This window comes from Colletotrichum jinshuiense, chromosome 1 (genome assembly GCF_051148585.1).
Source record: "Colletotrichum jinshuiense chromosome 1, complete sequence".
In the NCBI taxonomy this organism is placed as follows: Eukaryota; Fungi; Ascomycota; class Sordariomycetes; order Glomerellales; family Glomerellaceae; genus Colletotrichum; species Colletotrichum jinshuiense.
The window spans coordinates 37,342-175,552 of NC_139302.1; the positions used below are offsets into that span (position 1 = coordinate 37,342).

At 51.5% G+C, this 138,211-nt stretch overlaps 30 protein-coding genes across 30 annotated transcripts; 15 read left to right on the forward strand and 15 right to left on the reverse strand.

The window, feature by feature from the left end:
- Positions 1–3,391: 3,391 nt before the first annotated feature.
- On the forward strand, positions 3,392–4,452 carry EsH8_I_000007 (uncharacterized protein; the record flags this gene model as incomplete). Its single annotated transcript, XM_083267420.1, has 2 exons — positions 3,392–3,463; positions 3,844–4,452. The coding sequence occupies 2 exons, from the start codon at positions 3,392–3,394 to the stop codon at positions 4,450–4,452; spliced, it is 681 nt and encodes a 226-aa protein (XP_083117858.1).
- Positions 4,453–5,686: 1,234 nt separating this feature from the next.
- EsH8_I_000008 (uncharacterized protein) lies at positions 5,687–6,106 on the forward strand (the record flags this gene model as incomplete). Its single annotated transcript, XM_083267421.1, has 1 exon — positions 5,687–6,106. One exon carries the CDS (start codon positions 5,687–5,689, stop codon positions 6,104–6,106), a length of 420 nt encoding a protein of 139 aa, XP_083117859.1.
- Positions 6,107–7,903: 1,797 nt separating this feature from the next.
- Positions 7,904–8,224, forward strand: EsH8_I_000009 (uncharacterized protein; the record flags this gene model as incomplete). The annotated part of the gene is made up of 1 exon (XM_083267422.1): positions 7,904–8,224. The coding sequence occupies one exon, from the start codon at positions 7,904–7,906 to the stop codon at positions 8,222–8,224; it is 321 nt and encodes a 106-aa protein (XP_083117860.1).
- Positions 8,225–9,728: 1,504 nt separating this feature from the next.
- On the reverse strand, positions 9,729–10,457 carry EsH8_I_000010 (glycoside hydrolase family 11 protein; the record flags this gene model as incomplete). The annotated part of the gene is made up of 2 exons (XM_083267423.1): positions 9,729–10,140; positions 10,198–10,457. The coding sequence occupies 2 exons, from the start codon at positions 10,455–10,457 to the stop codon at positions 9,729–9,731; spliced, it is 672 nt and encodes a 223-aa protein (XP_083117861.1).
- Positions 10,458–16,030: 5,573 nt separating this feature from the next.
- EsH8_I_000011 (sterigmatocystin biosynthesis dehydrogenase stcV) lies at positions 16,031–17,188 on the forward strand (the record flags this gene model as incomplete). The annotated part of the gene is made up of 1 exon (XM_083267424.1): positions 16,031–17,188. The coding sequence occupies one exon, from the start codon at positions 16,031–16,033 to the stop codon at positions 17,186–17,188; it is 1,158 nt and encodes a 385-aa protein (XP_083117862.1).
- A 996-nt stretch (positions 17,189–18,184) lies between these two features.
- EsH8_I_000012 (uncharacterized protein) lies at positions 18,185–19,416 on the forward strand (the record flags this gene model as incomplete). Its single annotated transcript, XM_083267425.1, has 2 exons — positions 18,185–18,541; positions 18,649–19,416. 2 exons carry the CDS (start codon positions 18,185–18,187, stop codon positions 19,414–19,416), a joined length of 1,125 nt encoding a protein of 374 aa, XP_083117863.1.
- A 1,062-nt stretch (positions 19,417–20,478) lies between these two features.
- Positions 20,479–20,893, reverse strand: EsH8_I_000013 (uncharacterized protein; the record flags this gene model as incomplete). Its single annotated transcript, XM_083267426.1, has 2 exons — positions 20,479–20,591; positions 20,650–20,893. The coding sequence occupies 2 exons, from the start codon at positions 20,891–20,893 to the stop codon at positions 20,479–20,481; spliced, it is 357 nt and encodes a 118-aa protein (XP_083117864.1).
- Positions 20,894–24,080: 3,187 nt separating this feature from the next.
- On the reverse strand, positions 24,081–33,211 carry EsH8_I_000014 (uncharacterized protein; the record flags this gene model as incomplete). The annotated part of the gene is made up of 16 exons (XM_083267427.1): positions 24,081–25,327; positions 25,401–27,029; positions 27,115–27,232; positions 27,308–28,459; positions 28,528–28,761; positions 28,873–28,906; positions 29,385–30,095; positions 30,218–30,375; positions 30,443–30,452; positions 30,549–30,691; positions 31,440–31,733; positions 31,821–32,181; positions 32,317–32,377; positions 32,453–32,670; positions 32,733–32,922; positions 33,019–33,211. 16 exons carry the CDS (start codon positions 33,209–33,211, stop codon positions 24,081–24,083), a joined length of 6,753 nt encoding a protein of 2,250 aa, XP_083117865.1.
- A 1,409-nt stretch (positions 33,212–34,620) lies between these two features.
- On the forward strand, positions 34,621–50,682 carry EsH8_I_000015 (uncharacterized protein; the record flags this gene model as incomplete). Its single annotated transcript, XM_083267428.1, has 6 exons — positions 34,621–34,684; positions 34,751–38,757; positions 38,820–46,491; positions 46,587–47,931; positions 48,031–50,401; positions 50,503–50,682. 6 exons carry the CDS (start codon positions 34,621–34,623, stop codon positions 50,680–50,682), a joined length of 15,639 nt encoding a protein of 5,212 aa, XP_083117866.1.
- A 564-nt stretch (positions 50,683–51,246) lies between these two features.
- EsH8_I_000016 (uncharacterized protein) lies at positions 51,247–52,611 on the forward strand (the record flags this gene model as incomplete). The annotated part of the gene is made up of 1 exon (XM_083267429.1): positions 51,247–52,611. The coding sequence occupies one exon, from the start codon at positions 51,247–51,249 to the stop codon at positions 52,609–52,611; it is 1,365 nt and encodes a 454-aa protein (XP_083117867.1).
- Positions 52,612–54,947: 2,336 nt separating this feature from the next.
- EsH8_I_000017 (uncharacterized protein) lies at positions 54,948–56,258 on the reverse strand (the record flags this gene model as incomplete). The annotated part of the gene is made up of 1 exon (XM_083267430.1): positions 54,948–56,258. The coding sequence occupies one exon, from the start codon at positions 56,256–56,258 to the stop codon at positions 54,948–54,950; it is 1,311 nt and encodes a 436-aa protein (XP_083117868.1).
- Positions 56,259–58,472: 2,214 nt separating this feature from the next.
- On the forward strand, positions 58,473–59,860 carry EsH8_I_000018 (GDP-mannose transporter; the record flags this gene model as incomplete). Its single annotated transcript, XM_083267431.1, has 4 exons — positions 58,473–58,748; positions 58,811–58,901; positions 58,970–59,347; positions 59,421–59,860. The coding sequence occupies 4 exons, from the start codon at positions 58,473–58,475 to the stop codon at positions 59,858–59,860; spliced, it is 1,185 nt and encodes a 394-aa protein (XP_083117869.1).
- Positions 59,861–66,466: 6,606 nt separating this feature from the next.
- EsH8_I_000019 (NADH-quinone oxidoreductase subunit D) lies at positions 66,467–68,074 on the reverse strand (the record flags this gene model as incomplete). Its single annotated transcript, XM_083267432.1, has 2 exons — positions 66,467–67,285; positions 67,379–68,074. The coding sequence occupies 2 exons, from the start codon at positions 68,072–68,074 to the stop codon at positions 66,467–66,469; spliced, it is 1,515 nt and encodes a 504-aa protein (XP_083117870.1).
- Positions 68,075–70,103: 2,029 nt separating this feature from the next.
- Positions 70,104–71,765, reverse strand: EsH8_I_000020 (uncharacterized protein; the record flags this gene model as incomplete). Its single annotated transcript, XM_083267433.1, has 6 exons — positions 70,104–70,143; positions 70,209–70,251; positions 70,332–70,560; positions 70,655–70,818; positions 70,878–70,942; positions 71,017–71,765. The coding sequence occupies 6 exons, from the start codon at positions 71,763–71,765 to the stop codon at positions 70,104–70,106; spliced, it is 1,290 nt and encodes a 429-aa protein (XP_083117871.1).
- A 673-nt stretch (positions 71,766–72,438) lies between these two features.
- Positions 72,439–73,879, forward strand: EsH8_I_000021 (uncharacterized protein; the record flags this gene model as incomplete). The annotated part of the gene is made up of 2 exons (XM_083267434.1): positions 72,439–73,242; positions 73,352–73,879. 2 exons carry the CDS (start codon positions 72,439–72,441, stop codon positions 73,877–73,879), a joined length of 1,332 nt encoding a protein of 443 aa, XP_083117872.1.
- Positions 73,880–74,338: 459 nt separating this feature from the next.
- EsH8_I_000022 (non-ribosomal peptide synthetase) lies at positions 74,339–75,520 on the reverse strand (the record flags this gene model as incomplete). Its single annotated transcript, XM_083267435.1, has 1 exon — positions 74,339–75,520. The coding sequence occupies one exon, from the start codon at positions 75,518–75,520 to the stop codon at positions 74,339–74,341; it is 1,182 nt and encodes a 393-aa protein (XP_083117873.1).
- Positions 75,521–77,071: 1,551 nt separating this feature from the next.
- EsH8_I_000023 (uncharacterized protein) lies at positions 77,072–84,808 on the forward strand (the record flags this gene model as incomplete). The annotated part of the gene is made up of 5 exons (XM_083267436.1): positions 77,072–77,195; positions 77,306–78,141; positions 78,227–78,337; positions 78,428–82,883; positions 82,983–84,808. The coding sequence occupies 5 exons, from the start codon at positions 77,072–77,074 to the stop codon at positions 84,806–84,808; spliced, it is 7,353 nt and encodes a 2,450-aa protein (XP_083117874.1).
- Positions 84,809–85,860: 1,052 nt separating this feature from the next.
- Positions 85,861–92,367, reverse strand: EsH8_I_000024 (type I polyketide synthase; the record flags this gene model as incomplete). The annotated part of the gene is made up of 3 exons (XM_083267437.1): positions 85,861–85,917; positions 85,998–91,959; positions 92,039–92,367. 3 exons carry the CDS (start codon positions 92,365–92,367, stop codon positions 85,861–85,863), a joined length of 6,348 nt encoding a protein of 2,115 aa, XP_083117875.1.
- A 1,640-nt stretch (positions 92,368–94,007) lies between these two features.
- On the reverse strand, positions 94,008–94,835 carry EsH8_I_000025 (uncharacterized protein; the record flags this gene model as incomplete). Its single annotated transcript, XM_083267438.1, has 1 exon — positions 94,008–94,835. One exon carries the CDS (start codon positions 94,833–94,835, stop codon positions 94,008–94,010), a length of 828 nt encoding a protein of 275 aa, XP_083117876.1.
- Positions 94,836–99,961: 5,126 nt separating this feature from the next.
- Positions 99,962–102,764, reverse strand: EsH8_I_000026 (uncharacterized protein; the record flags this gene model as incomplete). The annotated part of the gene is made up of 2 exons (XM_083267439.1): positions 99,962–101,491; positions 101,550–102,764. The coding sequence occupies 2 exons, from the start codon at positions 102,762–102,764 to the stop codon at positions 99,962–99,964; spliced, it is 2,745 nt and encodes a 914-aa protein (XP_083117877.1).
- A 1,927-nt stretch (positions 102,765–104,691) lies between these two features.
- EsH8_I_000027 (Zn(II)2Cys6 transcription factor domain-containing protein) lies at positions 104,692–106,992 on the forward strand (the record flags this gene model as incomplete). The annotated part of the gene is made up of 2 exons (XM_083267440.1): positions 104,692–104,775; positions 104,848–106,992. The coding sequence occupies 2 exons, from the start codon at positions 104,692–104,694 to the stop codon at positions 106,990–106,992; spliced, it is 2,229 nt and encodes a 742-aa protein (XP_083117878.1).
- Positions 106,993–107,077: 85 nt separating this feature from the next.
- EsH8_I_000028 (uncharacterized protein) lies at positions 107,078–108,800 on the reverse strand (the record flags this gene model as incomplete). Its single annotated transcript, XM_083267441.1, has 2 exons — positions 107,078–107,239; positions 107,301–108,800. The coding sequence occupies 2 exons, from the start codon at positions 108,798–108,800 to the stop codon at positions 107,078–107,080; spliced, it is 1,662 nt and encodes a 553-aa protein (XP_083117879.1).
- A 580-nt stretch (positions 108,801–109,380) lies between these two features.
- On the forward strand, positions 109,381–110,799 carry EsH8_I_000029 (pyridoxal phosphate-dependent aminotransferase; the record flags this gene model as incomplete). The annotated part of the gene is made up of 4 exons (XM_083267442.1): positions 109,381–109,989; positions 110,053–110,132; positions 110,195–110,498; positions 110,560–110,799. The coding sequence occupies 4 exons, from the start codon at positions 109,381–109,383 to the stop codon at positions 110,797–110,799; spliced, it is 1,233 nt and encodes a 410-aa protein (XP_083117880.1).
- Positions 110,800–111,368: 569 nt separating this feature from the next.
- EsH8_I_000030 (uncharacterized protein) lies at positions 111,369–113,130 on the reverse strand (the record flags this gene model as incomplete). Its single annotated transcript, XM_083267443.1, has 6 exons — positions 111,369–111,648; positions 111,702–111,915; positions 111,979–112,511; positions 112,579–112,707; positions 112,765–112,822; positions 112,884–113,130. 6 exons carry the CDS (start codon positions 113,128–113,130, stop codon positions 111,369–111,371), a joined length of 1,461 nt encoding a protein of 486 aa, XP_083117881.1.
- Positions 113,131–113,463: 333 nt separating this feature from the next.
- Positions 113,464–114,995, forward strand: EsH8_I_000031 (uncharacterized protein; the record flags this gene model as incomplete). The annotated part of the gene is made up of 4 exons (XM_083267444.1): positions 113,464–113,605; positions 113,661–113,874; positions 113,939–114,662; positions 114,720–114,995. 4 exons carry the CDS (start codon positions 113,464–113,466, stop codon positions 114,993–114,995), a joined length of 1,356 nt encoding a protein of 451 aa, XP_083117882.1.
- A 6,343-nt stretch (positions 114,996–121,338) lies between these two features.
- EsH8_I_000032 (uncharacterized protein) lies at positions 121,339–123,689 on the forward strand (the record flags this gene model as incomplete). Its single annotated transcript, XM_083267445.1, has 3 exons — positions 121,339–121,603; positions 121,695–121,780; positions 121,848–123,689. The coding sequence occupies 3 exons, from the start codon at positions 121,339–121,341 to the stop codon at positions 123,687–123,689; spliced, it is 2,193 nt and encodes a 730-aa protein (XP_083117883.1).
- Positions 123,690–126,194: 2,505 nt separating this feature from the next.
- EsH8_I_000033 (uncharacterized protein) lies at positions 126,195–127,490 on the reverse strand (the record flags this gene model as incomplete). Its single annotated transcript, XM_083267446.1, has 1 exon — positions 126,195–127,490. The coding sequence occupies one exon, from the start codon at positions 127,488–127,490 to the stop codon at positions 126,195–126,197; it is 1,296 nt and encodes a 431-aa protein (XP_083117884.1).
- Positions 127,491–128,345: 855 nt separating this feature from the next.
- Positions 128,346–129,328, forward strand: EsH8_I_000034 (SDR family NAD(P)-dependent oxidoreductase; the record flags this gene model as incomplete). Its single annotated transcript, XM_083267447.1, has 2 exons — positions 128,346–128,855; positions 128,906–129,328. The coding sequence occupies 2 exons, from the start codon at positions 128,346–128,348 to the stop codon at positions 129,326–129,328; spliced, it is 933 nt and encodes a 310-aa protein (XP_083117885.1).
- A 3,726-nt stretch (positions 129,329–133,054) lies between these two features.
- On the reverse strand, positions 133,055–134,583 carry EsH8_I_000035 (uncharacterized protein; the record flags this gene model as incomplete). The annotated part of the gene is made up of 2 exons (XM_083267448.1): positions 133,055–133,902; positions 133,971–134,583. The coding sequence occupies 2 exons, from the start codon at positions 134,581–134,583 to the stop codon at positions 133,055–133,057; spliced, it is 1,461 nt and encodes a 486-aa protein (XP_083117886.1).
- A 1,339-nt stretch (positions 134,584–135,922) lies between these two features.
- EsH8_I_000036 (uncharacterized protein) lies at positions 135,923–136,666 on the reverse strand (the record flags this gene model as incomplete). The annotated part of the gene is made up of 1 exon (XM_083267449.1): positions 135,923–136,666. One exon carries the CDS (start codon positions 136,664–136,666, stop codon positions 135,923–135,925), a length of 744 nt encoding a protein of 247 aa, XP_083117887.1.
- Between the last annotated feature and the right edge of the window lie 1,545 nt (positions 136,667–138,211).

Here is a 138,211-nt window from a genome sequence, read left to right on the forward strand (position 1 = left end):
CCATTCTCGTATTTGATCTCTATCGAGACAACGCGGCCCATGGCAATACCGATGATAATATGCTCCACCTGCCATTCTGGGAAGAGGAAGTCCAGATTATTGAAGAACACTCCGCCGTCCGCCTTTGGAACGGCTGTAGAAACCCTAAGGTACTTTCCAATTCCCGGATACTTCTCCTCGATTTTATCAATTGAAGCTGTTTCCTCGATGGACAGATTTTGTTCCATGGTGTATACTGGCGGTGATCCCGCATCGGCCGCTTCTTGAGAGTTCTGTTGTGTCTCAAGTTCTGCTTCAGTCTGAGTTTTAGCCATGATTCGGCGGCCACCGAGGGGATCAGACTTGGGCTTTAGCCGATCCGGTATTCTAGTAGCCGGTAGTCGGTCTTCGAAAATTAGTGGAGACTGAAACGGCTCCTCGTGGTCTTGGTCGGTTGCAATTTTCGGGTCCTTCTCAATCAAGTCTACTTCGTTGACGATATAGACCATCTGGCGGCGGATAAACTTGCGAGCATCGCTGATGCCTTTCATAGACGCCTCAAAACGAGATATATCAGCCGCGGATTGGAGCGCTGCTAGGTATTGCTGTGCTTCTGCCGCTCGCGGATGTTTCGTGTCGATCTTCCGTTTCAATTCAGCCATTAGAGGCGTCGTCTTTGCTGCAGCCTCTATTGCAGCAATCTTGTCGGCCTCCGCTTGTCCCGCATCCACAGGCTCAAACTCCAGAGTTTTGTTCCGGATGCTGAAGCTCTGATCCCCTAGCTTTTTATAGATGGACTTGTACGTCATGAACACGTCCATGAGTACATTGGTGTACATCTGCGCGTTCTCATACTGTAATGGTGAGAAAGAAGCTGGGCGCATAGCAACGAAGCTGCGAAGTGTGTCGTACTTTGTAAGGATTGCATAGGTGCGCTGAGGACAATGGGTGACCAACTCGGGGAAGCGAGCGGCCGCTTCCATAATACTCTGAATGTTCCAAGGCTGGTCCATTGGCTTGATAACTCCACCTCCACACCAGCTAACCTGTATAGTAGTCTCAGTGTTCATCTCCAGGTTAGTGCGAGCGATCCCAACATTAGCCTCCGCCGTGATATCGACTGGCCCTGTTGTGAGCGCAACCTTGGCTTCAGCCTTGATGTCAAGAAGTTTAGCTTTGTTGTGCACTTTCATGCTGACAACAGCATTGAATTCGCCTCCCTCAACGAAGCCGGAGACGAAGCTATCACCATATACCTTGTTGAAGTCGTCAGATTTGATGTCAACCGAGCGCAGTTTGTTGAACTCGAGCGCATCCTTGAAGTTGACAGTCTGGTTGACGACTTTGACGCTGATGTAAAAGCTCAGGTCACTTTCTTTGAACTTGTCCGAGTCAACAAACGATCCTCGACCGGAACCACCGATCTTGGCCATTTTGACGGACAGTGCACCTGAGATGCACATGTCTTCCGTGATATCGCTGAGCTTGTCAATGAACTTGCTGGAATAGGTCACGGTCTGGCTTGTGCCACGGCCTGTGGAGGGGTCAAAGTAGAACTTCTTGTCCTCTTTCATCACGCCTTCAAAGCGGTCCGCAAATTGGTTTTGGGCCTTGATCTTGTTTAACTCTTCAAGTGTCAAGGGCTCCTTGTTTTTAGCCACAGCTTCATCGATGGCTTGCTGCGCTGCATCACGGCGAGCCTTCTCGAAAGCTCGCTTCTCTGCGCGTAACTCCTGCTGCTCCTTTGCTTCTTCCTGTCGAATGAGCGTCTGCTCTTTGCGTCTCTCCAGTTCAATCTCGCGTTGGTATGCACGCTGCTCAGCCATACGCTTCTTCTCTTCTTGCAATAGTTCGAGTCTCTCTGCCTTCTCTAGATTGGCCCTTTCCATAGCCAGTTCATCCATCTGTTGAGAGGCAGCGAGAGTTCCCTTGTAAGCTTGTCGAGATGGAATTCCCTTGACTTGGAATCTGCCCGATTTTTGAAAAGCTAGTACTGACGTCGAAGCTGATTTCTCTTTGCCAACAGAGGACAATCGGTTGCGAGATAGACGGCCGGTAGATGTGCCTGTTTTCGCGACTTTTCCTTCTGCTCGTTTGCCTTCTTCAGTAGAGGTCGATGAGGTAGAGGAAGTATCCACTGTGCTTGACGCAGCCTGGCCTTCATTTTGATCTGCTGCGGCGGCTGCAGCGTCTTCGTGATTAACCTCAATCACGGAGCCATTCTCACTTGCTGGCACTTTTACTGTCTCCTCTGACTCTTTCACAGACGCATCATTGCTTGCAGGAGCTACATCTTTGCCAGCTTCAGACTCCAGAACGGCCACAGCAACCTCTTCCGAGGCTGTTGCCTTTTCCTCTAGAGGAGCTTCACTAGACTGTGCTGAATTGGCGGTATCGATCACCAAAGGTTCTGTATCCGCAAGCTCGATTGTTTCTTCGGGCGCCGAGTCTTTGGAGACGTTCTCGTTGCTTTCGGCGAACTCAGGCTCGACGAGAGGCCCTTCCTTGATCACCTCTTTAATTCGGTTCCAGGCGCTTGGTTTGCCCGTGAGTTCTGCCACGATCCGCATAGTGGTACCATCATTGGTGACAATGTTCTCGGCTCTATTGGGGTCTATAGCAACGGCATCGTCAACGCAGATTTGTTGGGTATAAGAGTTGAAGCTGTCACGGTGTTAGTGAGGGTACTCTCGGGAGTGAAATATCCGTGGACATTACCCTTGTCCAATCCTCATGGCATTGGTATAAGGCGCAAGAAGCAGAGCCATCTTCGATGTATGAAGCCTCTCTTAGTATTGTTCAGGGTTATGGGGAAGATATCCTTAAGGCTAAATGACAGCAGGAAAAATCATTGAAGGGAAAAGGAAATGACCTTATATGAATAGAGGAGGAGAAGTTTTCTGCCATCTTTATATAGTACCGAACGACAAGCAATTTGAGATAAGAGCATCACGCCCTCAAGAGTGGACAAAGGCACCTACGGACGTAGCACTATCAGGATGCATTCGCGGGAGCGCGCCGACGGCACAAGCCGACCGAGTCGAGAAAAGCATCTTAGTGGTGAAAGTCGCCTGAACCTGTTTAGACATATTCATGTTGTTTCTGAAACTAGTGTCTGCTACATTTCATTTTTTTATTAGACAAGTTCAGCTCAGAGGAGTAATGAATTGGTTCCTAGAGTCATAGGACAAGCGAGGGTGGCGTCTTACCATTCCTGGAACGGCCCAGGTCGTGCAAACCCGCAAGCGGTACATGCTTTCATTAATTCTACAAAATTTTGCGTAGTTGCATAACACGAATGACCTGTTAACGCGACATTTATCTGGGATAAACATGTTCGACGAGGAGCTGAGAATGCATCACCTATAGCACCTCTACACTCTCTCCAGACCATGTGAAAACAACCGCGGACATGTCTCTACAGAAGATACAGGACACTGAGTTTGACGACTGGCTCCAATTCGACGAAGCAGACACGAATTGGGTGGCTCAACAAACTGCCCAAGGAGTGCCCTTGGTTCTTCCATGGAAAAAACAAGGAGTTGGCCTCGGAACCTGTTTCCGATCGCAGCGTCTTGACGACCCCTGGCTCAAACACAACCCATTCATTCTCTCGGACTTTTACATGATCCCAAAAGTCCTTTATAGAGAAATCGGGAGCACTTCCTCTTTTCACTCCGTTAGCACATCTAGGAAGACCGAAACATTCAAGCACCTTGCTCTTGGCTTCGGTGTGGGAGTAGGCCTTCCGTTTCTTTGTTCGGCTTCAGTCAAAGGCACATACGATGAAGAACTGAAAGAAAACAACGATGTAAGCGACTCTCTCTGTACCTATCCTCCCCTCGACTGACAAGAATCGTGAAGTCAGATAAGAGCTCTATCCGGGCGAGCCTACGATGCGGCGTGGTCGAGCTCGAACGCAACCCTCGATTGTGTCACGAAGCTTTGGCCATGTTAAAGTATGGAGGAGGTTACAAAGCCTTTCAAGAACAGTACGGCGATTATTTTGTCTGGGGCTACCGATTGGGTGGAGACACAGGTCTTATGATCAGCAGCTCGGCCTTCGAGTCGAAGAAGGTAGAGCAATATGGCATCGAATTAACCGTTGAAGTCCTGCTCATTGAAACGAGTCATAAGTGGACAAAGGACTTCCACACATTTTCAGCTGGCAAGAAGATGCGGCTGCTGGGCTACGACACTCTCAGTGACACGAATTGGAACGTCACGATGGAGGCTTCGGGGGACATCGAGAAGCTCTCCAAGCAGGCTGAGGACGTTATTCTACGATCGCAGAACTTGCTCGAGAGGAGCATAGAAGTCTTGGAGAACCAGGGCATGTTCCATGGTGACCATCTCACAAATGCGCAGTGCGAATTTTTGACAAGTAGCGGCATTGCAGTTGAGTTGGTATTATTGCCCATGAGTGCCATTCGAGACGTCGCTCGTTGGACCACTGAACGGAATGTAATCTAGACATTTAGGGTTATTAGAATACTTGATATCTCAATAACCCACTTCAGCGCGGTCGTATCATTTTCTTCGATGGCGCTATTGGAGCTGGTTGCAAATCCATGCCAAGCAAGTTGAGCAGGCGAGAGCACTATGCACCAGAGTAATAACGGTAACAAGCAGCGTTGTGGCGTCCGGCTCATGCCCTCGTTCCCGTGTTCGACGGCAGGCCCCACTCTTCGATTCAAGAAAATCACACCAGCAATAGATCATAGCGGACGAGTTCACAGATCCAGATGAGCGCGTACGTTGCAGGCCACATTTTTAACCGGCCCTAACATAGTATCCAGGCTCGCTTAATAGGGTCGACAGGGCTTTATTGAGATTCTAGATACACAACTAGTGAATGCAAGGTTGGCTACAACCTATCGGAAGGCGCAGCTACGCGCAATTTGTTACCAGCTGAATAACTAGAATAGATGAGCTTAGAATTGAGTTGGGAACCCTTTCTCAGCCAGCCACAAACTGTGAATAGAATTCATGGATTGAGAATCGTTTTAGGAACCCTTTCTCAGCTAGCCACAATCTGTAATTAAAATTGATGGATTTAAAATTGAATCGGGAAATCTTCCTCAGCCAGCCACAAGCTGTGAAGAGAATTCATGGATGCAGAATCGCTTTGGGAACAATTTCTCAGCCAGCCACAAGCTGTGAGTAGAATTCATGGATTCAGAATCGCTTTGGGGCCAATTTCTCAGCCAGCCACAAGATGTGAATATGATTGATGGATTTAAAATCGCATTAGGAACCCTTTCTCAGCTAGACAATTCATAGGGCACCGGCTCCTTGTATGTCTCAGTCACATGCTGAAGACATTTAGTGGGGCTAACTAGTAAAAGGCGCAATGCCACGTTCTCAAGCCACTAGCACTCAGCTCATGAGGAATGGGTAAATGGGCCTTCGATCGTCAAATGGAAGCGCTGTTTAGTATTCTTTCCATGCTAGAGTTGAAGGATAGATAATGAGCTATAGACTTTCATGTATAAATGTTAACAAGTCTACTCAAGTAAAAGCATCTTCATCTTTACAATACCAGGCAATTTGCTTTTAGAAGCTGCACCATCTCAACATATTCAGCAACGAAGAACGACATCTGCTTCTCCAAGCTCGTCCTTTGATCACAAATCTTTAAAACAAGAACATCTCCCAAGTTGAAAAACAAGGTCCATCTCTGTGCCTTATCCCAGCAACCAGCAAGATGACTACTTATGCCAATAATATCTTCCCAATGTGTCAGGGAGTCGCCACATGCGCCCAGCAGCAGAAATCAGCATTCGACACCTACTACCTAAAGACCGGGCAGGTCAATTATTTCGACAAGGCGAAGGAACCTCCCAACGCATTGCGCCTTGATGATCTCTACGGTGCTTTGACCAGCATGTCCCAGCAGCTGCCTACGTCCATAAATGACAAGATCAAAAAGGCTACCATTCAAAAGGGTCTGAACGAATACTACCATAAGAAGGATCCAGCAGCAGCATATCTTCTTCTTGGTATGAGCCGATCGGCGAAGCCAAAGTCACCTAAGAACGCTGTCGATTGGTTTGACGAGACCCAAAAAACACTCAATGACCGGGTCAACGTTCTTCAGCAAGCGCTTAATGGTTGGAACCCATAAGACTTTAACATTGGGAGAGTCGCAGCCTCTTTCAGTCTCATCAGTGGATCGCATTCTTTTCTCGGCTGATCCAGCGGCATAGCTAGACATGATGAGTTGCCATCAACATCGAGCACTCTCCTACCTACATATAGGCTCTATAAATGCGTGTCAGGCACACTTCCGTATGAAATAAAAATCACTTGCTCATTCAGTTGTAAACCTTTCTTCTTGGTCCCATGCCTCTAAGGTGTCTGCCACGCCTGGGCCTATGGCCTAGCATCTAACTGCCCAACGGGTTAAAATCACGTCTCTTTCCTGGTGAGGACTTTTTGCATTCATCTACTTTCTACGCAGTAATCTTACATAGAAAAGCAGTGTTCGGTGCGCTTTCTCGGCCCTGCAATGAATTCAGGAATCTTTCGGTCATGTCGTAAATGTGTTTCCCCTAGATGATCAATCTACCAGACAATTTATATCTCACCAAAACCCAAACCTGTCATTTTATGCTCTCGCTTTTGCAAGTTCGGGGTTTTGGGAATGATGAGTGATGAGTGGGAGTCTCTTCCAATAGCTCTAGAATTTGCCGAACTCAATCGGTGGGTCATCAGCCTACAAACCCTTTTTCTCAATGGCCGTGCTCAGTAACATGTCGCTTTGCGCTAGTTGTTTAGGGCACATGTTGTGTAGCTAGATGGGATCGGATTTTCGGATTTAATTCAAATGCCGCTATTTAGCCGAGCCTTAACCTTCAAGGGCTGGGCTGAGCTGAGTTGGCGTCAGGATGGCTGATGGCTTGTTAACCGCTTTGTAACGGCAATGTGTAACGAGATGGGACCGGATTTTCGGCCTACTTATAAATACCGCTATTCAGCCGAACACCTGACTCTTAGAAGCTGGGCTGAGCTGGGACGGCGCAGAGGCCATTTTCTTGGGAAATATTAGGTTTTACTTACGCAGCTCTAAAGGCCCGTTCAAGTATCTCTATGGTCCAAACCACCTTAAATTGATTGCATTCTTGGCGGTTGAGACATCCGTCAGTGCACCCTAGATAGATTGGACCATATGTCAAATAGATCGTCATTACGTTAGGGTAAAGCTAATTACTACGGACCCTACGGATGTATTAGTGTGATAAATTGAGTCAAAACACAGTAATGAAGTCCTCACTACGTGCCACTTAGTGGACAACAGTATATAGCATGCCATTTTATAGTGGGTAGGTGTGGCTCATATGCTTCATTGCCTGACAACAAGTAATCTCTATTCACCATTTAGGTAAGACTGAGAACTACCAGTGCCCAAGTTGCAGTGTTTACATAACGTCAATATCAATTATATGTGCATAGCCCTTTTCTGTGGAGAAAGATATTGCAGAGTTATCTGCAACGACTCGTGCGGCTTGGTCCACATTGAATAATAGAAGCGGTGTATTTGAGTGAATCTGTCTCAATCTGACTTGTAACATCTATGCTAGAAGTAGGGTTACCTTGACTTCATGGAAGACTGCGCGGGTGGTAATTAACATGCTCATACGATAGGTTCGAGTCAGATGCTGTACCTCCTAGGGCTCTAGGTGGCATCTAACACTAAGCTACCAGAGAACGAAGTACTCTTGTAATACCAAGACTCAATAAACGCATTGTCATTTTGGAGACTATAAAGACTGGTCATAACCTCGCTCTCTTCGTCCCCCATCCCTCACTCATTTGTCTCGCCTCCAATTTCACTACTATCCTTACAGTCCATTCGGCAACAATAACAACAGCATTAGCTTCATCACAATCATTCAACACAGGCCATCAACTCAACGCCACAATGCAATTTTTCACCGCTATCACCCTCACCCTTAGCGCTATGGCTTCTCTTGCCGCAGCCGTTAACATACCCCTACTCACCCATAGGGAGGCGCAAGAGGGAGCTGGCGGTCCAACTACCATTTTCAAGGATAGATTCTGCGCCTCGGGCTTTGCCTCGTGCGGCAGGGCTGGCACCAACGGCGACGCTGGAAACCGCTGCGCGATGTCGTGCCAGAATTTTATGGGCGGCGTCGCCTTGGGCTTTTGCAAGTGCCACACAGGATGGTATCCTGATGAGTGCATCACCCTGGGCAAGTGGTCTGGCCGCACCAAGTGCTAAGCGCTTCCACCAATCGGGTAGGTTTCCATATTCAAACAGAATACCTTATAAATTGCTTTCCAATAAAATACAAGACTGATTTTTGTGTGCTAGGATCTATTTGCGCAATTTAATTGTGCAGGGTGATGCTTTTGTAGGCTGGGTCAAGACTTTTGGGTGACACCGGAGACCTGTAGTTTCATAATATCAAATGTTCGTTCCTACCACAGATGAAACTGACACTTTTGTCTTCTTTTGTGTAGAGTAGGACAAAGATAGGAAATTCAAAAAGCTTTACATATTTCAGAGTGATTTCAGAGATAAAGATTTCAGAATATGTATTGCAATAATGATATTATCGATATCACAGGATCCCCGTACGGGTGGTAATTCAAGCGTAAGCAACGAAAGGTCAAAACTGGTACTGTATCCTGGTGTGGTATGTGTGAAAAGTAGGTAGGTTGGCAGCAGCAGCAGTAGTGAAGATATCACTGTTGGCAGCCTGGAGGTTGGATCTCCGGGTTCCGCTGCCGCGGCCGTTGCCGCAGCCGGCTGCTGCTGCTGGCTGGCTCCCTGTATTCTGGCTGAGTACTCCACCAGATATCCCATTTCGACTTGAATTGAGCTTTAGCATGTATGATATACTGGCTTAGGAATCTGGATTAAGTATGAAATATTCATTCATCAAGGCACAGCCCTTATTCAACTCTCACATGAAGTCATTTATAATTACTTATACAACTCTTTTAGATATATATAGTTGCCATAGGTCCGAGTTTAAAACGGAGGGCCGGGAGGCTTAAACCTTTTATAAATATATAGGGATTGTGGATTGAAGTCGCGTCATTATTGTCAAATTTACATTTCATTATTGCCGAAATGCTGCAGACAAATAATTAATTCTATCGGCGTTCCCGGAAAAGTTTAGAAGCTCTTGCTATTACATGCAGATCAAGGCAATAAGCTATAGCACAAAGCAAAAGCATTATTGTGACAAGAGAGCTCACAGCGGGTATAAGAGATTGTAGGAAAAGCGTCTTGTATTCTCTATAAGTGAAAGAATGACAAAGAGCATGTATAAGTAGGAATCCAGTGAGCTAGTCACATGTAGGCGTACGGGACATGTGCGCCGCCAAGTGCTGTAGCCAAAGAAAAGGCTTGGCAGAATAAAGCTACCGTGACAATTACTAACAAGAAATCGGTTCTTCTTATCCTCTCTTCTGCAAAACATAACCATGTTTTACAGGAATAAAATGTACCGATAGTGCCAATGTTATAGAAGTATCCATAATCAGATATCTGGCTTTGCTAGAAGCGCAGGATACTTAAGTTAACGCAGTGAAGTGGCTCCGCCTAGCGGCAAGACCTGATAGAGTTAAAGAGAAAAGAGAAAAGGTCCAGGCAAAGTTGAGCGAGGACTCTAAGTCCCATAAGAGGAAGCTTATGGAAAGTCGGCCTTTCGAAGTGTCGACGTCTGATTGTCCGTATTTAATGTCTTCAAGAAAACCGGCTATCCGAATGCTTCTTATTTGCCCGAGACGGTGTACTTAGACGAACCGCCGGCGTTGCCCCAGCCCTCAGTGGAGATGGTCTGGTACTTCATGTCTCCGAGGTTCATGCCGAGCTTCTGCCAGGCAGCGACATGATTGGCAAAGGTGATGGTGCCGCCGTTCGGGCGACCGTTCTTGCGTACGGAAATGTACTGCGTGAAGGTTGTAGTACTCACAATTGAGGGCTGGTTGACCTGCGTGTGCTTCCAAATATCGTATTCGGACCCGTCGCTCGTGAGCGATCCCACCTTCTGACCCTGTGCGGCGCCCTGTCCATTGCTGTACTCCTGTACGTAGTACTCCACGAGCGGGTTGGTGCACCACCCGTAAAGGGAGACCAGAACAGTGCCAGACGAGGCCGAAGTCGAACCAGAGAAGGTGATGGATCTGTGCAGAATCAATTAGTCAACATGAAACGTGGAGAATTGCGTGGCAAAGTCTTACCTGGTCTTGGAACCCGTGTTCCAGCCTTTGCCGACCACGAAGTCCTGAGCACTCGAGAACGAAACGGAGTATCCGTTTCCGCTCGGGCTGAAGTTTACGTTGCCGCTTGTCTTGTAGTTCTGGGTGTAGTCCTGGCGACGGGCAAGGTTGGAGGGGCCTAACTCGAAGTCGGGAGCGTCGGGACTGGTAACAGGTGATGCAAAGACGCTGGCGATGATCGAGGCGGCAAATGCCAAGTGAGTGAAAGTGAATGCAACCATGGTGTCGGTTTGAACTGGGAAGAGCTCGCACGAAGAAGGTATATAGTTTGATGAAACGACTGACTGGTGACAGAGATAGCGACTAAGTGAATGAATCTGGAAGAGAAACTTTTTGTTTTATAACTGTTATACAGCCGCCCACATGTCCTTACCTTGACATCGCCCACAATGCTTTTTATTGAATTTAGCCGGGTAGTTCCCCTGATTTTCACTGCAATCTATCGAAGATCGCGGTGAAACAGTACTCCACAAACGACTAGTTCATCAAAAGAAGCTTTTGCCGAGCTTGGGCATAAGTCACTACCGGTCCCTGCACTCGGCTAAATGTGTTTGGACATGCGATGAACACTAGAGCTATCCAAATGAACTGGGATGCTGTCAATCTGCCGCCATCGAATCTTGGGAGCATATAATACATGAACCTCAACTTGATTACCACTAGTGTAAGCTTAGCTTGGTGGGTCATAGTGTGGGTATGCGGTAAGCGTCACTGGCCTCGTCATGGTTGCCGCAAAGATGTCCAGCTCAGGTACAAACAAGCCGAACCAAGTATGATACAACAAGGTTGCCGACAAAATAATCCGCCTGGAAGGTAAGCAAGCTACTATTCACGACCAGAGGTACAGATGTATTATCTAGGTCGGGCCCATTAACCACGCCTATTAATCATACCATCCGCTCTTCAAGTTTTAGATATGCACCCAGGCCCACTGCACATAAATTATTCCGAGTACGCTAAAAAGATGTCGTCAACATATAGGTCGATCTTGAAGGGAAACGGCCCACGATTCAGGTATATAAAGAACCGCTCAAATAGTTTATCGACTAGGACCCCTGATCGGGCCATCAACGCTTGGAGTTTCGTGTCTCTGTCCAGCCCCGCTTAAATCATCATAGTAGATTTTGCTGACGTTGTTAATATGACACCCGAGCGCCTCGGGTGCAAGGGTAGAGATGTTAACCTCGGGAGAGAATTTAGCCATCGGATGAGACGGCAGAAAAATCAAACAAGGGGTACAATTCTAGACGCTCCAGGTGGCGGATTTGGACGTGTATATTTCTTCCATTTGGCTAGTAAAAACCCCTCCATCATCTCCCTTGAAGTGAATTTGTTACAGATTACTTAGCGTTACTGAAATTTACATCCTAGGCATGTTGGATTGAATATAGCACAGCTTGCATATTGCATCGCGCGCAAGTTGCTCTCTTTCTTGTTGGGAGTTCCTATTTGCCTGGCTGCGACACTTGGGGAGAGGCAATCTCAACCGGGCCGGGCTGACAGGCTGGGTCAAAGGGAGGTCCGGTGCGACATACACAAAGATGCTTGCATCTCATGCACGTTCCACAGCCGTGACACCGCAATCAAAGCTCTTGGGCTGAGGTTTCATCTGCCATCTGCCATGCCAGACGACATTCTTCGTTGTCCTATCTATTCTCAACAAGTCGAACAAGGGGCTCCAGTCGCAGGCTACCCTAATGCATTTGACCAGAAGCAATGCCGGCTAATTAAGAGGGAAAGAAAAAGATGATTTCACGATTAGTTCATCATACCCAACGAACTAGGGCATATGCCTTTTCGATACTTTTGAGAGCGGGTGACTATGACCACAACAACAATTTGGCACGAGAACAAACCCGTGCAGCGCCCTGCAAGGATTAGGCTCAGCACCGCTTCACATATTAGGCTTAGCCTCATCCAGTTCAGTCATTCGGTTTTAGCAAGATGCAAATAGTCTTGGGTTCTCTGGTCACATTTGGCAAAGAGACCCGGTTACAGACGTAGTAGAAGTGTTGGATTACGTGATCAGAATACGGGCGGGCGGTCAGCAGCTGCTGCCGACCGCCGGCCGCGGCAGCGGCCGCAGCAGCGGAACCCGGAGATTACGTCTCCGGGCTGCCAACAGCTATTTTACACTTCCGCTGCTGCCGCTGCCAACCTCCTACTTTCTCTTCTACATACCGATTTACAGCTTCTGAATATACCATATTGATATTCAGCGAGCTCCAGCCCATACGGGCAGTCCTGTTGTATACAACAGATACTGTTGGAATCACAGGTTACCCGTACAGGAGTAATCGAACGTAATCAAAGGATCAAAACTGGTACTGTATTCTTCTGTTGTCTTGTGTGTAGAAGAGTAGGTAGGTTGGCAGCAGCAGCAGTAGTGAAGATATCACTATTGCCAGCCCGGAGGTTGGATCTCCGGGTTCCGCTGCCGCGGCCGTTGCCGCGGCCGGCTGCTGCTGCTGGCCAGCTCCCTGTATTCTGGCTGAGTAATCCAACAGATACCCTGTGATTCCAACAAGAAGATTAATCATCGGCGGAGACAGCCTCGCCTATTCACGGCCGGGTCCGAAGTCCCTCCCCCCCCCATTCCCCACTACCAGATAATGGAGAGTTCCGAGGTACCTTAGTTGTTGTAGATCCCTACACGCATTGGTCGCCCTTCATCTGAAAGACCAGAACTCTAGGTATATACTAAACAAAGATCGCTAAGAAACCAGTTGCCTCTGCTCTGACAGTCAACATGGCGCAGTGCAAAGTGAACATGCCGCCAATGCGTTGGATCCGATCCTTCATCAAGCTATGAAGCTCCGTAGCATGTCAGCTGAATGCTCCATCACCAGGTGAACCAATGGTCGTAGTAGTTAGTAGCTAGCCTGGTTCCATCCGCTGGCTCTTTGGCACTGGTAACATCGTACATAAAAGCGCAAGTTCTACTATGCAACTATAATTTCATTTTTTCAACAGTTAAACAATTGGCAAAGGTGATTTGCAGCAGAGGGTCTGCCTGCCAGGGCAGTTAGAGTTGATGTCTCTTTAGAGTTCCGTCTTGATAGAGTTACTTGTGATCTGGTCACTAATATGGACGGATATGTTACAGAGTGCTCTCAGTTGAGCTCATGGGTCTCAGGCTAGGTCTGTGAGCTTCAAAAACACATACGAATGCTCTTAGCACAATCACAATCGCTGTCCTTTCCAGCGAATCAACGGCCACCACTAGGGATTTCATATATGTTTTCTATATGGGCAAGCCAAGTTTACATCGATAAACGAATAGTAGTAAGAGAAATAGTACCGCGGCCGACTTCACCAGGGCCGGCTTCACGCGGGACGGCTTCGCGACATCCATTAATCTTCAGCCGTAATCGCGACAAATAGTGATATCTTGTCTGTCATACTTGAGAGATATCTCGCTGGCCTTGGACATGTCACCGAGAAACTCTATCTGGACAGTATGAATCTCAGCATATATCGCTACTAAAGGACAATATATATATATCTCTCAACAACCACATAAAAGACTCTTAGATTAGGGCAGAAACCATGAAGACCTAGAAGGCTTTTGTGCACTTGCATCTCTGAGTATAGATTCTGGCAAGGGTGTGCCCCAAGATTTCACTGACTAATATAGAACATCATTTGTAACAGATTTCAAATTTAAAACGGCTGTTTAAGTCTAAAATGCAATAGTCTAATTGTGCCAATTCTCTTGATTCCGTATCAGGCAGTAGAATTAAAGCCTTCAAATTTTCATACGCTAACTAATGATAACGAAATTTTAATCAAGCATAAGATTTGATTTTGTTGAATCCTTCTGACGCCCTTGAGGATTCTGCTTTAAGATACTTACCTCTTATATCGCCCCAAACCAATTAGAACCTAAAGTCAGCTTAGTAGGGTGCTCTCTATGATGAATAATTCACTAAGGGAAAATACGAGACGGTATGAAAATGACAAAATGTAGAAGGGGGTTTTAATTGAACTTGGCTAGAGCTGATTTGCCTGTTCGCCTTCACTAGCTTAAATCTCATAACATCACGTGACAGTGTCCCTTACCTCAATTAGCACCGATGGTGTAGGTATAGTAGTGCCGATTGAGGCAGGTTATCTTTTAGGGGGCCTTTCCAAATTCGCTTGTAGTATGTAGATATTACAAACTGTCAGAAGAATGAGTGGCGGTGAAGCGCTGGTCAATTGACTATCAACTACTGTGGTGAAACTGTAAGAAATGATGGCTGCAGTTGAGATGGCGAGTGTTTCCCAGCTACTGCCGGGCGCCTAAGTATAGGGTGATCCAAGGGTTGGGCTAGACGTCAAATCTTTCATGTTTCGGGCTCTATTAAAATGGTGGAGGCAATGACGGAGACATCTGGACACAGGCGCAATAAATATTTGGTCAGGAAGTGAAGAACCAATGGCTCTTTACCCTGGCACAGGATGTAAGCCGTCAAGGAGGCCACCGGTCTACCCTTGAGGAGATATCCTCTGTAAAGCAGATAAAGAAGATAAGGCAAGGTTAAATTGCCATCATAACACTTTTTGCAAGAGATTGGTGGGACACTTTATCCATCTTCCACCATCAAGCTCGAGTGAGGCCAGCCGCTATTACCCGACTATACCCTCTAAATGATGGTATTTTATTAATAGGGCTATCCTCAGTCTCTCTATCCTTATAAAGTATCTATATTCTATACTGGGAAATCTTTGCCGGGCCTAAAAGCCTAGTCTTTAGATTGTCTTGCTAATATGCTTTTGCCGGTCAGGAATGTTTACAAGAACTTCTGATACGCTCACACTAGTTCATCTACATTGCCGCAGAAATCATCTAATTTGTCTTCATTATATGTGGGCGATATGGTATTGTCGCATGCCCGAGTTTACTTATATACGCGGACGAATAATGTGAAATAGACGGCTTGTCTTATTAACTATAGATCGGGGGCGAAGGTCGATTTGTACCTTCACCTGGGACCATCGTTGTGGGGCAAATTGGACGGCCCGAATAAGTGGGTCTATACGGCAGGCTGCGCGAGGCTGGCCGGACGGGTCACGGCATCACGACAGGTTCCTTAAAAGTTGAACCCCTCTAAGAGGTTCTGCAGTCTATCTGTCTGTATAAGAATGGGCCACGTGTTACCTTACGTCCTGAGTGCCTGAGGGAAGCTGCTGCCTTGCATGTAGCTTTTAACAGCCCTACTAGAAAGGGCGTCAGGTCTGCGTCGTTCCGTTCTGTCAGCCTTGACGGCATTATGTCTGATTCTCGCAATGTGAATCAGCGACGATTAACCCTGCTATAATTTCCAATCGTCAGCAGGTCACAGGAAAGATTTAATCAAAAAGTACAGTTTAAAAAGTACCATTTGGTTACAGGGATGTAACCCGTTACAGGCCCCACACGTCAGCAGGTTGCAGATGAAGATTTGGTGACAGTTTAGCTAGTGTCTGTCAAAAGCCCCGCATGTCAGCAAGTCGCATACGTGGGTAGTGATTACAGTTCAGTAAGAGACTTTCTGGCACAGAGCCGTAGCGGGCAAGTGACGCAATGATGCCGCGTTGTCAATTGACAATCCCGAAAGGAGGAAATATATATTTATAGAGATTCCGGGCTTGAATGATCAGTGACCTACAAATTTCAAACGAAGTCTTCACATTACTTTTGGTTAAGCAAAACCGTCAATTTGAGCACCCCCGGGGTTTCACAAGTCATCCTTAGCATTTCCTTTGACCAGTCAATTCAATCACTTTCATCCACTACTTTATTGCTGTATTCATCCCAATACCAGCAGACATGACGCCTCAGCTTCACCCTGCCCCGGATTCGCTCTTGGCTCGCCATCGCCAACTTGCTCCAACGGCAGCTATTCGCGTCTCCCCGCTTGTTCTCGGAGCCATGAACTTTGGCGACAGACAGAAAGAAGGACTGGGCGAATGCACCAAAGAGACAGCCTTTGCCATCATGGACCACTACTACTCCCAAGGTGGTAATTTTATCGACACTGCCAACAACTATCACTTCGGCCAGTCTGAGGAGTGGGTTGGCGAGTGGTTAGCTTCACGGGGTAACCGGGATGATATCGTGTTGGCGACCAAGTATACCAGTGCTTACAAGACCCATGATAAGCAACGAATCCAATCCAACTACGGTGGCAACAGCATCAAATCGATGAAGCATTCTGTTGGAGAATCATTGAAGAAGCTCCAGACCACCTACATCGACATTTTTTACCTTCACTGGTGGGACTACTCTACGTCCATTCCTGAGGTGATGCATTCCCTCAACGATCTGGTTGTCTCCGGTAAAGTTCACTACCTCGGTGTTTCCGACACGCCAGCCTGGGTGGTGTCTAAAGCAAATCAGTACGCTCGCTCGACGGGTTTGCGCCAATTTGTCGTTTACCAGGGCAACTGGAACGCTTCGATGCGCGACTTTGAACGGGACATCATTCCAATGTGCATGGATGAGGGCATGGGCCTCTGTCCCTGGGGTGTCCTTAACGCCGGCCGATTTCGGACGGAAGAAGGATTCGAACAACGAGAGAAATACAACCCGGGGAGACAAAACTCCGTCTCAGAACAAGACAAGAAAGTTTCCAAAGTCTTGGAGCGCGTGGCCAACGCAAAAGGTGTTTCACTCCTCGATGTTGCGTTGGCTTACGTGAGGCACAAAGCTCCATATGTGTTTCCCATCGTCGGCGGCAGGAAGTTGGAGCACATCAAAGCTAATATTGATGGACTAGGCACTACCTTGACGGAGGGGGACATTTGTGAAATCGAGTCATCTCACGATTTCGACCCTGGGTTTCCCCATACCTTTTTGAGTGGCACTTCACTCAGTGGAGAGCCTCCCTGCGGCGCGTACAAGCCTGGTGATGTTTGGTTGACTAAATTAATGGGCAACTTTGATTGGGTTGAAAGTCCCAAAAGCATCTCATCCAAACATGTGTGATCGTTTCACAGACTTCAAAGCAGCAGGAAATATCATTGTGTGCCATACTTATGTTCCTATATTCACTTATTGGGAAGTGCTTGTTGCTAGCTGATGGTTTTGTTTATTTATTTCGTTCCTCATTAACATGGTCAACTCAGTAATCGAAATCTAAACTTGTGCAACACAAATCTATAATGCCCGTCGTGGAGTCATCCACGTAATGATTGTCGCATATCCGCGTGTTGGCGACAAGTTGGCCTCATATGTGTAGCATATTGTAATCATGAGCGCAAATTCTACGAGGAACACTTAGAGGCTTCTGATATACTGTGGCTTTGGATAAACTTCTTTTGCGACTGCCTACCTAGTAATGTACGGCAGCTACGGGCTCATGTTTGGGCAGCGGTGAGGCCGTCTCTTGCGTCACTCTGCTACCTCCCTTAATTACAGCCAACTTGGAAACGACTCGAGCCTGATTCATTCTGGCGATGCGAGCCCTGGAAAAGCTTTAATGAGACGTCATCACCTGACCCCGTTCTTCGGACTGATAGGATGGCCTTGGTGTTGTGGGACCAGCCTAAGATGAGTATGCTGCCGGGAAAGGAAACTCAACAATGGCAGGCTTCACCGACGATAACGACAACCCGTCCTATCGACGGAAGTACCTGTTACCCCTGAACGTTGACTAGCGTTTTAGTTGAAGTCCGCGAGAAGATTACCTGGCCGGAGTTAAGACAATGGAGGGGGCTGACAGAGGCTGATGCGGCGGTGTGGATAAGCTCCTCCCCCCTGAATTGCGGGCTGGGAGTAGCAATGGATAGTATAGCAACCTTCGACCAAGGCTGTGCAGTGAGTGACGCCACGTGGTATGCCAAGTGGTTCCTAATTTCGACAGCCATGATCGAAACGTCATGCGTATATATCTTGGACAGCAATTAACGGATATATAAACACAGCACCCCAAAAGGGAGTAATAGCCCATCTTGTTAGCATCTACTCATCAACATCTCCGCCATGGCTCTCAACGACACATTCGGGGGCGCTTTCATGCGAGGCGTCATGTATAGAGGCGTGCCTGGAGAGATGTCTGTAGAGAATATTTCTGTGCCTATCATCCTTAACCAAACGGATGCCATCGTCCGCATCACCACTTCCGCTCTGTGCGGTTCCGACCTACACGTTTATCGCGGCTACCAAGGAGGCGTTCCTCCATGGAACATGGGGCACGAAGCTATCGGCTACATTTCAGAGCTTGGTAGTGCCGTTTCCGGGTTATCGGTTGGCGAATATGTCATCATTCCTGATACTGTGAACCATGGTCGGCTGGAGATGGAACCCGCCTCTCTTGATTTCTACGGTAATGGAGCTGTCGTCACTGATGGTCTTCAGTGTAAGTTCCCAGTATCCTTTCCAGCATTTCGAGAGTTGGTCTCTTATTTGTGGCTGCCCTTTAAGTCAATGATGAAGCTGACTGTTAGAAAGCCGAATACGCTAGAGTCCGTTTTGCGGACTCGAACTTGATCCCCATCCCACTTACACACGAGACCACCAACACTACCATCGAGCAAGACTACCTCACCATTTCTGATATCTTCGCCACCGGTTGGGCTAGCCTCGACTTCTCTGGTTTTGAGACGGGAGATACGGTTACCGTTTTTGGTGCCGGGCCAGTCGGGCTCATGGCTGCCTACTCGGCTACTCTTCGTGGCGCTTCTGCTGTCTATGTGGTCGATCACATACAAGCCCGACTGGAGCTTGCCGCCTCAATCGGAGCTATCCCCATCAACTTTGCTGTCAGCGATCCCGTCGCTCAAATCATGAACCATGAGCCTAATGGAGTCATGCGCTCCATAGACTGCGTCGGTATAGAAGCCTTGAATTCAACTTTGGGGCATGAGCCCAATATCATCCTAAATCAGATGGTCAATCTCACTCACGTCGGCGGCGGAATCGGACAGGTCGGCGTATATATGGCGCAGCCGGACTCTCCCGGTTCCCCTCTCGGATCCACGTTCTCGCCAACTGCTGCGTTCCCACTTTCCGATTTCTTCGGCAAGCGTTTGAGGTTTCAAGCGGGTCCTGTCGATCCAAAGGTGTATGCGCCGATGCTTGTTGAGCTTATCAGCAGCGGTAAGGCGAGCCCTCACTTCATCGCATCGGCCAGTATCTCAATCGAGGATGTCCCTGAGTACTACGCTCGTTTCAACGTTCAAGATGAGATCAAGGTTTTTATTCATTTCCCCTGAGTCCATGGCCAGCTAGGCTCTACGCTGCCCAAGCCTGAAGTGTACCTCAATAGTTATCGATATGGATGGAGAGTTGTAGGGGGTTTGTTCGTCAAGCAGCTACATTTAACACGACGATTCACCACAACGTGACGTTGGGCTAAGTTGGTGTCTGTTTTTACGTATAGATTTCAACATCTTCTTAGGAAATTGATAGTAAACATCTTAACCTGATTGGGCAGGTCTCGCTTATGTCTATGCCTAAACATTTTCTCCGTTTCGTTAGAACTTTAATAGTTACCTCTACTGTATGTCAATCATGAAGAACTTTGTAGATAATTTGTGCTAGTGACGCAGAAAGTAATGTGGCAAATGAGGGAATAAATTGGGCTGATAGGGTTACAACGTGGTATTAGGCTAGTGATTGACGCGATTAATGCGATTAACGAATTAACAGGCTATCAGTTGTCTTCCACAATAAGATGTTTACTACACCTGTTTCTATGCTAATTATGAAAAGTTTAGCTAGTGTTATTCAGCTGGAAGGAAATTTAACGGGCTTTGAGATACTGTTGTTCGCTTTGCTTGAAAATAAGGGTTTAGTGGCGGCTGGAGGGAACAAAAATATCTAACTCTCACGAATCAAAGTTGGACAATGAATATTCTTAGTTTGAAAAATATAGACCCCTTAGAGAAATATGCATTCTAATTGAATACAGAAATAATACTTAAGACGCTAGTAGGAAACAAACGTAATCATATTATTTAGTTGGTATTAAGGAAACTAAAGAAAAAGAACTACTAAAGCGTTTTTACTATAGAAGCTGAAGTTTTTAGAATGAATACTAAAAGATTAACTTCTTTAAGAAATAGAATGTAAGCGAGGTCAAACGACTAGGCGGCTGTTGTGGTAAAGTCTTTAGATTTCCTGCCTTAGAGTATAGATGCAAGTTGATAGTCTCTAAGCCAGGCTTTATTTCTTCTACAGACTAGCCTGTTCTCCTCCCTCTACTAACTTATAAGTTTGTTGAAACCACCTGCAGAATCTCTTGTTACAACATTATAAGTGTTGTCTTTCTTTACTTAGTAGTCACATGCCACGGTAAGAAGCTTGCACTGAGCTGTCGAGCGAGAGCAGTAGCTGCCCTCACTGCTAATGGAGACAATTCCATCAACCCAGCCAGAACCGTGGTTATCTATAGCAGATTTTAGCTAGTCTTCACTTAAAACATCAGAGCAAAATTGCACACTAACAGGCACAGGTTTTGAAAGATGAGCCAAGTCCGTCGTAGACCGTGTGGACGCTGTAGGTAGTACCTGCAGGGGTGAAGGTCTGATCAGATGGCGTTGAAAAGTCCTTGATCTCCTGGTGCACTACATCGACGCCGTTCTTGATGAGTTTGTAGCTGCCAGAGAAGCTACTCGTTGCGGTATCCCAGTAGCTACCGGGGCAAACGTCGCGGATCTCTTCGATAATCAGGTCGCAGAAGGCAGCCATCGTCTACATTCTCGTCAGTCGAAAATTGAAGGGATTAACGCAGAGATTCAAGCTTGACTGACAATAGGGACGGCACCCAGAGCAAGAAGAATGAGGTTGTTAGAGAGATGCCTGTACGCCCGTTAGTTGAGATACACCCAGCAAATGGCGAGACAAGCGGCTAGCTGCAAGGTTCACATACATTGTGATTGTGAATGTGACTTGAAATTAACGTTAAGTACTCTAGAAAGATTTCTGCGAGTTTGAAGTTTATGAAAGACCCTTGATAAATGTTGAGTGGTGATGATCATATTGCCATCTGTCCAAGGCGCGAAACATATTGCCTTTATATCCTTAATCCCCCATGTCCTCCATCAAATTACCTAAGCATCGCATTATCCTGTTGCCTGCAACAACTACAAAAGTGGAATGACAATAATTTCTGCTGCAGAACAGCTGAAGTCATCCCGAGGTTGAAAGTCGTCGATCATTTCAGTGTCGGGTTGTCGGCATTGTGGTTGCCTGACGTAGTGGATTATGTCTTTTCGCGACCTCCCTGATCTAGAGTCAATTGGGTACGATTATGGGGACTAGGACCCTCTCCCGCACACTCTATTAACCAAAGTCCCAAGTGCACGAGGACTTTGAATTAAGCCCCCGCAACATAGTTTCATTTATAATGGGGAACATCCACTCAGGCCCGTGGGGATTGATGCCGTCCTTTCCTTACTTCGACCTTTTGTTGGCACTTTGATGCTAAAGTCCCAATATGGGGACCATTGAGAACGTGGAAGCATCACTGCATGTCATTATCCAAGTAGCATATCGGAATTCCAATCAACTGCTCCTCATTTTAAACAAATTTCTTTTTTTTCATGCTGAAAGTAAATCTTGCAGTGTTCTTATAGCCTCCACAGAAAACAAGAATTACTTCTAGAAATGTCTCTAATTTTAGTTTGTTAGCACCTTAATGCATTTAGTCCAACAAGCGGAAGTCGCCCTACAAGCGTAAGCCGCGCTATAAATTTGACGTCGAAAAGACTTGTATTCAGTACTCTCTCGTTGTTGGATTACTCAGCCAGAATACAGGGAGCCGGCCAGCAGCAGTAGCCGGCCGCAGCAGCGGAACCCGGAGATCCAACCCCCGGGCTGCCGACAGTGATATCTTCACTACTGCTGCTGCTGCCAACCAACCTACTCTTCTACACACAGATATACAACGACCAGAATACAGTACCAGTTTGAACTTTTGTTTACGTTCGATTACTTCTCATACGGGTAACCTGTGATTCTAAAACTCATAATACATCAGGTTTTGTTTCCAAGTCGTCTAGTTTCTCTATATACTGAACTGCGAGATAGTAGTATGAACAGCCTCTATAACAATCTACTCAAAACAAATCGCTCTATAAAAAAGAGATATATACGTACTGTTTAACAACCGCCCTCAAGGTGAAATGATATGTTGCGCTTGTGGAGTTGGGGAGCCGGATATAATGGAGCACACTGACTAAAATCTCGAGGATTTGGGTCGTGACAGCCTAGGAATAACTATGATTCTAATTTTAAGGATTTGTATTCGCCAATGAAAATCTATAGGAGCCTGAAAGAACACACGTCACTTCCAATCAATACAACGAAAGTTTTCGGTGCAGTAGTAGCTTAATTGAAGTGCTATTGTCACCTGATGTTGTAGGCACATAATAACAGGCCAGAAAATTTTGCGTTGGTCAATTACAGTGCTGGAAATGCCAATATGTCAATTCCTGGGATACGTCGAGTGGTAATAATTGATGCGGTGGTATCATCTGACCATCAACGTATGTGATTCGTGGACTGACTATCTTATCTCAAATAATAAGCTGCCAAGTTAGTTTTGCGGTTAGGTGAAGGATTCTGATTCTCAATGCGGAGATAGCGCCGAGGATCAGCTGAGTAAGATTTAAGCCACCGATATCAACCATTTCCAACCTCGCCTTCATACGACTTGGATGCTAACACAATGATTATAAAAATGTCGCAATCCTGAACAATAGCCACGGAAAACTTTCTATCGGTCGTTACGCGAATTCCACTAGTTACGATGAATCACGCAGAAAATAGCTGTCAAGTGGAACCAGGTGTGGCTGGGAGGGATGTCGCGGTGACGGACGAGCCGCCGTCCCCTAAAACTCTGGCTGAAGCCGCTGAGCTCCCAATCTTTAGTCGAGACGGCACCTCGCATGTTTTCAAAAGTCTCTACAGTGGACCTGATTCTGCTGCAAGAGTAGTTGTTGTCTTCATACGACACTTTTTCTGCGGAGTAAGTCAACAGTTCAGTTGGTACCAAATCGAAACTAATCATCGCAGGCATGCCAAGCGTACACCCACGCCCTGTCCTCCACCGTCACACCCGAAATCCTATCATCCCACCAGATTCCAACATCTATCGTTTTCGTCGGATGCGGAGATGCTGCACTCATTGATGAGTACATCGAGGTAACGCAGTGCCGATATCCGATATACACAGACCCAACGGGGAAGCTTTTCGATACGCTGGGGATGGTGAGGACGTTTGCCGTGGGAGGCAGAACAACCTATTCTCCACAGAGGTGGTTGTCCCACTTCGTAAAGGGAATATATGACGTTGTGAGTAACTTGCCTTCTGGAAGGACGTTTATGGCTGGAGATGCGTTCCGAGTCGGAGGAGAGTTCGTGTTTGAGGGTGAGGGCGAGGGGGGCAAGGTTGTAACATGGTGTCATCGGATGAGGAATCATCGTGACCATACCGAAGTTGAAGAGCTTTGTGGGATATTGGGGTTGAAGATGTAAGAAGTTGAATAGCCCATGCCATGAGGATGTGTGATTTGAATGATTCATATTGATTTTCTTGGTATTCATACCACCAGCGAGAGGTATTTGCGGAGGCCGCTCTAGTTAACATAACTGACGGCGTCTATAAACTAAGCATACACTCTGGGATACAAAGGGGTCTAAGCTCTAAGCGCCCCTAGCCCTAGAGGGCGTGTCAAAGTGCCAAGGAAAGTAAGGAGCTAGCAGAGGTACAGAAGACAACAATAAATATTTTGCGCTTTAACACCTATATATACCTAGCGTAACGTTAGTAGTTATTAAAGTATACTTTAAATTTACTGCCTATACAATACAGATATTAGCCTTAAACTTAAGCAAGACCAGACACACAAGACCTATAGATCTAACCGCTTTTCTAACTCGTCCCAAGATCCCAAAGCCTCTTGAACTCGCTATCTCGCTTCAGGAGAGCGCGAGGACTATCCCATTCCAGGAGCTGACCACCGCCCATGACAGCAACACGATCGAAGTCGACGACGGCACCAAGGCGATGCGCAACGGCAATGACGGTGCAGCTTGCAAATTGCTCGCGCATGACGTCCCTGATGAGCCGCTCGGACCGCTCGTCGACGTTGCTGCTCGCCTCGTCGATCAGAACGATCCTCTTGCCCGCCAGCATGGCCCGAGCGATGCACAGAAGCTGGCGCTGGCCCTGCGAGAGCCGATCAGCGTCTAGCGGGCTGTCTAGGCCGCCCAGCCGATCTACGACATCGTCCATCTTGAGCCGGCGCAGGACTTGGAGGATCTTATCGTCGTCGGTTTGCTGCTGCTGCTCCGGCTGGTGCTTCTGTCGGCGAAGCACAACAAGGTTGTCGCGGAGGCTTGTATGCTTCAGGAAGAAAGGGTGCTGCGGCACAACGGCCACTGCAGCGCGCACAGCTTTCCGTGGAAGCGTCGTGATGTCGACGCCATCGATGGTGATGCGCGAGCCAGGGCCTACTTCCAGGAGGCGCAGGATGCAGCCTAGAAGCGAGCTCTTGCCGCTCCCGCTGCGGCCACAGATGCCGACCTTGGCACCGGCAGGGATGTCGAGGCTCACACCGCGCAGGACGGGCTCGCCACCGCCGCCGAGCGCATCGTATGAGGCCACCAGATCCTCGATGGTGACGCGGCCGTGCGCCGGCCAGTTCTCGGGCACGACATCCGTCTCGGTGGGTCGGTTCTCCGACTCGGTGTCAGTGCAGAACATCTTGACGCGTGCGACGGCGCCGAACGACGTCTCGAGCTGCGTCCAGTCCTGGATGACGTGGGCCAGCGACTGGCCAAACGACATGACCTTCACGAGGGCCAGGGCTACGTACTGCGGCGACAGCTGCGCCCGCAGCTTCACGACCAGGACCATCATGACGGTTACAAGAACGGCAGTCATAAGGTCGAGCACGAGGCCCAGCCAGCGCTGGATGCAGAAGAGTAGGTAAAAGGGTCTTTGTGAGTCGTCGAGAAGGTCTAGGTACCGCTCGATGAAGCGCGGCCCCCACGCAAACGCTCGCACCGTGGACAGGCCCTGGAGGAGGTCGAGAAACTGCGTGAAGAGGGGAGATTTGGCTTCGAGATCAAAGAGTCGGATCTGCCGAGACGTCCGCACGTAGAACTTTTGCAGTACTGTTGGCCCATAGTCAGTGCCATGATTTTTGTATCACATCAAGGGGCTTGGAGACGGGCTGCCAAAACTTACACCAGCAGAAAGCGACGAAAGGCACAAGTGCGGCTGCAAAATATCCAGAAAAGACGCACATCAGGATGACCGACATGATGATGAGGGCAAAGTTGACGCAGAAATCCACAAGAGCAAAGGGCAGCTCGGTGTCGACGACCGACATGTCCTGGCTGAAGCGATTCGTGGTGACTCCGACGTCGGTGCGCGAGAAGAAGGCCATAGGGGCTTCCATGACGGAATGTAGAAGCCGAGCGTGGAGAACCTCGGAGCTCAAAGGCACCATGACTGTCAGGAAGAAATAGGCGGCCCCTGTGATGCCCAAGACGGCGAGACCGGTGAGCATTCCGAAGAGTCCGAGGTAGTAGTCATCAGTGGCTTGACTGGATTCTTTCGCAGTGTCCGTCCAGAAGCTGAGTACGAGTGCCGTCATCTGATACCCTCCCGCATACATGATGATCAGGATAGCGAACAGTATAGTGTGCCATACAGGGACGGAGCCAAAGTAATATGCATATGTGGCAAACTCGCCAAGGACTCGACCGGGCGATTCGGACTCGTCACTGTTCTGGTCAGTACCTTTTCCAGATCGGCCCTTGGGAACAGTCTCGTGGCGATGCTGCACCGGTGCTTCAGCTGCGTCCCGCGCGTCAATCGCGCCGTTCTGCTCGACTGCAAGCCCATGCAGATAATCTGTATCGGATTGAAGTTGGGCGAATGAGCCTTGGTGCACGATGTGGCCGCTCGCATCCAGAGCGACCACATGATCGGCATAAGTGAGTCTATGGATGGCATTCGTAACACAAACCACAGTTATGCTCATCTGCCGGAAGAGACCCGTCTTGGCAAAAAGGTTCTGGAAGACGTGCTCCTCGGTCGCCGCATCCTGTCCTGCAAAGACATCGTCCAGCAAAACCGTCTTTTCCCTGGAGTAGACGGCTCGGGCCAAGGCGAGCCGCTGCTTTTGACCGCCGCTCAACGAAAAACCGGCGCTGCCCGCCCTGGTGGCATCTCCGTTGGGAAGCTCGCCGATATCCTGCTCCAGCCCGCACGCGTAGACGACCTTGCCGTACCATTCCGCGTCGTAGCAGGCACTGCCTAGGATATTCTGGCGTATCGTCAGGTTCTGGATCCAGGGCTCCTGACCAACAAACGCAATGTTGCCGGGATCGGCATGGATGGAACCCGCTCGGAGCGGGACTTCTCCTAGAATAGCTCGCATGAGGGTGCTCTTGCCCGAGCCCACGGGTCCGACGACGAAGGTGAAGCAAGACCTGCGGATGTTGACGGTGATGTCGCTAAGGCTGTCCGGCTTTCCGGGAGCCCAGCCAAAACTGGCTCCTGATATCGCTACAAGCGTGTCTCCTTTCTCATCGTCTTGGCTTGGATGATGATGCCGCTCGCTCAAGGGCAGTCTGTAATCGGTACAGCTCTCGAACAACAAGTAGTTTTGAATGCGAGAAAAGCACGCGAGGGCGGCACTGATGAATGGGATGGTACGAAACACAACAACCAAGGGGTTCGACAAGAGGTATATCAGCGAGAGCGAGGCGTAAGCAGACTCCGTGTTCAAGGGCTGGCCAGTGCTCTTGGAAACAATCACAAAGGTTGCAAAGGTCGCCAAAGGGGCGATGGCCGCCGTGTTCATTGCTGCCCGGCCAAAGAAGTCAGCAGCAGCGTCACAAAGACAAGTTGAGAGCGCGACGTAGCAAGGGTCCGTTGCGCAGGTACTTACCAATGAAAGTCTGTATGGTCAACAGTCTGCGATACTGTTTGGACAAGTCCAGCTCTGTTATTCGGAGGTTCTGGATCGCGTTCGTGACAATATCCAACAAGCCAAGCATTTTGGCTTCCTGCAGCAAAACCAATCAGTCCTGTAGCCTGTCATCAAGAATGGGTATTATCTGGCGTTCGCGTTGGATCCTAACCTTCATGGATGCGAGGACGTCAGCCGTTACATCGACCCGCGTTTGGATGCCCATCATCCATCTCTTCTTGGCCATGCCAATGAACTGGGCAAGCCACAGCATGCCAGTAGTGGCAAGGATTGCTACAACGACCGGGGCCAGAGCGGCAAGGCCAAGCTGCCTGTACAGGAGAAAGATGGCGACTGCAGACTCGATTGGCGAGGCCCAAAGCTCGTGCAAGGTTGCGGCGCTTTGACAGATACTCTCGGTGTCGGTGGACATGAGCGACACCGGCACGGACTCATCAAGAGCCGTGGCGCTGAGATCCAACGTCTTGGTGTAGATCAAACTGCAGAGACTGCCGCGAATCGAAGTGACAAATCGATATGTCATCTGGTAATAAAAGCCGTTGGAAACTGCTTGCCCAAGGAAGACCAGCAGCCATGCGCCCGTCAGTCCCCATCCAATTGCATCCGACTGCGACGGATCGGCCGTCCAGGAAGTCGTCCTGGTGATGAGAAAGGGCAGCGTGTACTTGAAAGCTGCCAATGCAAGCCGGGGTGCCACGCCGGCCAGAAAGATATACTTGGTGGCCCACAACGTGGAGAACGCCAAGGCATGGCGGCTGGACTGTTTCGACGAAGCAAACGAGTTTCGTGCTTTGGGGAGTAGTGTTCGTGCTGCTAAGCTGTCATGAATGGGGAGCAGATCATGGTCGGCGAGGGAGCGGGCGAACCCGGTTCGCATCAACGAATTCAGCCACCAGAAGACACTCCGGGCCAGTATGCCGCTGGTTGCCTCTGGTGAGAGATTCTGGTACTGGTCTAAGAGTATGGGTCGCTTTCCCCAAGCTTCCGAAGCCAAGACAAAGAGCTTGATGGCGACAGTGGAGGTGAAGAGGCCCGAGATGGTGGGGCCATGGTCGGCAAGCCACAGGGTTCTGGCGACGACGCAGTCAAAGAGCAAAGTAAAGAGTAAATAAACGTTGATGATGGTCGATGGGCGCACCGAGCGCGCGTGCTCGGCATGGGACAGGAACAAGAGCAAAAACCCATCGACGAAGGCGAGCACGGCGGCCGAGGTCCGCAACTGGAAGAACGGCCACTTCTCTGCATTCAGAGCCCAGTACAGCAAGACTGCAAGTTGTAGAGCCGTGTAGACGCCGATCAATCCCTTGGACCAGTCAGTAGTGGTCTCAGAAAAAGGCTATGGGTTCGGGCCCGGAGGTTATCACGTGCCACTTTGAAGATTGGCCGGTGGCTTTTGGCGACCTTGCGAGGCTGTCTCGCGAGCCAGAAGAGACGCTGTAGGGCCACAACCAGAAAGAGGGCCGAAGGGGCGATGGAGAGAACGGCGTCCTCGAAGGCGGGCGTGAAGTCGAAAGCGCCCGTGCCAGCAAGGACGGCAAACCGAGCTTCGGGCGATATTTCTGACATGGCAGGAGTTAGGAGAACAACTTGGCCATCCCTTTGGAGCTTTGGCAAAGCACGTCAGGGCTTTCAATACCCTCCCCTGAATGATTGTTAGCGTGTGACTTTGTCTCTGTTAGTTGGTGTGTAACGCCATCTCATCACTCAGGGACTAACAATCTGAGTGGTGTGTAGAATAGAACTGCTAACCCTAAGCAGCTGTGATGTCAGAAACCAGATACTTACAGCCTTAACAGATGGAATCTGGGGCTTCTGGAGAAGCAGAAGTGTCTGAGTCTTTCAGGGAGGGAATTGTGCATATGGGAGGTGGGAGGGAGAGATGGTTAGTTATAATTATAGAACGGGAAATGCATGGCTGGGTTGCGCGATACGAAGCATTCTGGTGCAATACTCTGCCCCTGGGGCGCCGCCCCGCATTTCCAGCGTGTTACGGTACGGCTATTACGGCAGCCCTACGCTCCACTCCATCCCGCGTCCCGCTCAAGTTGTAGCACGCCCGAGCGCAGCGACATGATCCGCAACCAACTTGACGACTTCTCGTGCGATTCCCACAGATCCTTCATAACTGACATTTGCAAAGAGGGTCAGGCACGTAGGCTACCATAATCCGGGAAACGAAAAAACGGAGAACGCAGAGGGGATGACGGGAAGGGGGGTGATAAGCTTACCCGGCGCTGTCGTGGCCATAGGCGTGGCAGATGAACTTGCCATCGCGGCAACGACCGAGCTCCATGCGCGGCCCACCGTGACGGGCCGGCCGCAGACCGACACGCACTCGGCGGACCTCGAACTCGCCGTCGGCGTTCAGCAGCTCCGGGGCCAGCGGCTTGCACCGCTCCAGGATCATCCGCGTGATGGCCTCATCGGGCTCCGTGTTCCACGCACCAGGGATCTTGCAGCCGCCCAGCATGGTTTCGTCGGTGCCCGGCCACGGGATCACGAGCGCCTCCCAGCCCTCGCGCCCGCGCCGGGTAGCCAGGCGTCGCGCCGCCCCGGCGACCACGACCGTCTGGCCCTTGCTCGGGTAAGCGTGCGGGTCACCCGTCAGCTTGGCCGCCGCTACGCCCGTGCAGTTAACGATCCCGATGACGTCTTCGAATCCTGCCATGGCGAAGATGTGCTCTTTGTCTTTGTCTTCGCTGGGGAGTAGTGACAGCGGGGGCGCGGTACCGGTGCGGCACGGAATGCCTTGCGCCTCGCATTGGCTCCGGAGATAGGCGAGGTAGCGCGTCGGGCAGAGGGCGAACGTCTCGTAGGCCATGCCCGCGGCAAATGGCCCTTCCTCGGCCACTTCGTCGCGCGAGAGGACGCGAAAGCCGGGGATGAACGACTTGGTCCACCAGTGCGAATCCTCCGGCAGGCAATCATCTGCGTGGTCCCTGTGCAAACAACGGTGAGCGTCATGGCGTGCTTCTTGTCGGTGTGGGGGTTCGACGGACCATAGGTACGTGGCTTGATGCAGCTGCAGGTGGTTTTCTCATGTCAACATGGCCTCGCGCACGCATCGTCCCTGTCCCAAACAACCTTGCATCTGATCTGCATACGTACCTGCAGGCCAAGCGTCTCCGCGGAGGCGGTCCGCACCAAATCAGACCAATGCAGAAAGGTCTGCCGGTCCCAGTCCTGCTGTTGGCCGACATCGATGTTGGACCGCCATTGCTGTGGTGCTCGGACATTTAGTTCGCCGTAAGGTCCGGAGTTACATGGGTATGGGCCAAGTACTCACCGCCCCAGACCTATTGCATGCACATTAGTTATACCGTGACATTCTTCACTCTCGGCGTGGGGGAGTGATCAATGACGGCCCGCAGGCGTGGGGTGGGTGAGCCTACCATGTCGATGTATACAGAGGGTCTTCCGACCCCGGAAAGTCTTTGGCGACAATAACGACGTTGAAACCTGCCTCTTTGAGAATCAAGGCAGTCTGCAGACCAATGACGCCCGCTCTGTCGTCGCCGTCAGCAAAAAGCACGTCCTGGACTTGTGCATGTTATCCTGGACCAATACTTGCCCGAGGACCCCAATCTTTCGCAGGGGAGTTGCACACATGATGGACACCGTTGAGCTGCTTGGACGAAGCTGTACTGTGTAAAGACCGTGTAGGCTAAGAGCAAGAATCTTGTCTCGCCCTACTCGGCCGCGCGGCCGATGCACCTTTTTATGTCGGCGTGCTTCGTGACGTCTCCAGTTTCTACACAGTCTCGACGAACATAGTGCGGGCTTGGTCCGACGATAGATTCATCAGTGTTGGATCAGGACCCATGTTTGAAGACACCATAGAATCCCGGCATGCCGTACGGAACATCTAATCTGTTTCTGTTGCCCGGTTGCCAACTGATCACACAGATCGTACTCATTGTGGGCAGCGTAAGCGCGGTAGATCCACCCGACAAGCATTTTCGACAGCACGTTATTTCAGGGGTATTGAACGTCTTATTTGGCCTCGACCATCACTCTTCGTCTTATTTGGCCTCGACCAACACTCTTCACCTTGTGGCTCGCAGAGCCACAGGATCCCATACCCTGACGTATCGTCAGATTCGGCCCGATCCATGCCTCCATGCCGCCTTCAAGGAAGGGAATCCGCCCTTGATGCTGTACACCTCAGCCCCACGTGCCCTCAGAATGCTTGTAAAGACGCGGGAACTCTCTCCGTCGTAGCAAACCACCAGAAATGGGCCCCCACCTTCGGTTAGCTCATGCCCCGCCGGCTCAGGACCAACCAGTTCCTTCATCTCCGTCCACTGATCCTCCAGCACCGCGACGTCGTCGAAGGGACTGGCGATACCGGCTTTTACCGAGTCAAAGGGGACATTCTGGGCACCGAACAGGGCTTCTTTGGCAAAGTCGGCCGGGGCGCGAATGTCGACGACCTTGACGTCAGGCACTGCCACCACTTTCTCACTCAATGTCTCACTTGATGCAAATTTGGCCGTCTTGTGCAGCCACTCGACTGCAGCGGTTGCTTCCAGCTCCCATGCCGCGTCATACGGGTGGGTGTCGATGTCGAGGAGATGCTGCATTACCCAGGATCAGTCCCAAAGAAAGCCCATATTCAAAAACAAATCGAATACTGCCCGACCGGAGACTTGGAAGTCACTTACAACATTCCCGATGGGCTCGAAAGCCGACGGGCCCAGCTTTCGGGCGTAGTTGTCCATGTACTGATACGGCAGGTCGCAGCACGTGAACACGGCGCGGACTTGGCCATCGGCGGCTGCGAACTCGCCCAGGCGACCTTCGACCTTGGCCTTCCGTAGCACGTTGAGGAGTGCCTGCAGGGCCATGCCCGAGGACGGCCCGCAGATGAGTCCCTCGCGCGAGAGGAGCATAGACATGCGGTAGGACTGCGGCGAGTCCACTTCCTGCACCTCGTCGACCACTGTCTCCCACGGGAAATCGATGGACTCGAACATTGGCGCCGGCCGCGGACCAGGGATCGGATCTCCGGTCCGGTTACAGACACTGCGTATGAGAGAGATGGAAGTTAGACGAGGAAATACGCAACGATGTAGGATTTAAGCGGCTAAAGCAGGGAACGGCCCGTTTCGGGTAGGGGGTCGGGGGTCGGGGGTCAGGGGTCGGAAGAGTCAGGCTTACCCAATGATTTTGACAGTGGGCTTATGCTCCTTCAAGTATAGGCCGGTACCCGTGACGCATCCTGAAGGTAACGACATGTCAGTAAAAAATGGCATGCTTTTTGTCCAACCTTGCAACAAAAAACAGGCGCGCTTACCAGCACTCCCCATGCCGGAGCAGAATATGCTGATATCGGGCAGTTGCTTCAGGAGCTGGGGCCCCGTCCAGCGAATATGCGACTTGTAATTGTTCTCGTTCTCATACTGCATCGGGGCCCAGATGCCGCTCCCTTCTGCCTCGGCCTGTCGGCGGATCTTGTTGATGATGCCTCGCTCATCCGAGATCGCGGGTTGAGCTGGTCCCCCGTACAGTTTCCTGGTGGACGCGCCCAGACACGCCTCAGTCAGTCAGTTTTTGCCACGGAAAGAGCGCCTTACACTTTGATTCCAAAGAAGGCCAGAGTCTGCAGCCGAGAGATTTCCGTCTTGTTCGTGACATAGGCCGTGACGTCGTCGTTCTGGTTCATGACACGACACCCCAGTGCCAGAGAAATGACGGTCGAGCCGGAACTGGCCTCGACAACGGGCTTCTTTGCAGCGACATGTGCGTTCTGTATCATGTTCAAAGCTAATAATAATGATGGGCAATGATCAGTGTTTCGCGTTTCCCTCGTTGTTTCCGTCTAATACCAAGAAGGGCAGAAGGACAAAGGGTGCTCCTTACCAGGCAAAGCTTTGACGTTCTGGGCCGGCAACGCTGTCAACATCTTGGCGAAGATGTGCACGCCGTCGTCCAGAAAGGGGTTCAGCTTGGCTGGCAACTCGACCAGCGGCAACATGGGCTGCGAATCAGGATCAAAGTAGTTTTGGAGAGCCTGCGGCCCGCTGTAGACGTTCAACGACGAAGCATTCGCCATTGTTGAAATTGTTTCTCGACGTGGAGCAAGAGATTTGTTTGCTGATTGTTTAGATTGAGATCCAGGCTGCGACGAGATACTTGGGCCTGTTGGGCAAAAGATGAGCTCTATCATGGGCCCAGGTCGGTAGGTAATAAATATTATTCAATTTTTTGCTGGAGACGCCCCCTCTCCAAGATCGTTACATACATACAGTGATGCCTTTACCGGCTTGAATACTTCATTGAACTTGGGTCGACCTAAGATCTCACAGGCTCCAGACACGTGTAAGACTTGATACTCGGACTTCGATTCTTGCGCAATATGCTGGATTCCTGCGTCATGTCGACGAGACCCATGTTGTATTGATATAGATAATGTCTTGGAGCCAGGGGTGGGAACAGTAGTCTAAGAAGCGTAAGGAGTAAGTTCTGAGATCCCAACGGTGGACCGCTGCAAAAGATCTTTTGCCTTTCCCCCAGACCACTTATATCATAATACAGGGGGGCGGAGCAGGGGTTATGAGGGGTATACAACGGAGGCAATTTATTGGCGCTTGCCACCACTGAAGATTACTGTAAGCTTAATGATTTCGGCGCAGTTTGGGGTATGTAAATGCTTTATGTAAGTGCCGTGGCGGCTAGCAGGGTGTGTGACTATTGATGGAATAAAGTATATTCGTATTAGTGAGGAGGTAAAAGGAGCAATGTGGCCACTATCTTAGCCAGCTAAATTCACATCTATCCATGCAAGGTCACATCGACTCAATGGAAATAGACTGGATATTAGGCATACCTCTATTTAGCTCAGATGATGTGCTGTTTACAGCAATGTATGTAGATCTATCCTGGCATTGGGCTGCTGCATTGCCCACTTCAACATGCACTGGACATGCAGCTGGGCTGCCTACGCCGTACACAGTTAACTTGACATTCTTAACATGGAAAAGTCCGGGCGACGGCGGCTCGACGGCGGCTCGACCACGGCTAGGCGGCAACGGCCTTGACAACAATGTCGATGGCGACTGAGCGGACGTTTGTACCCCCCTGGTTTGAACTTCAAATTCGCCTCCACAGGCAAACCTACTGATGGGCCCATCAGTACCTGATAGTAGGCCAACGGCCTTCTCTGTTTGGTAGGTATCGTGAACGGAGTCACTCACGCCTTTCCAGGGGCGAGTTTCGTCATGATGCTGCTTATTCTTGCACCAGAAGTCAGAAAGTAACCCTAACGTCACCCAGCATGAGACTCCTGAATGGCGACATATACACTTACTTGATGATCCTGCCGACTCCAAACCGGGGCTTGGAGTCTACCTAGTTTCCAAGGCCATATAAGTAGGTACCTATGTACCCTGCTTGCGTGCTACCCTCGTCGACTGCACTTGATGAGACAAACAAACCACCTCGTTCCAGTCTCCCCATAGCAAGATGACTGTTTGGCACTCAAGTTTGGAGACACCACGAGGCAAGGGACAACTCCCTAAGGATGCCTGTACGTCTCGTTTTCCCCATCTTTTCTATGTTGTCTCCTCCATAAGCTAACATGGGCAACTCACAGTGGCTGTTGCCGCTTGGGTCATCTTGAACTCCAAGCTCTCTGGCACCGAACAGGTTGCCTTGAACAGGCCTGACATCACCCAAGGCTCTGATGCCGAGGAGAAACAGCAGTTTGTGACCGTTCTTTCCAGTACCAATGTACAGGACATCGTCGAACAAGTCAGCCGCGCTGCATGTCTCCGCCACGGTGACTGCCGCATCTGGCAGCTCGGTTTGCAACTACCTCCTGACGGCGCAACCGGCCAGTCCCTGGCCACGACGCAACTCCTCATAGCCGAGACCGAGAGGTCCATATGGACCTGGCAAGAGCTGTTCCCCCGGACCAACACACCTCGTCTGCTCTGCGTCGTCAATCTCAGGCATGGCCGCATTGACGTGGGACTTTCCACGTCCACGGCCGCCATTCCTGTTACCCGCTCACAGCGGCTCTTCCAGCAGTTTTCCCACATTGCGAGCCAGATGATGGGCGCATCGCCTAGAGCCGTCGTGCGCGACTTAGATCTCACCAGTCCCCATGACGTGGCAGACATGCGCAGATGGAATGCGGCGGCTCCGGTGGAGCCCGAGCTGACCTGCCTCCATTGGCCCATCGAGCAGCACGCGGCCGACAAGCCAGACGCCGAAGCCGTGCGCGCCTGGGATGCCAGCCTGACGTATGGCCAGCTTTCTAGGACCGCAGATCACTTGGCGGCTCGCCTGCGCAAGTTGGGCGTCGGCCCAGAAGTCTTCGTGCCTGTCTTGTTCGAGAAGTCGGCCTGGGCCATCGCCGCAATGCTTGCCATTCTCAAGGCCGGAGGCGCCATTGTCCCCCTGAATCCGGACCACCCTCGGAGTCGCCACCAGGCCATTCTCAAAGATATCGATGCGTCAGTTCTGGTGTCTTCCACCTTGCATCAGGACTGGGCTCGTGGACTCAGCGACAGTGTCGTGGTTGTGGATCGGACGGCACTCGATAATGCTGCTGCTGCTGCTGTTGATCCTGCCAACAATTATTCTTCTTCTACTTCTTCTTCTTCCTCGGAACATAACACCAATCATTCCCATGATACTGGAGTCGCAGTTGGACCCAGCAATCCTGCATTTGCCGTCTTCACGTCAGGAAGCACCGGCCAGCCCAAGGGCATTGCCATCGAGCACGGTGCGATCTGTACCAGCATTCGCGACCACGGCCGGGTGATGCGGTTCGGACCACAGACGCGCACAATCCAGTTCGCCGCCTACACATTCGATGACAGCTTTTCCGACATCTTCACCACCCTCTCCTTCGGCGGCTGCGTCTGCGTGCCGTCTGACGAGGATCGCCTAGACGACCTGGCGGGCTGCATCGTCAAGCTGGAGGCGAACCATGCCTGCCTGACCGTAACTGTCGCTGCCCAGTTGCAGCCGCGGGATGTCCCAGGCCTCAAGACACTCGTTGTTGGCGGGGAGAGCGTCACGGCCCGGGTCGTCCAGCAATGGGCCGACCACGTCTACCTGATTAACTCGTACGGACCTGCCGAGGCGTCCATCTTTTGTTCTGCCAACGCGGGCATGTCTCGCGCCGACGATCCCATCAATATCGGTGTCGGGGTTGGGTGCACGCTCCACATCACCGAGGTTGAGGACCCCAACCGGCTACTCCCCGTCGGTGCCATTGGCGAGCTGCTGATCGAGGGGCCCATCTTGGCGCGCAGCTACATTCGCAACGAGGCTAAGACAAAGCAGTCCTTTATCGGCGATCTAGCATGGGCTATTCCGTCCAATGGGCGAGGCGGTGGTGGTCCTACGAGGAGGTTCTACCGAACCGGTGACCTGGCACGGTACAACGAGGACGGGACGATCCAAGTACTCGGCCGTAAGGACACGCAGGTCAAGTTGTACGGACAACGGATCGAGCTCGGCGAGATTGAACACCACCTCCGCAGCGTGATCCCGACCTGCCACGAAGTCGCCGTCGAGGTGCTGACGCCTAAGACGGCATCGGGAGCAGCCGCCGCGGCAACGCCTGTGCTGGCAGCTTTCCTGCTGCTCGGCGCCGACGCGGGCAGCGATAGCGGCATATCAGAGCCGGCGTCGGTCGAAATCCTGCCCGAATGGCCCGACGGCGCCGGTGATCGTCTGCGGGAGCTATTGCCGTCGTACATGATCCCTTCAGTGTGCATCAAGGTCCAAGAGATGCCCATGATGGTGTCGGGGAAACTGGACCGCAAGGCCCTGCGGTCCATGGCCTCGCACCTGACCACGCGGGATCTCGCTGGACATGACCCTGGAGGGGAAGGGGGAGGTCTCCCTGGTCCCGAAACAGACCGAGAAGAGTTACTGCAGAAACTGTGGGCTCAGACGCTGGATATCGATGCGCATTTGATCAAGCTGGAAAGCAGCTTCTTCCGCCTCGGGGGCGATTCGGTCGCGGCCATGAGGCTAGTCGCCAACGCGCGCGATGCAGCCGTCAAGTTGACGGTGCAGCGCGTCTTCCAACACCCTACACTGCGTGAGCAAGCCGCAGTGATGGAGTTCTCTCCCCAAGGCGTCGGACCCTCGGGCTGGAAGACTGTCGACAAGTTTAGTCTCTTGGGTGGCGTGGATCGCGGCCTGGCGCTCCGTCACAACTCAGAATCCCGGCTTCCGGCCATAGATGCGGCACTGAAGGCCATCCAAAACCACGATCCGTACACCGGCCGGGATTCTATATCAGACATCTATCCATGCAGCGCATTGCAAGGCGGCGTGATGGCCCTCTCGGCTCGAAACCCCGGCTCGTACGTAGCCCAAATGGCCTACAGACTGCCACCGGACGTCGAAACAGCACGGTTCAAATCGACCTGGGATGCTGTCGCTCAAGAGCATAGCATTCTTAGGACCAGAATATTCCAGGCCGAAAGCGACTCCAACCTGTGGCAGGCTGTCGTCGACGAGCCGATTCCTTGGTCAGAAGCAAATGATGGCACCCTCGCGTCGTACCTGGACCAGGACAAGCAGGTCCCGATGACGCTTGGGTCCAGGCTGGTCCGGTTTGCCATTGTCTCATTGGGCTCGGCACGCTGGTTCGTGTGGACACTTCACCACGCCATGTTTGACGACGTTTCGCAGCGCCTGCTGCTCCGCGCGGTTGAGCGAGCCTACCACGGCCTGTCTCCAAGCCCACACCTGGCGTTCAACGTCTTCATCCAGCACGCCGCCGACGGAGCAGCCGACACAGCCGCCGCCGCCGAGTTCTGGAGGCAGCAGCTGCAAAGCCCTCCACCGCCGTCGTTCCCTGTGCTGCCCGACCCAGACTACCTGCCGTCGGCCGACCAGACCATCAGCCGGAGTACCGAGGTCCAGTTCCTCCGCGGCGACACTGACGTGACGCCGTCCACGCTTCTCCGCGCCGCCTGGGCCATACTCCTCGCTCAGTATTCCGACAGCCACGACGTCGTCTTTGGCTGCACCGTCAACGGCCGCGGCGTGGCGCTGGACGGCGTCGAAACCGTTTCCGGGCCGACCTTTGCCACGGTTCCCCTGCGCGTCCCTGTGGACCGCGATGTCAGGATTTCCGACTTTCTCCGGCAGCTGCAGCAGAAATATGTTGACATGATGCCGTACGAACAGGCTGGTCTGCAACGCATCGCCCGGTGGGTGCCCGAGGCGCGCGCCGCGTGCCACGGGCAGAGTCTGCTGGTTGTCCAGGCAGCAGACGTCGACGAACAAGGGGGCGGCGACAGTCTCCTGGGGGCGAGGGAGCTGGTGGGACACTCGGCGGGCTTTCTCGCCAGCGCCTTGGTCGTCGAGTGTCGCCCCACGACGTCGGGCCGTCTCGACATGCAGTTCCATTTCGACTCGGGCGTTGTGCAGTCGGTCCAGGTCGAGCGGCTGGCGCGCCAGTTCGAGCACATCGTGAGTCAGCTGAGTCGGCACGGGGCTCCCAGAGGGGGAGACGACGAAGGAGAAGGAGAAGAAGCGACTATTGCATCCCTCGAGCTGATTACCGAGGACGACCTCCAAGTCTTGGCCCATTGGAACGCCGCGACTTTTGCCGACGAACGTGTGGTAGGTGTCTGTCTTTGTCCTTTGAGCTCTCTGGCTGTGCTAACAAGGCGGGCCACGCACAGGATCAACTGATGCATTCCGGCTTCTACGAGCACTTGCGTCTGCAGCCATCGAGCCCGGCCGTGCAAGACTACGACAACTGCCTGTCGTATGCCGAGCTCGAGGAACACGCGAGCCGCCTGGCGCAAGCCTTGGTCGCCCAGTTTGGGGTCCAAACCGGCCGGTTTGTGCCGCTGTGCATGAACAAATCCGTCTTTGTCGTCGTCGCTGTCCTCGCCATTCTCAAAACAGGCGGCGCCCTGGCCATGGTCGACCCGCTGCTGCCACCCGAGCGGCGCAAGCACATGGTTTCGACCTGCGAACCGGACTTTATCCTCTGTTGCCCATCGACACAAGACTTCTGTCGCGAGCAGCTTCTTCCCGTTCCCGCCATCGCGGTCGATCACGCCTCCATCGATGCGCTGCCGCCATGCCAGCACCAGCAAGTCTTCCAAGCCGCCGCGGACCCGGGAGATCGGGCCTGCATCGTCTTCACGTCCGGGTCGACCGGCATTCCCAAGGGCACCGTCATGACGCACCGCGCCTGGTCGACGGGGACGCAGAAGCTCGGCCACTTTGGCGGCATGACGCAGCTGAAGCCGCTGCGGACACTGCAGTTCGCGGGGCTGTCGTTCGACTTCTGCCTCTTCGAGATCACGCAGACGCTGTCGCTGGGCGGGTGCATCTGCGTGCTTCCCGAGGCCGAGCGCACGGCCGAGGGCGCCGTCCGCGCCATCAACCGCTTCAGCGCCAACTGGGCCGTCCTGGTGCCCACCTTTGCCTCCATGCTCGACACGCGCAACAACGCCATGCCGACCCTGCGCACCTTGGTGTTTGGCGGAGAAGCTTCCCCGCCAGCCCTCTTCTCGCACTATCCGCCGCATGTGCGGCTCATCCAGCTCTACGGCCCCAGCGAAACCACCCCGGGCACATTCCTCAACGAGCACTTGGACCCCAAAGTCCCCGCCAATGTCGGCCGCCCCATCGTCGGAACCGGCTGGATCGTGGACCCCGATGACCACCGCCGCCTAACCCCGATCGGCGGCATTGGAGAGCTGCTTCAGGGCGGACCCATGGTGGGCTGCGGGTACCTTAGCCAGAGCGAGACGACGGCCAAGGTCTTCGTCCAGCCGCCCCCCTGGGCTGGCCGCTTCCCCTCGATAGAGCCCGGTCAGCAGATGTACCTGACGGGCGACCTGTTCCGCTACGCTGCCGACGGCACCTTCATCTTCAGCGGCCGGAAAGACACACAGATGAAGCTCAGGGGCCAGCGCCTGGAACTGGGCGAGATTGAATACCACATGCGCCGGCTGGTACCGCAGGCCAAGGCTGTCGTGTCAGACGCCATTGCGCCGGCGGACCAGCCCGACAAAAAGACACTCGCTGCCTTTCTCTGTCTGCCCGACCACGAGCATGATGGCATTGAGGGCGATGACAACAACAACAACAACAACAACGACATTCTACTGCCGGCCACGGCGCTCGGCGCAATCAACCTCAACACGCTGGCCAGTCGAGTTGCCGCCGTCCTCCCGCGATACATGGTGCCCAATGTCTTTTTGCCCATAAGGCGCCTCCCTTTCGTGCTCGTCTCGAGGAAAATCGACCGCAGAGCGCTCCGAGCGGCTGGTTCGTCCCTGAACGCAGCCTCCTTGCGTTCGTATTCCATCCAAGCTGCCCGGCAGGCCTCGAAGCCCCCCGAAACGGCGACGGAACAGAAGCTCGTCGACTTGGTAGCCCTGGTCCTCAGGACAGAACAAGTCGCCATCGGCACCAACGACAGTTTCCTGTTGCTTGGCGGAGACTCGATCGACGCCATGCGCCTGTCCGCCTTGGCAAGGGCAGAGGGCCTGTCGCTCACCGTCGCCAACATCCTGCAAAAGCCCATCTTGTCAGAGCTGGCGCAGTTAGCAGACGATCAGAAGCAGGACAGCGCGAACAACAGCCGCAACTCTGAGGATCATGATGCCCCCATCGCCAAGTGGCAGCTTCTGAAGGGCGACGACGCGCTCTCGCCCAAGTCTATCCGGGACGAGGCCCTGGCGCAATGTGCTTGGTTGACTTCGGCGGAAGAGATCGAGGATGCATATCCATGTACCGGTCTCCAGGAAGGCATCTACGCCCTGTCGATTGCGCGCCCTGGGACTTACCTCTCACAACATGTTTTCACCGTGTCACCGTTGGTAGACCGCAAACGTCTGGCTGCTGGCTGGGAAAAGCTCTATGCCACTCTGGCTATTTTGCGCACCACCATCGTCCAACTTTCTTCGTCCCAGCTGGTGCAGGTCGTTACCTCGGGCCCTCCAGAGTGGGTGCCCGTAGGCAATGACGGTCTGGACGCCTATCTGACACGCGACCGGTCAAAATCGTTTGGCCTTGGGGACCGCTTGAGCCGCCTGGCTCTTGTCCCGTCTTCTTCGTCTTCGTCTTCGCAGCCCCCGACGGTGGTATGGACCGCGCATCACAGCTTGTACGACGGGTTCTCGGTACCCCTGCTCACAGCCGCTCTTGACTCTGCGCTGAGGACGACCTGGGACGACGTGGCCGCACAAAGGGCCGACTTCCGTCAATACATCCGATACATAGGCGATACCAGCTCGGCCGCGGCGCGTGAGTACTGGGAAGGTCAATTTGACCACAAGAGTTTCGCGGCGTTCCCACCAGTCCTGGATAATATGGGGAGCGAGAAGACGAAGACGACGACGGTGCAACCTGGTCATCGTGACGTTGTGGTGGAAACGATTCCGTACGCGCACAAACTCAGGGCGGTCACGGCCCCGTCCGTCATTCGAGCCGCGTGGGCTCTCACCCTGGCGCGCTTTACCGGTTCGGCCGACGTGGTGTTCGGGGCAACCGTGTCGGGCCGTGACGCCGCCGTGCCGAACATTGCCGACATCATCGGGCCAGTATTTTCTACGGTGCCGGTTGCGGCGAGCGTAGACTACGCCAAGAGCATACAGGAACTCGTCGAAAGCATGCACAGTCAAGCCGTCGGCATGATCGAGTTCCAGCACCTTGGGCTTCAGAACATTGCTCGGTGCGGCCCGGCAGCTGCGGCAGCCGTCGGAAAGGTCCGCAACCTGATCGTCATCCAGCCGGCGTCGTTTGGGGACGGACAAGACAACGCCTCCCTAGTCAAGCACCGCTTCGCCGACCCGAACAGAACCGAGACGCACACGTACCCCGTGGTCGTCGAGTGTGACATCACCCCCACGGGGGTTCATGTTCATGCATCGTGTGAGCGCCATGAGCTGGCAGGAGGAGCCGGGGAACTCAAGCGCGTCATCGGCGTCTTTGCGGGCTTGCTCGGACAGATGGCACAGGCAGCACCCGAGACGAGCATTTCGACGCTGTTACGACGGCACCAGCCCGACCTCGATACCTTGCACGCTTGGAATTCCCACGTGCCGCCCGCTGTCGAGAAGTGCGTCCATCAGGCCATCCCGTTCCAGGCCCGAGGGACGCAACTCGCCGTCCGGGCATGGGATGGAGACGTCACCTACCGAGACTTGGATGCTCTGTCGACGCGACTTGCCCACCGCCTCGTCTCCATGGGCGTCGGTCCCGACAGGCTCGTGCCTCTATGCTTCCACAAGTCGCTTTGGGCCGTCGTCACCGTTTTGGCCGTCATGAAGGCGGGCGGCGCCCCTGTCTTTCTCAATCCTGACCTGTCTCCAGATAGGCTTGCCGGTCTTGTCGACTTTGTTGATTCCGACCTTCTCCTGACGTCGGCCCAGGCGCTACCGCAGCGAAACACGGCCAACAACGCGAAGCCTGTGGCCAAGAACATCGTCGACATCGACGCTGGATTTGTACGGGGACTCGCGGATAATGACGACGACTTGGCGCCCTCCACACTGCCAGAGGTGCAGCCACATAACCTGGGGTTCGGCGTCTTCACATCGGGCACCACGGGCGTGCCCAAGTGCATCCTCCTGGAGCACCTCAATCTCATGACAGCCGCTTGTCTGTATCGTGAGAACGACGAGTTCCGGCCGGGAGCACGAGTGCTGCAGTTCGCGTCGTACGCGTTCGACGTCTCGGTCAAGGACATGCTCGGGACGCTCTTGTACGGGTGCGAGCTGTACGTGCCGTCCGAGGAGGACCGCATGAATAACCTGGTCCAGTACATGCAGACGCACTGCATCACACAGGCCATGTTGACTCCCACGATTGCTGGTCTGTTTGGGCCGAGTGACGTACCCAGCCTCCAAGTGTTGGCTTTGATCGGCGAGAAGCTGACGGCCGGGAACATGGCGACCTGGGCACAAGTCGTGCACCTAATCAACTCGTACGGTCCTGCAGAGACGACGGTCCAGTCTGTATGCAACAGCGGCCTCGCAGCCGACACGGACCCGCGCAACATTGGCCGCGCGCTGGGCTGCAATGTCTGGCTCGTTGATCCCAGCGACCACAACCTGTTGGTCCCCATCGGCGCCGTGGGTGAAATGGTCATTGAAGGGCCCATCGTCTCGCGGGGCTATCTCAAGAATGTCGACAAGACGGCCGCTGCCTTCATTTCGCCGCCGGAATGGCTGCCTGCTGCGCGGCGAAACAATGCCAAAACCCGCCTGTATAAGACGGGCGACCTGGCGCGCCTCGGTTCCGACGGCAGCCTAACCATCCTCGGCCGCGATGATGCACAGGTCAAGCTTCACGGACAGCGCATCGAGCTCGAAGAGGTCGAGTACCGCCTCAAACGCCAACTGCCCACAAGCGTTGGCGTCGTCGTCGAGATGGTGTCGCCCAAGGGCGGTAACGGCGACAGCAGCCTGCTTGCGGCCTTCTTGCACGACAAGACTATACCGGTTGATCATCACGACCACGAGTTGGGATTCGTCGATCCTCGCTCGTCCAGCATTTTACGAGACCTGGATATCGGCCACCTGAGCAGAGCCACGGCCGAGACCTTGCCGCCCTACATGCTGCCTGGCGTCTTCCTCGCCATTCCACGGATCCCTCTGTTACCATCGGCCAAGACCAACCGGAAGCTCTTGCGCGCTCTGTACGCCAACACCGAGCCGGCCACGCTCGCAACACTGTCGTTTGCCTCCCTGGCCCGAGATGCCGCGAAACTGCAGCTCTTCCAGCACCAGCCCTCCTCGGTAACCACCTCCACCACCATCAGTCGCAGGCTCGAACGGCTCCGGGCCGTCGTTGCCAAGGTCCTACGCTTGGACGAGGCCGTCGTCGCGCTCGACCAGAGCTTCCAGGAGTTGGGCGGCGACTCCATCACGGCCATGCGACTGGTGTCGGTCGCGCGGGTGCAGGGGATCGGCCTGACCGTGATGGACATTCTACGGCGTGCGACAATCGCGCAACTGGACGGTGTCGCGAACGACCTTGACGACCCTGCCTCTGCAAGCTTGTCTGGGCAGCGGTCCACTTTGGCACCGTTCCATCTGGTCAAGGACGTTGATGATCCGAACCGCCTTGTGGCCGAGGTTGCCGCTCAGTGTCGAGTTCTGCCCGATGTGGTCGAGGACGTGTACCCGTGCACACCGTTGCAGGAGGCATTGATGGCCCTGTCCATTCACCAGGCTGGCGACTACGTGGCGCGCCGACGCTTCCATCTGCCCGAAAACGTGGAGCTCCCGAGGCTGCTAGCCGCCTTGGACGCTGTGGCCCAACGCGTCCCGACTTTGCGGTCGCGAATTGTCCAGACGGGGTCCGGACTCTACCAGGTGGTTATCCGAGGCCATATTTTCATTACTCAAGACGTAGACGACGTGCAGGAAGAGCCATTAGACGTAGACAACGACAAGCCTATGGGACTGGGTGATGCCTTGAATCGCTTCGTCGTGGACCGCCCAACGAAAGTTCTCACCTGGGTTTCGCACCACGCAACGTACGATGAAGTCTCGGCTACTATGTTCTTGAAGCTGGTAAACGAAACATACCGTGGCAGGCCACTTGAGGGTCCGCTGTTCCCCGCAGACTACCGTCTCTTTATCCAGCACATTACACGACTGCCCCTGGAATCCTCGCAGCAATTCTGGTCGAACCAGCTGGCCGGCGCGAGTCCGGATGCCTTCCCGTTCCATGCTGCCGGTCAGAGCCGGAACGGCACTTCGATACATGAAGTCAAGGTCACTGGGCGGTTCCGCACCACCGCGGTTTCGGCCAAGCCTCCCACGCAGGCCGCGGTCCGGGCTGCGTGGGCCATCGTGCTGGCTGCGCACACGGCTTCGGACGACGTCGTGTTCGGCACCATCCTCTCGGGCCGCGACGCCCCCGTCGAGAGTATCGACCGCATGGTGGGGCCCACCATCGCCACGGTGCCGATCAGGGTGCGCGTCGACGGCGGGGAGACGACGGCGGCGCTGGTGGCGCGACTGTCGGCCCAGGCCACGGACATGATTCCGCACGAGCACTTCGGCCTACAGCGCATCCGCCGCATCAGCGATGAGGCCCGGCATGCCTGTGACTTCCGCAACCTGCTGGTAGTCCACCCTCCGGCTGACGAAGATGAGGAGGAGGACGACGAGGCGGCGCACGAAAGGGATCAGGCTGTTCTCAAGGCGGACGATGCCCATGAGGCGACGTTGCCGATGAACACGTACCCTCTCGTGTTGGAGCTGCATCTACCCGGGACCGGCGGCGCTGACGACAGCCATGAATACGCCCTAGACGTGTCCTTCGACCCCTCCATCATTGATACGGCCCAGACGGAGCGTGTCGTGCGGCAGTTCCAACACGTGCTTAAGCAGCTGCTGCTGCCACAAGAACCTCGGCATGCTACGGGAACGCCTCTCCACGAGCCGCCGAGAATGGTGAAAGACATCGAGGTCATCTCAACCACCGATCGCGAGGAGCTCTGGCGCTGGAATGCCCATGTACCCGCGACGGTCGAGGATAGCCTTCACAGTCTCATACACCAGAGGAGCCAAGCGGCTCCGGACGCTGAGGCCGTCGTCGCGTGGGACGGGCGCTTGACGTATGCCGAACTCGACCAAGCCTCGTCGGCTCTAGCCCATGAGATCGTGGCCCGGGATGATAGCGTCGGCTCCTTTGTCGCCCTCTGTTTCGAGAAGTCCGTCTGGGTCGCCGTGGCCATGCTGGCCGTGTTGAAGGCCGGCAAGGCGTTTGCGTTCCTTGACCCTGCCTACCCCGTCGACCGGCTGCGCCATATAACGTCCCTTCTCGATCCAGTGTTGGCCATCGCATCCTCGACATACCTAGAGACCTGTCGAAGTCTGGTGCCCAACACCATGGTGCTTGGTTCAGGGTCCCAGACGACGGCGGCTGTTGTCAATCCCCCGGCCGTCACGGTCCGACCCTCCGATCCCATCTGCGCCGTCTTCAGCTCCGGGACCACGGGAGTGCCCAAGGGCGCCATACTCTCGCACCGATCGTACGTGACGAGCAACCTGCACCATGCCCGTATCACTTCGCTGGACGCGACATCACGCGTGCTGCAGTTCGCCTCTTGCAGCTTCGACGCCAACGTGTTCGAGGTCCTGACCCCGCTCATGATGGGCGGCTGCGTGTGTATCCCGCACGAGGCGAACCGCAACGGCGACATCGAAGTCGAGATCCGCCGCATGCGCGTGAACTGGGCCTTCTTTACGCCGGCGTTCGCGGCGCTGCTCGAGCCCGAGCGCGTGCCGACTCTGAAGACGGTCATCCTTGGCGGCGAAGCTGTCAGCGTTCAGCTTGTCAAGACGTGGAGCCGACAGGTTTCTCTTCATATTGGTATGCTCCGACGCTCCCTTGCTTGCTGTGGCGTGTTGTTTGTTTTGGCCGTGTGACATGCTTGCTAACCTGTTTCTCTTGCTCTCGCCGATCAGCCTACGGACCCAGCGAATGCAGCATTTTCAGCACCTTGACGGATCCCATCGACGAGGACGCGTCGCCCCTGAACCTCGGAAAAGCATGCAGCGGCGCCTTGTGGGTCGTGGACCCGACCAATATTGATCGACTGGTTCCCATCGGAGCACCGGGCGAGCTGTTGCTGGAGGGCCCCAATATTGGCGAGGGCTACATCAAGAACGCGGCGCAGACCAAGGCAGCTTTTCTGGAGCAAGCACCGACCTGGTTTTCTCGTGATGACTTGACGACGACGACTCATGGCCACAAGTTCTACCGCACCGGGGACATTGTCAAGTATGACACGGACGGCTCGCTCGTCTGGGTGGGACGCAAAGATAGCCAAGCCAAGATCCGGGGCCAGCGCGTGGAACTGAGCGAGATCGAGAACCACTTGGCCCCCGTTCCAGACCTGGGCCATGTCGTCGTCATCATTCCCACCGCAGGGCCTCTTCGCAAACGTCTCGTGGCCGTCTTTAGCGGAGAGAAAAACACAGCCTTCCAACAACAACAGCAACAACGGCAACAGCGACAACAGGCGGCGGCGACAGCAGTAGGAGGAGGCTTGACGCTACTGGACGGGGACGCCTCGCGAGTGACGGCGCAGCGTCTCATCGACACTGCAAGGAAGAAGCTGTCAGCCGTGCTGCCGAGCCACATGATACCCAACTTTTGGATCCCCGTCGAGGCCCTCCCGGTCCTTTCTTCGGGGAAACTCAACAGAAAGTACGTTTTGGCGTGGTTGGAGGGCCTGGACGACCAAGCGTGGGCTTGGCTCGTGTCCTTTGCGGCTGATGCGGACAACGCCGCGCAGGGCGACGACGGCGACGAGATCCTGACGGACAAAGAGGTCACCCTGCGCCTGCTGTGGCACAAGGTCCTCAACGTCGGCATCGAGGCCATTCACAGCCGCAGCGCCTTCCTGCGGCTCGGCGGCGACTCCATCTCGGCCATGCAGCTCGTGTCCAGTGCCGGAGCCGCAGGGCTGCGTCTCACCATGCAAGACGTTACCAAGTCTCGGAATTTGAGAGAGATGGCAAACGCGGCGTCCCTTCGGAACCTCGCCGGCGGCCCGCAGATCACGGGCGCGACGGGCCTGAACGGCGATGCAGACTCGGCAGTCGAAGATGTCGTCTTTGAGCTGTCGCCGATCCAGAGGCTATATTTCCGCATTACGCCCGCTGGGAACAATGCCTTTGAGCAGAGCATGTTGCTCAAATTAACCACAAGAGTGTCTGCTTCAACCCTGTCGAACGCCCTACAGACGCTGGTGAAGCACCATGCGCAGCTCCGAGCTCGCTACACGCACAACTCAGGGTCTTGGAAGTGCGCTTTTCCTCTTTTCCCCCCCCCTTCTTTTGCCCCCCCCCCCCTTTTTTTTTCTTCCTCGAACCGATGAGTAAAGCAAGTAACTGATGGTTCCAGGCAATATATTTCCAAGTTCGACCCTATGCAACAAATTCTCCGTGTGCATTCCATCGATGACACTGCGAGCATCGAACGCATCGTTTCGGAGTCCCAACTTCGCCTGGACTTCCAGAAAGGTCCAACTTTTGCGGCAGAGCTGATTGGGACACGGAACGACCAGTACTTGTTTCTGATTGCTCACCACTTGTCGATCGACTTGGTGTCCTGGCGGGTGATTTTGCAAGACCTCGAGGATCTCGTGTTAGGCCGAGCCGATTCCTTGCCTAGATCATCCATGTCGTTCCAGGCCTGGGTCGCTCGACAGGCCGAGTACTCTCAGCAACTGGAGCCGTCAGTCTTTCTGCAGCAGCACCAGGGCCTCCAATCCGTGGATGCTACGGAATATTGGGGCCTTGAGCATGGGTTCAGCAATACCTCCTCAGACGTCAGCCAACAGAGCTTCGTGTTGGACAAGGCCACCTCGACATCGCTTCTGCGCGATTCCAACACGGCCTTCACCACCAAGCCTGTCGATATATTCCTCGCTGCCGTCGCCACCTCTTTCTCCCGTGTCTTCCTGGACCGGGACCCACCAGCTGTTTTCCTCGAGGGCCACGGCCGTGAGCCGTGGAGTGCGTCCATCGATATTCTCCGCACGGTGGGTTGGTTCACGACTTTGTTTCCCGTGTCGCTGGACCTAGGAGAGGCACGGGATATGACCACAGCGGTCCGCTTGGCCAAGGACCGACGCAACCGGTTCCTGGACAACGGTTTCGCCACCTTCACCTGCAGCCAGTTACTGCCATCGTCTCCGGAGACTTCCGCCTCTGCTACTACTGCTCCAGGCGCGCCCGTGGCTGAGATCATGCTCAACTTCGCCGGCCACTTTGCCGAGCTGGAAAACGAGAACGGACTCTTCAAGCCTGCCGGCATTGATCTGTCGGCCCAGGACAAGACGTCGTCGCTGGACCGCTTCTCCCTCTTCGGCATTGAAGTGGGCGTCCACCAGGGCGAAATTAGCTTCGACGTATCATACCACAGCCGGTCACAGAAGCGCGACCTCATCACCCGCTGGATCGACGGCTGCAAAACCTGCCTGCAAGAAGCCGCCGCCATTTTGCCCACCCTGCCGCGAGCGTACACGGCCGGCGATTTCCCGTTGCTGCAACTGTCGAGCGACGAGGAGCTGGATATCCTGTTGACCGACACCTTGCCGTCGCTCGCCATTGACATTGGCACCGTGGACGACATCTTCAAGTGCACCCCCACTCAGCTCGACATGCTGGACACAGAGGAGAGGGCCGTCGGTCACCACATGACGCGACTCGACTTTGAAGTCACGGGCACTACGTCCGGTGAGAGCATCGACCCAATCCGGCTCAGCGAGGCGTTTGCAGCCCTTGTTGCCCGCCACCCAATCCTGCGGACTGCGTTTGTGCCGACCAAGTCCTCCGGCTTCGTGCAAGTCGTACTCAACATTCACGCTCCGGCCGTTACGCATTTCAAGGTCAACGTGAACGAAGAGTTCAAAGGCGCAGCGCCACCCACGGACGCGGTATATCAGAAAGTCCAACGCGGCGAGCCGCCTTATCATCTCACTTTCCACCATCTTGTAGCCCAGGACAAGGTCTTTTTGTCCTGGGAGCTCAGCCACGCCTTGCTAGACGGGAACTCGGTCGCCATCCTCCTCCGGGACTGGAACCTCGCCTACGTGGGCCAACTTCCCGATGGGATTGCACCCGGCTTCCACAACCTGGTTCGGTACACGGCGCACCGCGCGTCGGAGCCAGCCTTGGCGTACTGGACGCAGCAGCTCACGGGCATCCAGCCTAGTCTCCTCCCTCTAGACACCTCTTCGGCTTCTGGCGACCACCACCCAACGGCCAAACGCCAGCAGCGCTTTATCCCGCTGCGACTGCCCACGCTGGACGTGCTGCAGCGCTTCTGCCAAGACTCCGTTGTCACCGTTCCCAACCTCGTGCACGCTGCGTGGGCCGTCGCACTGCGGCGGGCGCTGCCAAGCTCGCCGGACGTCGTGTTCGGATACCTCGTGTCGGGCCGCGACGTGCCGCTCGTCGACGACATTGGCGATGCGGCTGGCCCCTACTTTAACACGGTTCTGTCACGGTACAATCTCAACGCAACCACGACGCCGACGCTCGGCGACGTCCTGCGCACTGTGCAGGCCGCCATGACGGCGCGGCTGCCGTTCCAGAACTTCTCGTGGCCCGAGGTCCGGGAGCGACTTTCCGGGGTCCTGAACCCGCCCCTACCGGCCGGGCCAGTCTACAATACCATCATCAACATCCACCGCTTCGCGGCGCTGGACGACGCGGCCGCGGAGAGCCGGCTGAGGTTCGAAGCGAAACAGGGTTATGATCCGCTGGCGGTAAGTTTAAGTTTTCCGAGAGCTCTTGTTTCTTCCTTGGTTGTTCTTGTTGTTCAAGAAGAAGAGGAGATCGAATGGATGGCTAACACAATGATATGCAGCATGATATGGAGCTGACAGGGAAGATCGATCCCAAGGAGATCAGGCTGGCTCTCGTGTATTGGAGCACGAGCTTCACGGATGACTTTGCCTCGGCTTTGGCGGCATCGGTGGAGGATATTGTGCGGGAGATGCTGTCTAATCTGGATTCGCCCGTGGAGGGCTCTAAATCAGTGTCTTGAGATGTATACTTTTGTGATAATAGAACCCCGTTTGGGAGATATTGGATAAGGAGTTAGATCAGAGAACAGTCCAACCTACTTCCAATACTATGTATAGTATGCACGTAACTCGACGCAGGTTCAATAAAGTGCGGCTGGATCCCTGAGTTGATTAGGACAGCCTGGCTCGCCTCCTTTGCAACTCTTGACCAGGTCTGAGTTCTGTTCGACCTTCAAAGATATCGAGGGAGGGCTGTAACGCAACCGCCCGCCCATGAAGGCCCCGGTCATGTTGAATGCAGTACTCCTCGGAGTTCATGAAAAGCTATCTCCTGCCGGTTTTGCCGTCAGCATTGCACACGTGGCCGCTGCAACAGAAGGATCATCAATGGCATGCTGAGGAGAACTCATCACGTGGTCCAGACCAGGAAAGGTCTATAAAGAGCCGTGGTCCTGCACTCGAGTGGCCGATTCTGCTTCACCAATTCCTCTTCCTTCATCGCTGCTCGGCCCGCCGCCTTACGTAAGACAACACTCCAAACGCTTTTGGCTTATCAACCCAGGACCCAGGTCTACTTCCCAACAATGAACCTGAAGATGGCAAACACGGTAGCAGTCTCAGCTGTACAAGACTTCTTTGACGGCAATCCGGACGTGCTCTTCGTCCGCTTCGTCGTCGTGGACCACGCGGCGGTGCTCCGCGTGTCCGTCATGCCCAGAAAGGCCACGCTCCAAGTGGCTGCCGACGGGTCCTTCAACGCGAACATGTCCGTGTTCGTCGTGGGCATCACGGCGTTCGACACGGCAAACCTGGAGGCGCTCCAGCTCGGGGTCGACAAGATCGTGCCGGACTGGGCCACGTTGAAAGTGTGCTCCTTCTATCCGAGCCACGCCATCGTCATGTGCGCCGTCCGAGAAGCAGGTAAAACGGGACCAAGCGTCGACGACGACGACGACGACGACGGATTCGGCCTATGTCCGAGGAGCATCCTGGCGAAGCAGGTGCAGCGGGCCCAGAGCGCCGCGGGTCAGGACATCCTGGTCGGCCTGGAGCTCGAGTTCCTTCTGTACAAGTCGGGCGCCACCGACTTCACCCGGCCGGCGACAGCCCGCCCGAACTTCAACTCGACGTTCCTGTACGACCAGGCCCTGACCAGCGTGCTCGATGACATCGCCCAGACGCTGGCGCGCGCCGACATCAACATTCTCAAGTACCACCCCGAGGGCATGGGCCCTGGCCTCTTCGAGATCGTCCTGCCCCCGTACGGGCCGCTTGAGGCCGCGGACGCCGCCGTCTACTGCCGCGAGACCATCAAGACGGTGGCGCGGCGCCACGGGTACGAGGCGACCATGTGCCCGTTCCCGTTCGAGCAGGGTGATTTATATCAGTGCCTGCACGCGAGCGTTTCGGTCTCGGACACGGCCGCCGCCGACTATTTTCTATCCGGTGTGCTGGGCAATCTAGCCGCCGTCGGGGCCTTTGCCATGCCAGGCGTGCTCCAGAGCGACCGGCGCCTGGCTTGCGACACGACCAAACAGCTGGTGCGCTGGGGGCGCGACAACAAGTCGTGCGCGGTGAGGGAGCGGCGACCGGGCCTGTGGGAGATGCGCTTCTCGGACGCGGCCATGAACCCGTACCTGGCCTTCGCGGCCCTGATCGCTGCCGGCGTCGCCGGCATCGAGAGCCGCAGGGAGCTGACGGTGAAGCCGCTGCCACACATGTCGTTGAACCCGCTCGAGACGGTCTCGAAGGAGGAGCTGGAAACCACGGACTCTATTCCTGCTTTGCTGGAGGGTCGGCTGGCACGGCTTGCGAACAATGACGTCTTAAGAGCCGCGTTGGGTTCGCGGTTGGTGGACGAGTTTGTGAGGTTGAAGAGGTGCGAAATTAAGGCCGCGAGCCGAATGACGGCAGCCGAGATTAATGAGCGGCTTAGACTGATCTTTTAGTTAGTACTCTGGTCATGCTGCTGTATTCACTAGCTAAATTTAGCATACATATAAGTGTTGAAGTACGTTGATTGATATGGTATCCCTGTTTTGTATTGGCATGTCTGTATATCTAGGAAAGCCCCTTCATTTGCTTGGCCGTATTTTGCCTGAGGCAAAATGCATGCGCCATCGAAATTCAGTCATTTGGCAGGTGAAATCCGTCCTAGCTATGTGACTGACATTCCTCTGGACTGCCCTGCTTTTATCTAGGTTAGGCTGCTGCTGTTGAATTGTAGGATGCCGTAAGACATGTGTGTATTGCTCTGATCTCTTCTAATCTGTCCTTAATACATAATCCATGCGCTCTCTTATACCTAGTTCTATAGTGGAGTCGTGTTAGTAAGGTACAACTTGAACATGGCATTTGCGCCTGAATATCAAGTTCGCTGGACGCGTCTAAACAGACAATACTTAGTTAGCCCTCAGCTTATAATTAGAAACGCAAATCAATAAGCTTCAGGTCTAGGTTGGTTGGTTGGCTTGCATGTTGGCTAGGGCAAGTCGTACCGGTACGTTAACACCTGAGTTGCAACTTCATCCTTATGAATGTGATGACGAGAGAGAAAGTTCCCGATACTACCGTCCTTGGCGATATTCAGGAGACAGCATGTGATGGAAACGTTTCGTTATTGATCGTAGTGGGAGTCGCCACTGATTGATGTCTGTACAAGCGACTCATTGCATTTACGCAGGTCAAACCTCATTCCCACGTCGGTCGTCGAAATCTTACAGCATGCGCCGTCAACTTTGGCTGGAAAGTATCCTGGTTCATGTGGTATTGATGGTAGTCGTTGATGAGTACGTTTTTGTCAAAATAGCTAGATTGGCCAGTATGATTTATGATACAAATATCATCAATAACTTACCATCAACAAGCTAAACTTGGCCAAAACCATGCAAAGTACATTTTATCAGTGTCCCCTCTATTAGATGCCTCTTAATTCGACGATGAATCAGACTTATACAAAAACAAACGGAAAACACTCAATACAGGTCATACACATATCTTACAGATGTTGTTAGATACGCCGAGGTCCTATGAGGGGGTCAAATATGTGTCTGATGTGCTTATTCCGCGGTCAAAGGCCTGCAAGATTTCCCTACGTTGGTGGTCTCGAAATTGCTTGCTGGCCGTTCTGCTGCATATATTTCAAACAAAGAAATTCGTGGGCGTGTAGTAAAACACCAAGAAAACCGGTGCTGTGATGCCGCAACCCATCCTGGCAGCCTTCCGCAGCTTGCCGTAAAGACCCACTTATCCGGACCGACCAATTCGCCCCACAGCGATGGTCCCAGGCGAAGTACAAATAGACCTTCGTCCTTAATCCATAGTTAATGAGGGCAAGCCGTCTAGTTCACACTATTCTGCCGTGTAGTACGAGTAACCTCGGGCATGCGATAACGGGTGAATAGACGCAAAGCAAAGCGTATGCCATGGCTTCCTTCTGGTACATTACTGAACCTACAGACTTGACACATTTACAGATATTCAAACTTTAAACTGCATCCCAGTTTTCTAATAAACTAGTTTTTCTCTCTCGGTCCTTCAACCATTGTAATCAACACTGAAGGAACTTAGTAGTCTATTTTGAAAGTCTTTCCCCGGGAGACATACTAATAACCAATCAACAAGATGTTAACCCTGAATGTTAGAACTTTACAAAAGCTTATTAGCTTTCTCTGAGAGTAAATTAGAGGTAATCATCTGATCTGCTACTTCTAAGTATGGCTGGAAGTTGGATTCCGAGAGTTGCTAGTAAACTTAGAAACTTTGTGGGCAAAGTATAACATGAAGAAAGACAGTGACAGCTGTGAAGGTTAGCTGCTCATGGTACTGAACTTGTACATCTCAGCGCCACCATTGTGACTACATACAACGGATTACTAGATAGGATTTTGCGATCATTTGGAGTATCAAGTGGCATAGAGAGGATTTCACAGTGGCTTAAACTGGTATTCTCAGCGGAGGCACAAATGGGATGTCACGACTCCAAACTTTCAGCCCTATCACCGGCGCTTCCGATGGTAGACTTTATACTCATCATCACAAGAAGAAATTCTAATCCACCGCCTGATTCGACGGCTAAAGTAAGCATAAACAAAGTCGTGGTGTGAGTTGAGGGGATTGAAATTGCCACATGAGGTGCATGTAGAATCACGAGGTCGTAAATGTGAATCAAAAAAAAATTGAAATTGCTTGTAAGCCTAGGTATGTCATTAATATACAGTTTATCCCGTAATATACACCTCATATCATACTGCATGCTGTTGTCCGTGGGGGTTCCTCCTTCGCATCATTTTGCTCCTTCTTTGATGGCCTTTACCTTGGCCACGGCCGCATGTATCCACTCGCCGACGTTCTTAATGTTTTGTTGCATCAGGCTCTCCCGCGCCTCCTTGACCTTGCCCATCCGCTCCTGGTACCCAGCCGTATCGCCGACAAAACGCTTGATCGTATCCATCTCGTCTTCGCCCGGCTCCGACAGCCACACGGCTTCGCGCGGCAGATAGGTGTACGCCGCGAGGAGCTTCTCGCTAGCAACGATGGGCGCACCGGCAATCAGCGCAGCGGGCACCGTGGACGAGGCCTTGCGGTCAAGGTAATCATCGTCGGCAAACGCGGGGATAATGGTGAAGGCGCCGGACAGGGTACGGTAGAAGTCAGGGTAGGACAGGTCCTGATCGAAGACGACGTTGCTCTTGAGGTCGTCGGGCACGCTGGGGGGCTCGCCGTGGCCGATAACGTGCAGAGTGACCTTCCTATTCTTCTCCTCCTCGGTGCCGGCCTTGGCGCGCAGTTCGCCGATGACGTGACCGAGTTGCTCGAAAGTGTGCTGGTAGTTGCGGCGGCCCGAGGAGTAGTCGCCCTGCATGGCGAGCGACAGACCCTCCAGGTTCGGGTCGGGCAGTTTAACGGGGAAGACGGGGGGGAGCACGTGGACGGTGTAGTTGAGCTCGCGACCCCAATTTTCGGCCGTGTCGCGTTGAAGGAAGTTGGCGGTGTGCTGGCTGAGACCGATGAAGTCGGCCATGCCCTTCTCGATGTACTCGCGGATAACATCGACGTGCTGGCCCTCTCGCCAACGGTCGGCGTGGTGCACGAGACAGAAGAGGTAGGTCTCTCCCCTAGCGAGCAGGTCGCGGAACTCCTTGGCCTTTTGGTCGAGGTCGAGCTCGCAGGTGGTGGAGATGAGGACGTGAGGGAGGGTGGCGGCGGCGACCATGGAGGGGAGTTCCTCAGAGGGGATGATCTCGGAAATGGGGGAGACCAGCTTGAAGGAGTTCATGATATCCTGCATGTTGTAGCGCTGTTGACGGAGCATGAGGGTCAGGTCGATGTTGGGCACGCCGCCAAAGGCCGTGACAAGGGCGGAGGTGACCTCATCGTGGGTACCGACTGTCTCGACGATGGCGACGCGGACATTCTTCCCAGGGCGGGTGGCTTTGAGGGTGGTCAGGCCCAAATCGGTGACAAAGGGGGTTTTCCAACCACGGGCCGTGGACCAGGCGGCGTCGTGGTAGAAGAAGATGAAAACGCCGAGGATGAGGAGACCGAAGATGCAGACGAGCGTCAGCCGCCGCCGGGGGGTGGCGATGGCGACCATGATGGCCGGTATCTAACTGCCAGAAAAGGACCCTGAAACAGACGATGGAGAGAAGGTTCTCTCAATTAAAAAAAAATAAAGTTGACAAACGAGGGAGTAAACGAGGAAAAGAGAGTGTGTGGCCCAAAAAAGTCTAAAGTACCTTATCATGGTCCCAAAAGCGGCACAGCAAGAAGTGGAGCGGTTTGCTGAACAGGAGAGGGGGGACGAAAGAGGAGAGAAAGATCCGCCTCAGAAGCTTCCCGTCCAACCCGGATGACGGCTTGGCAATTGTTGCAAAGAAATTGCATCGTCATCGTGGTATCACCGCAACTTCTACAGAGTACAGAGATCACTGTTCACAGTTGCTGATCCGTGGTGGGAGCACCGCCAAGTGACGAGTTTCTTACATGGATCTCTAATGGCAATAGAGTAGGTACTTATTTCATACGCCACTATTAATGAAGAACTTTAGTTGAAAGTCAGTTGCAGGGGAGCACCTCGCCCGCAAAAGGAAAAGGCGCAACGGTTTTGCTGCCTGGAAAAGGGGCCAGCACATTTGTGATCACCATCCCACCTTCCAAAAAGGGGTTAGTATCTCAAGAAGGTTATTATTCCATGCAAAAAAGTCCAAGGCCGTTATCAGGTCCCAGCGAGAACCGTCAACGATACTGGAGTGGTTATCCCAGATTCGCTGAAACCTCGGTAGTACTGCAGCAATACAAGTCTGCAGCAGCAGAGAGCACCAATAACTATCAAACATCCTTACTGCACTGGAGTTGCCGATCATACTACCCTAAGGGCTCACTCGAATGCGAAGTCTCTGGAGAAAAGAACCACAGCGTGACATGGCCCACTTATTAAGATTCTGTCAACCTCTCACCCCGCAAATCCAAATGCGTGGGGGGCGTCGCATTCGTAGCCGCTATCGGGAAGACAATGAATTTGGCGTGAAGGACAGAGAAACGCATGAGGCGTCAAATGCTACATCCAGAGAGACAAGTAACGGACGCCATCACCAAAACTTTCAAAGCAACCGCCAAGACTTTGGTTGCCAACGGTTATCCGAGTGCATAAACTGACGGCCAAGGCATCTCCGTCACGCTACACCCAATTTGTTGGGCTAATCTTGCCAAAGTGGAGGCCGGCCCGTTTGCACCAACAGACTGACCAACAGCGGGAAATGAACCTGAAAATGTTTGTGCATGGATGGGACGGACTTGGCCAGTCAAATCAGTCAATTCCGAAGTCACGCGCATTTGATCCGCCACCGCGCAATAACGCTGCACTGTGAGAGCGAGGAGTTACATAACAACGGCAAGATCAGCCAGCGAAATCAACTCAATTACTGGTGATTTGACAGCAAGCTCTGCAAACTCTAACAGCAGTTGCAGCAGTTGCAGCAATGAAGGCTATCGGGGCAAAACGTATTGAAAGCAAGTGGGGTACGGAGGATCTCGCCAGCATCTTTACCAACATCTACTTAGGGCCAGCCGGAGGTTTCTGGAGATAGCGTCATTTTGAGCATGGGATTTAGTTGGTTCAGGTAGGAAAAAGTAGGTGAAGGATGCAACCAACGGCAGGCTATCTATCCTCCCGCCTCATCCTTGACCTTATCACGCACGCAACACAGCTCACAAAACCTCCGCTGAATTCAGCAGGCGGTCCAATACAGAGTGCGAGATGGTCCACAGAGGGTGGGCTCGCAGATGTGAAATACGAGCGAGGCGACAGACGCCCCCTGTTCGCTTGTCCACATTCGCCCGAGTCTAACCCCAATTCGGCAGTACATCGGCTGTAGTTTTGCTTCTCCGAGGTTGCGTACATTCCCGCTGGCAACTAAGTATTAGTGATTCGCAACGAGCCAATCAGGGCCTAAAACAATACTTGTTGGTTTGTGCCGAGTACCAAGACCAAGCAAGGCTCGATGGCCAAGGTGTTTTTGATCAAAGCTCTCGTTGTTGGGAGGGGAAAATCTAGTCGAGATCTGTGCTTTGAAATGATTGTAAATCCAGGGTGGATTTGCTGGATACCATTTTACGGGTCGCCACAGTAATTTGGGCCTGCCAGGGCTGCCCCTTGGCATTACCACCACAGCAGTGTTGTTACAGCCTTACGGCCCGCGGCGCATAGTGAGCTCAGTGAGCCTCCCCCCCCCCTAAAAAAAGTTGGCGCCATCACCACGTTTCTTGACATCGCCACTTGTTCGCCCTCGAACACGACCACATCATCACCATGGCTGACCGAACTAAGGAGGACGCCGAGCAGGGCATCCCGCTACGCGGAAACTCCTTCGATGGCGAGGAGGAGGGCGACTCCCTCGTGGGCCGCGCTCGCGCCGGTCCTCAACGCAGCTCCCTGCTGCCGCCGATTTCTCTCGCCAACATCGACAATAATGCGCCCGTCTCAGTCGTGGCTTATTGTATGGCCTCCATCTCCATGACCGTCGTCAATAAGTACGTTGTCTCGGGAGCCTCATGGAACCTGACATTCTTCTATTTGGCTGCACAGGTATGATTGTGAAATCCCCTTCATCTCTCGAGGACGGTCCTTGGAAATTCTAACACCTCTAGGCCATCATCTGTATCACCGTCATCACCGCGTGCAAGCGGGTCGGCATGATCAAGTCTCTTACCCCGGTCACCCTGGACAAGTCCAAGAAATGTACGTCGCCAATTGCCTCCAATCTGCAACAAATGGCACTCCAAAACTAGCTTTGCTAACCCTGATAGGGTTCCCGATCTCATTCCTTCTTGTTGGCATGATCTACACGAGCACCAAGGCGCTTCAGTACCTTTCGGTTCCCGTCTACACCATCTTCAAGAACCTGACCATCATCGCCATTGCCTATGGCGAGGTCTTCCTGTGGGGCGGTGAGGTCACCCGCATGGCACAAATGGCCTTCTCTCTAATGGTTCTGAGCTCCGTCATCGCGGCCTGGGCTGATATCCGGAACGCCCTCACCGGTGACATGGGTGACGGCTCCAAGGACGCGATCGCGACTCTCAATGCCGGCTACATGTGGATGGCCTTGAACGTCGTCTGCACCGCCACCTACACCCTGAGCCTGCGCAAGGTCATCAAGAAGATGGACTTTAAGGACTGGGACAGTACGTTCCTCCCTCTTTGCATCGTTTCTTCTCGGGCTATGCCGTTGCTGTGACAAAAAAGCTGACTCTCTAGCCATGTACTACAACAACCTACTCACCATCCCCATTCTCATCGTCGCCTCCCTCCTCGCCGAAGACTGGGGCCACGACAACCTCGTCAAGAACTTCCCCGAGGAACAGCGCAACCGTATCTGCGTGGGTATCGTCTACTCCGGCCTCGCCACCATCTTCATCTCCTACTGCTCCGCCTGGTGCATCCGCGTCACCTCATCCACCACCTACTCCATGGTCGGGGCCCTCAACAAGCTGCCTATCGCCATCAGTGGCCTCATCTTCTTCTCCGCCCCCGTTACCGTCGGCAGCGTCTCTGCGATTGCCCTGGGTTTTGTGTCCGGCATAGTTTATGCTTTTGCTAAAAAGTGGGAGACCGACGCTAAGAAGCAGAGCCTACCCACCAAGGAGGACGCAATCAACATCAACAGCACCAGCAACAGCAGTGGCGCGAGGTCATGAGTGTCAACTTTTGCATCGATTTTTGAACAAATCATAGCGTCTTTGGAGAGCGCGTTAACTGCAAAGGTATGTTTTGATATAGAAGCGTGTCACAGAACAGGGCACGCAGCAGACATGAGAGATTCGTAAGGAAAAAGTGTTTAGTATTCTTTGGAAGTAGATAGGGACGAAGAGCCCATATAAGGAGGAATGTTGTGAGCTATTCACGTGCAAATACACGGGGCAGATGGACTGCCAAGAACTCCAGGCTTCAATGAATGAGGGTGTCATGACAAGGCGGAAGTCTAATAGAAGGAGCACACGATAAGGCATTTAGAAGGGGAAAGCGCGAGGCATGGGCATTTTACAGGCCGGATTTGGATTGGTTGTATACTATACCTGCATGCTCGCCTCATACTTCCTCTTTATTCCAAGTTCCAGGCCGTGTAAGTCTGCGGCGTGGCCGTTGTGGTTGAGCCCCCATGTTGGTACGGCTCGTCAGCCAGGGAAGGTGCGGCACGGCTCTTCAGGCTTAAATCTGGGAATTTCGACTTGATCTCTACTATTCCGGGCTGCTGGGCCGAGCAATTGTGCTCTATCTGCATACGGGCTGAAATCCTGACTACAATGCTACGGTGAGTGATACTAGTATATTTGCCTCACAGGAGAGCATTCCTCCGCCATGATTCTTGTTTGCAGCTCGTGGTTTCCAGAGTCCAATAGTGAGACGATCAAGAGGTGGCCGGGATCAAATCATTGCATCCTCTGCGAGACCAGAGCCAGCTCCTCGTCAGGTAGAAGCAGCTCGACGCTGTTGCAATAAAGAGCCTCATCAGCTCGATTGATGGCCACGATGATGCATTCTAAAAGAACTGTGCATTCGGGCGTTTTTGGCCGGTGCCAAGCAAGATACTTTAGTTAGATAGCAGAACGGTATGTATTTCCTGCAATCTTTATTCGCCAATCCACACTGCCGGTAACTGTGAATTGCATAAGAAATTGTTGGTCACATAAAGCTAGGGGGTGTGTGAGAGTTCAAGCTATACAGCCAGAAACCACACCCCCAGAGGTATCTAAGCTTGGATGGAATGAAGCACGGCAATATGTCGTCATGGCCGTGCTGAAGAGACTGTAAATTTACTGATACAGCCTGGGACGCCCTCTACAAGATTCTCTCAAGAATTTTACCCAATATTTGACGCCATAGTCATGGCCTCTGTTTCTCGTACGCTCTCTCATTACCAAGTCTCGGTTGTGTGTGAGACCCAAACCCGATTGGGGCGGTGGCAGAGAGATAACCGTGCTACAGCAGATGAAGGCCCTGCTAGTCGCCCAGGGACGTCGCTAGATAAGAGAGAGGCATCGGCTTAGTGATTCTGCTCGGAGGTATAGTGGGAAGATATTATGTGGGTAGAGATATCTCGTATATGCCTCAGACTTGTGGTCAGGGGCGGCAAGTCCATAAATTGAATGTCTTAGATTGGAGATTATCGCTTCTCAGTATGTTACCAGTATGAGCCGTGATGTGATACGTTGTCATGAGTGCCGGCGCTGTAATACGGGCGTCGAAGCGTAATGAGTGCTCTGGTGTCACTGGCGCCGCTGAGCTGTCTGCAAATGTCGGTTTAATCACCGATACATCGCCGGATGAAACCTGACGATGTCATATATTAATCGTTTGACGGCGTTGGATACTGCGGATACTTGGTTGCGGAACTTAGGAAATGAACATTTCAAATTTCAAATCTTGCATATCCAGTAAAGAGGTGATTGGGGGGACATGAGGTTAACACAAAGAATCAAACTTGCACTCGATCAAGGACCTGGGACGCGGATAACAACATAAAGCGCTTGCGCGAGGGTGGGTTGTTGTCGAGTTCTTGTGTAACCTCATGCTCTAGCTTAGTCTCGAGCTCTCCCAGCGAAAATTGAGACTTCCTGCTGCATGGGGGCAAGTGGACTCCAGCGGCTGGATAATGTCGGTTACACATGGCAAGGAGCACGAGGGAAATGATTGGTAGAATAATGGTTATTCGAGGCAGCGAGCATTTTCTGACAAATGCTCAGCAACCAATCATCCATTCATCAATTTCATAGCGAACAACGTCCCATTGAAGGTGTCCAATTCACCGCCGTTCATCAACTTTTCTTACATCCCGAGTGCCCCTATTGGGTTGAGAGCCGTTGGAATTAGCCCAGAAACCAAAGTAACACACAGAGGGCTTACGGTGGGTAGGGCTAAACGTCATGCCTAAAGCCACATCCACCGACGTAGCTAGGAGATGGCTGGCTCAATTGTTCAAACGAGTTATTCGTAGTAGCGCTTTTCTATTATTCTTAGCTAGTTGGCCAGATATTCAGTGAACCCAAATGGCTCTCTAATAGTGAAACAGTTGATGTGGCATTGGCAATGCAACTTGACGTCGGGTATGCTGACAGGAATGAAGAAATAAGACTCGCCAGCTATAGGGTTGCACATCTTGAAACTCGCTAGGAAGAAGTTGGGGTCGGCATATGCGGTTGTCTGGTGTTCTCATGCCACTCAGCTGCTATCTTGAACGAGTCTGAGATACGCGTTGGCCTCGTTAGGTATGCTCTCTCCAATCTAACGTTTAGCGGGCTTAAGATCACCATAGCTTAGCCATCGGCAGATACCAGGCCCAAAGCAGGTTTCGCATGATGTTTGAACCTCTGAGTGTGCCAACAAGAGGCTCTTGCCATTTGCAAATTCTCAACAGTGCAATAGGTCTGGTGGTGTAGTGGTTATCACGTTAGTCTTACACACTAAAGGTCTCCGGTTCAATCCCGGGCCAGATCAATTGTTTTATTTTTATTTTTGAGCGTTCGCAATGGCGGGTGAATTTGCACGGCCTCATCGGATAGGTGGGCAGGATTGACGACACTCATTCCTAGAGAAAACGAGACTTTGAGGCGGCGGGCTTGCTTTGAGCCACTACCATGCCTGTCAATGGATATGGGAGAGTCAGCTTTGGGTCTTTGAAAACCGGTACAGCGGCTGCGAGTGTCAGCACAGCCTCGGACGAGAATTATGGGTTACTTTTAGAAAGGTTTTATCAATGAATGGTATGAGACTCGCCCCGTCAGTAAAGAAACAGAAACATTTTTAGCCACGAGTGAGCATCTGAGGGTGGTCTAATCTTGGTGATAAGACGTAATTTAGCTACTTAGTTATATGGTAGTCTTAGTGTGAAATATCCTGGGGTCTTACCTCAAGGTGAAATGTTGCTCAGAATAGCTATTAGATACACATATATCGATTTATGTTGGACCTCAAGCTTCTTACTGACAAGTAAACACCTTCTCAATTGAAATCACGCCAACACCAGTCCATCTCTTGAAAACCTTGCACGCGCTTTGACGAAAACATTACGCCCCTCTCCCAACATACAATATTTCTTCCCTTTTACAGCATGATATAGCAAGATCTTAAGAATTTTGCAATTATGATTAACAGAGGCGCTATAGTCGAGAACTCTACGTGTGATGAGCTCATGTTCCAAGGCAATAGCGTCGCAGCGGACGAAGGTCATCTGGGCCTGGTAAACTAACAGAAGCGCCCATCTAGATCAGTAGTTGTACGGTCTCCATGCAAATTTTGAAAGTCAACTCTAGGAAAAATCTCTCATTTTCATGTTGCGCATATGATGGCCCTAGTGCCCATGAGTAACTGTAGTACTCTTTCCCCCCCTCATTCTCATGCTAGCTACCGCTACAATCATCATCCCGTAACGACTAAGTCGATCCCTAGGGCCCCTCTGCCAAGTGGTGGTGTCGCAATGACCACGAGCAGGTGACGCGAGGAGCACATGCAAGCGTAGCAGGAGGAAGTGTTAAATGCTCCAGTGCGGATCTGTAGTGGCGGACGGGCGACGGAGGAGCTATTCCAGGGCGTGAGAATTGCTAATCGCAGTGGTGGTGCGGAGGGTCGTGGTGAAGCCAATGGTGACAGTGAGACGGTAAGTCTCATGCCAGTGAGGTTGGCAGGTAGTGTGGTATATGTGTGCGGGCCATAGCCAGGTAACGGTCTCGAGGAGGGGCGGTTTGTTGGCGGCAGCAGCCCGGAGGACGAGCGGTACGACGTACGGGTGGGCGTCTTTGCCGGGATGGCGGTTGTTTATCTCCGCATTACTGCGTTTGATGTCTCTTTTTACAGAGCAGGCATGTAGGCCGACGCAGCCGGTGGGATATGGAGTCGAGGATTGACATGTTCTGAGCGAGGTGAGCAAGTTGAATGTGGCCACTGCGTGTCAAGACCATGAATGCCGTTGCCTGAATCGAGGGCGACTAGTGAGATTCAAGATACTCTCCCTGGATAATCAAGTACGTACCCTGCCGGGACCATGCTGCCTGGCGCCACACTCATACAAATTCCTCTCGGGCCCAGCAACGGCCCCACCCGCCGATTTTAGTGGGCCGAACTCCGGGCGACCCTCTGCAGAGGCAGCCAAACCACGACTCGAGGGACCGCCACAGCTAATCGCGCCAAAACCATCGCAGCACATTCAGTGTTGTCAAAAAGATGCCCACCTCGATCGGCTCAACGCATTCATGGAGTAGCTAGAGTTGGACACAGTTCGAATCGGTCTTATCGTCGTCGTCTTAATTCATAAACGGAAGGAGTCTTTTGACTTTTTGGTGAAAGAGCACGACACATGCTGTGCTCAGGTCGGTCCGCTTCAAAGGCACAGGCTAGCTTTGAGAATTGGCGTAAAACCGACCCATGATGGTGCGGAGTTCCGCGTCGACTCGTGGCAGATGGTGGTGGATCGGACGTGGGTTTGAATGCGCTCCTGGGCTGGATTCATCGAGATTGTTATAATTAGCATGACAGTGCAGCCGGGTCGGGCCTTGCCGTGGGGCCGCAGTCGGGCCGGGACGGAGGCATAGCTCATTGCTGATGGAACCTGATGTCCCCAATACATGCCTACCAAACTAAGACCCATTGAAGAATGAACCCGGCTTGCATCGCATCTCCGTTGTACCGTTCAAATCATGTGGCATTGCACCGGGGTTTCACTACCTAGTTTGGCCTACTCTGCTCGCTTGATGAACCTTATCAGCATCCCGATCTTAACCAGGCATGACATTGCATCACCGACCCTGCCATCTGTCAACGTCGCCATCAGTCATTGTACCTAGCCATGCTTAACTCTGGCGCCACTCCCGTTGTGGAGCCGGTGGACTGCACCAGTGGAAGCTGCCCCATGGGAGATGTCCGCACTGACCACCATTGAGTGGATGACGCCAGTTTTGCTGCACAATGTCCGTACCAGTACCTTTGTTACATCCCAGTTAGATTGCGAGGAAATACAATAGTTACACTGAAGGAAATAATCCAGTTTCCCAAGGGTCGTTTAGATTAAACAGGTCTTATCAATGATGGGCCGGACCTTCTCGATGATCTTGGCGAATTGCGTGCAGACGAGCAGTGCACAATGCCGCCAGAATCGCTAAACAGAAAGATGCCTGGGTAGCGCAAGCCACAAAAAATTAGTGAGCGTCCCTGTAAACACCAGCCTAATTCCACGCCATGTACAGTTAATCTTTCAGAAAAGACCACATCCTCATACCACTACTAGCGACTATTGACAACTTTGAATTGTTTGCTAATCTTTGCTTAATACCTAATGAGTAACAACAACAACTGCACTTAAATCTGGACTAGTACTGATCTTTACAATTCGCTCTAACTGGCTGTCTTGAACAGCATTTGTGCGGGCTGCCTAGAGCAGATCAAGCAGTAGGCATTTGTCAAGGGACACTATGACATGACGACTATGGGCGCCCCCCTACTGCAGTACAAGTAGTCCTTTTTAGGCCAAGCCACCTTTATAGGCAACGCGATCCTAACATCTGTGGCTGCAGTGAATCTAATGCCTGCATGGAAGCCCTGCCATCTCTGTGTGAGCTGCTTCAGCGCAACCCATTGCGTTTCGTGTCCAAGAGCCACCACAAAACACAGATGTTGTGTAAGCAGAAACAGAATGGCACGGCAGCGCGACTGTGAGCTCGATTTATCAGAAGTTCTTAGCCGTCCAATCTCGAGCAGAAAAATGTACATCGCATTCTTCTATGTGTTCTAGCTGCAACATGCGCACCGACGGCTTCGGGCTTGCCCGTCAACTGTATGCTTTAAGACAACTTGCCACGCCCCAACAGAAGACAAGCACAAGGAGACTTCCACTCGTTACAACCCGAAAGCAGTGAATTTTCGCCAACCTACAGAGAACTTATGTGTTTTTGCGACTGCAAGAACGCCAGAATCAAGTGTTCTAGGGGCTATAGTTCTGTTCCCGTTTCCTGCCTTCTACCAAAGCCATGCAGGTGTAGTGCAGCAGCAGCAGCAAGCCGAGGACTCCAGCGACCGTGGCACCCCTCAGGAACTAGTTTCCGTTTGTCACATTTTTGATGAGATTGAGAGCCTGGAACATTAGAGACACAAACTGCAAAAGGGCTAAATGAAGTTTCTCGGAATTCCCACATGTACACAAAAGAGAAAGAGCGAACGGATCATCGAGTAGTCTGCCTATCAACCTGCGTTGTTTTCTCATATCTCTTTAAAAACACCTCTCTGTATTCTTATCAATTCCACCATGCCTCAATCGTCTATCTGTCGACATCACCTGTGCAGTCAGTCAGCATGACATAATTCAAAGCACCCAAGGTTTGCGTCGAAGACTTACCAAACACCAGATCCATGGTGCCAATGATGGCCACCGCATCAGCCAACATGTGACCCTTGGCCATAGTATCGAAACCACTCAGGTTGGCAAATCCAGGTGAGCGGATATGCACGCGGTACGGTCTCTCGCTGCCATCGCTGACCACAAAGACGCCCATCTCACCCTTTGGCGCCTCAATCGCAGTGTACGTCTCACCCGGCGGCACTGCGTACCCCTTGCTGTAAAGCAGGAAGTGGTGGATCAACGCCTCCATATTCTCCTTCATTGCGGCACGGGGTGGCGGCGAAATCTTGTAGTCCTCGACGCGCACGGGTCCGGCGGGCATTTTGTTGAGGCACTGGTGGATGATTCGGAGGGATTGGCGGAATTCCTCCATACGGCACAGGTACCGGTCGTAGCAGTCGCCGTGCTTGCCCACGGGAATGTCGAATTCAACCTGATCGTAAGCGTCATAGGGCGAGGACTTGCGGATGTCCCAGGGCACACCGGAACCACGAAGCATAACACCAGTGAAGGACATGTTGAGTGCTTCAGCAGCGGTTACGACGCCGATACCACTGAGACGTTCGATCCAGATGCGGTTGTCCGTCAGCATCTCTTCCGTTTCATCGATTCGGTCGCCGAACTGCGTCGCCCATTGATAAATATCGTCGAGAAGTCCGATGGGGATATCTTGGTGAACGCCACCGGGACGGACGTATGCAGCGTGAAAACGTGCGCCAGAAACACGTTCGTAGAACTCCTATTTCCGCAGCGGCCCTGTTAGCATTGAACTTCCAAGCGCTTACCCGCAGCGTCATCATTCTCATTCATTCGCAGAGTCAGTGATGCTTACCATCAGCTTCTCTCGCTCCTCGAAACCCCAGAGGAAAGGCGTCAGAGCACCGACATCCATGGCGTGTGTGAGAACGGCCATGAGGTGGTTGAGAATGCGGGTAATCTCTGCAAACATGGTCCGAATCCACTTGGCGCGTTCAGGGATCTCAATGTTCAATAGCTTTTCAACAGCGAGGGCAAAGCACTGTTCATTGGTCATCATGGAGATGTAGTCGAGTCGGTCGAAATAGGGCACAGCCTGCAGGTACGTCTTGTATTCGCAAAGCTTCTCCGTACCGCGGTGCAGCAAACCGATATGGGGGTCGGAGCGCACGATCTCCTCACCATTGAGCTCGAGGATCAGACGAAGGACGCCATGAGCGGCGGGATGCTGTGGTCCGAAGTTGACGGTGTAATGGCGGATTTTGCGGCCCTGCGTAGAGTCCTCGTGCGATGCGGCCACGGCCCCTTCCGCGCCTGCTCCAGGCAGGCCAAAGTTCTCGTCCGCGGGGGTGAGCACAGTGCCCTGGGCATCCTGTGGATAGGCATAGCGGCAGAGGTTGGTCGTGGAGAAGGAGGCAGTGGCAGTCGCTCGCGATGATGTCGCGGGTTTCGACGCGGTCGGTCGGATGGGACTGGGGAGGGCGAGGACGCCGGCAGGTCTCAACCAAAGCCGCTTCGCCGAGTGGCCGGCCAATCTTTGCAGGGCAACCATTGTGCCTTTGATCCTTTGAAGAATTCGGGCTGCGGAGATCGAGAAGCTAAAAAATAGCTTCTTCGCTGGGGATGGGATCGCGCCGATAGGGGTGGGTGGTGTGTGAGATTTTGTGGCCAGCGTGATTTAACAATGGTTAGGTAGAGATAAAATCACGACCCACCCATGCAAAGATAGCTAAGCAGTAATCGAGGCGTACTTGGTTGGTCGAGGAAGGGCATGTAAGCGAGCCCTTGTTGGAGGGAGGTCCAGGATCGACCCTGCCAGGCAGGTAAACAACAAACAAACAAACAATCCTCTTGACAGTTTTCCACCAGAGCATTGCAAACGACTTAAAGCATCTCACCCCCTACCAGGAGAGTAACGGAGTTGACACTTAAATTCGGATTCGAACTCAGAGCGAGGAAAAATAAGAAAGAAATATGTGAAAACAGACTCAGTATTAGGAGACTGGTTCATGAGTCGGCCTTTTGATTGTATCTGTATTTACAAATTTCGTCATCGAATTAAAGATATTGTATGTTTAAAAGGAATTTGGCATTGTTGTAGAAGGCAGATACTATTTTGCCAATAGCATCCCGCCTCACCCTGACAACGGTATGGCACGGTTAGGTGGAAGGGGGGCATCGTGTTCACTATGTAACACGACCAACTCCCAATGGCGGTATGGCAGAATGCAGCATGCTCCTCAAGGTTCCGAGACTGAATTTCGAGGTGGACAGGTCTAGTTGCTGTAAATGGCGTCACCGTCGAACTTGGGTCGACTGTGTGTTGCTATTCAAGCCATGTGCCGTCCATTCTCTGAAATAATGAACACTCTTGCATAATTTAAAAAATGGTGCCCTTCGTACTGTTCGTAAAACATAAATTACATTACATAACGTGGCAGGGAGACCGCCATCACTTACCCTTCTTGGCACGCTTGTTGGGGCAGCATTCTCCATGTCATCAGACCAACCTAGTTGTATATGATCAATACTCACAAGTTGGCTGACGTTACAATGGATCCGGTATCAGCAGATTCTGGCCAATAGCAATTCAGGTACTGTACATCAGCCACCCACCGCCCTGCACACCACATCACCGATTATCATGTTGCAGGGCACTCGTATCTTCCACGGATTTGAACGTGTGTACGTTAACAAGACCAGAAATGTCAGACAGTAATGTCTAGTCTTGGTGAAGCTGCAAATATTGTGCACCAGGACGATAGAAAATAAAAATAAAATGAGGGGGAGAAGTGGCGCGTCAAGAAAGAATTCCAAGATCCTTGTTGGCGCTGTGCCTCCTCCTGTGTTCAGCGATTGGTAGGGAAGCGTTTCCGGGCAGCTCCACGGTGGGGGGCAGTTGTCTGATCCCCCATTTATATACTCCGTATGCCAGGCTAGCACCCAACCCTTGCTTCCGGGGCCCGTTCCGAGCTACCAGCCCCATTGTCATCCGTGGGGCTACTTCGGATCTGTACCCGTAACATCGTATGAGCGGAAGAAGGAGGAGGAGAATGAGGCCCGGGTTGGACAGGTAAGTGGATAAAACTTAGCACCAATTCTCATGACTCAAAATTGCTACTTAACTAAAGATTCAGACTGACGTTCTTTGGCCAGAAAGGTATCAACGCGAGTGAGAGCAACTTGGTTCTGCGAAACACGGATAGGCAGCGAGAGATGTGCGAGCCAAGCAAATGCGCCGCGTAAATGCGCCGCGTACCCGCTGGTCCGCATTGCTCGACGCAGAAGCGATCCGTTCGGGTGTAATTACGGATACAACTACGGATATGACGGGCGAATAGAATTCGATTTTCCTTCACCCTGTACTGACTCGCCTGCTTCACCCCAATCAGGCCAGCAATGCCTGCCTCGCTCCAAGAGTAGCTACCCACCTATTGCGGGAGATCAAAGTCCGGCGTCTGGAGGGCGAGGCGAGAAACAGTAACGTAAACAGGACAGCCATGGCTAGAAAAGAAAGCTGACGCAACATGTCTGAAGGCGGAATTGAGTTTACCCCCAGCTGCAGCTGGTACGTCGACTTGTCACAAGGCCAGCTTTTCCCCCTCTGCAAGTAAATCGTAACTAGGGAGGCTTTTGTTAGCAGGCATTTCTTTCCACAAGTCAAGAGGGACGGCCCGGTAACATACCCCCAGTCATGCATGCAGCGTTCTGAATTTGTTGCCGGTGGTCCTTCAGTGAACAAGTCAGTAAACCGGCAATGTTTGCTGCACATGCATTTGTGTAGGAAATCCATCCACACTTCCACTTACTTGTGACGTCTGAGTCTAGATATTTGGTCAGCTTTTCTTGTACCTCGGGCTCACGGCCGGCTCGGACGCTGGATAGGATCTGAACGCGAGCAGCCCTCTTGCTCCGAAGCTTCTCAAACTTGATCAAGGAGTCTACAATGTCGTTTTCGCCGCTTCCTTTCATGAGGAAGCCGAGGGCAGCACCATCCTCGATGGCCATGTTGGCACCTTGCGCCCCAAAAGGCAACATCTGATGACGTTACGCGTCAGATTGCCCTTCTTTGTATAAAATGCATAGTCCTTGCTTGCTGTGGCTGAAGGGTAAGGTGAAAAGAAAAACAAACCGGGTGCACGGCGTCTCCAATCAAGACGACACGCCCGCGAACCCAAGTGGATATGGGCTCGTGGACGTACAAGGGCCAGCGTTTGAGATGCGAAGCCATGCCAATCATCGTCTTGATGCTCGTATCGAAGTGGTCGTACTCTTGCATCATAGCTCCCTTCAACTCTGAGTCTTATGGTTAGCTGGCGGAGCACTGTGAAAGTGTCTCGAGAAACAAATCTCACCATCAGACTCTTCGATGGTCTGGATCTCGGATGGGTGGATGCCAACGAAATTCTGAAGCTTGTTTCTGGTATTTGACGAGTCACTAAAAACCGCTTACCCAGATCGGTGTGACGAGATTTCTCAGGGGGTCATACTCACCCATGGCAGCCATACCATATCATATGTCTCTCCTTCGCCGTCTCGGCCATGTCGGCAAACAAGGTGACGGTGCCTACAGTTGTATCCAGCCATGCTGCCAACTCCTTGTCGGCCTTTAGCTTATTCGTTTCGATCAAAAACCGAAATGCTGCCATGCCAGAATGCACCGGCTTCTTGGCCTCATCATCACCCTCTCCGAGAACGTAGCTCCGCAAGACAGAGTTGCCCCCGTCAGCAACAACCACAATATCTGCGCTTGCCGTTTCCCCGTTGTCTAATATGACTCCGGCACCATCATCTCGAGAGAAGACATTCTGCACTCGGGTCCCCAGGCGCAAGTCAACCGGTGGGCCCGATGCTTTGCTCTCTGTTCCATCATGAACCTCACGAGCCAGCCTCATCAGCTCGGCGTGCAAGTCGGCGCGGTGAACTGCCCACGTCCCCGGCTCGATCTTGGGAACGTCGTGCACAATATTCAGCTTCTCAAGATTCTCGCCACGCACAAAGTTATACCCGGTCACTCGATAGGCTAACGCACGCTCAAAGTCGAAGCCCAGGCTGCGCAGCAAACGGGCTCCGTTGGGAGTGACGTTGATCGCTGCGCCGACCTCTGGGTTTGCAAAGGCCGACTTCTCAAGCAGGTGAACGGTGTGGCCCGCCTGGCGCAGGGCCACAGCGGCGGTGACACCGGCGATTCCGGCCCCGGCGACGATAATGTTGAGACTTCTGCTCGGGTTGAGGGACCCCATGATATCGGCGGTGGTGATCGTCGTGTGAATTTGTTGATATGGAATGACTGGGAAACGATACACAGTTGGTTCCTAGGCTTGGTTGCCATTATCATATACCTGAAGTCAGGGATTGCTTTAGTGAACAGAGGCAACTAATTGATTGCATACCCTTATCCCCGTCCTCTAAAAACAAGCGAGTGAGGGTTGTCGTTGGGACTGATCGCATAGTGCCGAGTTTGTCGCGTAACTCCAAGTGTGTTATGCCTCGTGGCCAATAGGAGCATTTTTCACGGCGACATTTTGCTGACGAAGATCAAATCGCCGTCATCATGGCAAGGGTACGTTCACGAGCCCCCTAATCGATTTCTTTATCCGAGTATGCTGCCAGGAGGCTGCAGCCAGGCTCTATAGTCCCCGCTTATGCAAATTGAGGATATATCTATTTTTCGGATGTCGTGAATGTGCCGTCGTGGTCTCGTAAAAATGTCCCGTCAACCAGTAACGTTAGGAAGCCTAGGCACTCCAACGTGTCATTCTCATTGTCCGGCTAGATATGGATTCGCCAAAACAATTGTCTCTCTGCATCAAGAGACTAGGTGCAACGATGGCTTAAAAGCAGGCGGGTGATCCCGTGTCCGGCCTTCTTTCAAAAGCCTGGTCATCCAAACACGAACATTCAGAATCCAGCACGATGAGTGGCCAGACACCCCAAACGATCGAAAGCCTGACGGCCACCATTTTGGAGAAGGCCATTGTCCTCTCTCGTCAGCTCGGCGCCGAGTCGATATCATCCCCGACCTTCGCCGAGTCTGGTCATGATGACTACGCCGGCGAGAGCAGCACTCTCCGCAAGGTTCGCTACGAGCTTGCTGCCGCCGCCAAGTCCCTCTGGCTCCTTGCCCAAGGACCGGAAGACCAGATCATCTCTCTGAAATGGGCGCCATCGGACACGGCCAACCTGGACGTGCTGCTTCGCTTCGACATACCCGAGGCGATACCCCTGGACGGCGTCATCGCCTCGGGTGATCTGGCCAAGAAGGTCGACCTGCCCCTCGATGTCACTGAACGCATGGTTCGCTACGCAATCGGCAATGGCGTCTTCACCGAACCGCGGCCAGGTGTGTTTGCGCACTCGGCTGCATCGTCGAGGCTTACGCGCTCGACACATCTTCGTAACCTTGCCGTTGGGAGCTGTGGCCTGCACGCTCGCTTCGTTGGTCGCATTGCTGATGCGCTCATGCTGCAACAAGGAGCGCGTCAAGGCGTGACCAAGTTGCTGCTGGAGACTGACGAGCCGGTGCCGGTACCGGAGGCGCCTTTCAACCTGGCGTATCCAGGCTACGAGACTGTTTTCGACTTTGCTGAGAAGAACAAGCGCGTGGCCGAGGTGTACCACGGCGCCATGGTGGCACGGGCTAACCTGCCGCGTTGGAAGATGTCCCATATCCTCAAGGCAAGAGATTGGTCCGACGTTGGCGATGCAACGATTGTGGATGTAAGTTTGATTTTGAGCCGCTCCCACCCTTCCGCTCTGTCCCAGCGATCCCCCATCACATTCGGCATTCTTGGATCCCGCAAGGAACTGACAAAGACATCGCACACAGGTCGGCGGATCAGCAGGACAAACGTGTCTGGAAATGGCACCGGGCTGCCCCAAGGCCAAGTTCATTGTGCAGGACTTCAACAAGGTGGCGCTCGACCAGGGCCGATCGACACTGGCCAAGGAATTCCCGCAGTTCTCGGACCGCATCTCGTTTGTCGACTACGATTTCTTCACGCCCAACACCGTGCAGGGCGACTACTACATCTTCCGTCACATCCTCCACGACTGGACCGACGAGAAGGCGGTGATCATCGTCAAGAACTTGGTGCCAGCTTTGAAGAGCGGCGCACGGGTCATCCTCTACGAGGCCGTCATGCCGGAACCACCGGCGACGCTGACCAACACTTGGGATGAGAAGGCCGTCTGGCTCGAAGACATCTCCATGCTGGCGGCTCATTATGCCAAGGAGCGGACTGTAGCCGAGTATGAGAAGATCTTCAAGGAGGCTGATCCGAACTTCCATTATATCGGCACCGGACGTGTTGATGGCGCTGTGCAGTCCACAGTCGAGTTCGAGTACCGCAAGTGAGGTGGCCGCGAATGAGACTTAATTGCCTGCGTTCCTGTTAGAGGAAGATCGTGAAAAGATGTATTTAGCGTCCTGAAATCAATTGCCCATGAACATTTTGTCGGCCCTCTGACTCTACGTTTCTTGACCCCATTTGTGCGTTTGTGAATGGCCGGCGTTCTCTGTATCGAATATTGCTTCAGGTGGCGGACCAGCAATGTTTGCAAGATAATTTGAATGCGGGATAATTTCAATGAAGTAAATCAGGAAATGTGCCCTTTATGACCTGATCTGACATAATGTATCATAAAAGTCTAATTCGTAATACACCTAATTTTCTTACTAACTCACACTCAAAATATCGCGTTGTATGCACCGTATTTGCAATTGCCGAACTGGCTGACTGTTTTCATGGTAGGAGGTATTTTATTTAAAAATGAAAGAAACTTTTTATCTTCAGTAGTACTACTGTAAGATCCATCAGGATTCGTCAGTGGACCAGAGTGACCAGTTATTCAATCGAGCAGCGTTGCCCTCAACGGCTTCGCGCAGCAACGATGCCAGCATTTGCACGTGCGGTGGATGGACCAAGGTGAAATGACTCCCTGTCATCCTGGACCATAGTAGCTCCGCCCCTGGGAACTGCGTTTCCCACCCACCAGTCGTAAACACGCCCCGCCGCAACAGCAGCATCCTCGTTACACCGTCCGTCAGATCAAGGCCGCTGCCAATCGCCTCCTTCTCCGTGTTCAGCACCCCGTCTTTCGATTCGATGACATAAACACGTGGAACTCCTGGGACTGGGGTGGGATTGTACTCCCTCACCGCGGCCATCGTCCCCGCAAAGTGGTCCATGAGCCAGGCCGGCGTGCCCTTGGGGAAATTGCCCATCAGGTTTTTGCCCGCCAGGAACTCAAACAGCTCGATAGGCGGTGCTCCATATCCCAGCCGACACGGAGAGTCGATGATCACAATGCTCTCCACGCTCTCACCCCGCGTGAGCAGCAAGCGCGCCACCTCGGTCGCGTAGTACCCCCCCGCAGACCAGCCACCGAGCACGTACGGGCCGTGGGGCTGGGCTGCCATGATGGCGTTCGTCCAGAGGAGAGCCAGTGCTGGTATGGTGGTTTTGAAGGGGCCGGTGCCGAGGTGTGGGCTGTTGAGGCCGTAGAGGGTCAGGTGTTTGCTGAGTGTGGGAACTCGAGCGTACGACATGGCGGAGCCGGACCCGTCGGGCAGGAGGAAGACGTTCTTGGACGATTTCCCCGGCGTTCCTTTGAGGAGCAACATGAGCGGCTGCTTGCTATGCGGTTTCTTCGTCTCATCCGGCGCTAACTCAGGCCGTGCACCCTTGAATCCAGAACCATGATCACCTTCTGTATGCGCCGCCGCAGTGTTCTTTTGGTCGCCCTGATGTGTAACCCCGAGTGTCTTCAGGTGGTCGACAAAGCTTTGCACGTCCGGGAAATTCTCAAAGACGTCGACACAGAGGCGCAGAGACGTCGCCTGGGCAATATGGTCAGTGATGGCGTGTGCCAACACGTGGTTGATGCCCAGGTCAGCGAATTCCGTATCGACATCGAGATCAATGCGGGGGATTCCCGTTTCCTCGGAAATGATGCTGAGGCATTGTTCAAAGCTAGGTTCGCCCTGCAGAGTCATGCTAAAAGGATACTTGACAGGAGTGCTCGAGGCTAGGGCTGAACAGTTGAAAGTTTGAGACCCGGGGGAGAGCGCTGACTAGCCTACAAGTTCGACTCCAGCAGAGTCCGTAAACCATCTGCTCTCAAGCTACAGACTTTCATCTCGGCCACTTACAGTGTCAATCACGAGACTCCCAACCATTGACTTGAGGCTCTCCCCTCGTCCTCTTTCACTGTCCCCGTATGACGACATGAACGTTGACGCTTGCCTATGTTCATCTCTACGTAGCAGTAGGCCAAAAACCCATCTTCAACGAGTCATTTCGTGCATCCAAAGGATTTCGCGGCGACTATTTCACGGCCCCGCTCTGGGTTTTGTGCAAATCCTTCGGTGTTTAAATGCTGGATCCTCTCCACTAAACTGAATAAAGGCCCATTTTGCCCGAGAGGAACCTGGAAGGGGTGGCCATTCTTTCTGATAAAATATTACGTAGTGTATACCTCAAGTAGTAGCGCAGGATTCACCGTGCATGAAAGTGGGCTTCGGGGGGTACTCGATCAGGTCACAGGGAGGGAAAATGCAGTCAGGGGGATTATTCTTGAAATTCGACTTGCCCCACTCCAAACCATTACTGGCACTGCGAGATGTGAAACTCCACTGGCCCGAATGGATTCTAAACTGTGCGTAACCTTGAACGACATGTGTACAATCCGTATAGCGTAAAAAGGACGGCCGGTATGTAATGTGGATCAAAGTCGTGGGGCGGGACTCTGAGGACACTGTCGCAGCCGATGAGAATTTCTGGCGGGAAAGGTACAGATAACAAATGGCCCCATACAGAATAGGCGTACATGTAAGCACATGTAAGAATCCATGCGGTACTGCCCATGTCCAGCTTTGCATCGATCGTCTGGAAAAGACCCGGCTTTGAAGCTTTGGGTGGCAGAACACGAAACCGGTGCATAGAAACAATTAGTCCGGCAATCTAGGAATTTAGGAAAATGCCCATTTCCTCCGGATCAGGTGTTAAATGTGTGCACATTCGGAGAATTCCAACTAGTGTATGTGTGCTGTTTAGGCTTAGACAAGGAACGAGGATCTGGGTCCAAAGATGAGAATCCGGAAACCAAGAACCAATGAGCAAAAGTCATAGTTGCATGTATACGGGGTATGATCAAAAAAGAGTAGAAGAAAAAAAATAAGCCTTATCTTGCTAGGGAGTATGTGTGGTTGAATACTTGATAGAATAACGGCTCAAGTAGTCACTCTATCGAAGATATTGTCCCATAACTGAAGCCACGTTTTTTTCTGGCCTTACTGTGGTCCTTCCTTGAGGTCTAGAAACAATAAATGCTTGCGTATTCATACGTGTTATGAGCAGAGTTTGAGGTGTTGAAAAAACGTTGGATTCCCAAATATCAACCCAAATATCAAGGGGTCTGGTAAACTTGTTCGCCTCAAGTGCTACTTCGTCTTTTTCCAACGCTTTCAAGGTTTTTTGTTTGTCTCGTCAAACAGCACCATACGGACAAGTCTTTCAACAGGTGTCGGACTGCCGCAGTCGCCATCATGGACTCAACAAGCAAACATGACAACTACACGGGCGATATCGCCATCATCGGCATGTCATGTCGATTCCCGGGCAACGGCGAAGATGTCGACAGATTCTGGCACTCGATTTCCAGCGGCGAGTGTATGTTGATTGCCTCTGCTAAGCCGCCCCAGATCTCACCTCCTCGGGTGTCCCCCAAACACTCTTTCCCCTTGTATCCCCGAACATGATGATAACTGACAGGAACCAAGGCGCGTGGAGCGAGATCCCAAAAGACCGGTTCAATGCGGAAGCTTTCTGGAGTCCGCCAGAGCACAGGCGGACCAACACCAGCAAAACCAAGTCCGCTTTCTTCCTAAAGCCCGACATCGCTCGCTTTGACGCAGGCTTCTTCACGCTCTCCAAGGCCGAAGCAATGGCCATGGACCCTCAGCAGCGCCTGCTCATCGAGGTCGCCTATGAGGCACTGGAAAGTGCCGGCCTCCTCCTGCCACGGATTGCAGGCTCACGGACGGGGGTCTTTGTGGGCGTGCTGACCGATGACTACTACAATATTCTGCGCAAAGACGCGGACAATATGCCCACTTACACACTGGCAGGCAACCACGCGACCACGATGGCGGGTCGGCTGTCGTGGCTGTGGGACCTCCGCGGGCCCTGTTTGACGCTGGATACGGCATGTTCTAGCAGCTTGGTGGCGCTACACACGGCGTGTCAGAGTATCAGGACTGGAGAGAGTGACATGGCAATCGTTGGCGGGACGAACCTCATGCTCTCACCAGACATGTTTAAAGTCTTGAGCAGCGCGTCGTTGCTCGCTCCAGACGGAAAGAGCAAGGCATTCGACGCGAGCGGCGACGGATACGGGCGGGGAGAAGGTATCGGAGCCCTAACCTTGAAGCGGGTAGAAGATGCCGTTCGAGACGGCGATCCCATCAGGGCCGTCATCAGAGGCACATCCAGTAACCAAGACGGACACACCAAGGGCTTGACGTTGCCGGATTGGAGAGCGCAGGCCGACCTGATCCGCGACGCATATAAGCTGGCCGGTCTGGGCTTTGAGGATACTGGATATGTTGAAGCTCACGTGCGTATCATATCTGTCCTGACAAAAATGATTTGAGTTTTGGTCTTTTTCCCGCGTAAAGCTGACATTGAGTTCCTGAATTTAGGGCACCGGGACACAAGCTGGCGATCAGGAGGAAACAAGAAGCGTTTTTACAACCATTGCGTCCAGCAAGCCGAAGGGCGAAAAGCTTCTAATCGGTTCAGTCAAGTCAAACGTAAGTTCCAGCCCCTCTCTACTGCTTAAGATGCCGCCCGGGAACAAGGAACAAAGAACAAGGGGCGGGGGCTAACCCGAGTCTTCATAGATTGGACATTTGGAGGCTTGTGCAGGTCTTGCCGCCCTCGTCAAGGCCGTTCTTGTCCTCGAACATGGCTTGATCCCGCCTACAATCACAGTCAAGACACTGAACCCAAAAATCCCGCTTCACGAATGGAATCTTACGATACCCACGACACTCGTGTCGTTCCCCGAGCACAATGGTATCCGCCGTGTCAGCGTCAACGGATTCGGCTTTGCAGGAACAAACGCCCACGCCGTGTTGGACGATGCATTGTCGTACCTTGAGTCCCGCAAAATGAACGGGGTTCATCGTACACGCCGCGCGAATCAGCGTGGTCTGCTCACTAACGGCCACACTAACGGCCACTCGAACGGGAAAACCAATGGCACAGCACCTGTCAAAGGTTCTACGCCAACCCTCGTCTTCTCCATTAGCGCGCAAGATAGAGACGGCATCAAGCGAGTGAAAGAGAATCTGGTCGGCTTCCTCCAGAAGAAGACCGCCGACGGCGAGCATGTCGACGAGGAAGAGTATCTCTTCGACCTGGCACACACTCTCAACACGCGGCGTACACCGCACCAATGGAAAACCTTCGCGGCGGCGTCTTCCCTCGCCGGTCTCGTCAAGGCTCTACAGAACAAAGAGTCACCATCGCCAGAGTACCTTGCGGCGTCTCGCGCCCCTCGGATCGGCTTTGTCTTCACCGGGCAGGGCGCCCAATGGGCCGGCATGGGGATGGAGCTTATGGCCTTCCCAGTCTTTGCCAAGAGCGTTCACGATGCTGACAGCTATCTCAAGTCGGAATTGGGCTGCGAATGGTCGGCCGAGGAGGAGCTGTGCCGGCCCAAGGGCCAGTCCAAGCTGGGAGTCGCCGAGTACAGTCAGGCGTTGTGCACCGTCCTGCAAGTGGCCTTGGTCGATCTTCTGAAGCACTGGGGGATCGAACCCACAGCCGTGACGGGCCACTCGAGCGGTGAGATCGCCGCAGCATACTCCCTCGGAGCGCTGAGCCGTGAGGACGCCTGGCAGGTGGCTTATTACCGCGGCATCCTGTCGACCAGTCTCAAGAGCGTGTCACCGGCCACCCGCGGCGCCATGATGGCGGTTGGAACTTCGTGCGAGAAGGCGGCCGAGTTTATCGAGCGTGTGGCACCAGGCCAAGTCACCGTCGCATGCATCAACTCACCCTCGAGCGTGACCCTATCAGGCGACGTTGCCGGAATCGATAGGCTCAGTGATGCCCTCACCCAAGAGGGTATCTTTGCGAGAAAGTTGCAAGTCGACACGGCGTACCATTCTCACCACATGAAGATTGTCGCCTCTGATTACCTCGAAGCTATCGCGGACATGAAACCGCGCCAGCCGGGCCACAGCAAGTGTACCATGTACTCGAGCTGTGCAGGTGCCGTCGTACAGCCGGGAGACCTGGGCCCCGACCACTGGGTTCGGAACCTTGTCTCGCCCGTCCAATTCGCCGGTGCCGTGCAGGATCTCGTCCGGCCGCAAAACACTGACGGTAAAGGTGGAGGTAGAGCGAGCGAGAACGCCGTTGACCTACTCATCGAAGTTGGCCCGCACCCGGCATTGCAAGGCCCATCGCTCCAGAGCTTGAAAGCTATCGGCGTCACCAACGTGCCGTACACCTCCGCCCTCCTACGCTGGGAGGACGGTGTCGAGACGGCCCTCGCCTTGGCCGGTGATCTGTACGCGAGATCTCTTCCCGTCAGTCTCGAGAAGGTCAACGCGGTCGCCACAGGACCGCGACCGCCCAGGGCCCTGATTGGCCTTCCTTCGTACCCGTGGAATCACAACCAGCGATACTGGGCCGAGACACGCTGGGCTCGCGAACAGCGCATGCGCCAATTCCCGCACCTCGGCCTGCTTGGGGCGCCCATACCGTCTCCTGCAGCCGGCGAACACGCCTGGCGCGGCTACATGCGCGTGAAGGACGAGCCGTGGATGGTTGACCACAAGATTCAGGGTAGCATCCTGTATCCCGCAGCCGGGTTTCTCGCCATGGCGATCGAGGCGGTGATGCAGATTTCCAGCCGGGACGGTAAGGTGGTGCGCGGGTTTCACCTCCGCCACGTGCAGTTCATCTCGCCCATGATCATACAGGATGATGAGGACGTCGAGTTCTCCATCGTGCTGCGGCCACACCTGACAGGCACGAGGGCCACGGCTAGCACGTGGACCGAATTTGTCATCTCCAACTCGCCTGACGGTAAAGCATTCGAGCGTAACTGCCTTGGTCTCATACTCGTCGAGTATGACGGCGGATGCAGCATCGGAGAGGAGGCTACCGCCGAGAAGGAAGCTCTGCAGCGTCGCACCCTCGAGGCCCAAAGCCAATGCAGCACCTTTGTCGATGCATCTGAATTCTACTCTCACCTTTCCTCCCTTGGTCTCACCTACGGACCGGCCTTCTCCAACATCAGCGCTATCGGCAGACGCAGCGTACCCGGAGGAGGCCAGAGCAGCTGCGCGGTTGACGTGCCCGACGTGGGTCTCGACGACACATCTTATTCTCTGGGCAACGGCAGACCGCACGTCGTGCACCCCGCTCTCCTCGATGCTGTCATCCACATGGCATTTGCGGCCATGGACGTGACGAAGCCCTGGATTCCCAAGTTTGTCGACGATGTCATCGTCAGCATGGATGTTCCGTGGTCGGCGGGCGAGCAGGTATCGGGCTTCTGCGACGCCCGGGAGCACGGCATGAAGGAGTTCAAGGCCGATATCATCATGGAAAATCCACGGACGCATGCTCCCGTTATCAAGATGATGGGCCTATGCTACGCAAGCGTGGCCGGCGAGATGGGAGATGAGGCTAGCGAGACCGAGCCCAAGAGCCTGTGCGGAAAGCTCGAGTGGAAGCCGGCGATGAGCTTATTGGATGTGCAGAACACGATCCGGGTCGTTGAAGGGGAAGTCAGCAAGAGACGAAAGGACAAAGACTCGGCGCTGGCCAAGTTGTCTGAGCTGATCAACCTAATGCATCATGAGAATCCCGCCTTGACACTTGGCGAGGTCGCCGTTTCGGATCAAGTTGTGCTGCCCGACCTGGACATCGGCGCCGGCGTCTTTGCAACGACAAAGTACCGAGTAGGCTATACTGAAGACAAGAAAGAAGTCGTCCAGGAAATTCTGGACAAGCTCGAGAACAAGAAGACGCGTTACGAGACTGTCATCCTCAAGGAGTTGTCGGACGCAGATGCCGCCAAACCCGAACTCCTCATCGCGGCTCACCTCTCCCAGGTAGATGATCCAGTCGACACTCTCAATAGCCTCATCCGGAGCCTTGATCAAGGGCCATGTACCTTGCTCTGCCTTGTTGATGCTAGAAATACCTCCAACAGGCTCAACTCTATTTGCCCATCTTTCTCGAAACTCCAGGAAAGACTGCAGTTCGACGACGAACAATACGTTGTCAGGGTTTTTGACGTGAAAAAGGCGGGTGGCGTTGAGACCAATGGACATGGAGAGCCAGCCGAGACAGTCATTCTCGTCCCAGGTAGCAAGAGCTCTGAGTTTGAGCAGTTTGAGAGCAAGCTGGTGCAAGCCCTTGACTCGCGTGGTCGCAAGGCGACTGTACTACCGTGGGAGCAAGTCACGGACGACAATGTAAAGGACAAGAAGTGCATTTCTTTGGTTGAGTTTGACGAGCCCCTGCTTGAAGAACTCAGCGAGGAAAACTTCTATGGGATCAAGCAGGTAGTGCTTCACGCCTCTCACTTGACGTGGTTGACGGGGACCGATAACGTGGAGGCTGGTGGCACTCCCGCAGCCGCCATGATGATCGGTGTCCTCCGTACCCTTCATAACGAGCTTCTCGCTCTCCAGCCTCTATCTATCATGGTTGATAAGTCTACCAAGGCAGGAAACCTCGAAGCCTCGGCATCCCTCACGGCGGATATCTTCTGTAGCAGGCAATCCACCTCCCATCCCTCCTCCACCTCCACAACCGCCATCCCCCCGGACCACGAGTTCCAGATCCGCAACGGAGTTCCCTACATCTGCCGGGCCCTCGAGGACAATTCCCTTAACGAGACTTTACACCTCATTACAAGCCCTAAGGAGGCGGCGGTGGTCGATCTCCTTCCCATAAGCACTGCCACCATAAGAACACCTGCCATCGAACTCGCCGTCGGAAAGCCCGGTCTCATCGACTCTATCCGCTTTGAGGCTGCAACAAATGCAGCAACCGAGCCTCTGAGTCCCAACGACATCGAGATCGCCGTCGCTGCCACGGCACTCAACTTCCGTGAGGTCATGACCATCATGGGCCTTCTCCCGTCGACAACGCTGGGTCTAGAGGCTGCGGGGACGGTGACGCGTGTCGGTGATGCCGTCGAGCACATTAGAAAAGGCGATCGGGTCGCTCTACTGGGCAACGGTGCGCACAATACCCTTTTCAGGGGCTGCGCGGACTATGCTTTCAAGCTGCCTGAGAACATGACCTTCGAGGAAGGAGCCAGCTGTACGTTTGTTCCGATTACATCCTTGTCAAATCACACCAGTTTCTCTCTCCTCTCCATTCCCATCCGATTTGGCTTACTGACAAGCATTTTTTTATTAGTGCCGGTGGCCAGCTACACGGCATGGTATGCGCTCGCACATATTGCCAGGGCACGAAAAGGCCAGAGTGTTCTGATCCACGCCGGCGCCGGCGGCGTCGGGCAGGCGGCGTTGCAGATTGCGAGGCACCTGGGGCTGGAGGTGTTCACCACCGTGGGCAGCCCCGAGAAGCGGACTCTGGTGCGCGACGTCTATGGCGTCGCCGAGGACCACATTTTCGGCAGCCGAGATCTGGAGTTTGCTAAGGGCGTGAAGCGCATAACCGGAGGTAGGGGAGTTGACATCATCCTCAACTCCCTCGCCGGCGAGTCACTTAGACGTAGCTGGGAGTGTATCGCACCGGGAGGGCACTTTGTTGAGATCGGACTGAGAGACATCGTGGACAACACGCGTCTAGATATGGGGCCGTTCCGCCAAGGGGCCACGTTTTCCTTCTTTGACCTCAAGGCAATCTGGGACGACCGACGGGAGCTCATGGCGGAGATCGTACGAGACGCAGCGCCTCTGCTCACGAAGGGCGTCATCAAGCCGGCGACTCCGCTGCTCACACACCCCATCTCCGATATGACAAAGGCTCTGCGGTTGATGCAATCGGGCAGACATACGGGCAAGATCGTGCTGCAGTGGAGGCCGGAGCACATCGTGCCAGCCCTGCGATCACCTCCCCCTCCGATGGTGCTCGACGTGGGTGGCATTCACGTCCTCGTTGGCGGCCTCGGCGGCCTCGGACGCAGTCTGGCCAAGATGCTTGTCGCCGATGGGGCGCGCAAGCTGTGCTTCCTCAGCCGCTCCGGCGCCGATTCGGCCCAGGGCCAGGCCCATCTCGCTGAGCTGCGCGAGCAAGGCGTCTTCGCCCTCGCCCTGGCATGCGACGTGTCCTCGGCCTCCTCAGTCAGCGCTGCGCTGTCGCGGGCCGAGTCTGAACTTAACGGCCCCATCCGCGGCTGCTTCCAGTGCGCCATGGTCCTCCGCGATGTGCTCTTCGAGAATATGACCTATGCCGACTGGGTGCAGTCGACACGCCCCAAAGTCCAGGGCAGCCAGAACCTCAGCGACTTGCTGCCTAATACGACCGACTACTTCGTCATGCTGTCGTCTTTCTGCGGCGTCTTCGGAAACCGCGGGCAGGCCAATTACGTCGCGGGCTGCGGCTTTCAGGACGCGCTCGCCCACGCCCGTCGCGCTCGCGGTAAGCACGCCGTGAGCATCGACCTTGGCCTCATGCGTGAGGTTGGTCGGCTCGCGGAGGAGGGCGCCGTGGGTGATATCGCCGAGTGGGAGAAGGTCTGGGGCATTCGGGAGCATGAGTTCCTCGCCCTCATGAGGCTTTGCATGACGCCCGACAAGACAGGCGCCCAGCTGCCTACCGGCTTGGGGACACGTGCCGGTTCGATCGCGGCGGGCATCGAGCCTCCATACTACTTCGAAACAGACGCCCGCTTCGGCATCATGGCGCGCGTGGGCGATGAAAAAGTAGAGGGTGTCGCAGGAGCTCCTGGGGAAGGTGGCGGCCAAGAGCCGCTCTCTGCCCTGCTACCCCGAGCTGGGACATTGTCCGAGGCGGCATCAGCCGTGCTTTCTGCTCTCGTTGTGCGCGTGGCCAAGATGCTCGCCATGCCGCCGAGCGAGCTTGACACGGGACGCTACTTGCACAGCTACGGCGTCGATTCCTTGGCTGCCATTGAGATTGTCAACTGGGCACTGCGGGATTGCCAGGCGCGCATCGCCGTCTTCGATGTCATGGCCGCCGTGCCAATGGCAGTCTTCTCGGAGCGAGTCGCCGCCAAGTCGGGACTCTTGGCTAAGGGGGTGCAAGAGGCATCCTAGGGGGCAGAGTGCTTTGCTATTTTAACGCGTCAGGGCTGCCAGACGCGCCTTTCTATAGCAGACAAGATCCTTTTGCCACTCACATTCGCATAGTCAAATTTTTTGCACTAAAAATAGTGTGCCTGAAAAGTCTAGAACATACTCTAGAAGGGTTGATGTAGCGCTACCAGATGTACATGCCTGCTAGCTCTACAACAAGCTAGCGAAGAAGGAATCAAATATCTTAGTATAGATTAAAATTAGAATAACAATATTAAACATTAACTTTTTATCTGATTAAAGCAGTGGCTTGATATATATATAGCTACAAATGACAGTAGAGACACTTAGGTATGTGCTCTCCTGACGTACTAAATGTATAAAGTTTAGGGCCAAGGCACTTATATACAGAGACTTGAAGAAGTAATATCTCCTTCTGCTTCAAGGTAAGCGCCAATCAGATTACAATGAAGCTTAACTAATATGGTTAGGTATCACCGCTATCCTGTAAAGTTCCCTTAGCTAGTTCCCTTATTTGACAATGGGCTGGCGGTGCCCTAAGATAGCTCGGATATGAACTCATTGACTAACATATAATGTCTGGGAAACAACATAGGCAATCTGTTTAGATCGGATGCCCTAGATTTGAAGAAGAAAGGCTGCTTTCTTGACAGACAGACCTGGGGCGATCTCATTATAGGCTGAGTGGAAGGTTGGGTGTTGATGGATAGTCATAGCGTTTACGAATCTTTGGTGTGCGCGTTGGGGGTGGCTCAAGGAAATATTCATTTCATACTTCAGCTTATGTGTATAGTTTATATACTAGAAGTATGGCGTGATTTAATTCAACTACCAGGTCAACTACTCCGTTGTGCAAAGAACAGGTCGGAGCCTCTGGAATATGCGATCAAATAGATTTGTTCAAAGTTTGCAATAATGTGAGAAAACAAAAATGATTTTGATCGAGATCATCTGTATTATAGTTTTTTTTTTTATTACGCAGACCAATTCCCATAACCTCACAAATTGATGAAAACCACTGTGCTTTAGGCCCCTGTGCTTCATGTGTAGTATCATGGCTGAAGCCACTTGCCAAGAACTTCGTGACAAGAGTCTCCCAAGTTCTTGATCTATATCGCAAAAAACAACGTGTTAGTCATGAATGATCGTAATTGAAAATTAGGTTGGATGATGTAAAAGGGGTACTCACTCCAGACTCTTTCAAAAATGACCCGCTCGGCACGTCAACACTTCTGAAGTCCGTCCCGGGCAGCCAATCACCTATCAGGCTCCCAGCTTTGGTCTCCTCGGCCTTGGAAGCAATAACTGACACTCTAAACTTGCTCCCGTTAACCCTTGAGGGCTTGTAGCCGGTCATCAGTTCCCCCGCCAAGGTCATGTTCTTCTCCTGGGCCGGCCTCAAGATTCGCATGCGTTTTAGCCGGTCCCTGCTTCGCGTGATGGCGTCCGCCAAGGCTGCAGACGGGTCGAGGACCAACACACCCACCACAATGTCGTTGAGCAGAAACCCGACCTCGACGGATAGAAGGCCGCCCATGCCGACACCGCCGAGGATCACGCGGTTGGACGAGTTGACATGAGTGCGAATGCAGGATGCGCAGGCTGCGGCGAGTGTTTCAATGCTGGGGTTCCCTCTCGGTCCCACGCTGATGGCGGTGGGCCAGTCCACACCGTAGACTGCCAGTTGGGAGCCCAGGGCGGGAAGCCTGCCGTAGTTGACAGAAGATCCCGACTCATCAGCGAACAGGAATAGAGTCGTCGAGGCCGCTTCCGGTCCTTGAAGGTGGACGACGTTGCAATGTGAGCTTGAAGAAGGGGTGACGTAAGCCGAGGCGGCCGAGACCTTGCCTTCACCCACACGAGGCGCACCGACGATCTCAGGGCCCCTTAACACCCCGTCCACTTGTCCGACATGATCAATAGTGTCATTTGCCACAAGCTCGACAGGCACAATAGCTTCCTCTTCTCGCTCTGCCTCTGACACAATCGCGCTGTGGTTCTCAAGCTCGACCCACGAGTCAGCTGGTGTCGGCACAATGGCCGCGTCGTCGCCACTGCTGCTGACTGAAGCGGAAATGGGAGGGGAGAGCCCGTACTGGTCAGCAAGAGTCTGCCTCGCCATTCCAACCGTTTCGTGGTCCATGAAGAAGGCCGCCGGCAGGTCCAAGTCCAGCTCCGTCTTGCACCGCGAGAGGACCGCGATGGCCAGGAGCGAGTCGATACCGAGATCGGCAAAGTTTGCTTCATCAGTCATGTCCTTGGGGGAACAGCCAGCCTCGGCAGCTGCAATCGCAAAGATACTATCGATGATACTGGGCTCGTGCGAGACCACCGGTTGATGGCGAGTAGCAGAAGCCGCAGGGCCACTGCTAGTAGCTTTGACCTCATTTTCGTGACGAGGAAGAGCAGCAGCAGCAGCAGCAGTATCATCACGTCGTTGTGTATTTGCACTGGTGCCATGTCGATGAGCAGGCGGTTGAGAACGCAAGGCCGACTCCGCAGCTCCGCCCATGACATAGTCCAGTACAGCCTTCTTCATCTTCTGGAACCTAAACCCGGAGTAGACCCCTACAGGCTGGCCGCCCTCTGCGTCGAAGATGTAGCAGCTGCCCTCGAAGCGACCGTTGGATCCAATAATCTCGTGCAAGCTCACATACGTCGTATACTTACGCCCGGCCACCAACGGCTCCCACACGCACGAGTCAGCAAAGCCGTCGGCGATGCAGATGACTTGGGGGTCGTCGAAGCGAAGTCCGTTGTTTACCACAAAGCCGGCGAGGTGCGTGACGCCGTCGTACAGGTAAGGGTTGCAGACGTGCCGTTCATTTTCATCGGCGACGGGTGCTGTGATGAATGCCACGGCATCTTGGGAGTCGTTGCTCAAGACAACCTCGTCCATGGCCTGGTAGCTGGGGCCGTACTTGACGTAGGAGCTGAAGAGGCTATACACGACGGGGCGGAGCAGACGGTGGGCTTGACCGGCCTTCGCAAGAGAACGCAACTGTTCGATGCGCGCTTTGATGAGGTACACGGTCTGAGTCTGTGCCGGCGTCATCGATGTGGGCTTGCTGGCGGTAGCGAACACCACGCGACATCCTCCAATGGGGGTCGACGCGCCAGAGAACCGAGCCTTGGAGTGGAATACGACGTCTGCAACGTTTTCGGCGGCAGAGTAGGTGCTGGTGGTGAAGATGATGGGGTAGACCGATCCATCGAGTATCACGGGGTGGTGGAGGGCAATGTCCTTGAGACTCATCTTCCTGGCGTCGACATCGTCGGTATTTTCGTTTCTGTGCACCTGCAAATAACAGTACTTCCCAGCTGCGAGAGCCATTTCACAGTAAAGACCGAGCGGCGTGATCTTGTGTCCGTTCACGACGTGGCCCTCGATTGCTTTTCTAAGGCTGGCCGTGGCAGTCTCCGATGCGAACACGGCTTGCATTGTTCCGGCGGCCTCGTCGAGTGTCTCCGCTTCAAGCCTGTGCAGCGTCGAGGACGGAAGCATGCCTCTGCCAGTCCCCTGCTGCTGACGCGCCGAGTCTCCTCCTTGGTCGTCAAGGCGGTCCCGCGCGCCGGAAAGCGCCTTTTCAACCTCCCATGCTGGTGGACTCGTGTACGGGATCCAATAGTCCTTGTAGTCCCACGCGTAGGTGGGAAGATCCGGCAACAAGCGCAGCGACCCAACGAACTCAGAGTGGTAGGTAGGCCACCGCACCGCCATGCCATTCTCGTAAGCTGTCTTGAGCACGGTCGCCAACGTCGTCCAGTTTTCTTTGTCTTGCTTCAAAGCAGGCAGCATCCGCGACGCCGGTATATTCAGCGTCTTTCGTGCAAGCCCCAGCAAAACCGGGTCCGGGCCGACTTCAATCCAGAGGGACGTGTCACCGACGAAGCCAGCCGCCTCGGCAGAACGCAGAGCTCCGGCAAAGTCGACGGGTTCGCGGGCTTGGCGAGCGAGGTAGCGGGCGTCGAAGATGCCACTCTCCGTCACCAGCTGACCGGTGAGGCTGGACACGATTGGAACGGCTGGCTTGTTGAAAACCGCACTCGTGGCCAGCTGTTCAAACTCGGGCAGCACGGGCTCGACCTGGGCCGAGTGGAAGCCAAAGGGTACTCGCAGAAGGGTAGAGCGGATACCATCGGCCGCCAGCTTGTCTTTCAGGATTTGTACGTCCGCCAAGCTCCCGCTGGCGACAGTGGTGGCGGGGGAGTTCACGCAGGCAACGGCGCAGCTAGATATAGCCCCTTGGCTCTGCTCGGTTCTGATACGTGCGTCCAAGTCGTCGAAGCCCAACATGGCGGCCAGCATCGCGTGAGTATCAGGGGTCAGCCGCTGCTCCATGAGCCGGGCACGCTCGCCCACCAGATACAGGGCATCGCTCGGTGAGAGAACACCAGCCGTGCAGAGGGCCGCATACTCTCCGAGGCTGTGGCCGATAACCACATCAGGCACGATACCCCATGTACGTAAGGTCTGCGTCACCGCAAGCTCGAGGGCTACGATGGCGAGCTGCACCTGCGCCGGAGAGGCAGTGCTCGAGTCATAACTGTCGTCAGAGATAACGGGCAGGAATTCTGGAAGTCCAAGGGCTGTAACGGCAGACTGATAAGTCTCAAGAATACGGCGGAAAGATTCGCAGGTCCGGTACAGCGTTCTGCCCATGGCTGTATACTGACTACCCTGGCCCGTAAAAAGAAAGACTACGCGCGGTACCTTGGGCTTCTTGACCGCTGCGCCCTTGTTAGCGCTGTTGCTGACGTGGTCGGCCAGTTGCCGTCTCAAATCATCCACCGATGATGCGACAAACGCCAGGCGCAGCGTCTCGTGCATTCTTCTCGCCGTCGTTGTGTATGCCAAGTCCTCGAGGCGAGTACCGGGGTTCCGTTCTAGGTAGCCCAGGAGCTGCTCGCAGTTTTTCAGCAGAGATGGTCCAGTCCGGGCAGAAACGGCAACCAGATGGCCGCTACGCGGGTCGCGCGTTGCGATGTGTTGTTGTCTAGTGGGCGCCTCCTCAATGACTAAGGAGCAGTTACCGCCGGACGCGTCGAAGGAGTTGACGAGCATCTTTATCTTGCCGTCCTTTGCCTTGGGGCTGGCCTGAAGTTGCGACTCCTTCAATGCGATGCGCACGTTGCGCTTGTCAAGCCTTGGGAACTTGCTGTTGACCTTGAAGGGCATGCCGGGCTGGGGCGGAATCATGCCGTGTTTGAGCATCATCAACGACTTGATCAGGGATACGACTCCGGCGACGCCTTCGCCATGTCCGACGGCGGCCTTGACAGCGCCGACCGTCAACGGGTTGTCGGCATTGCGATGACCACCCAAGATGTTGAGGACCGACGTCATCTCCTCCAAATCCCCGGCCTGCGTGCCTGTGCCGTGCATCTCGACATAAGAAATCTCCTCGGGGTCCACGGCTGTTTGACCGAGAACCTCGCGGAAAACCTTTTCCTGCGATACGTGGCTGGGATGGGTAATGGATGTTGAGGTCGTGCTGTACGAACGCGCCGCGCCGCGAATGACGCCAAGGATGTTGTCGTTGTCCGCGATGGCGTCCTCGAGACGCTTCAGCACGACCATCCCAACGCCCTCGCTACGCGCGTATCCGTCCGCGTCGTCGTGAAACGTCCTGCACCCGCCCTCAAAAGCCAGCATTCCCGACCGGCTGAGAGCAGAAAAAGCAAAGGGGCTGGAAAAGACGGACGCGCCGCCGGCCACGGCCATGTCGCAGTCCCGTGATATCAGACCCTGCACTGCCAGAGTGATGGCGGTTGTGCTGGAAGCACAAGCCGCATCGAGGGAATAGCAGCCGCGACCGAACTTGTACGTGTAGTTCAGACGACCGGTAATGAAAGCCTTGGCAATGCTTGACACGGCATAGATGTCGAGGCCCTGCTGATGGAGGTTCTCGGTCCAGTCCATGCCGGTGATACCGAAGAATGTAGCTACCCTATCCGGGTTCGTGGACGGTGTCGCGCCTGGGGAGTACCCTGCCATCTCAAGCGCCTCGTGCGTCGTAGTCAGCGCCAGACGCGCCACGGGATCTAACTGCATGGCCTCGCGGGGCGAGATGTTGAAGAAGCGGTTGTCAAACAATCCAGGGTCACGAAGCCATCCGCCTTCCCTGGCCGCCGTCGAGTTCTTGAGCTTGTGGGTTGCGTCGTAGTACCTGTCAACGTCGAACCGAGACTTGGGGATCTTCTTGATGTGACATGTCCCGGCCACAAGGTCCTCCCAGAACCCGTCCAGGGTCTCGTTGTCGGGGAACCGCCCGGACATGCCAACAATGGCTACCAGGTCTGAAGATCCCCGGGACATGGATATGCTTGGGTCAATAAAACTTGGTAGATGCGGCGGAGCCAGCTCGTATCCGAGTTTTGCGGTCTTGAGCATCTTCTGAACGAATGACAAGTGCGGAGTCTTGCCCATCTCATGGACTTTGAGCTTGAAGGCACCGCCGTTCTCGTTCCGTGCATCACGGAGACGTTCCATACAGATTTTGGTGGCTTTGTCGATGCGCAGGGGACGCTCCAGAATGTCGACAATGATGTCGCCCAACAGTTGCCTCAGAGTGGCGTGTTGATAGGGAGCCACATCGCCACTAGGATCTGACATAATGGCTTTAGACCAGTCAATCGGACGATCCAGAATTGGAGAAGGGCCAACCATTTCGTCGACGTCGGGAATCGGCATGAAAGGGTTGTGGGATGGGCCACCCACGTCAGTAGGAATATGGGGGGCATCCCTGATCTCTGGTGACCATGCGGCAAGGCGAGAGAAGGACGAGGGCGTGCCGACCAGCGTGAGCCAGCCTTCGGAAACAACACCTATGGATATTTTCTGTAAAGCGGGCAGCCTTTCGGCTTCATGAAATTTGTCCAAGATCGTCTGCACACGCTCTGGCCGCAGACCGAGAAAAGTGGTGAACCAGGCCCCGGTCTCATGAGGGGCCAGGAGGTCCATCCGCCGCTGTTTTGTCAAAGATATGTACCGGACACAGATGGATACGATCTCCCGAGCGATCGGGAGCAGGTCGGCCGTGTCCCGAGCAGCGATCAGCGGGACGGCCGCGAGCTGGCCAGAGCAAAAGGCCAGGATGTGCACCGGATTTGTGCTGGAACCCAGTATTGTCGGGTCCTGCTCGGCGCGTCTGTCATGTTGGTTTCGATATTAGCCCCTTCTCGATCAAGACTGCTGGCCCGTATCGCCGGAACCGAATAACCACTTACACAATAAGCTCACCCAGACGACCAATACAGGCCAGGATGGTGGGTATGAAAGCGCTGGCGGGTAGGTTCGGGTCCGCATCTTCCTCGGCCAGGGCCAGAATGGACTCGGCGTTTCCCCAGTCTCGTTCATCTGGCCGAAGTCGTGAGAATTCACGTTGCAGCACATCCGTCGCCTGGTTGAGAAATGTGCGCGCTGCCGGTGATGACTTGGAATGACGAACCAGCGCCTGAATCATGGGCAGCCTCTCAGTGGCCGTGTCGCCAAAGACAAGGAGGTGGGTAGTAGTGTCGGCCATGTTGTCTTGTGAAGTCCGACTGCTATTCAGCATAACTTGGTGCTCGTAAACCTCAGCCACAGACTAACTATTTCGTCTCTCATATGGCCGGCCGGTGGTGGTGGGCGCGCAGGACCCCAAGGAAACCCGGGTTTTTGGTTGCCTTGGGCCTGTATCCCGGCGCCAAGAGGCAATCGGCGTAAGCTGCTTTCGAATAAGATCCATCCAGATCTTGCGGCATGATGACGGCCTGAGGCATTGGAAAGCTCGACGTAACTGACCATGTCAAACAGGCTTCGACTGCCGTCTTGGAGAAGGGCGGCAACTATGCTCGAGCTGACGCAATGACACTGCCGCTGGGCGTAGGAGTATTGGGCATAGCCGTATCACGATATGGTGAGGTCAGGCACTCATCCATGAATATGACATGGGGTCGTAGATGGTCCCGTCCCTACAAAGCAGAATGCCCCGACTTACGTGTAGATGGCGCTCCTCTCGCAGCAGAAGTGGAGACTGAGTGGCCGAAGGATGCGGCGACTTTTTTTTGCCATCTGTCGAACCATCTCCTTCGAGACGACAGTGGATTAGAAGCAGCCTATCAACGTTCAGATCCCAGCTTGCTCACACTGCACAGAGCGCAATAATAAATGCTCCGGTGAAGGACCAGTACGAAGGACGTGTTGAGAGCAAGTGGATAACTTGCCGGGTTGTCTGATACAATGATGGGTCTGCCAGGTTGGCCGGATAAATGGTCAGTATGCGTGCGTTGGTGTGCCAAAATGCAAGGCGGCGAGTATTTAGAACCAACGCGACGGCCAATTTTTTGCTTCCCAAACGAGTCTAGGCGTGCAAGGGTCATGTACCCTCTTAGAACGAAAATCAAAAAAATATCTTTTCTTTAAAAAAAAAAATAAAAAAAATAAAAAAAATAAAAAAAAGGTCTGCCAAAGGGAGGGAGAGGGGCAAAACCGAAAAAGGGAACTGAGCGGCAAAAAGGGGACGGGGGTGGACACACTCTACCAATTTTCATTGTCCCGACCTTGCCGGGTCTCTCCATTTCCATGGTTAGACAATGATTTTTTGACGTATTCGTAATTGACGAAAATACACGGTGTAGAAAGAATGGGGTAAATTATCCACGCAACTCAAGAATAATGCGTGATGCTCTAACGGAGCACACTAACAACGAGTATAGTAAAAATAATTCCGTAGTCCTACCAGCATGTGAGGTGTAATCGTCCAGCAGAAAATACGATCATGGTCCTAGGTAGAGCAACTCTGCTCTATTTTATTCTTTTATTTCATATTTCTTTTTACTGGGAAGTGTCTCTGAGTTTGGGTTTCTTTCGTTAAAGTGCCTCGGTAATCTCTAAGCACAGAGGAATAGACTAGGTAAACATCGTAGGTGATAATAGGGGGGGTTGATGTATTGTTAAGCATACGCAGGTAACGCCAAAAACAGTGTACTCGTTGCCGCTTTCCTTGCCAAGGTCGTGAAAATTATGCCTATTTTATGGCATGCTTGTCTCATCATATGCTCCAACTTATTTTCACTAACAGACATACATCATATGATCATGTATACATGCTCGGCCAAATATTTCCAAGTTAGGGGGCATGCTTACAGTTTTGGTCCAACCGCAGTACCAGGGTGAGCCCCTGAAAACCAACCTCCCCCCCCAAACCAGAATCTTTCACTGTATTGCAGTAATGGCCAGCACAAGGTCCTCAAACATAACATCGATGTGTGCCAGCAGACTCCCGCTGACTGTGCCGTCGATGTCGCTTGTGTCTTCCTTCTTCATCTTGCCTCTCAGCGTCTCCCGCATCGCCTCCACCGCCTCTGCTATCTTCCGAGCCGTCGCCGTCCGGAGCACCCCCAAGACCACCGCTCGGTCCTGTCCCGTCACATCGAAGCTGCCCACGCGTACCCGTGGCCGACCGGTGGCGTCGGTATTGGCATCGTCGTACTGCTGCTGGTCCGCGTAATGTGGTTCGTCAGAAATTGGCGACGGTGGGCATTCACCTCTCAGCCGCCATATCCTCGAGTCGTCGCCGCCACCGCCACCGCCACCACCATCATCTCTCCTCGTTTTACCGACCCTCCTCGCAGCAGCGGCGGCGTTCACTTCTCTTGAAAAGGGAATCGGAGAGGACGCGGAGGATGACGAAGATGAGGACGAGGACGAAGAGGAAGCCGAAGGAAACATTGGAACGCCACGGAGCTGGCCCAACATGCACCGCACGCTGAGGACGGCGAGCAGAAAGACCTCTTCGACCTGCTGCTCCTCCGAGGTGGAACAGCGTTCACAAGCCGCCAGTGTGGCCCATTGCTGTAAGGCCCACGTGGCGTTGGAAAAGACGGCGTCGACGGGGTAGGGTTGCTGCGCTGACGAGTGTAGCGCCTGCGACCCTGCCGACGAAGATGAAGAGCGCGCGTGTCCAGGTTGCTTGAGACTGGAGAGAAGATTACGGAGGCCGGGTGCACAATGACAAGATGATACGGTCCTGAACTTAGGCATATTCCTGTTGATGTCTGCAGTTCTTCTGCCCGCAGAGTTGCGAGGGGAAGGGTCAGGAACAGTCTGTTGGAATCCTTGCCTACGCTGTTCATATGAAAGTCCCCCGACCATCGAACTAGGCATGGAAGAGTATGTCCGGCTTGTCGGGTTGAGAAGTTCCTCCCCGTACTGGCTATCTGCCGTGGAAGTCGGTAGGCTGATTGATGGCAGACTGTTGGGGGTCATGCGTGGAATTGGAGTCCACCAGGAACTTGGGTTGACTTGCGGACGGGGATGAGAATGAATCGCGGGGAATGCTGGACGTGAAGACGTTGTATGATCCAGGTCGTTGAGCGCTGCACGAAAGTCGTGGTCGGCAAAGCAGCCCCTTTCCGTCCCAAACGACCCATGATCAATCTGCTCCAGTGAGCTATGCCCAGAGCCTTGAGCATGGGTTTGGTCCATCGTCAGAGAAGCATCCGGCTCTACGCCGGCCATTTCCATATCAAACTGGTCCCAGTCCGTTCCATCCACACACTGGCTCTCACCGGGCCCCGAGTCGGGGTCCAGCCTGGATACAAAGTCTGGCCGTCCCGACCATTGAGAGCCTTGTTGCCGCTGCGGTGGGCGATGTTGTAGAGGAAGCTGTGTCGGTTCTGACGCGATCGCGGGGGCAGCGGTTGGTTGTTGACGCCGTTGGTGCATTACGTTCTGTCTCTCGAGGGCCTGGGTCTGCGACGAAGTCGAGGTTGGGCAGGTGGGCATCTTCCGCCTATTCTTGGACCCGCGCGGTCGCCCGAGTCGGTTTGTCGGGCTGTAGAAACATAAATTGGGGGAATTTGTTAGAGAGCAGTTTTCGCAGGGAAGGGTACCCGAACATCTTTTCTTGAGTTGGTGACATGTGTCGCAGGCGTTGCGGAGTCGTGGCTGTCCTTCGAATGCCATAATCGACGAGAAGTTGGAACCGAAACTCTCATCTCCACGCCAAGATCCAATATAATAAAAAATAAAGAAAATTTGGCACTGAATGTTTGGAGCAGTCAGCATTCATTGCCACATCTGCCCCCTCTTCAAGGTCGGAGATTCATGATTCTTCAGGTTGGCGAGGGGCAGTGAGATCGATACATCTGCAGCTTGGCATCTCGTCAGATCCGGGCGTCGCCGTAGACGGCGCATGCATTCAACCCAGGCAACGTCCCCCACCTATTTTACAGCCATGGCGACGTTCATTTCGTACAAGCGCACCATGGATACCTGAACTCCTCTACCAGGGGGCCCAGCCCGTTCTATTCCTCCCGTCCCCTCTTTAGCACAAAATCTACAGCTCTTCTCCCACCCCTCGGCCCGTATCTTGTATTTAATTGGAATGTCTTTGACGGATAGGCCACGTTTTGATCTCGCTCCTAAAATCAGGCCAGCCTTTACAGTAGCTGCAAGCGCTGTTTGGCGAGGGCAAGTCTCCCCCGTGAGATAAGCTACGTTCCACAGCCTGGTTTGGCGGCATGGCCCGCACCAAACGTTGGTTGCACCCCGTGGTGAAAACCGTCTTACCTGATGAGGGAAGTGTCAGATTGCAGGGGTGGCTGGCGAAGGATTGCTTAGGCATATGCGGGCGGGCCGGGACGGAAACACAGCCGGCTGCCTATGGAACCCAATATCCCCAATAACTGCCCACCATTGAACAACGACCCCAATTTCAGTCACATCTCGCTTATACCGCTCGAATCATGTGGAATTTTACCGGGGTATAGCAACCTGGATTGGCCTACCCTGTTCGCTCAAGGGACAGGGGCTTGTTTGGCACAACATGATTGATGAACCCAGCCTACAACAACCTGATCTTAGCCAGACATGACATGGCATCACCAACCTCTTCCGTTGGCGTCGTCACCATCAGTTATTGTACCCGCTTTCGGTATTTAAACGGCACCAAGAACGAATGCATGCATCCTTCAGACAGTGCACGGCTGGCAAACACGGCAACTCCGTTATATCCGCTTTCCAACCTCGATCTTTGTGTTCTGCATGAGCTTTCCCGCGGGCCAAAGGCCCGCGCCGTCTCCCCTAGCGCCGATGGTGCTGTCACAAGTTACTCCATCATCAGTAGATGTTTATAAAGGAAACACCTCGCACACCTAACCGCATCGTGCGTTGGAATGCTAGGGTGAGACTGCGATGATGCAGTAGGTATCCGTAAACACTGCGGGGGAAAGAAAAGGGGTAGGGGAGGGGAACAAGGCGGCTCAATCCTTTCCGCCTTTGCGTTGCTCGTCCGCAAAATTCTCCAGGAACTGTACTCTGTAGATCGGAGCTAAAATCAAGAAAGCCGCCACAAACCTGACAACCCCTGACTGCTGCCTATGTGTGTCGCCAAAAAGGCTGCTTGAGGGTGTGGGCAACATGCCCATGCAATTCGCGCCGAATCAGGTTTGAAGCTGCAGTGGTCCTGCTTTGCCCTGCAGGATTGGCGTGCATAGGAAAACAAAAGTATTCATCTCGTTGCATGTTCACTTTTTGCAAGTCAATCACAAATCATTAGCTAATATCCTAAAGCACTGCAGACCGCCCGTTGTCTGTTATCACTCAGGTAACTGACTGGCCGGCACATGAAATGACAAACCGGAGAAGGCTGAAATTGTAAATGCATGGTGGGTATGCACTGCATTGTTGAGTCTCATTTCACAATTGTCCCATTAGGACTAGCTATGTCTTATCTAATCCACGGCGCACAACTAGATTTGTGTACGCTGTATGGTTCTGCACCTACCTCATCCCTAGATACCTAGTTAATGGTTGTCAGGCACAAAATGCTTGCTTTTCCCAAGAAACTTTAAGCCACTAGTTCTCGCTTCACGTTGTCTCATTCCGACATCGTGCGGCTCTGCTGCATCCTGTTTCACATGGGGCTGCTCTGCAACCTCTTAGCCGCTCGTCCCCCAACGCCCGTCGCTCCGACCGGGCCGCTGGTCCCACCCACCTCTCCGATGGCTGCTCCACGACGATCGGATTTGAAGCCGGTCTCAATGAAAGCAAAGATGTCAAAGAGGCGCTTAGGGATAGAACATGTCGATGGAACTAAGCTGAACGTAATGAACATAAGGAGCTTCCTGTAAGTGGTGCTGTCGAATAGTAAGGACATAAACTCACATGAAGTGCGTGCCATGTGGCATGGATTGCATGGCAGGTGGCACGAAGTGCCCGCCAAGCGCCTACGTTGCGCAGCGATACGATGATCTTTCTTCAGGGCTGCGCGCGTAGCAAAGCAGGCTACGGATAGAGGAGCTTGAGAGCAATACACAAATACGTCTTATGGCACCCTACAATTCAATAGATACATCCACCACTACCCATGCGACCCTCATTCTACCAAATTCTCGTTAATGCCGCTCCGGCGATTAGCTACATCCCTGTCAACATCCGCCAAGAGTAAACCCGCCGACTTTGGCGTTCCGTAATCTCCACTCCAAGTTCTGGCATCGAAATGCTGACGAATAAGAGACGAGTATGACTGCTATTCGACAATATCGTAATACATTAACCAGTGATTAGTGCAAAAACCAGTTAACCCAAAGTCGATTTAGAGAAAGATATAAGTCAGGAACTACAATTCTAAAACGATTATTTGTCCATGGCTTAATCGTATCTTGGCTGTTAGAGTAATTCTCAAGATCGGAGTTAGTCTTGCTAGCGGAAATTGCGTTGGATAGGCTATGCCAACTTTTTGTGTGATACGGTCTGCCTAGGTTGTTAGTCGATTCCATTAGAACGTACCGTGTACATTGTATCTGTAAGATGCATATTTTCACTTCAAAGCCCCTTTTATAGAACTAATTAAAAATTTTGTATAGTTTTCCAGCCAAGGACTGACCGAGCGCTGTTAGAGCAAGAGCAAGAAACTTGTGTAAAGAGAATATAAGGTCGGGGCGGTCGCAGGAAGCAGACCATCTGGGGACACAGCAGAATTTTGAAATAGAAAGGCTTCAAAGAAAGGTTACATAAGTAGAAGCTTAATGCAAATAATCTGACCGCCCGGCGAAGACATCGGATCGTTTAGGTAAAAGAATAAACAACTACTGGGTTAAGTATTGCTTCATAATAAGCAGGAAATAGTAATCAATAGTTAGAGACTTAGGACAAGGATAGCACTAAAATGACAGCAGTCAAGTTGTGAAATACCCTATGGTAACTTTCAACCGTGTACCATAACTTACAACCAAATGTCATTATCCATATGTCGCGAGCACGGCTTTACGGTAGCAGACATTGGATTGTGTTGTTGTGTGTGGTTGACTATAGAAAGTCTAGACACAATAGATAGGTGGGTATATACACCCCTGGCAAGTGGTTGCAATGCGAAGTCGTCCCAGCGAAGTCGTCCCGCGATATCTTATCTTCTTCAGCATACAAATAACTAATATAATATCCTCCAAAACATTGGAAACTATGAACAACAGCAGCAGGTCAAGACGACTACGTCATGCTGTTTGAAATATCATCCTCAGTGCTCTGTTAGCGCAGATATACCACTGGCGGATGTCTGATCCTAACATGTGTCTTGTCCTTGTATCTAAGTTAACCAGGGTCAATTTCCAACTTGCCGACAGACATAATCACTCCAGATTAAACAAATTCTTTGCCCTCTCCATCATATATGAATCTTCCTGCACCATGGAAAAGTAAGGCCCTTCGCCCTGGGCCAACAGCACTGCGGGAGTATCGAATTCCACCACCCTGCCTCTCTCGAGAACGAGAATTTTGTCGTAGTGAAGCTAGAATTCTATCAGAACACTTATAATCATCCGTTGGACGTTGCAATGTCACAGATCGAACGTACAGTTAAGTCTATTCGATGCAAGATTGCCAGCGTGGTGGTGTTCTTCAGGTTTTCAAATATAATACCGTGACACCGGGCCTCAGTCTCAGGATCCATGCCCGAGGTCGCTAAAAGATGCTTAGGGATATCTTGATCAAGAGAGACGGACAAAATCTCGGCAGGGAACATACCTTCATCTAGGATGAGAACCTTGGATTTCTGTAGCACCGCTCGAGAAAGAAGAAGCAGCTGGAGCTCTCCTTTGGACAGATTCGTGCTTGAATGACTGTTAGCCTTGGGAAAAGGAACTTACCACCGACAGTGGTTGAAAATCTCACCTGGGACCCACGATGGTGTCTAGGAGCGATGTTTCTCCTACGTCAGTTACCCCTAAGAGCTTTTTGATGATGGCATAGCCGCCGCAAAGTTCCAATGCATCCATAATCTTTTCGTCAGAATGCAGTCCCAGCGGATCAAGATTTTGGCGGATAGAGCCGGTGAAGATGACCTGTGTCTGAGGCATGAGAGCCAAGCTCCTGCGAAGTCTCATGGCGCTCACGCCCGCAATATCAATACTGTCAATGAGAATCTTTCCGGCGGTCTGATTCATCAGTCGCAACAAAGCCATGACCATCGAAGACTTGCCGGCACCTGTACGTCCCACGACGGCAACCTTCTCCCCTGGATTGACGATAAAGCTGATTGAATGAAGAGAATCAGGTAGGCCTGGCCGGTAACGGGCACTCACGCCCAGAAATTCAACTTTACCAAACTGCGGCCAAGCTTGAGTCGGATCGTTGTCTGCGTACGGCGCCAGCGCATCGTTGCCAGAAGTGAATCCGCCTTCCCCGTCAATGGCAGAGTACTCGGCAATGCGAGCGATGGATACCGCGTCTGCCTCAAATTGCGCGCTGATCTTGGCAATGTTACTCAAAGTCCCAGTGACCTGAAAGACGTATGTCATGACGAATCCAAGCACTCCCGGCTCTGCAGACCTGGCCAACAAGAGACCCAAGGCGGCTATTTGCAAGACAACAGACAGGATTTCGAGCCTTATGCCAAGCCATAGGTCTATACACGACAATGGCCAAAGAGCGCGAACATTCCGCTCGACAAGGTCGCCAAACTCAGCAGCGCGTATTTCCTGAACGTCATGGACGGAGAAGAGGACACGGCCACGCTCCGCTTCCTGAAGGCGATTGATAAGAGGCGCACGGCTTTCGGCGTCTAGATGGCGCAGCTCTCTCAGCTTCGTCAAATATGTCTGCTGAAGAACATAGCATACAGCCAATAGAGGGGCGACGAATAGTACGCTCACAGGCATGGCTATAATGAGGACTCCACACGAGAGTGTCAAATTCACAAACTGGCCCGTGAGTGAGGCAATCGAACTGTTCAAAGAGCCGTCAATGCGGCTAATATCGTTTGTGAACAAGTTCATGATTTGCCCCAAGGGTGTCGTCTGGAAGAAGGACATGCTCCGTAGAAGAACTCCGGAGGTAAGGTTGCTGTGCAGCTTAGAAGCAGCGGGAACTATACAAAGGCTGTATAGCAAGTAGACAAATATGAAGAAGAATGCGGCTTGAGCCATAGACAAAATACCGAATAAGGCAAGGTCCAAGGGAAGGGTAGTTTGGTCTACCTGGGCTGCCATCATCTTGAGGACATAGGTACCCATGACAGAAGACGTCCGAGCCAAAAGCAGAACTGCGACCGTTATAGGCCATCCAAATCTTTTAGCTGATGATAAATACGTGAGAAGTGGGCTCTTTTGAATTGGTGTTATGGGATCATCATCAACAAACAAGGGAGCATCCGGCAGAGGTTCGTGTACTTCGGCTTCGGCAATCTGGATGTTAGTTGTCTGGGAAACAAAATATCAGTAAAGCCAGAAATTTCCATAGAAACATGGATTAAAATACCCTTTTGGGAGTTGGGAGAGTATCCGCGATGTTTATATCTACATTCGCCTCCGTCACAGCCTGGGTCGACTCCTGGAGGCCAACGGCAAGTTGGACATCGTTCAGAGCGTTCCGTATTGTGCCGTTGGCAATTTCGAACACAGAGTCGGCTCTCCGTAATAACAAAGTGTGGGAGGTGCAAATGACTCTCGTTGACTCGTGGAGTAAACCACCTGGACTTAGCAGATCTCGGACGATATAGGTTGACACTTTGACATCTAGCGCTGCTAGGGGATCGTCAAGCAGGTAAATATCTGCTCGAGAGTAAGCCGCCCGGGCGAGGCAGATGCGCGCACACTGGCCACCTGATAACGCCGATGAGCCGGCAATCATCGTGTTGTCACCGTCACGGAGACGCGCAAAGTCCGCGTCAAGACAGCAAGCACTGACACATTGGGCGTACCGTTGCACTTCATAGGGTTTTCCGAACAGAATGTTGTCGCGGATGCTGCCGCTAAACATGACGGACTTCTGACCAACATAAGCAATTTTCAAGTGACTCGAGTGTTGCCTTGCTTGCTCAATGTGTCTGCAGAGTGAAAGTAGGAGAGTTGATTTGCCACAACCCATTTCTCCTGTGATGGCGGCGAGTGTGCCAGGTGCGATGGCCAAGGAGCCGTTTTTAATAAGAGGAGTCGCGTTCGGCCAACACAGATCCAGGTCGTGTAAAAGAATGGGTGTGTCCGGTGACCAATCCTGCATTGGCACGAAGCCCCGGTTCGCTGCAATCTTGGTCTCTGGCACGTTTAGGTAGGCCTGTATACGCGTGGCTGATGCGTGGACACTCTGCACCGTCGATGCCAGGCCTGATAATTGGCCTAGCGTTGCGTTGAGCATGGTGAAGAGCATGATGGCGGCGAAGACCAGCTCGTTTGTCAACGGCTGATGCATCACAAGGACGACGCCAAAGGCGGCCAAGGTCAGGGCTGATGGCATGGTCTGCATGTAGGCAACCAAGCCAGATGCCGAGAGGGCAGCATTATGCAGGGTCTCGAGCTCTTTGGAACGCCTCTCGGCGATTGACCGGACAAAAACCGATTCCCATGCATGCATCTTGACGGCTTGGATTGATTCGAGCACCTCGACTAGTAGTTTTGCTCGTTTATCTTTCGCGGCCATGTTCCTTGAAATCCAGACGCCCATCGATCGGAGAAGCAGGCTCAGAACAGGAAACATTATTGCCTATGCTTTGTAAGCTGCTGTACATAATACATGTTCGAGATTTACCGGATTACGAAGCGCAAACCAAAATCTATTTGGTAGGAAAGATGAACATACGTACAATGAGAATCACTATGGCGACAAAGGCCTGGTAAGGCAAAAGAAAAGCTAAGCCACACAAGCAAAAAACAACTTGGCATGGCAAGTTCCAGATGTCGGGAAAAGTCTGAGCACTGCGAAAAAGTACCAGAGTGTCTACCTCAGAAAGGGTGGAGAGGTCGGCAACGGGTGTCTTGGGCTCGAAGTCTCCTAGCCGGAGGGTCTTCCGGTGAAGTGCTGACGAAAGAGCGCTTCTATACTGGATGGCGAGCTTTCGGAGATGGTAGCCACTAAAGTTACCCGCGAGAGCCCCAATCACACGAGAGCAGAACATTATGATGACGCTCGCACTTGTAGGACGCGTCAGCAATCCCTGAAGCTGCCAGGGAATTGCAAAGAGAGACGCGTCGCAAACGAGTCGAAGAAGAGTACTGATGATGAGCTGACGGCGATGCTCGCATACGATGAAGTGCCAGTACATGTGATAGGCTACATCTTTTGGAAAGGAACTGGCAGTTCCAAGCCTTGCCTCGTACTCTATTGATGGAGTAAGCGCCGAACTGTCCGATAGGTCGTCCAGATGCAGAGCATCTTTAACTTCGATAATGCCACTCAGCCAACTGTATGACAAACTTTCGAATATGCCAGAATACGTCGAGCTTGAAGATATTCCCTTCGATCGGAAGCCGGGATTGATGTAAAAGACATCGAAGAGAAAAGTCGTAGCTGTGACCCAAGGGAAAAGCCAGTCAGGTGTAAGGAGAGGGTGAGGTACGGATGAATTCAGCAGGGTCCAGGTCAAAGAGCTCACTAGATGATAAACACCTCGAACTGTCGAGGGCTGGCCGAGAAAGAAGCCCAAGATGTTGGATAAAGCCCCTATTCCTGAAGCAGAGTAAAGTACTACATATGTCCGTACTTCTGACTCGGTCCATTGCTGTAGGAGTACCAGACTCTGAACGCAATACGCCGTGATGCAGATTTGGAGGGCCTTATAAGTGAGTTAACTGTGCAAAAAGCTGTAATAAATACATAGCAAGATTTTAGACTTACAATTCCGAAAAGCCGACTTGTCCAAAATGGCCGTACAAATCGATTTGCCGGTTGACTCAAAGGTCGAATCAGGATTGTGTAAGTCAACAGGCAAAACGTTGAAATCAGTTGGATGAACCTAACTCATGTGTCAACAAGAGGCCTACAAATTAACTTGACATATTTTTTCTTTAAACTTGTTCACTCCTTGACAAGCCCCTGGTGCTCGATATTTGGCAACTACTTACGTGACTGCATAGGGAAGTGATGCCGGCCGCAGCGACTCAGCCGGCAGCGAACTTTGTGCTAGGTTTCCAGGAACCTCAGCCATGAAAATCCCGAGCCATGCTGAAGACTCCATGATGAATTGATGCGAGCTCTGAAATGCCGTTCACAGTATAAGTGATGTTTTTTTAATGAGCATCGAATTCCGTAGAGTCTATATCAACCACTCAACTAAACAAGCGATCAATGTCACTGCAGATAAATCTCGGGTGTATCGCACTACCCAAGAACTGCCTTATCTGGACCAACTTACTAGGATTGGTATAGCGGCGCTCTCGTATGCCCTTTTAGGCATGGCCACTGGAAAGACGCGATGCTCCACCATTATCAGTCACCCTTGCAATGACTCGGCAGCCTCGATCTCCACACCGACCAAACCCCAATCCAGTCTTTCTTCTTCCTTACGAGAGGGAGTCTCGTGCTGGAAGGCAGCGCAATGCCACCAACCTGCACTACTGCAGGCAACATCGCATTGTTCACTCACAATCGGGAGAGATAAAAAAAAATCAAGCGCGCGAGCGACATGATGACGCCCATTATGAGACCCAAGAAGACCGATATTGTCAGGAAACGGACGGGGTGTCAGAGATGCAGAAGCAAGAAGCGCCAGGTTGGTCCTCCCACTGTACGAGTACTGTCAACCTAAGCAAATGTTGACGAGCGTATCATTTCACCCTACCAGTGCGATGAGACTCGACCAGAGTGCCTAGCGTGTGTCCAGCGAGGCATACCTTGCAGCGGGTACCAGAGTCGCATCAGGTTCAAAGATGTATCTGATCGAACCGCCGAAATGTCCAAGAGAGTTGAAGCGGCGCGGTGGTCAGCGCTGCGATCAGAAGACGCGGCCAGACGGCACACAAGTGAGGAAAGTGTACAGGACAGCACTGCAACTCGAAACCACCTGAAAGAGAATCATACAGAGAAAGACAAGAGACAATTTCTCGAATGCGGCTTTGGGGAAGCCACAGACCACGCTTCACCTATGGCAATGCTTAACCAAGACGATGAGTCTCTCTCGACCCCCCAGCCGGACTACAGACATATCTTCGACCAATCACTAAGCTTCTTGAGCAACGACATAATTAGCAATGAGGACCGCCCGGCGGGCATGAGCCCCTCAATGAGCGGGATCCTTTGGCCTCGTCCGCCGCTCGAGGTCTCTAATCGGGTCGACAACATGTCTGCGATGCCAGTTACGTCTCGACGCATGATCCCATCTTTAGCAACAGATCCCCGAGATTCCCTTGCGATATGGAACGCACATGAATCTGATGCAGACGCTCCACCGTGGGATGACATGCTCGATTTTCCCGAGCCCTCGCGTGCCCAGACACCCGCTGCGGAATCTACACGGCCGATGCGACAGCGCAGCTTAGGCTTGACTGAAGAATCTTTGCTGGAAATATTCGAAAAGGACGTCGCACTGCGCATCGCGCTCCATCTACCCTTCACCGACCTGTTTCGCGCCAGCACTGGCCTCCGAGCGGCTGCTCTGGCACTGACAATCGTTTATCACCACCTTTGCCGGACGACCGACCCACAGCAGCCGACATGTCCAGGGACTCAGGAGAGCGCTGACACCGGATTTCACTGCCACTACTACGACTTTGCCGTCGCGGATCTCGCTCACCAGCTGAAGTGCCCCAACCCTGAAGCAGCGGATAGTCTCGTTTGTGCTGCTATTCTTCTAATCTATCGCGATATCGCAGTCGGGTCACACCGGGACATTTGCGGACATCTACGTCAGTTGGAGACTCTTTCCTCTGTCATTGACCTTGCGTCACATTGCACTCCTGTTCTCCTTAGGGCTTGGCGATTGTTTTCATTTGACATGAGGCTACGCTCACTGGCCACGCGAAAGTCGGTTGCTGGGCCGCTTCCACCGCAGATATGTACTCCGTGGGACAGTCGACTTACCATTCGGGACATCTTTTCCTCCCTCTCGAGGTTGCACGGCCGGGCTGTTATGGAAGCTTCATTTTTGGAGCCAGGCAGCCCTTCAAGACAGAGCGCTTCGCGACGAGCTGTCCAGTGGCTGTGCTCTGTCCTCGGCCGGCGGTGCGATCGTCGTCAGTGGGAGCAGCACGATTACCACGACGAGTCCTTGTCAGATGATACCATAATGGCACAGTGCCACATGTTTCAAGGAAGACTTGACGCCTGGTACCGTGCAACCGCCCGAGAAGATCTCCCCGTCCCATGTCTCGGGACGAGCGCCGAGGGCATGGTTTCAGGAGAACAGTTTGGGACCATTGTTCCCTATGACATTCCTGATCGCGGCGCGGCAATTGACTTTTCATTGTACTTGATCTCACGGATGACTTGCCTGTACCTTCAGTCCAGCCACCAACCCCAAGATCCCAAGCACGCACCCGTTTTTGCCTCAGATGCTTTGGCAAGGGTCACCCTTGGCATTGTGCTCAAGATCGGACCGGGGCAGCCGGCGACGTTTGGAGAGCCGAGTGTCTTGACGATGCTCTACATGACTGTACTACTTTCTGAAGGAGCTGCCATACCCACGACGGTGCTCGAAGGTATACTGCCTATATTCAAGAAAGGGGCATTCCCGGCAATAGAGAGAGCCGAGATGATATATATGGAACGGCTCATGGAGTTGATTGTCAAGGAGAGATATAGGGGACGGTCAATCCGTTTTGCAATCGATAGCTGCGACGAGGATTATAGAAGGGATGCGAAGTTTGCGTCTGGGCGGCGGAGGATTGTTGCTTTTGGTGACTATGGCGGAAGAGGCCATTTCCGAGACGTTCTATACGTGGGTCCCGAGTTCCCTCCAGATATCCACGGGGACATCGATTCAAGTACATGAATGACACCGGTAGCACTATTACACGAAATATCTGTGCTTATCACAATGAAATTTCAACAAATACATGAAAATATACCGAAGGTCCTCAAAGCTCAACGCCTCTTTCGCCGTTTAGAACAGATTGCGCAGGCTGGTCCTGTGAAAAGGCCACCTGAGAAAGAGGGTGTCCACGTACACTTTGCTTATCAAGATGATCAAGCCAGTGTTTAATGAGCTTCAGCGAAGACACCGGTTGGTCATAGGGGACCTAGGAATCGACAGTTAGTAACCTCCTTCGGTCATGAGGGAAAGCAAGTAATCAAACTCACCATATGGCCGGCCTCTTCAACTTCTGCCAGCCAGAGGCTGGGGACTGATTTTACCCGGCCAGCCCGTCCACCAGACGATGCTTTCCAGGGCAGTTCTGCCCAAGGAGTTCCTCGGAAAGATGCCTTACCCTCCCAATCAATATTCCGAAGCGCCTCAAGGACACCATCGGGGTTACAGATAATGTCAGTCACCCCAACATATATGAGCACATCAAGCGGTCTTTTAGACTTGTGGGCTTCTGTGCCACGAGAATGACTTAGCAGTTCAAGAAGTGCAGGCGTCGTAGATTCGACAAGATCACCAGACTCCGAGAACCGCTCATAGGTGGGCATGTCCATCATATTCCATTTGGTTTTGGCGCCCCGTGTCTGTACAGTGACTTCAAGCTCGCCGGCGAAGATATCAGGCGAGTTAAGATACTGGACGGGGTCCGCCACATCGGGATAGCAGTTACCTGGACCGGGACAGTGTCTCAGCCGCCTATCGTAGACGCTACGGGTAGCATTTTGGAATACATCCAAATATCCGGGCCCGCAAGCGTCACTAGCCATTTTGCACAGGGGAGATCCTGCACCACCCTGCTCACAGGCATGTAGCAGCTTTTCGCACCGAGGCAGGACTTCTTCAAGTGGGTCGCATATGTCCTGCTCGAGGTGCCTAGGGTATTGACCTCGCCATTCGTCGAAGCAGCTGACCTCATGCATGGAGGATATCTGGACAGCAGGGTCGATCCATGGGTTTCCAACGAAGATTGACCGCAAAGGGATGACACCCGAGGCATCTGGCGCGTGGTCGAAAAAGGCATTATACTCCAGGATACTGGTAGCAAGAGTAGGAACGTAGCGTCCAGCAAATGACTCTCCGGATAGGTGAAGGTCGACATCCTTGAGTGACGGAAAAGCCTCGTACAAAAGCCTGATAAACACAACCGAATCCAGAGATGACGCAGGAGTGCGGGAGGGCATGATTGGTGTCTCTCCTTTGATCCAATTGTCGACGTAAGAGAATCCCACGCCTGCTGGCTGATCCAAGTATACAACATTGAAGTATTCGGTCCAGGAGTTCGGGTTGAACTTTGTAGCGTTGGGTCCATCGTTCAGACACGGACCATTCTCAAATAACATGCCGTGGAGTGAACTGCCCCCAGGACCTCCTTGATGCCAGACCAGGAGAGGGGCGGAGGCTGGATCATGCCGAGCTTCGTGATACCCTACGCCATCACTTGTTAGTTCGTGTTTCTTGAGGGTGTCCCGTAGATAGGGAGCCGGCGAGGGGGGGAACGCCATACAGAAGAAAAGGTGGCGATCGCTCATGTCGGCCCAGCCCGCATGATGAGCTGAACCGCCATTGCACAGCTTTGTATCATCAGCTGTCCAGGACTTGTAGCGAATGGTGTAATCTCCGAAGGTTGAGTTTACAGTCCTGTACCCCGAAGCCGCAGTCGTGACGGGTAATAGGCTGACGATGGCGGCCAATAGACTGGGCTTGGCAAGAAGCATTTTGAACATAAATCTCCACTACTGACGGCTTTATTCACTTTACCAATCATTCGGCTCGGTCTAGGAGAGTGACGAGCAGGTGCTTTAGTATGGCACTGTTATGAGGTACACCGCTGATGGCGGATCGCATTTCCTAAATAGGGAATTTCTGGTGAATCATGTAATCTTCTCCGAAACTCTTCACCGAATGCCCCAGCCATCAATGATCTCAAGATAAGTTAGAAAAGTTCCATCACTCGCTAATCATCCTAGTTGGACTCGCCATTTTATTAATTCATTAACTTTCTGGGTCTCGGGGGCCGTTCTCAGCTAACCAATGTCGCCTTTACCTCCCTCCAACAGGGGCTGGAATAGCGTCCAGCCAGATCTCATGATAGACCTCAGCAGAAGATTGGCGGCGGATGAGTACCATCCTACTAAAAACCCAAAAGGCATTGTGGACATGGGATCAGCTATTAATGATTTGATGCAAGAAGACCTCGGTTCCTGGGTCCAGCACCGCCTCGAAGGACTGCCTGCTACACACCGTGAGTGATCTCACTCTCACAGTTAATGATGGGGCCAGGCAGCTGAATCTACAATGTTGCAAGATCTCCAATACAACGACACTCAGGGCTCTAGGAAGCTCTTGAATTCTGTTGCAAATTTCATGAACTGGCATTTCAGGTGCCATAAGCCCCTCGGAGAGGACAACATCCTGATCGCCAACGGAGTGACAAGCTTGCTAAACTCCCTGGCTTTCGCTATAGCGGATGAAGGCAGTTCCATTCTTTTGCCAACGCCAAGCTATGGCATGTTCTCTCACGATATTATCACCAGAAACTCCCTGAGTCTTGTCCCTGTAGCTTGTGACGACATCGTCGTGGAGCGCTTCCAATGCCAGAGTTCCAACAGCGCTTCATGCTGGCAATCCGAGCTCGTCCGTCGCCTAGAGAAGGCTTTCAATAACAACATATTGAACGGACGAAAAACCGCAGCCGTTCTGCTAGCAAACCCTGAGAATCCCCTGGGTCGCTGCTACGATAGTCTAGTGCTCGTTGAGGTTTCGCGATTCTGTGAGAAAAACCAGCTGCACCTCATCGTGGATGAGATTTATGCAGCAACGGCATTTTCAAATCATCATAGCATGCTCAGCTTGGACCTCGGGTCAAACATGGAAAACGTGCATGTTATCTGGGGCATGAGCAAAGTAAGAATTCGAGCCACTAGCCCTATTAATCCTCGTTTCCTCTGGATGATAACCTCGGAGTAGGACTTTGGATGTGGTGGTCTACGGTTGGGGTTCCTAGCGACTTACAACACAAAACTCCATGCCGCAATGAGGACTCTGAGGTACGTCTTAAACAAATGCACTTCGTGTCATGAACACTTGAACTTAACATTCCCGTGATCAGCATGTTCAGTTGGGTCAGTGCATGGAGTGCGGCCGTCGCTTCCCTGATACTCGAAGATAGAGACTTCCTACGAAACGTCTACTTTCCCACCTTGAAAAATCGGCTGGAAACCCGCAGGAACCGCGTGATGGCTTGGTTAACGCGACTAGAAGTCCCTTTTGTCGCCCCAGAAGCCGGTTTCTTTGTGTTTGTTGATCTCTCCAAGTGGCTTAACAAAGTCCCAACCCAAACCAAAGGCAACAGTGCAGAGCTTGAGTTCCTTTCTCTATTGATGACCAACCGTGTATTTCTCGAACCTGGACAGGTAAAGTCTTCTTGAGGATTCGTGTTGACTAGCATGATGCTAACGATGATTGAACCTACAGGCCTTCTTCTCTGCGAAACCGGGCTGGTTCCGTCTTAACTTTGGTAAAGAAGAGAGAACTGTTGATTTGGGCCTGCAGAGACTCGCAGGTTTCTTACAATTGGTGGAATTCAGTGGAAAGATAGATGATTCAGAGGACGAAACTTTTGAGAAATTTGGCTCGCCACCTCGCCCTGGAGAGAAAACAAAATCCCGACGATGGAGACACTACCTTTGTTTTGGGTCGGGTGACTATGCGTAGGATAATCTTTTTATTAGTAGAAAACGGAGTCATTGAACACCAATTTTACGAAATAGTTTTGGCAAGCGTGAAACCCTTGACTACCTAGGTGAGAGCGCATTCATGTAGAACGTGGGACGAAGTCGGCGATCTAACGAACCCACTGTACGAGCCATATGTCCAGGAACATCACTCGGGTTGTAACTGGTTTTAATAGGACGTTGGCTATCTCAAATCAACCACCTTTTAACATAATGGTGAACTACTAAAATATTTCACTACATCCCTGACGTTTACCGCTTTGTTATGTGCTCAGTGCATGTCAGAGTTGTTGCACATAGATCGAAAAAGATTTATTTGGTTCGTCCTCGTGGGTATGTACGTTGTAAGACTCTCACTGAAATCTGCCCTCTCTACTAGACGTTGGAGCAGCCTATCCTTTTTATATCTGTTGATGACATCCGCAGCCCCTTATCCCTGGCCTACTTCTCTGCTTATGCACTGCTATACCGCAGATCTGGGTGTCGTGGTATTAGATCCCTGACAGCACACTGGTTCCTGACGTCTCGGGTCCCATGCTTGGTGACATACTAGTCAAAAAGGCCAACAACACTGCCAGACACATCAGTCTGTTTCGTCCACTTCCTCATTATTCGAGACACTGCGAGTGGTTGGTCGTGTGGAGACATGTGCCCAGCCTCGTCAATAGTTACCAGGGCCAAGTTCTTGACCATCTTTGCTTTGCCCCCCAACGACATGTTCTTTCCTTCGGAATCACCATGGTACCAAGACTTGAGCTTCTTCGCTTGGAATGCTGCGTGGCCTCTCCAGAGCAGTGAGTTGTATGTTCTTATGACGCCTTCAGAGTTTCTAGGAAAAGTAAGTCCTGTTCGCGCAGTCTGATGACCTCAGTTCCGACTTACACGATAGCGTCATTGTTGCCATTCAAAACCAGGATAGGAGTCTTCTTCTGGTCAAGAATACGGACAATTTCGCGCGACGAAGGCAAGAAAATATCACTCTGCTGGGACCAGAGAGCGTTGAACTCCATGTTGACTGGTTCGAAAAGCCGCGGTGCGAAACCCAAGGCTTCCTGGATTTCTTCTCGGTTGAGGTACTTCCCAACCTCTTGCATGCCTGCACTTCATGAGTGATCTCGCTCTTTAGACATTATAATTGTCATTTTATGGAAGCACCTACCTAGACGTCCACACATAGGGGGATCGATGCACTCTGTCCTGTCATCATAAGGGTTCTGCCCCCCCGGGATAACCTCGCGTTGGTAAGGCTCAGTAGCCTTCGCGCACTTTTCAAAAGCTGTTAAACATACGTCTGGGTCATAGGTCGTAGCGCAAAGTCTCCCAAACTTGTCGCATGTCGAGTAGCCCTGCTCTATTTCCCTGCAGGCGGATGCAGTCAGACCGCGTTGTGCGCTCCCCAACTCTGCGGCGCAGAAGTGATCGTACAATCCGAGAGAGACATCCGAAAAATCGACGAGGGCATTCACCAATATAATCGAATCGAATTCCCGTCTCATGAGATCCGCATAAATGGGACAATACTTGCCGCCAAACGACTCACCCGCAAAGTGGATGGGTCTGTTTTGGAGGTCGGGGAAATACTCGCCGAGGAAGACATCTAAAAACTTGTCTAAGTCTATGGCCGACTCCTGGAGGTTCTTCGACCATAGACTTGAGTTTTTTGGATCGGAGAACCCGACTCCAATGGGCTGGCTGTGACATTGGAGGTTGCAATGAGCTCTGAACTTTGGCGCAGTCGTTGAATTTCATGTGGACTCACTCAATGAACAGCATGTTGCTAAATTCTGTCCAACTGTGCTCAGACCTCACTGTCTTCTCGCCGTCTTCGGTGACGCTACAAGGGCCGATTTCATGGAAGGCGCCCAGGAGGGATGATCCGCCGGGGCCACTGTTGTAAGGTAAGAATCATGTTCTACAGAACTCAAGAGGCGCCTGAAGCACTTACCCATTAAGCCAAATGATGAGAGGTGCATCCTCTGGCTGGTTCCGGCTCTCGAAGTACCCTGTTACCAGTCAGAACTACAACTAGATTTCCAAGATGATGCAAGGAGCTTTCGGCCGTACAGAAAAACATCTCTCGCTCGGCGTCAACTGGCACGAGGCCGCTCCATTGCCTGGAGCCGGCGTCACAAATGGTATCGTTCTGCTCAGTTAGGTGTTTCTGTACATGCCAAACATCTTGTTCAAGCTCGGGGGGGTCGTCTCGAACAAACGTCCACTGCAACGGCCTGTTGGCTGGAGTCGAGGCTACAGTCCGAGCGAGCAGTGCGTCGACTGCCAGGAGCGAGAGCGTGCTCAATGGCGCAAGCATGGTTCCGTATGATTGCCTGGGGCGACTGTAGAACCAATAGAAGCGGAGTCAACAAAAGGGAGAGAAATTGCGAAAGCACCGTTCCCCATGGTGGGGATAAGAGAGACGAAGATGTCGTGAAGTCAAAATAATTGCCTAAATAGGAAAGCGGGTCCGCTATCACCCATCTGTGGCATCCAGGATGTGGCCGGGGTTCTGCAAGTCCGGCATCGGTTACAGTCCGATTCTAGCCTTGCAGCCGCTGCTCACAAAAAAGCGAGATAAAGTCCCGTGATTATGGCGTTCGGCCCCTCCCTTCATACGACAAGACATGAAATCTGTATTGAAACCGCGATGACAAAGTTACTACGGTTATTCTCTTGCTTCGTTGCCCTTGCGGCCTGGGCAAATGCGGCCGGGACCTTTCGGGTTGGCGAGCCGCCCGAGTCCCTATGCCCTACAGCGGGGAAAGGCATGGTGGGCTATTATGACTTTGGTGATTCTACCTCCGCATGCTGGTTTGCAACCAACCTACTCACATTCATACATAGAAGATGATGCCAAACATTTATTTTTCTGGTTTGCCGAGAGCCGTAGTGACCCGGTCAACGACCCTTTGGTGCTTTGGATGAGCGGCGGCCCTGGCGCGTCCTCAGTGGCCTTCGGGTTATTCGATGAGCTCGGCCCTTGCTTGATCGAGAAGCCAGGTGCTGCCAAGGGAAACGAGTATGCGTGGAATAACAATGCCAACGTCCTCTTCGTTGAGTAAGCCCAGCCTGTCTCCAACCGCACACGAGACGAACAAGCTTCTAATACTTTGTCTGGTCAGTCAACCCGTCAGAGTAGGGTACTCGTACTCGGACGATCCGGTAAAGACCCTTGCCGAGGCAACCGAGGATATGTACCGCTTTCTCACTGCATTTGTCGAGGAGTACCCTCGTTTCGCCTCGCAAGACTTTTACATCATAGGCGAGTCCTTCGGCGGCACATGGGTTCCTGCTCTTGCACACGCAATAGACTACAAACAATCGTCGCCAATGGCGGACATAGTCCGTGCGACTTCTGCAACCAACACCAGCATCATCAACCTCAAAGGCATCGGCCTCGGAAACGCACAGCTATCGCAATCACTGCAGTGGCCAGGCTTTTACCCGACAGGCTGCTTGGGCGAAGAGCCGCTCTTCAACGCGAGCGCCTGTGCCGCCATGGAGGCCGGCATGCCAGAGTGCGTTGCGATGCTTGATATTTGCGCCGGCAGTGCCGACGTTTGTGGCCCTGTGCTTGACCTGTGCCGCCAGCAAAGCGTTTATCTCATTTTTGATACTGGGCTCAATCCGTACGATTTCCGCCAACCATGCAAAGTTCCAGGCTTATGCTATGAAGAGCCCGCATGGATCGAGGAATATCTCAACTCGACAGAAGCCAGGAAACTGCTTGCCGTACCTCATGACGTTCAGCTTAACATTGTCGACATGGAACTGAATGATAACTTCATCGCTTCTGGCGCCCTAACCGTAGACCCGATCAAGTGGGTCGAGGATCTCCTTGACAAGGTATTTTTGCATTTCAATTTGTTACGATATCAAAGCGCTAATATGTCACTGATCTAGAATTATCGTGTGTTGATTTATGCCGGAAACAAGGACTGGTTCTGCAACGCTGAGGGCGAACGGCGGATGGCCGACGGAATCCGTTGGAAGCATCAAAGCAGCTTTCAAGCTGCTCAAGCACGGCCCTGGTCTGTGCGAGGGCACGAAAAGGGAAAATTGAAAGAGTTTGGCAGCTTAACGTTTGCAGAGGTGTATGATGCAGGACACATGGTTCCTGCAGACAAACCGGAAGAGGCGCTTTTCCTGATCAACAACTGGTTAGGAGAATCTCTGTAGTGGGAAACTACCTCTCTTTAACTGTATCTCTAGCTCATGATTATATTCAACATACTCTATCTGTTCTGCAGTTTGGCCTTGATAACCCCTATGAGAGCTGTCAGACCCAGGCGGTCAGAACCATGCAATGCACGGTTGTTTGATAGATGCATATGAAACGTATGCGATACCCATACATTATCGATGCAATACGGGGTCCAAGCCACATTCTCTTATATAGGTAGAAGTAATCCCTGTTACTGTCATTATTCGGACAAGCTTATCAATATACACTATTGGCCCTATACGTTCTACTACCTGACAGGTTATAAGCCTAGATTGCTTGACGGATTACGCCCAGTTGCTCTAGTTAATCCTTTGGCTATTACGACGGTTGGATCTGTAGTTAATCTAACAGCTTCAACTATAATATTCTTCTGCTGTTCAAGATGGCGTCAATTAGAGCTCTTGTGGTGTTGAAGGGCGAGAAAGAGTGGCTAGAATGGTATACCTACGTCAGAATGAACGCTAAGTCTAACGGGGTATGGGAATTCTGTAATCCAGCTGGAACAACTGCTCTAGTGGAACTAATTAAACTAGTTCTTCTAGATGGCGCTAATATAATCCAACTGGCCACATTTAAGGCAGATGGAAAGGTATATCTAGAGGAATTAAAACGTTACAAATAAAGAATTTATGCTCTATAGAAGTCTATAAGAGATATTACTAATACTGTTAATCTAACGATTATTAGTATGCTGGTAGATGCTAATACTCTACGAGATGCCCTAATGATACTAAAATCCAGCTTCAAGAGGTCTATATAAACCTAGAAGAATCTCGCCTATAAGGAATTTACTAACTATCTTTAATAAATATAAAGAACTAATATTATTAACTAGATTTACGTTGCCTAGACGTTACTACGGAAAGCAGTACGTCTTAACTGTCTACAGCTGACAGCTAAGTTAGATTAAGTTAACCTTATTATCTAAGCTCTTAAAACTATATATCCGTCTGTTGCTTAACTACTTAGCTATTAACTAAGTAGTTAACGAGATCTACTAGAAGATTAGAAGACAGGTGGTCTAGATGTATTAACAGACTTTAAGCACTAGATTAAGGATAATAACGGTAATTTAGAGTCAACTAAGAAAGCAGAAGCTTATGCTACTTAGTAGAATAAAACGGAGGATAGTTAATAAGTAAACCAACCTTTAGGTTAACCTTCTACCTTTAAGCTGAATTAGGGTAGTAGGTCTAAAGGAAGACAACTACTATATTATCTATTGTATAATAAGGAATACTACTGTAGTGATTATCTCTATTACAACCTGATTATTAAACCTTCTGGATGGTCTAGAGATTAATTAAAGTTACGGCTGGTAGAGAATTATAAGAAGAAGATTCCTGTAATCTAATAATAAATTGACGTAGAGAATTAGAAGAATTAACGTTAACAGCCAAGCAACCTATAACGATCTAAATAATAAGGGAATGCTAACTTCATAAGGGTAACACCGTTAAATTTAGATATAGACTAGTTAAATAAATCAGGCTAAAGCAGCCTAATTATTCTATAAGAACCTAACGGAGTATATAGGTATATCGTTAAAAGTAATAATCTATAGCATTCTGTCCTTATAGATATAGGAGCCTTAGATACTCTCTTGTAGAATAAGGAGAGATTTAGAGATCTTTAACTAGTTACTAAAGACTTTAATACGCTAAACAGTTTAATTACAGCTATTGCTAAGGGTATAATAATAGTTAGAGTACTTAACTACAACTATAATAAGATCCAGCTCTTTATTTATAACGCCTATTTGGTTCTAGAAGTAGAAACCACCCTAATTAGTACGTATAGACTAGAATTATAAGGTTTGTAGTTCTCTATAAGGAAAAGGTGCTTTAAGGATATAGAGGGGAATCTAGTATATAAAGTATAGACCTCTAACTCTTAATACCACCTTAAAGAAGTAATAAAGGATGGATCTACTTACTTTATTCCTTATAGATTAAAGTTAATAGGAGATAACTAACAGCAAGCTGCTAGGGCTAAGCTGTAGTATAAGAGACTTAAGCACGCTAGCAAGCAGGTAATTAACTAAGTTGGAGTTGCCTGTAGTAATATAGAAGTAATTAGATTACTAGTAGAAGATTATAAGGCTTGCCGCCTAGTAAAGGCTATAAGGATAATATTGAGATGACAACCTACCTATAAGACTATATACCTATTTAAGAAAATTAATATTAATTTCTTCTTATAGAATAAGGTATATAATAGAGCAACAGTTAATATAGTAACTTCCTGCTTGTATACTAAGTAGAAGCTTTAAAGATCTCTACTGTATTACTAACTATTAGGTCTAATTAACATTAGATAGTTAATTACCTATCTATAGGTCTAGTATGATATTAGAGTTAGATTTATTTAACTAGATGGAGACGTTACTTTATAGAGTAATATTAACGAATATGCTGCTAATAAAGGAATAATTCTACTGCAGTTAGTACTATATACCCTAGTATAGAACGGAACTATAGAGAGATCTAGGGGGGTAGTATTTAAAGGCGCTAGAGCTCTGTTAATTAGAGCTAGATTTCTATAAAATCTATAGCTAGAAACTATAGCAGTATTAGTATATTTATCTAACTTAACGCCAAGAAGATTATAAGGTTGGAAGACGTTGTAGGGCTGCCTTAACAGTTAGTTAAACTAGTAGAAAGGAACCTAGCTGCTAGAAAAACTAATAATACACTATCTTAAGAGATATAGCTGTAAGGTATATCTACTTATAAAGGATTATTTAGCTGGTAGGAATAAGAACGCTAAAACTACCTTAAGAGCCTATATTAGATATCTCTATAGATACGAGAGTCTAATAATCTATAGAATATAGGTGCTAGCGTTAAACTAAGTATTCTATATAAGGGATGTAACGTTTAATAAGGGGATTCTATATAATCTAATAATAGAGGATATAATAGCAGACAAGTAGATATCCCTAAGGGTACAACTTGATGCTATTAATATTATGGAAATCTATAAAGAGCTGGATCTATTAATTAATGTAATTATAAGTAATGTAGTAATTATAGAAGCCTATACTTAATAGAACTAGGCTTAACTAACTACAACAGTATATAAAGACTAGCTTCTATTAACAGCTTTAGCCTCTTTACTAATTATATACTCTTCTTTAGAGTACCCGCCTGGCGGTTTGTTGTCGCCTGGAGGGGTGGATAAATCTTAGGATTAAAGTGATAGCTATAATAATTGCTACAATTTAATTCTACAGCCTCTCTTGTCGTCCTTACTATAGATTATTCCTATAGTAATATAGAAAGGGAATTAATAAGGAAGCTATTAATAACAGCAAGAACAGGAATCTATTAATTAAGAATCCTATATTTAAAGTCTAAGTTAACTATACAACACTATACCTAACCTAACCACTAGCTCTAAGTGTATGCATCTCTAAAATACTACTATAGAAAGAAAAGAAGCAGAAGAACAAAAAGATAAAGACTTCTTATATAGGGATTAATCTAGTAATCTAGAAAGTATAAGTAATAAAGGATTAGCTATAGGAATAATTATTGTTATATAATTACTAATATTAATACTGCCGTCGCTATCTCTAAAGCCGGCTAGTAGTGATGTTAATACTGCCAGTTAGGATGGTACTTTTAAGGGTGTAGGTCGACAGGATCTAATACTACTACTATAACGTCGTAAGAAATACGATATAAGTTAAGAAATTAATACTTTTAATATAATTAAAGCTTTAAGGTAAAAGAGACTATTACAAAAGGTAATACAGACTAATTCTAGTAGTAACTAATAAAGATAATTTATTACGTATATAGTAGCAACTTCTAATACATACTATTTAGCCTTCTAAAGTGCGGTTTAGAGTATAGTCCTATAAATATATAAGCAGGATCTACTACTAATACTATGGAACTAGAGAGAAGCTTAGAACCACCCTTTCTTCTAGTAGTAGAAAGAAGCCTGTAAAATAGAGCTATAGTATTACTAGGAAATAGGCATATAGAAGAAGAAGAACCTAGGTATAGTTAACTAGAAGAAGGACTTTGTAATCCCTTTGTTATAGGTTTTTACGTATAAGTTCGATAAGTACGGGTATCTATAGAAGTATAAGGCTAGGATCTATATATAAGGGAATCTACAACCTTAAAATAATCTTAATACAATAGTATTAACTCTTGCAGCTAAAACCTTTTGTATAATGATAGCACTTAGTATTAGGTTTAAATTATAGTTCTAGTAATTAGATGCTGTAAATGCCTTTATAAACGTATAGCTAGATGAATTAGTCTATATTAGATACCTACTAGGTTTTAAAGACTATAGGAACTATCTGCTACTACAGCGAGCTTTATACGGACTTTAGAGATTACTACTCCTATAGTAACGGCATATTATATAAACTATAGTTTAACTTGGATTTAAATAGTTGTTTAAAGATAACTATGTATTTATAAAGGATGGGATTATTATCTTTATCTTTATAGATGATATAGTTGTTGTATACCTTCTAGATTAACAAGAGAGAGCAGCAGCAGTTAAGAAGGAACTTTATAACTATTATTAACTCCGTAATATAGGAGATCTAAAGTGGTTCTTAGGGATTAGAATACTTTAAGATACTACTAACAAGAAGATCTAGCTGTCCCTTAATAATTACATCGACTTGCTGATTACAAAGTATAAGATTAATAGAAGAGATAATTAGCTAAAGATACTAATAGGATTTAAGAAGTTAGTCCTGTATACAGGCTAGGCATCTAAGCAGTAGATTCTTAACTACTAGAGTAAAGTTGGATTAATTAACTATATAGTAGTAATCAGCAGGCCGGATATCTTACATACAGCTTCTAGACTTAGAGAATACCTATAGAATCCTAGGCTAGCTTATAATTAAGCAGTAGATCACTATCTAGCCTATATAGCTAGAACTAAGGGACTAGCTATTAAATATGATGGATCTAACGATAGAAGGTTATACTACTTGTTAGACGCTGCGTTTGCTAATAATCCAACTACACGTTAGAGCAGCCAAGGCTACATCACCATGCTGTTCGGTAGGCTAATTAGTTAGAGAGCAACTAAACAACGAAGTGTTGTAACTTCATCTATAGAAGCAGAGCTTGTTACCCTCATGCAGGCAACAAGAGATTATATTACTACGTTGCAGTTAATAAGAGATCTAGAGATTCAACCAGACGGATTTCCAACCGTCTATTGTAATAACCAACAAACTCTTCGTCTGTTGACGTCTAAACGACTACAAAGAGTATCCAGGTTGAAGCATCTCGATATTTAGAATCTATAGGCAAGGCAGATATTACAGATGGGTTCTATTGAGTTTAAATAGATGGATACTAACAGCACTATTGCTGACGGTCTCACTAAACCTCTGCAGGCAACCAAGCATGTAGAATTCGTACGACTTCTTCGTCTCGTCGATATCACCCACTTGTTGACAGCAGAAGAGACGGATTAGAGGTTGTAAATAGCTTCAAGGCAGGCCTTGAATCTAGGGGGGTGTGTCAGACCCAGGCGGTCAGAACCATGCAATGCACGGTTGTTTGATAGATGCATATGAAACGTATGCGATACCCATACATTATCGATGCAATACGGGGTCCAAGCCACATTCTCTTATATAGGTAGAAGTAATCCCTGTTACTGTCATTATTCGGACAAGCTTATCAATATACACTATTGGCCCCATACGTTCCACTACCTGACAAGAGCTATCACCTCGTTTTGAAAGGTGTGCAGTGTTCAGCTGCCTCCAGAGCCCAAGGCACAAACTGTTCATCTTCCAACTCACACAGCGTGCCCTGGTATTGCGGGCGCAGAACAGTGCTATGGAAGGGTCATATCAAAGATAACATTATCAACCGCTTTTCCGATTCACTCAAGCCGACAGCTCGAGATAGAGGGCCGAATCTGGGGCCCAGATAGGAGATCCCGTACTTGTCCTTGGCCGATACCGTCGCCAAAATCCGGGGTTAAGGGCTAACATAGCGCAGCAGGTGGAATTATTTCCCCAAACAGGCATGGTTACAAGGCCCAAACGGGCGATAAGCTATCTAACCAACCAACCAAAGGGACTATCACCGTGTAGATACGGGCTCATTCCATGTTGTACAAAACCTTGTTGGATGAGCCATGGAAACGAAAATAAAAGCGCTACATGTCGTTACGCCAATTCGTAGAGTCACTCTATGCCTTAGCCATTGAATACTGGTTTTAATTCCTTAGGCTGTGTTTACTCACATTGATCCAAATTTAAAAGACGCATATTTTTATCGTGCCCTCTACACAATGTCCTCTATTGGCGAGAAGCCAATGCCCAAACCGGCAATATCTGCTTATGACGGAATCGACCCGGATATCAAGAAAAGTTCTACCCTCGTTACAGATGCCAGTAATGAAAAATCTATTGGCGTCGGACAATCTCTCGCAGAGGACATGTTTCTGCCACTGCAGGGTGTCGAAATTTATGACGGCCGCAGGATCCTGACCGTTAGAGCCATTGCGACAGGAGGCTTTCTGGGATCACTGATCGCCTGCTCCAACTTGTACCTGGGTAAGACATACACACACGGTGGGAGGGGGGAGGGGTGCGGGATTGTCTTCAAATTTAATTTCTGGGACTGACAAGTTGATTTGACGAAAAGGCCTCAAGACTGGCTTTGGCGCCGATGCAACGCTCTTCGCGTCCATTTTTGGTTTTGGTATTTTGAAGCTCCTGGAGCGTTCTAAGGTGTGTGATTCCCTCTACAGTTGAGACTTTGTAATGGTGGGCCTCTCTGCTTACATGACCGATGAAGCTCCCCATAGTCTCAGGCTACTTCGGCCCCCACGAGAACAACATTGTCCAGGCCACGGCTCTTGGATGCATTGGCGTCAGCTTCATTTTCATCAGCGGCGTCCCGGCTCTCATCCAGATGAACCTTCTAGGCTCGGAGGGACAGGCTAGTTACGGGATATTGGTCTGCCTGACATTTCTCTCAGGGTTCTGGGGACTGGCCTTCACAGTCCCCCTGCGGAGCCTGTTCATCCTGAAGCTCGCCAGAACTCTGAACCTTACTTTTCCCATGGGCACAGCCTCAGCCATCACAATTCGGGCACTGCACTCCAAGTCCGAGGGCAACCAGACATCGCGGCAGAATCTTGTGTCTATGAGCATTGCGTTCACTGCGTCGTTGATCTGGGCGGTGGCAAGCTCCTACGCGCCGGGCATCCTGTACAACTGGAATGTATTCTGGTGGATTTACAAATGGGGCGGCCACGGCATCATCACCGCCGTTAGCTGGGGATGGCTCTCGTGGTCTTGGTCGCCAGCGATGTTGGGCATGGGCATGCTCGTTGGGCTCAACTCGGCTCTGTCGTTCCTTCTGGGGTCCGTCCTTGCTTGGGGAGTGATCGGGCCGATCCTTGTCCACCTCGACGTCGCCTCGGGGCTTCCTATGAGCGTCAAATACCCCGATCTGATCACGTACAACGCCTTTGACCCAACGAAGTTCATTGACGATCCTTCACCCCGGTACTGGGTCCTGTGGCCAGCTGTGTTTATGATGCTGGCCGTGTCCCTCACAACGATCGCGCTCGAGGCCAAAGCCTTTGGCAAGCTCACTTGGTACGGCATCTCGAAAATTCGGCAGAAGTTGTCGAAGAACCGAGAACAGCTTGCACTTGCCGAAAGAGAAATAGAAATATTTGACCCCATCCCCGAGCAGCACCGCATCAAGTGGTGGGAGTGGCTCGGCCTCGGTACTATTTCTTTCATCATTGCCATGGTCGTTCTCCCACTCCAATTTGACATTACGGCCGATATGAGCTTACTACAACTCGCTCTAGGCTTTGTCTGGGCGATTGTCGTCATCCAAGTGTTTGGCGCTGTGGGTACTTCACCCATCAGCAGCGTCTCCAAAGGCTCGCAGTTTATCACAGGCGCCATCCTGCGGGATCAAATAGACAAGTTAGGTGCTGAGGGGGCCGCGCGGTCAAACCTGATCGGCGCTACGGTGTCGTCAGGTGCGGCACAGCAGGCTGCCGAGCTGGTCCAAGACTTCAGGACGGGTTTCCTCCTCGGCACGCCGACACGGCTTCAGTGGTATGCTCAGCTGATCGGGACCTTGATCTCGACACTACTCATGCCTGGGCTATTCCTGCTCTTCACCAAGGCATTCCCGTGCATCCTGGACCCAACCGCCACATATTGCCAGTTTGCCACGCCCTCGGTCACCGTGTGGCGCATAATCACCATCGGGATCCTCTCACCGGTCATGCCCATCAGCAAGTCCAGCTGGGTCGCATCTATTATCGCAGTCTTTGTAGGCTCGGTAACTACGGTGCTGAAGAGATGGCTCTCCCTTCATCCCAAGCGCAAGCATTGGGACGTCTGGGTTCCCAACCCGACTGTCATCGGGCTGGCGATGACGATCCCTGGATCTAACTTTGCCGTGACGTTGGCACTGGGAGCCACGGTCGCGGCGCTTTGGGCGAGGTACGGAAAAGAGTCGCACTCGAGGTATTTCTATGCGGTAGCTGCTGGTGCTGTTGCCGGAGAGGGTGTTGGTTATGTGGTGCTTAGCATTCTCCAGATTGCCGAAGTCGCAGGTCCTACGTACTTTGGGACGAAGCTGGGATGTGTTGCCGAAATTTGCTGATGGAAGTGTTGATGAACGTGTTTCTTACCTCAAAGAATAATTCTAAAAGTAGCGAATACACATGTTGAGTCACTGGCAGAAATTAGACTGCCTCGCTAAAATATGACAGGGAGCTCTAGCTGGGATGCTGATGTCTTGAAAAACCAACAGGATAAGTGCCATCATCACACAAGCACTTAGGGCTTTATACGATGCATACCGCATTTCAAATATTTACAATAGAGCTCAAATGTATTGAGACAGATTTCCACCTCTCAATCCTGGAATGAATCCAAAGCCCAGGGGCTCTCAACGCATTTTCTTTCTTCCCTTTTTACTTATTTGTCAACTTCATATCTGTCTTGGTAATCTCATTCTGCACTTGGCTCTATCGTCATCTTTCTTGATCCCTCCATTTTCTTGTCGGAGGACGAATGGGATGATAAATATCGATAAATACAGAAACGCATGTGAAGAGTGGGGAACCCTAGGCAGGAGGATGAAAACTTACGCCCGGCTTCTATGGCGTCTTATGTATGTGGCTTGCCAGTGAGAGAGATAGCCAAGGAAGAATCCAATCCTTCTAAGATACGGCTTGCCGATTGGGCGAGCACCTCCTGACGTCAGAACCCAAGCCTCGAGATTAACATAGCGGTAAACAGACAAGAAGGACAATGAAAATTACTGAGAAGTTTAAGTGGAAAAAGAATGCAAGTTTTTCGAGAAGACTATCGTTTTCTGTTTACTCTCAATCACAACTTTTGTTCTCACATTTCTGTATACAGTGACTAGTAGCTGCGATGTCGTCCACTGAGAAGTCACCTCTGAACTTGGTTCTTGGAGCGCAAGGCGTACGTATAATGTTGGCATGAACACATCGATAGCTTGACTGCGTATCCACATGGAACTGACATCGAAGAATCGTAGATCGGTGATACCTCAATTGACCCTATGGCACGTTTCTATACTCCCGAAGAAGTGAATGGCTTCCTCGACATCTTCCTCCAACGCGGGTACAACCACCTTGATACTTCGCGAATGTATTCTCCCGGAGCGCCAGGAAGTTCGGAAGCAAGGCTGGGATATTCTGCTGCCGGGGATAGATTTATTATCGACACCAAAGTTATGTCATGGGAGTTCAAGCACACTAAAGAAAACGTCCTACAAGAGATTGACGCCTCGCTCAAGGCTTTGCAAATCAAGCAGATCAACACAGAGTTCCTGCATATACCTGATCGAACCACCCCATTCAAGGAGGCATGCATGGCCATGAACCAAGCAGTCAAGGAAGGGAAAATAAAACAGTGGGGCCTTTCCAACTACACGGCTGCGGAAGTCAAGCATTTTGTCGACATCTGTGATAGCCATGGGTTTGTCAAGCCACGGGTCTACCAAGGGCCCTATAACCCTATCATGAGAGGTGGTGAAGAAGAGCTCATTCCAATATTGCGCAAGAATGGAATGGCTTTCCATGCGTATAGCCCGGCAGCCTCAGGATTTTTTGCTGGGAACTACAAGAATGTTCAACCAGGTGGACGTTTTGATGAATCGGTAAGCGTGCCTTTAAATTATATCATCTGATAGCATTTTTCTGACTGACTTGGTGCTTTGTTACAGTTGCCTGCAGGTGCAACTTGGTCCATGATCTACAAAAAGCCATCTATTATGGCTGCGACGGAAAAAGCGGTCGACGTTGCATTGAAACACGGGATTGATGGTCACGCAGCTTGTCAGGAGCGCGGACCGGGAGAGGGGTGCCGGGGAGGCACCGGGGACCCACCGGGGTCCGGTACGGGGAATAGTTGATCCGGAGCGGGGATAAAGGCGCCGTACGGGCGCCACAGCTGTAGAGAAGGCAGATTCGAATGACAATCACACCCAATACCTACGTGCTAGTCGCTAACCTCTTCACTCGGTACTAAGACACCTGACACAGCTGCACTCCGATGGACAATCCACCACGGCATTTTGAGCAGGGAGCATGGTGATTCTGTCATCATTGGGGCTTCCAGCTTAGAGCAGCTTGCGTCAAACTTGGACACGATTGAGCAGGGTCCTCTTCCTGGCGAGGTTGTATCAGCTCTCGAACTAATCCACGAGGAGATTAAATACGAGGTTTCGTATCATATGTAAAAGAGACTCTAATTCATACTGGAATTGATGAAACTTTTCACTTTTATCTGTGTTTATCTGTAGTATGCGTAGGCCTCAGTATGTCTATTCTTGCTGTTATTGCGGGCGATATTCTGGCAAAATACCAGAGTTATGTTCTGGGGTTGCGTACAAAAACAGCGTGGTATCTCAGACGGTTAGCATTCTTGTACGACATATATAGCCTAGCAATACCAAGTCTGTGTAATAGAAGCGAACAGAAGGTGATAAAGAACGGGGATATAATTATGTCTTCGGTTAGGAAAGTTTGGCTTAGCCCAACCCTGTGTAGGCTTAGGTACTTTGTTTCCTTTCATTATTTTTTCTTGCAGCCCTATCCCGACCATACGGGCGCAACGTGCGTCAGTTACTCTGCTACTGTCCATCTTGGACGCTATGTTGTGGCTTTAATATAATGACCTTCTCCATGCCACCACACTTCCACATTTCCCTCGCCACGGAGAGATGCATCTCCCAGCGAAGCACATGCTCGACTTTGACGCAGTACGTCAGAAAGGTCGGTGATACTTTCATGCCCAAACAATCCCACACCTTAGTCGTTCCGTGAAGAACCTGGCCCAATGCGTCCACCCGTAGATCGAGCACAGCACCAAGATCTAGCGGTTCCTCATTCCCACCAGACGGCAGCACCATTTTATCCTCGTGGGCAGGAATGAGACTACTCCTTCTTACCAGTAACATCTTCTGTTTTTTTTTCCTTTTGTAAGAATTTGTGGTGTTGGTAAAGAAAACGCTCGTCGTTGAACGCAGTTCCAGCTGTATATTCTGTAGCGTAACAATCTGTGGCAAGTCTTTGATGATGCCCGTAGTCTTCTCCTTGTTCGGATTTATGTTCAATAAAAATGGAATGCTAGAATTGCTTCCCATCTGTATGACGGTAGGATATTGGACGCTGAGCGTGTAGTGAAACGTCGGTACCTTGGACGAGCCGAAGAACTTTTGCGTCTTCTGCCTGAAAGATAGCTCCTCTTGTTCCATTCCTGGGAGCAATCTCTGGGTTCTAACGCATCCAGTTATCTCACTCCTCACCAAGCCAAAGCTGTTAATAGGCGGTACTGGCGTGGGAAGTGATAAGACATTGACAGGCAGCGTGGCCTTCACAACGGGGCCCTTTCCTTGCAACACCATTTCGGCCTCAATCCAGTACTCAACGAATCCGTGCCATTCATAGCTGGATTTATGGTGAACAAAGTAAAAGCTCTCGGGTAGCGGCTGTTCGGGGATGCGGCCTGCAGGCCCGAGTCTTCCACTTGGAGGCAAGAAACAGGCCTCCTTCTCATTGTACCCCACAGAGGCATCCAAATACCTGGCATCCGTATGCGTCGGCAATGTCAGCGCAAACGCCCAGGCTTGATGTTCGTTGCCGCCGGGGGCGATGTGGATGGGACCCTCGTGGATGACATTGGTGATGGCAGATTCGGGCCAGAAGTTGAAGCGGGTGCGGTCGTAATTATATAAACCTTCGTCGATGTAACTGACCTTTGCCTTGGCGCGGCCGAGGAGGCGGACAATAATCGTAACTAACGGCGCGACGATGTGGGATCTGCGCACGACATGGCCCAGGATGACACTGCCGCCGTACAGGCGTGTTTGTGGTTCGAGGAGTTCGATTGAGAGGTCGAGGCTCTGTTTGACTTCGGTTTGAGGCATTGTACCACTTCGATGCGTGCCTAACTATATGGTCCAGCAATTGCCAAGCACAACAAAAGTAATCTCAAAAGGCTGAATTCTCGTAGTCCAAGATTCCCTCTAGATATCAGATTGATCGTCGCGTCGTCGCAAAGGCCTTAAAGGTAGCACGAGGATGCCAAACTTGTCAATAAATACTACGAACCACCGTACCGCTAGGCAACGACTGTGCAGCTGATTTTGTGGCGCATGAACTGCTTGGCATGCAGGAAACCGAGGGTCGTGGGAAAATCCCTTTTTCTCATTGGCTTCATCTCATTATATCTGTCTATTTTCGGTCGGTCATCTTTTCAAGGGGACGGGACGGTTGATTGGTGCATTCTGAGCACGAGGACCTAGAGACAGCGTCGGGCATATTCTCGGTGAGGCGATGGCTCATTTGGAGCATTATGTCGACCATCCCAAGGATCGTGTCACATTGGGGAAGACCTTGGTGACCATATACACAGATTTTACTTCGCCGCAGATGAAACAGACGGTCGGAGTTCTGAACCAGTGGCACCAAGCAGGACCCCGTCAGACTTTGTCACAAAAATGTGGAATACCCGTATATTAGCAAATTTAGCTAAACAATTGGCGGGAAAGGTGAGTTTTGAGAGCTTATGTAATCCACCAAACTTTTCCCCCACGTACTGATTAGTCATCCATGGTAGATTATGCAAGAGGTGTGTGTGACGCGATGTCGCAGGGATGTGGGCCGAGGCTGCGAAGACAACTTCAACCATTGCTCTCATCGCTCGTGACGCTATGGTCACAACACTGAATAGAGCGAATCTTTAATCCACATTTCGCTCGACAACGTCAAGTACATTACAAATGGGATACCCCGTCATTCGCCTTGCGCTTACCGCGCTGGTCATTCTCCTAGCCCAACGGAAACTGGCAGCTCAATCACACAGGAGGGACAAGCGCCTCAAACACATCAACGAGCGCGTACTCATCCTCGGAGCTTCCAGTGGCGTTGGACGCGCTGTTGCCAAGAGATATGCATCCCGTGGAGCGCGAGTCTGCGTCGTCGCTCGACGAGCAGATGATATCGCCACCCTCTCCGAGGAGTGCGGCGAGAAGTGCATCTGGCACGCTGCGGATTTCAGTAACGTCGACGACCTGATCAGCCTAAGGAACCGTCTTGGAGAGGAGTGGCAGGGTTTGGATACCCTACACATCTGTGCGGGTGTCTCTGCCCTGCAGCCCGTTATGGCTCTCACTGGGACCACGTCCGCCGAGGTGGATGCTGATGCAGCGGGGATTCAGACGGCTGTCGATATTGCTGGACGTGCTGTGAAGGGCAATTTCGAGGGACCTCTCGCCTCGGCCCTCACATTTGTGAGGATTACACTCACCATGGATCGATTATGTTACTAACTATGGCGTAGATTCCCATGCTGACGAGGACCTCTAAGTCACCGTCAATTCTTCTGGTCTCTTCTGTTGCTGCGGTTATCCCGGCACCCACAAGAGCGCTCTACGCAGCAACCAAAGCCTCTTCTTTGTTGCTGTTCCAGGCTCTGGCTATCGAGCACCCGAAGATTGCATTCACCTTTGTCCTCCCGGCGACTATCGAAGGGAATTTCCGAGCATCCGCGGTGGATTCTGGCCCCGTCAGGGAAGATGACCCGAATAAGCACGGATTAAAGATTGACTATGTTGCTGAGAGATGTATCGATTCAGTTGATCGTGGTGTCACTGGTAACGTCTTGTTGCCCAAGTTTCCGTACGCTTTCGCGCAGTATTTGTATCTTCTCTGGCCTTCTTTCATTGAGGCCCGAGCACGCAAGAAGTACAACTTTGAGGCTTAGGGTGAATTCACTACTCCACAGTCTCGGGGCGACATCCTATAGTTTTATTCGAGACGATGATTAGCTAGCGGCCTGGGTACGTTGCGGAACATCATCTATATATAGGAACAGCCTCAGTAAGAGTTATAATCTGACTTCATGTCTTAGAGACTCAAATGTCTACACAAAACAAATAAAAATAAGGAAAAGTTTCATGCAGTCATCTTGGATAGAGGGGGTTCACACGCGTGACTAACTACGATCTCATAGTCTTCGACTAGACCTGTAAATGCTTGGAAAATGGAAATTTTTACGAAAACTTGATAATGTAGTAGAAACTGTGCTCACTTTTGGGTGACTAACGCTGCATCCGGAAAAAGGGGCGAGATAGCTTTAATCCGGATAATATTTTCTCAAGTATAGGAGTTGTTGACCGAACTTATGGTATTTTTCATGTTTTAACAACCAGTGTATATAAATTAATACCGTCGTAGATACAATGACTATTTCCGCCTTTCTCTCACTGATTAATTTGGCCATACATACTATGCCCAAGTTCCTCAGTGTTTTGTCCTGTCCTTGAAGATAGTTTAATGGAATGCTCTATTCGGTTAATACTCCGCGGCTCAATATCATCGACATCATCAGCCGAGTCCCTGGTTCTGGAATTTGATTTGGACAGAATTTGATGCCTGGAGCTTTCAGAAAAGCCAGGTCTATTTCTGGTTGACATCTGAGAGCAGGTCTGGTTTGTTAACCGCGTGGCATACATCTTCCCTGCGTGGGAGAGATAGGGCCGTAGTGTTGGCATGCAAGCAATGATCAAGCCGATATTTACATCGAGCACATTCCATAGCTCTACCATCTTCCAGTCAGCCCTTTGATTCTAGATCAAGACAGAAACATATTCGGAAAGGAATTAATGTGTTAAAAAGAGTTGTCTTACGTATGATGCTGAAAGACAGGAAGGACATTGCCGAAGTGTGAATTTCCACCAACCGTGTTAGGGTAATGGCCAAGTTGATAATTCCAAGGATAAAAGTGAAGTAGACACTGGCTTTGACTTTAGGTTGTAATTTTAGTTGGTGTAGGACTAGGAATGGAAGGCAAAAAACTAGAGAACTGTTAAACTCTATATGGACGCCGAGGGCATCTAAGGCATCTTGCAGCAAGATAAAAAGATTACACAAGACTCACTCATTACATCAGCAGAAAAGTTTAATGACCATGTGATGTAAAATAGTTGGGCAAATACAATATCGGGGCACTGTACTTCAAGATCTTGAGACCTTATAAGAAGTCAGTTGGAGCTCTTTAGAGATAGTGGATATCAGAGTAGGAAAGTCTCACCAGTTTCCCTCTATTGGTCTGCAGATCGCTATAGTCGTAAGTATAGTCGTTATATATGCACAACTGCAGTATATTATTGTTGCCCAAAGAATTCCTCGTCGTATTTTCATGAAAATGGGGAAGAAATTAACGTAAAGTGTCAGAAGCATGGCTTTACACAGATAAAACGACGATATAAACACAAATTGGTAAGCAAATTGTAACTACCAAAGCAGGTCAGCGGTTCACTTGTCACTTATTGCCTCTCATGACTCCCCGTTTATGTCAGCTACCAGAATGAGGATGCTTACCTTCCATAAAAACTCAATCTCTTCGGGGGTGGCTTCAAAACCGTCAAGTGTGGCGGATACGTCTGGACGTAACGCCCCTTTTTTGTCGTACACGATATCAAAACAACATGTCACTGCGGAACTGAGCCATGTGACACACATGAGGATGTCGCTTGCATTGATCGGAAGGCGTTGAATGCCGAGACGCAAGTGAATCCGTGCACCAACCATCAGAGCAGCAATTCCAACCAAGGTAAATTCGGTTGCCTATTTGAATTAATCTTGAGAACAATAAACTTTCGCGTAGTACAGCGGCCAAGAGGGGGAACACACATGAACCGTAGCCGCAGATGGGCTAACCGCAACCATGGTTACCCGTGTAATCAAATCGCAGTCCTTCAAAAGACCACGAACGTCAAAACATGATTCTTTGTGTATTTGCCGCAGTTACTTTGACACACACAAGTTTGGAATTTATGTTGGGGACTGTGGACAGAGAGGTCGTGACAGTGTTTAAATAACTCTCCGCCATCACTTCTTTGAGCAATATCCCGCGAACAGCTAGAGCGACGCCACCAAGGGCCGCGGCCCACCCATTTCTCCAGCCCGTTTCCTAGTCAGGTTAGCAAGGGTCCTCCAGATCGACGGAAATGGAAAGAGTTCAGGCTTATCTCCCAAATGATTTGGGGGCTTCTGGCACAGCCACGTACATGTCATCGACCAAAAGGGATAAACCTAATTATCACTTGCACGCTTCAGCATAGTTTGCAACAGGACTAGGTACGCGCGTGTCTTCCATTCCCACAGCTTCCAGCTGAAACTGCTTTCATTGTTCGAAACTTTTCGATTCTGAAATTCATTCATTGGCTGTCCAACATCTGGTTCGTAAGGTGCGACGCATCCTATCGTTCGGGAAACGTCGTGAAGCCGATTGTTCAGGCTGGCAAGTTAGACATCAGGTGACAGTATACGGTCCGACAAGTAGGTCTCCAGTGGCTTATCAGACTTACCCGCTCATTTTATTTATACCTACATGTGTTGCAGGAGCTAATCAAGGACGTTGTTCTTGGTATACTTTCCAGATTCAACCCGAGAGCAGATATCGCCTCGACTAAACCAGTTCATGCTTTATTTATGAGCTTAAATAAACACGAATTCAGCATGTTAGATTGGGCACTTTCAAGTTTCGCGGCTATATTCTTGTGTAGAATATGTAACGATGAACCTGGAACATTCGAAGTATCTTAATTCTTGCCGCAAACCCACCGTCAATCATCTACAGTTATACAGTGCTCTTGTTTAATAATATATATATTTCTAATGGCTCAGACTGGTTTTTTGCTGTGGCGGAAAATTCCTTGTGGTGATGATGTCCTAGGGAATGGAGAGTTGGCGCCGTTTTCAGTTAACAAGCCCTGAGTATGTATTAAACGACTCACCTCCACACTAAGCTCCGTATTGGTCCTGGCTTGCATACTTAAGGGTCGCTGACTAAAGTTTACGTCCATACAAAACTTATAGATCTGTCTCTGTAAGCTCAATCTTGACAAATCAACCCAACCGTCACAAGGCTAGCTTACTGCGGCCAGGAACCCTACACTGAGACAAATCCGTGCAAAGAAGTTCAAGTGTGATAATCTGTATTTTGTCCTTATCATCTAACATAAGTAGAACACAGAGAATAACGCATTCTTTATACTATACCAGGAACTTAAATTTTTTTTAAACAGTTTCGACATGTGGCAGCGACAAAACCGTGGCTGTTAACTACCTGGATGAAATTCTTGCTGGTTGCATTTACGGCGCACAAGACGTATAAGACGACACCCAAACCCACGTTTGCACTATTAACTCCAGGCAATGATCATTGAATTTGTGGGGAGGACGTACGTAGGGCTTTAGACAAGACGGACGGCCGTCTTTTTGCATTTACAATGATCGTGGCATACCCTTAAGAAGGCGGGTACCGATACTACAAAACACACAAGTGCTCCGTGGGGCAAATTCGCTTCGTTTAATCTAAAGACTCATTATAGGCTAGCAGCTATTGTACAGTATGTATTGTATGTGGCTCAGTCTACTTATAGCAAACTTTGCTTATAGTGCCGCGAATAGGTCATGTGGGCGGCTAGAAGACACTGTTATCGGCGCATGAAAACGGTCCACCGATCTTACTCCCTGGATTGGAAAATAGTTTGACTAGAGTATCGATTGAAGCATACATGCCTGCTGTGTTGAGAAAAATACCCATCAAGACAAGCCCCCAGTTGAGGCACGAGAGCGCAATCATTCTCTTGCTGGAAAACTGCTGTTTCCAGTTAAGATGAAGCCAGAAGATTCCCGGAAGCCCGAATGAAAACCAAGCCACTAAAAGGGCCGAGGACACGGCGATAATGGAGTTGAATACAGGAATTGAATTGGCCAAGACAAAAACCAGTGTCCAGAAGCTTGTTGCGAGAATGAGCCAGACGGACCAGGATTTGACAGAGTCAGCAGTTATCTGATGAGGGATCTTCAAATAGTCGCGCATGACGACAACGAAGAGGTATTTGATCCCGGCGTGGCCGTAAAAAATACCACTACTGAAAAGTGTCAGAAGCAGGATGCAGTAGGCAATCCTAGCCGGGAGAAGAGGGGCCGTGCCAATGGCAGGGGACCTGACAAAGTCGCCAGCGAGACCGTAAATGGCACCCCCGGTGATGAGATACATCGGAATGGCGAAAGACTGTAGGATGACAAGGGCGGAGATGTAGTCTTTCGCGGGATCTGTCATCTCAGCCATGACCATAAAGAAACCTTGTCTGCCACCAAATGAGTAGCAAATGCTGAGAAGTGCGGTGAAGCCTTCTTCGAAAGTTGGGTCTCCCCAAAGCTTGATCTTGATATCGGTACCGGGTGGAGCGGTCTGCGGTCTCCCCTTTGCCAAGGCGATAATAACGATGAAGATGGAGATAAAAATTGCAAATGTAGCTGGCCCTTGATATGGGTCTATGTCAGCAAACATTCATAATATTTGATTCACAGTGGAAAGAGTGAAGTCTTACAGGAGAAGTAAGCGATGAAGTTCATCGTTCTTGGTATGCACAAAACATAGCATATTAGAACGGCAACGCCTATAAATGATATGGTGCACAAGCTATGGCCTGAAAGCGTGTTCAGTGCAACGCTGATAGCCAACGATGCTGAGGCACAAGCTAGACTGAGATTGACAATGAGACCGATAGCACCGATTATTGCAAGGATCTTGCCGCCGAGTACTTGTAGTGCATCCGGGAGGTTGTCGATGTGGCGGTACTTCTTCCAATACAGTAAGAGAACATATGCTGTGTACGTTGACAGTATTCCGACGCTGAGAATGGCTATGAGACCTGGAATGAGGCCCAGCCGTTTCAACACCGCAGGCAGGGCAAGAATACCGATGCCAACCTCAGTGTGGATGAGTACAATTCCAGTCTTCCACTTGCCCAGGACGCGAAAATGCTTGCCACCAGTGGACGCGTCAGCGCCAAAGACACCAGACGTAACTAAATTATCCTGGTCGATAGTCTGATCGTAACCAACGTGTTGGTTGGCAGCCTCAAGATCACTGGCACATATCGGCGTTTTCTTTAGGTCGGGTATCGCTGAAGTCGGATTGTGAAATTCATGAAGAGACATTTGGTGACTCGGTCGGGGCAAGCCGAGGAAGGATAGGGAATCGGAGCTCAGAAATTGCAGATGGATGGGACGATTAGTTCGACGTGAAGCTTCATCTCGAGCCAAAAACGTTTATTCAGATCAACATCCTTCACGGACGTCCAGCCGTCTTTACATTGAATCTGGCTCCAGTCAAACCCTGTCGTTGTGGTATGGACGCACATGAGGGTGCCGAGGCAGGTCACCATGAACTTCGTTCCCTTAAATATCTCCAACAGCTGAGTTCACAGAGTGTCTTCTCTCGCATGAAATTCGCGTGCCACATCTGCTTTGAAGACTTCGGATAGGCCGTTAAACCCAACGTTTAGCATCATGGTGTTGTTTTGAAACATGCCCGAGTGCGCGAGGGATCCGTGCGACAAGGGGGCCATACACCGCCATGATGTTGCGAAGTACCCCAAAAGCTCCCTACGGCATACGTCACTCGAGGTACTCCCAAACGTTTCCATGTCTGGCACGCGCTCCTGATTGAACGTCGATGCCAGACCGCCGCTGTGAATTCGCGAGGTCATGACCTCGTTGAGAATGAAAAGGGTGTTTACATTTCGTGTTTCATCCTGAATGGCCCGGAGAAATTGCCTCGTGCCCCTGAAGACCTAGATCGTTGGACTCCCTGCCAACTGGCGGGCAGCGGCAATGCAGTGAAGCTTGGCTTTGGTTCAGGATTGGCGTGTTGAATGGTACTCACATTGAAAGGAAGCAGAGAAGTTCCACATACTTCTTCTCGTAGATCTTGGTTGTTAATGGGTCCTTGGGACAAATGACAAGGGTGAATGAGACGGGCTACAGTGATGACTACTTGGCCGATAGGGATACTAAGGTGAGAGCCAAGACTGAACAAGAATGTGGAATTTCTGATGCAATTTTGATGCACCAAATTCAATTTGGTTGTCACACACATTAGTTTCTTTGTGTTGGATTACTCAGCCAGAATACAGGGAGCTGGCCAGCAGCAGCAGCCGGCCGCGGCAGCGGAACCCGGAGATCCAACCTCCGGGCTGGCAATAGTGATATCTTCACTACTGCTGCTGCTGCCAACCTACCTACTCTTCTACACACAAGACAACAGAAGAATACAGTACCAGTTTGATCCTTTGATTACGTTCGATTACTCCCGTACGGGTAACCTGTGATTCCAACACTTTGCAATAGTTTCCTCAAATACATAGTCAAAGTAAAGCAGTCGTTCAGCAAGAAGTTTAGAGGAGGGCCAGGGCCGAGGTTTATATATGTAACTAACTACAACTCAATATTATATCGTCGAATTTATTCGGTTTCTTTTCATACCAGTTGCGCTTCGCTATTTTAGATCAGAAAGAAATTCAACAACAAGGTCGTAGGCCTCGTCTCTAACTCTCGCTTCATTAGAGCCCTCGTCTTTCGTCTTGTCCCAGCCATGTCCCACACCGTCGAATCGCTTCAAGGTTATATTCTTGCCAGCCTTCTGCAATCCTTTTGCAAACTCTTCAGCCTCCGGAGCAAGTCTGTCCTTCTCTGCAGTGATGATTAACACATGTTCAGGGAAAGTATCCGGATCTGCCCCTATGACAGAAATTCGGGGATCCGCAGGATCTACACCAGACGGAAGATAGGAAGACCTAAAGGCGTTCATGAGAATCCTGAGAACTGGCGGAACTGGCGGCAGGGATCCGTCCAGGTTTCTTTTCTCTGCAGGTGAAACCGTCATATTTGTAGGCGGGTAGAACACAGCAACAGCGCGAATGGCTTTATTTAGAACCTGAGACCGCTGATTCTCCAGATGCGAGGCTGCTGCAAGAGCAAGGTTTCCACCAGAACTGAATCCTGACAGGACAATGTTCTGAGTATCATATTCAGTTGGCCGTTTTAAAACTTGTAAGACAAGTTCTTCTGCATCTTCTAGTGCCGAGGGGAATGGGTACTCTGGTGCCAACGCATAGCTAGCATCGAGCACCGTGTATTTTGTCTCATCAGCAACGCGTCGACAGAAGATCTCGTCGGATCCTTGGGCAGCAAAGACAAAGGCGCCTCCATTCCAGTTGAGGACGACTGGGCTCGGTCCCATGGCGGTAAGCTTGGATCGGTCTTATATGTTCAGTCCCGTCAATTGTAGCCCAGTCCTATTATGGACTCTGCCAATACTAGAATGACTTACAAACATTAACTTTCAGCGTACGCTGGCCATCGCTGGAGGTGAATACGAATGTGTTGTCTGGACTGGGTTCGGCTGGTTTCTCTCCGTCAAAAAAACGAAGAGTCGAAATCATCGCCTTGAGGCGCATGTATTCTAAGTATGAATGTGCCATAATTCCTGGGTTTAGTTTGGGTCGCAATAAAAAAGCCCAAGAGTTGAGAGTTGATGCAGTTGAGAAAGAGGGTTGTTGCCAAGGTGCTAAGGTTGCAATTTAGCTTGGATCAATCGTGTTGACATTTATGCTTATTTTCTGACTGTTATCTTGCGTACGGAGAAACCGCGGACAATATATAAATACCGAGGCCGATCAGTAACCAACAGGTTCAACTCATCGGCTAACCGGCAAAAGGGATATGTTATCACAATTGCGGATACCCCTGCGTAGGTCCCGCACACCAAAGAGGGTTTTCCAGATACGTCTTTCACACCTTCCCTGATTGAGGCTGCCTCAAAATGGAATGAATCAGTGGTACAGCTCATAGACATGGCGTCAGTATCCTGTTCTGAGAAGTGCTGACCACATCGAACTTTAAAACTTAAAGTCTTGCAATATAGCTCATGTAGGCAAGAGCTCGTGCAGCCGACTATCCTGTCCCAAATAGGAGAAAACACTGTAAGTTCATAAAAAGAGAAACTTCTAGAGATACGGAAGTAAAATCCATTTTTGAGACTAACATAGATGTCTCTAGATCTCTTTCTGGCAATGGCTGGGTCCCAGTATTTTTATCCTATTAGAGAAATATTGAACTAATCCTCACAAGATAATGCTATAAAACGTTGGCCTAGGATAGGTACCGTGTCACCAGTCAGTTGATTGTCATTTAATCTCACCTAACGTCACGCCGCTAAGCACGCTGCTAATGTAGTAGGACACTGGAGTAGATCGATGTGGGAGGACTAGTGAATATATATTCCGGTCGAATTCGCCGGGGCCGACTTCGCGCGGGATGGCTTGGCCCCAGCTGACTTCGCATTGCATCCACTTGCCAGGGGTATATAAATACAACTACCCACGTATCTATTGTATGTAGACTTTCTATGGTCAATCACTCATTCTGATGTCTGCTCTGCTCAAACCGTGATCGCGACAATATATATATCACCCAACTCATGATTTCATGTCCTAGAAGGTCAAGATAAGATGACTTGGAGGGGATAACTCGCCTACTTGGTGATCTGAGGCTAAAACAAGACTCTAGTCTACAATGCACACCTTTTATTTAGTAACGCTCTACTCTTCAAAGTCCCGGTTACAGAAATCGTAAAGCTAAAACGATATACGGTTGAGTAGACTTAGAATGTGTGCCAAAGCATATCTTACTACTAATTAGAGGGGTTGTCTAACTGATTCATGCGTAGCGACTTTCATTTGAATAACTAGCAAGTCACATGACACTCCCAATTTAAAACTAGGTA